General features: G+C 39.2%; 3 protein-coding genes, 4 non-coding genes and 2 pseudogenes across 7 annotated transcripts; 4 read left to right on the top strand and 5 right to left on the bottom strand.

The window, feature by feature from the left end:
- Positions 1–11161: 11161 nt before the first annotated feature.
- On the bottom strand, positions 11162–22716 carry LOC112579588 (chorionic somatomammotropin hormone 2). The gene is made up of 5 exons (XM_025266288.3): positions 22579–22716; positions 16267–16448; positions 14268–14375; positions 12116–12295; positions 11162–11488 (listed from the first exon to the last, which is right to left on the bottom strand). The coding sequence occupies exons 1-5, from the start codon at positions 22631–22633 to the stop codon at positions 11297–11299; spliced, it is 717 nt and encodes a 238-aa protein (XP_025122073.3). The 5' UTR covers positions 22634–22716; the 3' UTR covers positions 11162–11296.
- LOC112583030 lies at positions 18875–18983 on the top strand. Its single transcript, XR_003107396.1, has one exon. It is a non-coding gene; the product is annotated as a U6 spliceosomal RNA (small nuclear RNA).
- A 13914-nt stretch (positions 22717–36630) lies between the features above and the next one.
- On the bottom strand, positions 36631–49351 carry LOC102413756 (annotated as a pseudogene).
- On the top strand, positions 44292–44400 carry LOC112583019. Its single transcript, XR_003107385.3, has one exon. It is a non-coding gene; the product is annotated as a U6 spliceosomal RNA (small nuclear RNA).
- Positions 49352–65830: 16479 nt separating the features above from the next.
- LOC102412228 (chorionic somatomammotropin hormone 2-like) lies at positions 65831–78571 on the bottom strand. The gene is made up of 5 exons (XM_025266285.3): positions 78432–78571; positions 70946–71127; positions 68952–69059; positions 66800–66979; positions 65831–66171 (listed from the first exon to the last, which is right to left on the bottom strand). The coding sequence occupies exons 1-5, from the start codon at positions 78484–78486 to the stop codon at positions 65980–65982; spliced, it is 717 nt and encodes a 238-aa protein (XP_025122070.3). The 5' UTR covers positions 78487–78571; the 3' UTR covers positions 65831–65979.
- On the top strand, positions 73534–73642 carry LOC112583007. Its single transcript, XR_003107373.1, has one exon. It is a non-coding gene; the product is annotated as a U6 spliceosomal RNA (small nuclear RNA).
- A 13477-nt stretch (positions 78572–92048) lies between the features above and the next one.
- LOC102411913 (chorionic somatomammotropin hormone 2-like) lies at positions 92049–104316 on the bottom strand. The gene is made up of 5 exons (XM_006072859.4): positions 104163–104316; positions 96938–97119; positions 94961–95068; positions 93018–93197; positions 92049–92389 (listed from the first exon to the last, which is right to left on the bottom strand). Exons 1-5 carry the CDS (start codon positions 104215–104217, stop codon positions 92198–92200), a joined length of 717 nt encoding a protein of 238 aa, XP_006072921.4. The 5' UTR covers positions 104218–104316; the 3' UTR covers positions 92049–92197.
- LOC112583009 lies at positions 99395–99499 on the top strand. Its single transcript, XR_003107375.1, has one exon. It is a non-coding gene; the product is annotated as a U6 spliceosomal RNA (small nuclear RNA).
- A 13507-nt stretch (positions 104317–117823) lies between the features above and the next one.
- LOC123327996 overlaps positions 117824–124590 on the bottom strand; it is a 12811-nt pseudogene continuing 6044 nt past the window's right edge.

Raw genomic sequence — 124590 nt, 5'->3', positions numbered from 1 at the left:
CGTGATAACATACTCCATAGAATTGTAAATTTCTTTCAAATTGTAGTTCTTTAACATGGTCATCTGGGAAGATATTTTCTTAGATGTAATTAACATTTAAACTATTAGATTTTGGATTTTATGGGATCAGTTGAGCAAAGATAGAGCTTTCCCAAAGAAAAAGCAATTCAGCCTGAAGACTGCAGCATTGCTGGTACCCCAATCACCAGCCCGTCTGCCTAAGGATGAAGCAACTAGACCCTAGGCCTGTCACTGGACTGTCATAGAATCCTAACAACTGCTCTTTGACTTAGAAAACTTCACTTCTCTAGGCCTTGGTTTTCTCAACTAAACAAGGAGATTAGAGTAGAAATTTTCTTACATTTCAAAAGAGTATGCATATCTCTGTATAAAACATGATCCCAAACTGAGGTTTTATCCTTTTTCCTGAAAAGAAAATTATCGATTGGTCATGAAGCTTCCGTGTTTGGATCTCTTCTACTTTGCATTATCTGCTCTATCTCACGGTGTATTTCTCTAGCTAGCTTTAAGAAAAATTCCTTGATAGAAATAATTACTTGATAGAAATAATTACTTGATTGTTATGAAATATTACTTTTATCTTTGGTCTTTCATTGAAAAGCTGGACTTGTAGTTAAGCACACTAGTGAGAGAAATTGTTTCTAAATGACAGTATGTCACCTTGAGGAATTTTTCTATGCGTAGTTGCTCAGTCAAGTCCAACACTTTACGACTCCATGGTCTGATGACCCACCAGGCTCCTCAGTCCATAGGGATTCTCTAGGCAAGAATACTAGAGTGGTTTGACATGCCTTCTTCCAGGAATCTTCCTGACTAGGGATGAAATCCAGGTCTCCTGTACTGCAGGGGGACTCTACTGTCTGAGCCAACAGCTCCCAATAAAATGAGTCTGGACATATACAGAAGATGCATGATTTGTCTACTTTTGTTTACTGCAACAGGGTTTTTTTTCCAGTTAACATATCAGTCCCATTTCTATTCACCTGAAAGCAATCTAGAATCCAAGTTCTTTCTGAAAGAAAAAAAAAATAACACAAAAGGAACTTTTATCTGGAAGAGCAGTTAAGATTCTGTCCTTTTCAGCCTTTTTGTCTGTGGTCGATTATCACATTATCTTAGGACATGAAACAGTGAGGGCTAGTGTATGTGGAATAAAAAACCAAACAGGTTTTAGTTCACTGTATGCTGTGAGAGCAGCATCAAAAATTCATTGAAATTTTATTCTGCGTGAATAAAAGTGTTTCATTGAACAAACACCTAATAAAGGCCTGTTGGATGCAAAGAATGGACAGCAGTGAAGGGCACACATGTGGACTTTATGAATTAGGACTTAAATTTTAACAGAAAAACAGAAATGAGGTGAATTTCAAAGTTACATGTTGCACCACAATTGGGACACGTGTCGAGAGGGAAAAGCACAGAATGCCCTATGTCCACATAACAAGGAGTCAGGAAACGCTGTTTGGAGGAACTGGTTTTTACTGAGATCTGAAAGATGTGGGGGAGGTAATCATGTAAGAGAGAGAGGGTGTTCCAGGGAGAAAAAGGCATTTATAAAGAGCTTTAGGCATATGTGAGAATATAGAGTGAGAAGAACCGACATGCCAGGACTGAGCCTTCAAGGAATTTAATTTACTTGGTAAAACTTAATTCTAACTGGACAATGAATACAAGGTAGAATATGATCAGTTCTGTGTAAGACATAAGAATCAAGCTTTGCAGAGCATAGAGATATTTCCATTTGCTGGGATAATTCGGTAAAGATTCACCTAAACATAGGAAACCTGGTTTCTATTGCTACTTTTGCATTGAGTTTTATAAGTTTAGATAAGTGACATAATCATTCTTGGATTTACTTATATATTCTTAATATGGGAGGATTGCCTAGATAATTTCCAAGGTTTCTTACTTTTCTGAATATCCAATGAATCCCACTCGTTATTATCTGGAAAAAAAAAAAACCCTTTACATACCAAGTGTAATATCTGAAATAAATTATATAAAAAGCATTGAAATTCTTGCTATTTTTGTTATTTTCAGTCTTTTTTGTTTTTTTATTAAATTCAAATTTATTTATTTTAATTGGAGGCTAATTTTTTAAAATATATTTTCCAGATAAAATGGCAAGATATTTAAAGAATACATGACAATTTAAATAGGTATACATTATTCATGGATCCCCTCATCGATTTAATTAACATATCTATTAATATCACCTCACATGTTTACCTTTCAAGATCTTTTTGGTGAGGACTTTTAAGTTTTCCTCTCTTACATGTGTGCTAAGTGACTTCAGTCATGTCCAACTCTTTGTAACCCCATGGACTATATAGCCTGCCAGGCTCCTCTGTCCATGGGGATTCTCCAGGAAAGAATGTTAAGGTGGGTTGCCATGCCCTCCTCCAGGAGATCTTCAACTCTTTATTTTTTATGTAATGTCCTTATATTCCTTTGTCTTTGGAAATTTTCTTTGCTCTCAACTCTACTTTATCTAATATTAACATATGCTTTTATCCTTTTATTTTCCAAATATCCATGCGATTATTTAGTTTCTTGGGCTTTCCTGGTGGCTCAGACAGTAAGGAATCCACTTGCCTTGTGAAGACCTGGATTCAACCCCTAGGCTGGGAAGATCCCCTGGAGGAAGACATGTGAATCCGTAATCTTGCCTGGAGAATTAGGTGGACAGAGGAACCAGGTGGCCTCTATTCCATGGGTCAAACAGAGTTAGGCACAGCTTAGCAACTAAACCGCCACCTGGTGTTCCTTCACATGTATTCCTTGGGAAGAACAGCCCTTCTCAGGCTGCCTTCTCATGCTAGGTTGGAGGTCAGGAATGCTGGGCCTGGCTTGTCTTCTCTTAGGTGCTGCTGTGTTGCTCTTCCATTCTTCAGGCCCTAATCTAGTTCACCTTCTTCTTGCCAACTATACAAGGTCTCCTTTGGTGGTCTCTTCTTTTTTCCAGAACAGACAGAGGAGTGGGCACAAAGAGATCAATGTCATCTTGTCTGAACCAGAAGCCCAAAGTGTGTTTTATAACCTAGGGAAGAGATTTCACAGAGGGAAGTGGAGGAGGAAAATGGAAAGGAGTCCACATTGGCTGGAGATGAAAGTCGTGGGGTCCTTTTCTTTAGAAGTCATCAGAAGCTGAGAAAGTATTTTTTCTAGGTGATATGTATTTTCAGCTCTGAGTGAGTACACTTTCTGTTTCAGCAAGCTCTAAGTCTGTATTTTTTCATTAATTTTCTTTACAAATGCATATATATAATGATATCCATATGACATTTTATTCATTCTTCTAGGCCATTGCTCCACTTTTATTATGACTTGAGATTTAAACCCTGAAAATAAGATACCTATTGTAAAGTTTGGATTATTTACCAGTAGATGAATTGATGGAATAACAAAAGAACTAAAGATGATTACTTAATTGAGCTCACTAAATTTTATATATGCATATGAAGAGAGTTATTCACATACAATTGTATTCCTGGCCTCAGGTGGTATTCTGAGAACTTTGATTGAAACTATATGTAAAAGAAATTACTTTATCATGATAGTTAAATAACTGTTATAATTATGTGTGTACATTCAGAATCTATTAGTCCAGTGACCATAAAAATGAGTGTCCTCATCCCCTGGGGAAGAAAATGTTACTATTTCCATTTCTATTTCTATTTATCTCAGTGTCATTTAGTTTATATTTTGTGTATATTTTTTAAATGTCATAATATTTTAGAATACCAATCCATATAAAATACTTTTACATACTATAATTATGTCACTGACAGTCTGCTGAAAAATGGAAATACTTTGGAGATTAGTTCTTCCGGAATCAGAAAATGATCAAATGTGCTGCATAAGATGTTACTTAATTGGGGGGAGTTTACCAACAATTTTTTATGAAACCAGTTCAACTGAAGAGAGGCAGAATATTCAGAACATGCATATTTGCATAGGTTTGCCTAGAGCCTCAAAGACGGAAACATTTTTGAAGTTGGGTAGTCCATGGGGTTGCTAAGAGTTGGACACAACTGAGCGACTTCACTTTCACTTTTCACTTTCGTGCATTGGAGAAGGAAATGGCAACCCACTCCAGTGTTCTTACCTGGAGAATCCCAGGGACGGGGGAGCCTGGTGGGCTGCTGTCTATGGGGTCACACAGAGTCGTACACGACTGAAGCGACTTAGGAGCAGCAGCAGCAGCAGAAGACCAAGAGACCTGAGTGGACAGGGGAAAACGTGAATCTTGAATGCAAGAGAGCATGTTTGCTCACCTCAGTGTGGTCTAAGTTGTTTTTCTTTAAATTACCTCCCTTTCTTCACCTTTATTCCCTAAACCTCATCCTCTGCTTTACTAGTTCTTTTCCAATAGTACAGATCACCTGTTAACATTCCATAAAATGTACTTGGATTCATGTTTATTGCAGATTATCTGTCTTCCCCCAGCTAGAATATCAGTTCCATGAGGATAAGTGTCTACCAGCTTTGTGTATTGATGTAAACAAAGCACCTATAAGAGTTTCTGAGTCAAGGAGGAATTAAGTCAATAATAAATGGGTTAAATGACCAATAGCAGAGTACTGGGCAGGCGTATAGGTTTCAAAATTTTGTGACTTTAATTAGCTATTGTAAATAAACTGTTCTACAGTTAATGTTACAAGGTTAAGACATGTTTCTGTATCTATTATCAGCATAAACATAAACTATGTTTGAAGAGAAGGTTTTAAACCAAACATGAGAGCAAAAATGCACATTTGAAAAAAATTATACTAGTTTGTTTTCTTTATCCAAAATATAATTATATTCCTTTTCAAAAACTTTTCCTAACATAGGTGTGTGTACCTATACGTTTATATATATAAATACAATTCCATCTAGTCAAAGCTATGGTTTTCCCAGTAGTCACTATGGATGTGAGAGCTGGACCATAAAGAAACTGAGCACCAAGGAATAGATGCTTTTGAACTGCAGTGTTGGAGAAGACTCTCAAGAGTCCCTAGGACTGCAAGATCAAACCGGTCCATAATAAGGAAATCAGCCTTGAATATCCATTGAAAGGACTGATACTGAAGCTGAAGCTCCAATACTTTGGCCACCTGATGCAAAGAATTGACTCATTGGAAAAGACCCTGGTACTGGGAAAGATTGATGGCAGAAAGAGAAGGTGATGGCAGAGGATGAGATGGTTGGATGGCATCACTGAGTTGATGGGCATGAGTTTAAGCAAGCTCCGGAGGATGGTGGAGGACAGGGGAGCCTTATGTGCTACAGTCCATGAGGTCTCAAAGAGTTAGATATGACTGAGTGACTGAAGTAAATCGAAGGTATGCATATGTGCTATGTCCATAATATAATGATTATATGATCATGATATCATATAAGTCATTATATAAGTCACATTGACAAATATGCTATTTTAGTTTTAGGTATCATTATACATAGATAATAATGACATATAATGTTATTTGGCTTCAGGTGTACAATATAGTAATTTGATATATATTGCAAAATGATCTCCGCAATAAGTCTGGTGAACATCCCTCAAAATAAATAGTTACAATTTTCTCCTTGTGATGAAAACATTTACAATCTCTTGGCAGTATTCAAACAGGCAATAAGTATGTTCCCTTTTTGACTTAGTGCAGTGAAATGAGACAAGTGGCGCTGAGTATTAGAATCAAAGAATCATGTTGAAACAGTTGAGTTGAATCAAACTTCTCAGTGCCAACTCATATAGAGCTGTCTTGAAAAATCCATCCCTCATTAGGCCCACCTGGCTCCCATCACACATGGTATGGTGTGCAGGCATAGATCGGTGTTTAAGGCTTATGGTATCTTTTCCACTTGTCCATGCATTTCTTTCTCGACATCTTTCAGTGCTTCATCTGTCTCCTGTCTTCACTATCCAAATAGGTTATAATTATGGCAGAAGATGTCTACGTAGCTAGACTCGCAATTGCTGCCCAGTGGGCATTTTGGAAAGAGGCTGGGAAGGAGTCCTTCCAGTATTAGCATTTTACTTTCAGGGGATTAGAAAGCCTTTCATTTGAAGAGTCGATCAATACAAATATGTCTCAGGAGTGAACACTGTTTAATTATTTATTTGATTAATGATTAGCTGACTATCGGCTGAGAGTAAGGCAATGAAGGGTTAATAAACAAGGGAGGATTAAGACAAAAGGAATGAGAAACTCTTTGAGAAAGTGGGCACATGATTAAGGAGACCATTACCTCTATTAGGTTTAGGTTTTAGGTTTGTTTAGGCTGGCTCTTGGAGAAGGCAATGGCACACACTCCAGTACTCTTGCCTGGAAAATCCCATGGACGGAGGACCCTGGAAGGCAGCAGTCCATGGAGTCACTGAGGGTCAGACACAACTCCGCCACTTCACTTTCACTTTTCACTTTCATGCATTGGAGAAGGAAATGGCAACCCACTCCAGTGTTCTTGCCTGGAGAATCTCAGGGACAGGAGAGCCTGGTGGGCTGCCGTCTATGGGGTCGCACAGAGTCAGACACGACTGAAGTGACTTAGCAGGAGCAGCAGCAGGCTGGGTCTGTAAAGGTAGGGGTTGTTTCCATTTGATGTCCATTCATCCTCTATGCTTTACAATGTATGTCTTATTTAAGTGTTGAACGTGATTAGTGACTTACTGCTTGTTATCACTGGGTAGTCCTGCTTTGGTTCTAGTATTCCATAAGGTCTAGCAGAGGCACCTTACAGTACTTATTTCTATTATTTGCTGCAGCACTTTAACATTTTTTGGTGATTTCTGGTACTAAGTTGATGAAATACAGGAAAATAGAGCTCAGGTGCTTTTGGATAAAACCCTAATTTATCTCCTCCCTTCTCTCTGACTTTTCAGTCACTTATTGACTCAGCTAGTCCCATATTGCTGGATGCCTTTTTTGGCTCTTCTGTCTGCCTCATTCCTTGCATGTGGTCAAGGTCTATTTCATTTCCTGTATCTCTCACATGCTTTGCGACTTTTTACTTGGCAGAGCCCTCTTTGATTTTTAGTGTCATAATATTCCCATCTCTTTCTGGTCTCTTTCTTTTTCTCTACCAGCCCCAACAGCCACAACTCTTCAATCCACATTAAATTTTCTCTTATCTACTTCTGGACATAGTGCTCTCTTGGACTGAATGTTCTTGGTTTCCTGTTGCATTGTAGAATAAAGACAAACTCTCCATTTTGCAATATATGATTCTCACAAATGCATAAAAATCCATACAAGTATTTCCCTATTCTAACCCTACAATAATATATGCAATATATCATGGGAGCATAACCATGAGAGATACAACATGAATGGTATAAAATGAACATTTCTTGTGTTTTTGTCAGACTGGATTATTCACTGATACCTTATAATGCTATATTAATATCTCAGTTGCCTTGATCTAGGATGTCAGATATCCTTACTTCATAAGATGATCATACATGAATTGACAGATATACTGTTTTCCTATTTTTACACATCAACATCCCATCAACTTTTCAAACCTCCATCATAAAGCTACCCCATTTGAGTCACTCCTATGACACACTCAGGTAGCTTCTAGCTTTACTTCAATCCACTGTAGCCCGTGGTGGCTCCACATCTTATTCTTCTTCATGCTGCCATGCAATATAGCAGTTTGTGTGTTTATATCACCCTATCCTTCTCCACAACTTGCGGACCTGCTTTGGTTTAAGTCCTCATTGTATCCATGACATGTGCCTTACTAATCTATAAGGTCAGTGAACTTCAAAGATTCTTCATTTGTTTCCTTTTGGTAACCACTGCTACTATTCTTGATATAATAGGGCCATTTCTTCAAATGTAATCTTACTTGGAAATCTGTAAAAGTTGGGAAAATCAACGCTTTCTGCATGGCAAGGGAGTGATTGTTAAATCCTGTCCAAATATCCCTGCTTTGGCTATTCCTGACTGACTCTATAGTACATCTATGGCTCTGTTCAATATTGTCTGAAACCTACAGTATTCACTTTATATGTCACAGTCAAGCAAGGAGAGTGCTCTGAATGTCACCGCCTCTGTTGTTGATCTAAAGTCCTAAATTTATGCTTGAAATAAATTTTATAAGAGACAAATACATGAGGATGTGTGTGGTCTATTGGTGTGTGTATATTTCCTCCAACTGCATTGTCCCCCTTACTGCCAAATTTTCCCTCTAATAAATACCATCCTCTCTGCTGGAAATTTCAAGACTTTGAACAAAAGAAAATTAAGCAAGTAACAAAATAGAATTAGATGTTTAGGGCAGTAAATGATTTAGAAAGTGCTTACAAGGTTTTTTCATGGAAAGGGAATATGAGATATTTGCTCTTGGGATATTAAAAAAAGCATATACATTTGGGTCCTTAAAAATAAAGTTTTCTAACAGCATTTCATGCTTCACTACCCAAGTCCTAGACTCACTTTCCATTTGCTGCTTTTCTTTCCTTCTGTCTTTCTCTGAATCTCTCTTATTCATCCCCCTTTCCCTTCTACATTGTTTTTTCCCATTTTCTTTACCAGGAATTACTGCTAAAGCCCTAAAGATGCTGCAAAACCAGCCTCTTCTTAGGAAGAGCCACTATCTTCCTAGTGACTGACTTCTAGGTCACTGACTTCTTAGGAGAGACATTCAAGTGATTGGCCCTCATCCCAGGTTGTTTGGAGGCTGTTGAACAAGCTGAGCATCCCTAATCCAGTCACATTGCTCCAGTCTCAGTAGAGACTCAGTCTATTTGGAGAATTTTATAATTCAGGGACCTACTAGGGCATGTTTGTAAGGCCAAACAATTAATGGCAAGGATAGTTACTCTAAAAGGGAGACAGAATAGTATCTCACTTTTCAGATACATGTGTTTTTGAATCCAGCTTTCTGATCTACTCAGTGTCTACGTGACCAGTTGGACAATTGTCCAGAGGCCTCAGGTGGTGGACAGATGCACACCAGTATATCTGCCATTCAACTGATCAGAGTATTTATTATACATGGGGTTCTTGTGGGTCAGTTAGTAGGCAGCTGACTGTGGGCTGCTTAATTTTATCCAGATGGTGCTTGCAGAGTGAGGGAAACAGAGAGGCTGTGGAGAATACTGCAGGTGGGGAGCTGTGGTTCCAGAACATTTCCCCTGATTAAAAAGGAAACCATAAATTTGGGGATCCCCAAATTGTGAATGTCCTGGAAAATCACCAGGATACCCCTCAAGAGAAATACTTGCTAGTCAGGGGGAATTTCAGATCAGTCCATCTGGACCAAGAGAAGGCTACAAGGGCACCATGTAAGTCAGTGATGTCAGACTTTCCCATCTCATTACCATCTTCCCAGTTCCAACATGGCCCAAGGAATGAAGATCCAGAGAGGGAGAGAGAAGGAACATTGCAGAAATGGACACATCTGCACTTCCTGGTAGGTCCCCTGGGCCTCAGCAGGGGAGAGGGAGACATTGAATAGGCCGAATATGAGATGGAGCTGACACCTGACTTGACCTGGACTTGTGAAACCCAGAGTGATAGAATGTATGGAATGACTGCAAGGTGATGCAGGAAATGAGGATCAGTGGAGTGTGGGTGACGACAGCCACTGGAGGAGGAAGAACCAGTGCACGTTTGTGTCTGCTACGGTCTCAGCCTTTGTGTCCCCCAGAAATTTCATATGATGAAATCCTGATTCCCATGGTTATGTTACCCCTAGGTGAGGCCTTTGTGAGGTTATGGAGTTGTAAGGATGGACCCTCTTCAATGAGATGAGTGCTTTTATATATAAGAGACACTCAGAGCTCCCGAACCCTCCCCCATGTGAGGATACAGTAGGAATTGTGTGACCAGAATGGACCCTGCATGACCCCGCTGTGGAAATCCATTTCCATTGTTTTTAAGCCTGTGATATTTTGTTATAACAACCCAGAAGGACTAAGACAGCATACTAACAATCTTTAGACAGTTCAGGAAACCTCATGCTATTTACACAAAAGTGCAAAGCACTTATCTTGTCTGGTGTAACACTGTGGTAGTTGGCTGAAAGTCGTGGCTGGCTTTCATAAAGAATCCTGAGATTTCAGTCTTCTTGGTAGCATAACCAGAACCATGAACAATTGTCTAATTCTTTGATTCTAATAACTTGACCCAGAATCATTGGCTGTGATTCTTGTGGAATCTCTTAATGGTCTTCTTTCTAATGCCAGCTTCTGCTATTTGTGACTAATTTTAATAGGAGCTTCATTCTCTCAATTGTAGGGGTGGATTTTCTTTTGACTTATTCTTAAATGAAGATAAGAAATGTCTACAAGTAATAAATGCTGGAGAGGGTGTGGAGAAAAGGGAACCCTCTTACACTGTTGGTGGGAATGCAAACTAGTACAGCCACTGTGGAGAACAGTGTGGAGATTCCTTAAAAAACTGGAAATAGACATGCCTTATGATCCAGCAATCCCACTGCTGGGCATACACACTGAGAAAACCAGAAGGGAAAGAGACACGTGTACCCCAATGTTCATCGCAGCACTGTTTATAATAGCCAGGACATGGAAGCAACCTAGATGTCCATCAGCAGATGAATGGATAAGAAAGCTGTGGTACATATACACAATGGAGTATTATTCAGCCATTGAAAAGAATACATTTGAATCAGTTCTAATGAGGTGGATGAAACTGGAGCCTATTATACAGAGTGAAGTAAGCCAGAAAGAAAAACACCAATACAGTATACTAACGCATATATATGGAATTTAGAAAGATGGTAACAATAACCCTGTGTACGAGACAGCAAAAGAGACACTGATGTAGAGAACAGTCTTATGGACTCTGTGGGAGAGGGAGAGGGTGGGAAGATTTGGGAGAATGGCATTGAAACATGTAAAATATCATGTATGAAATGAGTTGCCAGTCCAGGTTCGATGCACGATACTGGATGCTTGGGGCTGGTGCACTGGGACGACCCAGAGGGATGGAATGGGGAGGGAGGAGGGAGGGGGGTTCAGGATGGGGAACACATGTATACCTGTGGCGGATTCATTTTGATATTTGGCAAATCTAATACAGTTATGTAAAGTTTAAAAAGAAAATAAAATTAAAAAAAAAAATAAAAAATAAAAAAAAAAAAAAAGAAATGTTAACAAATTGCCCTCTTAGATTTTGACATCTCTAAAGTGTCTGTGTTTATTTTTTTAAGAGGAGACCCATTACAGAGCATGCATTAGAAAGCTGTAAATTTCAAGTAGCTCGCTATGGGATAGATGATTATGACCATCTCAGAGCTGGATGGGATGGAGGTGGATTTAGCACGTTTTGCGGGTTCGGCACGTCAGGATCTTGATGTACATGTCAACTTTACGTGAATCCCTGCGCAAGCAGTGGAACAGGTTATAATATTCAGAAATACTCCTATCTTCATTGCTGAACGTCATGGATGAGAATCTTGACCAGGTATCGCTAACCTCGTGTATCATCTTCAAGACTGGAACAATAATCTGAATACCCAAATGATAATGACTTCTTATGCATTCTATTAGTATTTCTTTATCTTTTTTCTTCTAATTATCAAATAAAGATATGAGGAAAACATATGAATATAAAACTCTCTAGATATGGATTTTGGAGCCAGCCTATGAGAAAACAATTAGAAATCTAAAAAGTATAATTGGAACTCAAGTTTAGTTTTAACTTTCCGTTTTCTTCCTTCCCACTCTCATCCTTTGATTTGAGGAGAACAGAGAAAGAAGACAAGGGGAACTTCAATAGCAGATGTCCGGGGTTACTTTAGAAAAATGCTGATCTTGGAAAGTCTGTTCTCTAGTACTGTTACTCTTGAAAACATTACAACCACCAGTGCCCAGGAAGAGGCAAGCTTTTGGTGGAATGTGTGCAATGCAGGGAAGGCTGCACATGTCAAAAACTGCAGTGAAATTCTGATTTCTTTACAGTAGAATCTATCACTATGAATGTCTAGGCTCCTGCTTTATGTAGTAGCCATCTAGCATATAGAAGTCATGAATCTTTTTCTTACAAAATGAGATATTTCCAAACTCTTTATGCATTACAGTGGTCACCTCTTTCATTCATGAACAAAGCAAGAAAGCCCTCTGCAGGATGCTCACCTTCCTGAATTGACTCTCTATGAATGCTTGAAGTTTCTCTGACATGTTCTCAATCTCCGTGGCACTTGATATGACAGCCTTTGACAGATTTTTCATACTCCGAAGCTCCAGGACTAGATAATACAGAGGATTATTCCAGGAGTACAGTAACAGGAGTGTCCACTTACTAAGGTCTTCATTCTAAGCAACCAGAAGAAAGAGTCTCATTAAAAAAATCATAATTCAGTGGTTTTGGTAACATGTGATCTTTTCTCAGAGCAGCTGACCTAAAAATCTTGGTTATTCCTATGTGTATGCAGAGATTTTTGAAGGTAGTAAAAGTGGCAAAAGTATAAAATGTAAGCTATTAGTTCACACTTTGCTGAAATTTTAAACATCTAGGTTATTTTAGGAACTAATACTTCTGATGCATTCTAATTTATAACATGAAGAATTTTCTTTTTTCCTCTGAAATTCTACCACCACTCAGTGAGTTCTTTTGTGTTTGTATATTTCCGTGAGAGAATCTAAGCATTTACACAAGTCAGTATGTGCTGCAGGGCCTGACCCAGGAAAGAGGGATTCCACCTGTGCCCACATCATTGTCACCCAGTGATTCATTCGTATTAATGAATCAGATGAGTCCTTCGTATTGATTGTAGATCGGTAATTGCTTTATGATATTACAACAAAGAGACAAGGAAGAAGACATGACATTCCTAAACAGGCTTCTCTCCTCAGCTGATCCCACACCAGCCCCCTGCTGACATCAGAACAGTTGTTTTGTTGACATGTCTCCGGGCAGAAAATGGCACAGTGTTGTCTTTAGTAACAGCATCAGTGGGATTCACAGTGGAGGGTTCCCCCCTAGTTCACTACTACTAGCAGAATTGAGCCTGAAAATCCCGGGGGCTGAAGATCTCTAGTTAATATGCTTGATTTCTTAAAGCCACAAACTGTTTTACTGGTAAAGAACAGAGAACTGAATAGGATTAAATATAGTAATGCACATAAAGTGAAAGTGAAGTCGCTCAGTCATGCCCGACTCTTTGTAACCCCATGGACAGTAGCCTGCACCAAGCTCCTCTGTCCATGGGATTTTCTAGGCAAGAGTACTGGAGAGGGTTGCCATTTCCTTCTCCAGGAAGTCTTCCCGACCCAGGGATCAAACCCAGGTCTCCCGCATTGTAGACAGACGCTTTACCATCTGAGCCACCAGGAAAGTCTTGTCACTTAAAGTGCTGAGTAAAATGTAAGGCCATGTAGTAACTCTAAATAAGCTTTAAATTTAAGCTTATTGAAAAATCCCTCCTCTTCTTGCTCTTTGTCCTTTTTCCTTTACTTGTTCACCTTCATTATTAATGAGATTAACAGGGGAATAGAATGCTAGTATCATTAAAAAGGTTGTAGAGAGAGAAGATAGAATTTTAAGGGGGGATACATGTGAAAATACTTTAAATAAGGTTAGGAGGAAGGATAATGCAGGAAATCAGAAAGAAGAGATTATAACAGTGAAAATTTGGAGTTGCCATAAATGATTGAGGATTGTATGTAAACTGTGTTGTCCTCAGAACAGAGGCAATTGTTGTGGCCATGAGAAGGAAAGCAATGTTTTATAGGCCATTGTGGGGGAGACTTACATATTAAGAATAAAAGGTGACAGAGGAGTCGTTGAGAATGACGAATGAAGGAGGTGTCAGAGAAGTAGAAGCAGAATCAGGAGAGCCTTGAAAGGCAGACGTGGTGGCTCGGGTGGTGCAGTATAGGACTCCCAAGTAGGAGTTACTAGTAACAGGGTGTACTCAAAACTGGGTGTGTTTCTTACATATTCATGAATTTTGCAATCTTATGTTTTACATGTGGAAGTACCCATTCGTTTCCTGTTTTCATACAGAATAATAGCTGCAATTCTGTGTCTAATGCATTGGTTGAACTAAAGTTGTCTGCATGGACAATTTATAGATCTGTAATTTATCTTGCTACTACAGATCTTTAGTCATCCCTTGATTTCGCTCATGCTTCATCAGCTGCATAATATAGTTTCTCTTCTATCGCTTACAGTTCCTCCACCTTTTTCTGCATATACAGTTACCATAAGCTCTAATAATCTGAAGTCTGGTAGCCTACATACTGTCTCATTTGATCCGGTGAAAAACCCAGGTGAAAGACTCACGTTCATCTGCTGGGCTTTATCTCTTTCTTCGGGAGTATGGAAGGAATTGGTGTGGCAGCTCTTGGTGGCATTGATATAACTCTGTTTGCCCTGGGCATATTTTTCATCCTGAAAGTGATCAGGCAATTAGTTAGGGTTGTTTGGCATTCAGTAGATAAACCCATTACCAGAACACTAACATGTTTGATAGACGTATATTTTTTTTACCAGGGGAGAGGGGGGGCGCATCACAAAATTTGAAAGTCATTCTTTTCCTAATTTTCTATATATTGTCTCTATAAAAATGATTTTACATATAACTTTTCTAAATTACACCTTTTCCCTTCTCTGTTTTATTATTATCTTTTTTTTTTTTTTACTATTTGAACCAAATATAGCACATATGTACCAATATTTGGTGCTTCCCAGGGGACGGTAGTAGTAAAGAATATTCCTGTCAATGCAGGAGATATAACAAGACTGAGGTTTGAATCCTAGGTGAGGAGCATCCCTTGCAAGAGGGTAAAGCAGCCTACTCCAGTATTCTTGCCTGGCCAATCCTATGGACAGAGGAGCCTGTTGGGCTATAGTCAGAAGGGTTGTCAAAAATTGGACACAACTGAAGTGACTTAGAATGCATGCATGCACCTCATTTAATCATTTAATCTTTTGTTTACTTGGAAGAGTTGGAAAAAAAAAAAAGACAGTCAAAATGGAGGATGAAAGAAAATCTAATGAGTAAAAAGAACTACGTGAATTTAATAGAAAACTTTAGCTCCGCCTTTTATTATCTGTCTGCTCTACTGTGTGCTCCTTGATTGACCTGAAAGAATTAACATACAACTTTCAAATACCTCCCTCAGAAAGAGAATAATTGTTTCCAATTGTAAAAACCCCTTCTATTGCAGCTCGAAACCTATTCACTGCAAATCTTAAAACAATAATTTGTACCTTAAAAAAAACTACAAATTATTTGTTTCCGTGACCGGGATTCAGCTTTGTTTAACATGCTCCATCCACCCAGTTCACTGCAGAGCAGTTCTCATTTACTGGCTATTTACTCTGAGCCTGGAGAAGAAAGCCCAGAGAGAAAGGATCCGAAAATCAACACACTTCATTTTCCCCAGTCCCACCTGAAAGTGCTTTGTGTCAGGTAGTATTATGGACTGAATCTATGTTCTTCATGTGTTAGAGCCCTAACTGCCAAAGTGCTGTGTTTTGAAAAGGGTTCTGATTTTGGGGATCCCATGGTCTATAGCCCACCAGATTCCTCTGTCCAAGGGATTTTGTAGGCAAGAATACTGGAGTGCTTGCCGTTGCCTTCTCCAGGGAATCTTCCAAACCTAGGGATAGAACCCAAGTCTCTCACATTGCAGACAGATTCTTAACCATCTGAGCCAGCAGCGAAGCCCATTAAGGTCAAATGAGCTCTTAATGTGGAATACTGATCGAATAGGTTTAGTGTCTTCATGAAGCAAACACCAGAGAATTCATTCTGTGTCTCTTTGTCTTTTCCTCTATCTCTCTTCACCACCCCAACTTTTTGGGAGGAGTCACAGAGAAGCCAGCCTGGGAAGGAAGAGTTCTTACCAGAACCTCACTTTGCTGGCACCCTGATCTGGGACTTCTAGCCCCCAGAACTGTGAGGAAAGAAATTTCTGTTGTTTATTCCACTGAGTCTATTGTATTATTTTATGGCATCCCTAGCTGATAAATACAAAATCATTTATTTTGAAAATTTAAAAAAGAAACTGAATGAAAGGAAATTGAAAAAGTTATTGCACTCCTTAGGAATCTTTGAGATTCCACAAAACTGATCCTTTCTTCGATTTCAACATCTTATGAACTGACGGCTTCTTTGACCTAGAGAGGGTGTTATTGCAGCATTCATGTTTGAAGGATAGTATACCCCTGTCACTTAGGGGAAGTTTCCTTTTGGGAGCCTGGCGGGCTACAGTCCACAGGGTCGCAAGAGTCGGACACGATTTAGCAACTAAACCACCACCACCATAGTACTTACAAACTCACTGAACATTATTGTGGAAAGGTTATGGAAGTCGTGGGAGAGGCTGGCGGCATTGATAAACACGTCTGTAAGGGATTTCTGGAAGGAGACAAACACGTCAGGACCGCAGGACGGGCATGAGATGCCTTGGCATAGGAGCAGATTAGACACGACCAGCAGCAGCAGCAGGCAGGACCCTGTTTAAATAAAAACATGAGCCATTCTGAGATGATCTGGTCACCTGAGGTCATCAAATCCATCCTGTGGAGGGAAGCCTTTTCTTTCGCTGTTGCTCTGATCAGGAGTTGTTGCTGTAGAAGCTGGGGTGGGGAAGAAGGAGCACTTTCTGTGTAAATTTAGATGGATGATAATATTTGCAAAGATAGAGATTTGGAGAAGTAGGTTACTCCATGTATTTTTGAATTGTCCCCAGAAGTACTTCTGTTCTCTGTAAACATTTGGAACTTAATTCTGAGCCAGAATGTTTAGGCCGTTTTTTTAAGACAGTTCAATCTTGGGACTCTACAGACTCTGTGCAGTGAGGCCCTCTAGGAGTTTGCAATTTTTTTACTCTACATCAACTAATGCTTGAACTTTAGACACTGAAATGACAAGAAAAGTCCAGTTGATCTGTGTGGTTTACCATCACGCCTGGGTAAGAGTAAGCACGTGACTGACTGATCACTACTATTGAGTACAGAGAGAATACTAAGAGAAAAAGGATACTGTACCTTGGACCTGCTCACTCACCTAGTAACCCCATGCATGTCTCTAATACTTTCACAAAAGCTTTAAAACATCTCAAAATCTGTGTTTCACAGGAACCCTGTGAGATAGCCTTAATCTTCACTATGATCATCAAGTTCTGTTAATGAAGATGTGATGACTTGGAGAGGGCAAGTAATTTTCCCCAGGTCCCATTATTAGCAGATGCAGGTGACTGGGCACCAGCACACTCATGTGTTCACTTCCTGATGTCACATCACACATGCCTGTGGCCCTCGGTCTGCATGCGTGTAACCAGGACCACATCAGAAGCTGTGATGACTCTGCTTAAAGAGAAAAATACTTTGTCTTTGACTGCAAAACAGCAGTGCCTAGAACATTGGTTTTATATGCACTTGTTCTGCTGTGTCTATAACACTCACTGTTACAGTCTTTGACAATTATCAGTGTGGGGGCCTGGTTCTCTTGGCTAGCCTTTCTTCTTGGCACCTTGGCAGCTCTTCTACTCTTATCCATCTTTATTCTTCTGATTACATTTGTTTCTTTGAGAAAATAGCAAATAAATCTCCAAATGGTAACACAAGAATATTACCTGGTCAGCACCCAAGACGACATCATCGACTCTGCAAACAAGGCCTGCCCTTTCCTGACTTTGACTTTTTAAGGACAAAATTTACCCGTCTGGTCGGGAATACATCCTGACAACCCATGGGGCTTAGTTTTTGAACCATCTCCAAACATCTCCTCTTTGATACTAGAACTAGACCTTCATGCTTCCATGATGTATTGTAATATTTCAGAAATTATTCCTGGCCCTACCTTTGGCCAACAGAAGCATAAATCATAGACTCTTGCAAGCATGATTTTAATATTACTTTTCCTGTCTGACCTTTGTAAGTAAGCAGAATTTAAGACTAAAGTGAGCAAGAATTGAGTTTGGACAAGAGAACTGAAAAAATAGAGATTTTATTCTCCTGAATGAGATCTGAACATGATTCTTTTTCCAATTTACCAGAAGAGTGATAATTTAATTAAGGATAAGATATCAGCATTTACTAGGTTTTCTCTGCTCTTAGTTAGTTTAAATGGGCATGGTATCTAAGAATAAAATGAATATTTAAAATTAGGTGATGAAAATAAAAGAAAGTGAAAGTGAAGTCACTCAGTCATGTCCGACTCCTAGTGACCCCATGGACTACAGCCCACCAGGCCCTCCATCCATGGGATTTCCAGGCAAGAGTACTAGAGTGGGGTGCCATTGCCTTCTCTGGAAAATAAAAGAAGTGGTCCTCAAAAACAAGACATATAAGTTGGAGAAATTTGGGACTATCTCTCTCATCAAGTAAAGAGCTTATTGTGACAGGCCAGGAGGATAATAGCTTATATAACAGAAATGTATTTGTGTGCATATATTTCTGTGCATGTATACATGTGCTATGCATAAATATATGCTTAATTTCTTCATGAAACTTTGGACCTTATAAAATTCAATTTTATAAGAGGCGGTAAGTATAGCAGAATACCCTAATTCCTAATGTAATTGATCATCTATTGGTAGATGACTAACTATATGGTTTTTTTTTCTGTTAAATTGTTTTTTTAATATTTTATCTCAAATACTTATTTTTTTATTTTTTTAATTTAAATCTATTGATTTTAATTGGAGGCTAATTACTTTACAATATTCTATTGGTTCTGCCACACATCAACATGAATCCGCCACGGGCGTACACGTGTTCCCCATCCCTAACCTCCCTCCCACCTCCCTCCCTGTACCATCCCTCTGGGTCATCCAAGTGCACCAGCCCCAAAGATCCTGTATCGAACCTGGACTGGCGATTCATTTCCTATATGATATTCTACATGTTTCCATGACATTTCTCCAATTGTTATTTGTGTGTTTGCTTTCATAGCACATATATTAAAAATCTGGAATAATACTGAGAGGATTAGCATGACCTCTGCCCAAGGATGACACACAAATTTGTTAAGCCTTCCATATTTTTCCGTAACAGCTTCGAGGGGTGGGATGGGAAGGATGGTGGCAAGGAGGTTCTAGAGCGTGGGGACATAGGTATCCCTATGGCTGATTCATGCTGATGTTTGGCCAAAACCAGTACAGTATTGTAAAGCAATTACCCTTCAATTAAACATCAAGAAATTCAATTCTAAAAACTGTTATTGGGAATCATATATCCATTGTATGACTAAAGAGGATCTGACTCTAAACTGATGATGTCGATTAACATTGGTTAATGATTCATTAACTTTATAGTTGAATGAGAAAAGTAAACTCACAAACACTGTTGTCTTGATTCAGTGTCGTAGCAGGCTATAATCCTTGTCTGTGTTCACTTTTCAGTGGTATAGTGCCCAAACTTTGAAACTGAGGCTGTTTCCAGAAGTGCACAGTTGTGAGTCCTGCCCAGGGTTTTTGTTCCTGATGCTGGAGGCTTCTGTTTGCTGGTCACTAAGGCCGTAATTTTCTCTGCTGAGAATTCTCTGGGTCTATCATGTGCACAAGTCTTTATATTTTGGTTTTCTAATTTGATTCTCTTATTCTTTTGATTAGACTACCAATTCACTTTATGATTTATTTTTCAGACCTTTTGTGCTTTGATCTTTCTGATGCTCATTAGTGTATTTGCTTCTATGTCTACCTTTCTGAGTAGTTTTCAGCATCACATAAATCCTACCCTATACTTTTTCTGTCTGGATTTTGGCATTTAACATCAGCATATTTTTATGAACTTCACTTTCCTTCTGGTGTGGTTTCAGGTACATAGTTTAAGCTGGTTGGCTCACATCTGGCTTGTCCGTGTTGTCTCCGAACAATTAGAGAACTCTGCTTTCTTTCTAGGCAATACTGCACTTCGTTTTGATACCGTTGCTAATTCTTTGTGATTTCCCTTCCTGCCTCATAAGCTTTGTCTTTCTCAATCTACTGTACCCTGAGTACTATGTGCTGTATGTTGTTATTACTATTTTAAATGAATATCCACTAGTATAGCAAAGAATTAAAGGCAATAAAATTGCAATAGTATTGGTAATAATACATTCCCCAAAAATGTAATCCAGTAATGCTCCCAGTTATAAATGACTTTCTATGCATGTATTACTGAGGTCCCCTACACATTTTTCCATACTAGGTGTTTCAGTTTTGAAAAAGAATGTAAAAAACAATGGAGTGGAAAATTCTGAAAATCACTTTAGATTTTAAATGCCTCAAGATTAAGTATGCAATTATTAATTTGTTATAGTTAATAAGGCTATTCTGAGCACATATAGCTCAGTGTTCAGTGATTGCTATTGGGTAAAGGATGTACCCCGTGAACTGTATCACCAAACAGGTGATTGGAGATAAAGAAAGCATTGCCAGGAAGACACAGGCTTTTGTTCTGGAAGGAAAAACTTACAGGGTCTGTCATCTACAGTCTACTCTTCAGATTTTTCAAAACACTTACTCTTCCTTTGCTCATTTAATAATTTGGATTGTTTGATTACTTTTCATACTGAATTGCACAAGTCTTTTATATATACTTGGATACAAACCACTTACCAAATATGTGATTTGCAAATATTTTTTTTCATTCCATAGGTTGTCATTTCATTTTAATGATGGCTTCTTTTACTATGCAGAAGGTTTTGAGTTTGATGTGGTCTCACTAGTTTATTTTTGCAGTTCTTGCCTTTGCTTTTGATGACTGAGTAATTTGAGCTGCTTGTATTTTGGAAAGCAATCCTCTATCGGTTGTTTTATTTGCTATCATCTTCTTCCATTCTTACCAAAAGCCTCAGACTGGCTGAATGGATATGAAAACAAGACCCATATATATCCTGTCTACAAGAGACCCACTTCAGTCCTAGAGACACATACAGACGGAAAGTGAGTGGATGGAAAAAGATATTCCATGCAAATGGAAATCAAAAGAAAGCCAGATTGTCATTCTCGTATCAGAAAAAATAAACCTTAAAATCAAAACTATTATAAAAAATTAAGAAGGACAGTACCAAATGATCAAGGGATAAGTCCAAGAAAAAGACATAACAATTTTAACTGTTTATGTACCCAACATAAGAGCACCTCAATACATAAGGTCAACACTAACTGACACAAAAGGGGAATTGACCGTAACACAATAATAGTAGGGTTGTTGACACCACACCTATACCAGTGGACAGATCATCAGAACAGAAAATTAATAAGGAAACATAAACCTAGAAGGAAATATTAGAGCAAACAGAACTAACTGATATCTTCAGCACATTCCATCCAAACGCAGAAGAATACACTTTCTTCTCAAGTGCACATGGAACATTCTCCTCATCTTGGGTCCCAAATCAAACCTCAATAAATTTAAGGAAATTGAAATTATATCAAGAATTTTCTCTGACCACAACACTATGATACTGCTACTGCTACTGCTGCTAAGTCACTTCAGTCGTGTCCGAGTCTGTGCGAGCCCATAGGCGGCAGCCCACCAGGCTCCCCCGTCCCTGGGATTCTCCAGGCAAGAACACTGGAGTGGGTTGCCATTTCCTTCTCCAATGCATGAAAGTGAAAAGTGAAAGTGAAGTCACTCAGTCGTGTCCAACTCTTAGCGACCCCATGGACTGCAGCCTACCAGGCTTCTGTATCCATGGGATTTTCCAGGCAAGAGTACTGGAGTGGGGTGCCATTGCCTTCTCCATGTGACCTATATAGGGAAATACTATTTAGCCATTAGAATTAGAAAGAAATCCTTCCATTTGTAGCAACATGGATGAAACTGGAGGGCATTACACTAAGTAAGTCAGAGAAAGACAAATACCATATGATATCAACTATAAAGAGTTTCAAAAAAAAAAAGGGAACTCAGAGTAAAAAGATGATTGCCAAAGACAGGAGCGTAGGACAAATAGGGAGAGATTTTTAAAGGTTACATATTTTCACATATAAAAAATTAATGAGGTGAGGATCTAAGTTTGAGCTTCATGATCTAATCATGAGATTGAACAAGCTCTGGGAGTCGGGATGTACAGGGAAGCCTGGCGTGCTACAGTCCCTGGGGTCACACAGAGTGCGACATGACTGAATGACTGACTGAACTGGAGAGAGTGGAACTTACCTGTGTTCTCCTCAAAAAGCAAAAGTTAAATGTGTGTGGTGATGACAATGGTACTCTATAGAAGCAAAACTCGTTTCTAATGCATGCACAAATGGGGGTGGACAAGATGACAGAGGGATAGGCGGAAGTGGGGTACACCTCTCTCCACTGATGCGTCAAGAACGTCTAAAGATGCAGCAGTTCTCACAGAAGATCAGGTGAATACTGGCAGGACTCGCTGACTACTAAGAAGGAACATCCGGATCCATACAGAACTTGGTAGGACAAAGGAAAGAAGGGACAAAGAGGAAGGGGAAAGAAGGAGGACAGCAAGTGGGACCAGGCTTTACCTGGGGATAAGGGAGCTGAAGCGCAGGGGAGAGATCCCTGCATCCATGGCCATCCACTGGGACAGGGGAGGCATTTGAAGCAGTTGGGGAGTGAACTAACTACTCTGTGACCTTCTGAACATAGTGAGAACCATGTAGAGAAGCCATGCTGCAGCCTTTCATACCTCGGACAGGGTTGTAAGTCCACTGGTGTCCATGGAAGCTTGGAGCTGGAGCCATGGGGATTGCAGAATGATCCCAGGATGAGGACTCCTGTTGACCGTGGGGAGTCAGCCTGATGGGATGGGGTGGAGGAAATGTGCTGCATGGAATGCTTCTTAAGGAAAGCCATGAGGCCATAAAAGTAGGGTTCAACTGCCTGTGGAGCAGAGCTATCTCTTTCTCCATGCTGGTACCTGCAGGTTGAGCAATAGAGAAAGACTTCAATGAGGGTGGTCCTTGAGTGCCTGATGCACTAATCAATGGAGAACTTTGAATGTCTATATACCCGACCCTACACTATTCTCTGTCTAAATTTTGAGTTTTAGCATCATAATGTTTTTATGAACTTAAATTTCTTCTGGTAGAGTTTCTGGTTTACAAACTAAGCTAAATCCTGACAGCTGGCATGATCTTGGTGTTTCAAGAAACTTTGAGAACCTTCGTTCCTCTCAAGGCAATACTGCCCTTTACTTTACTACCATTGCTGACTTCCCATACTTTCACTTCTTGCCTAATATATTCTATGTCTTTCTCTATTCACTATAACTTTAGTAGTATGTATCCCTGTGTTGGTATTAATATTTATAATCAATTATTAATGGATGCAGTAGAGATCCAAAAGGACTACAGTTACAACAGTAGTAATAAATAACCCCCAAATTATAATCCATTAATGCTCCCATTTAAAACTGGTTTTCTATCTATATATTATTGAGGTCTCTTAACTCATTTTCCTTACTAGGTGGCTCAATTTTGAAATGAAATATACAAAACTATGTAGTGGTAAACTCTGGAAATTGCCTTCCTTTTGATATGCCTCATTAGTAAGGATTTAAATATTAGATATTTTTTCCCCTGGTGGGGCTGTTCTTAGTACACATTATAGTTCACTGTGAAGTGATTGCTATTGACCGAAGAACGTACACATTGAATTGTAATTGTCAAATAAGTGAGTGGAGATGAAGAAAGTAATGCCAGGAAGGCACAGGCTTTTATTGTTATAGAAGGAAAACCTTGCTGTGTCTTTCATCTATAGTCTAATCTTCAGATTTATTGAAAGTCTTACTATTCTTATGCTCCACTAAAAATTTGGATTAAATGGGGGTTTTTGTCCTTGAGTTGTATGTCTCATGTATTTTGGATATTAAGCCCTTATCAAATATATGATTTGGAATATCTTCTGTCAATCTGGAAATTGCCATTTGATTTTATTGATGTTCCTTTCTTTGGAGTCTAATGTGGTTCCACTTGTTTTCGCAGTTGTTGCCTTTGCTTTTGGTGTGAAACCCAAAACCTCATTGCAAACATGGATGGCAAGAAGATGACCTCAGTGTCTTCTTCTAAGAGTTTAATCACTTAAAGTCTTATGTTCTAATTTTTAATCCATTTTTATGCATGGTAAAAGATGGGGATACAGAACCATTTTTTCATTGGACTATCCAGTTTTCCCAGTGCCATTTTTGACAAGCTTGTCCTTTCCCCACTGGATAGTCTTAGCTCCTTTTTCATAAGCTAACCGACAATATAAGGGTGTGTGTTTCCTTCCGGCTTCACTATTCTACTCTGTTGATCTATGTGTCTATTTTCATGCCAGAAGCAAAGCATTCTGTTTTGATTACTATAGCTTTCTAATACAATTTGAAATCAACAACCCTAGTCTCGAACTTTGTTCTTCTTTCTCAAGATCACTTTTATCTTTGGTGCTTTGTGACTTAATACAGTAGAATAGACCAAGAGCAGATGGAAAAAGTACACAGAACTATACAAAAAAATATCTTAATGACCCAGATAATCACAATGGTGTAGTTTCTCACTCAGAGCCAGAAATCCTGGAATGTGAACTCCAGTGGGTCTTAAAAAGCACTGCTGCCAACAAAGCCAGTGGAGGTGATAGAATTCCAGCAAAGCTATTTAAAATCCTGGAAGATGGTGTTATTAAAGTGGTCCACTTAATACGTCAGAAAATTTGGAAGAGCCAGCAGTGACCAGAGGACTGGAAAAGGTCAATCCTCATCCCAGTTCCCAAGAAGGACAGTGTTAAAGAATGTTCAAACCACTGAACAGATGCACTCATCTCCAGGGCTGGTAAGGTTATGATCAAAATCTTCCAGGCTAGGCTTCAGCATTATGTGAACCTAGAACTTCCAGATGTTCAAGCTGGGTTTAGAAAAGGGAGACAAACCAGAGATCAAATTGCCAACATTTTCTGGAACATAGAGAAAGTAAGGGAATTCCAGAAAATCATCTGCTTCATTGATCTCACCAAACTGTGTGGATCACAACACAGTGGAAAATTCTTAATGAGATGGGAATACCAGACGAACCTTACCTGTCTTCTGAGAAACTTGTATGCAGTTCAAAAACCAACAGTTAGAAGCAGACAAGGAAAAATAAATTGGTTCAAAATTGGTGAAGGAGTCCATCAAGGCTGAATATTGTCACCCTGCTGATTTAACTTATATGCAGAGCATATGCATGCAAAATGTTGGACTGCATGAGTCCTAAAGGCTGGAATCAAGATTGCTGGGAGAAATATCAACAACCTCAGATATGTGAATGATAGCACTCTAATGGTAGAAAGCAAAGAGGAACTAAAGAGCCTCCAATGAGGGTGAAAGAGGAGAGTGAAAAAGCTGGCTTAAAACTCAATGTCAAAAAAGCTAAGATCATGGCATCTGGTCCCATCACTTACATGCAAATAGAAGGGGAAAAGGTGGAAGCAGTGACAGACTTCCGCTTCCTGGGCTCTAAAATCACTGTGGATGGTGAATGCAGCCATGAAATTAGAAGACGATTGCTTCTTGGCAGGAAAGCTCTGACAAACCTAGACAGTGTGTTAAAAGCAAAGACATCACTTTGCCGACAGAGGTCTGTATAGTCAAGGCTATGCTCTTTCCAGTAGTCATGTACACATGTAAGAGCTGGACAGACAATAAAGAAGACAGAGTGCTGAACATCTGATGTTTTTGAACTATGGTGCTGTAGAAGACTCTTGAGAGTCCCTGGGGCACAAAGGAGTTCAAAACCAGTCAACCTTAAAGGAAATCATCCCCGTATACTCTTTGGAAGGACTGATGCTGAAGCTCCAATACTTTGGCCACCTAATGTGAATAGCTGACTCATTGGAAAAGACCCTGATGCTGGGAAAGATTGAAGGCAGAAGAAAAAGAGGCTGACAGAGGATGAGAATTGGTTGAATGGCATCACCAATTCAAAGGGCATGGACTTGGGCAAATTCTAGGAGATGGTAAGGGACAGGGAAGTCTGGCGCAATGCAGTCTATGGAGTCAGAGTCAGACATGACCTGGCAACTGAACAACAACAACAGTTTTATACAAGTTGTAGAATTTTTTTTGTTTGTTTTGTGAAAAGTTTTGAAATTTTGAAAGAGACTGCAGTGAATATGTAGATAGCTGTGGGTAGAATGGATGTATTAACAATATTAAGTCTTCCAGTCAATAAATATGAAATATGCTCCTTTTATCTGTTTTAAACATTTCCTTCATGAGTGTCTTGAATGTTTCATCCATAGATCTTTCAACACCTTGCTTTAATTTATTTAAGAATTTTATTTTTTGATGCAATTGTAAAAGTGATTATTTGTATTTCTGTAGTGTGTTTGATGTATGGATAGGTAACTGAGTTTTATATATTCAAATACAGTATAAAAAATGCATGCTATTTTTTCCAGAATAGACAATTTTTCCCCTAAATATAGCAATTTTTTATCTGGGCAGTTTTTTATCTGCATCTTTCAAAACTCTGGAATCCCCTGGGTATATACCGGGAGAAATCTGTATTTCCTTAGTCCTTGGCTTCACAGAGCATTCAGTATGGATGAGGCTTTGGGTTACCTTAGACAAGTCAGTCTCCTCGTTGGATGCCATGGACTCATTCTTCTTTTCTCCAAAAATTCATATGTTGAAAACCTAATCCCCAAAGTGATGATTTTAGATGGTGGGACCATTTGAAAATAATTAGGTCATGAGTTCAGAACGCACATGAAGGCAGAGCCCACATGAATGGGATTAGGGCTCTTGTGAAAGCCCTAGTTCACTGTATGCTGTGAGAACAGCATCAAAAATTCATTGAAATTTTATTCTGCATGAATAAAAGTGTTTCATTGAGCAAACACATAACAAAGGCCTGATGGATGCAAAGAATGGACAGCAGGGAAGAGCACACATGTGGACTTTATGAATTAGGACTTAAATTTTAACAGAAAAACAGAAATGAGGTAAATTTCAAAGTTAAATGTTGCACCACAACTGGGACACATGTGGAGAGGGAAAAGCACAGAATGCCCTATGTCCACATAACAAGGAGACCTGAGCTGTGTCAGAGTCAGGAAACGCTGTTTGGAGGAACTGGTTTTTACTGAGATCTGAAAGATGTGGAGGAGGTAATCATGTAAGAGAGAGAGGGTGTTCCAGGGAGAAGAAGGCATTTATAAAGAGCTTTAGCCATATGTGAGAATATAGAGTGAGAAGAACAGACATGCCAGGATTGACCCTTCAAGGAATTTAATTTGCTTGGTAAAACTTATGCTAACTGGACAATGAATACAAGGTGGAATATGATCAGTTCTTTGAACGAGATAAGAATCAAGTTTTGCAGAGTATAGGAGATATTTCCTTTAGGGGTAATTCCGTGAAGATTCACTTAAACCTAGGAAACCTGGTTTCTATTGCTACTTTTGCATCAAGTTTTACAAGTTTAGATAGTGACATAATCATTCTTGGATTTACTTATATATTCTTAATACGGGAAGATTGCCTAGATAATTTCCAAGGTTTCTTACTTTTCTGAATATCCAATGAATCCCACTGGTTATTATCTGGAAAAAAAAATAAAAACCCTTTACCTACCAAGTGTAATATTTGAAATAAATTATATAAAAAGCATTGAAATTATTGCCTTTTTTTAAGGTTTTGTGTTCTTTGTTTATTAAATTTAAATTTATTTAATTGGAGGCTAATTACTTTAAAAATATTTTTCCAGATAAAATTGCAAGTATTTAAAGAATACATGACAATTTAAATAGGTATACATTATTACTGGATTCCCTCATTGATTTAATTAAAATTTAATTATTAATATCACCTCACATATTTATCTTTCAAGATCTTTTTGGTGAGGACTTTTAAGTTTTACTCTCTTACATGTGTGCTAACTGACTTCAGTCATGTCCAACTCTTTGTGACCCCATGGACTATAGAGCCTGCCAGGCTCCTCTGTCCATGGGGATTCTCCAGGGAAGAATGTTAAGGTAGGTTGCCATGCCCTCCTCAGGAGATCTTCCTGACCCAGGGGTTCAACTCTGTATTCTTTATGTAATGTCCTTATATTCCTTTGTCTTTGGAAATTTTCTTTGCTCTCAACTCTACTTTATCTAATATTAACATATGCTTTTATCCTTTTATTTTCCAAATATCCATGCCATTATCGAGTTTCTTGGGCTTTCCTGGTAGCTCAGACATAAGTAATCCACTTGCCTTGTGAAGACCTGGGTTCAACCCCTGGGTTGGGAAGATCCCCTGGAGGAGGACATGGGAATCAGTATTCTTGCCTGGAGAATTCCGTGGACAGTCCAACCTGATGGGCTACTGTCCATGGGGTCACACAGAGTCAGGCACAGCTTAGCAACTAAACCACCACCTGGTGTTCCTTCACATGTATTCCTTGGGAGGAACAGCCCTACTCAGGCTGCCTTCTGACGCTAGGTTGGAGGTTAGGAATGCTGGGCCTGGGTTGTCTTCTCTTAGGTGCTGCTGTGTTGCTGTTCCATTCTTCAGGCCCTAATCTAGTTCACCTTCTTCTTGCCAACTATACAAGGTCTCCTTTAGTGGTCTCTTCTTTTTTCCAGAACAGACAGAGGAGTGGTCATAAAGAGATCAATGTCATCTTGTTTGAACCAGAAGCCCAAAGTGTGTTTTATAACCTAGGGAAGAGATTTCATGGAGGGAAGTGGAGGAGGAAAATGGAAGGGAGTCCACAGTAGGCTGGAGATGAAAGTCATGGGGTCCCTTTCTTTAGAAGTCATCAGAAGCTATTTTTTCTAGGTGATATGTATATTCAGCTCTGAGTGAGTACACTTTCTGTTTCAGCAAACTCTAAGTCTGTATTTTTTCATTAATTTTCTTTACAAATGCATATATGATGATATCCATAAGACATTTTATTCATTCTAGGCCATTGCTCTGCTTTTATTATGACTTGAGATCTAAACCTGAAAATGAGATATCTATTGTAGAGTTTGGATTATTTACCAGTAGATGAATTGATGGAATAACAAAAGAACTAAAAATGATTACTTAATTGAACTCACTAAATTTTATATATGCATATGAAGAGAGTTATTCACATACAATTGTATTCCTGGCCCCTTGTGGTATTCTGAGAACTTTGATTGAAACTATATGTAAAAGAAATTACTTTATCATGATAGTTAAATAACTGGTATAATTATGTGTGTACATTCAGAATCCATTAGTCCAGTGGCCATAAAAATGAGTGTCCTCATCCCCTAGGGAAGAAAATGTTACTATTTCCATTTCTATTTCTATTTAGCTCAGTGTCATTTAGTTTATATTTTGTGTATATTTTTTAAATGTCATAATATATTAGAATACCAATGCATATATAATACTTTTACATAATATAATTACATCACTGACAGTGTGTTGAAAAATAGAAATACTTTGGAGATTAGTTCTTCAGGAATCAGAAAATTATCAAAATTTGCTGCATAAAATGTTAATTAATTTGGGGGAGTTTACCAACAATTTTTTATGAAACCAGTTCAACTGAAGAGAGGCAGAATGTTCAGAACATACATATTTGCATGAGTTTGCATAGAGCCTCAAAGACGGAAACAATTTTGAAGTTGGCTAGTCTATGGGGTCACTAAGAGTCGGGCACGACTGAACGACTTCACTTTCACTTTTCGCTTTTGCGCATTGGAGAAGGAAATGGCAACCCACTCCATTGTTCTTGCCTAGAGAATCCCAGGGATGGCGGAGCCTGGTGAGCTGCCGCCTATGGGGTCACACAGGGTCGGACACGACTGAAACGACTTAGCAGCAGCAGCAGCAGAGGAAGACCAAGAGACCTGCCTGGACAGGGGAAAACCTGAATCTTGAATGCAAGAGAGCATGTTTGCTCCCCTCAGTGTGGTCTAAATTGTTTTTCTTTAAATCACCTCCCTTTCTTCACCTTTATTCCCTAAACCCCATCCTCTGCTTTACTAGTTCTTTTCCAATAGTACAGATCACCTGTTAACATTCCATAAAATGTACTTGGATTCATGTTTATTGCAGATTATCTGTCTTCCCCCAGCTAGAATATCAGTTCCATGAGGAGAAGTGTCTACCAGCTTTGTGTATTGATGTAAACAAAGCACCTATAAGAGTTTCTGAGTCAAGGAGGAATTAAGTCAATAATAAATGGGTTAAATGACCAATAGCAGAGTACTGGGCAGGCGTATAGGTTTCAAAATTTTGTGACTTTAATTAGCTATTGTAAATAAACTGTTCTACAGTTAATGTTACAAGGTTAAGACATGTTTCTGTATCTATTATCAGCATAAACATAAACTACATTTAAAGAGAAGTTTTTAAAACAAACATGATAGCCAAAATGCACACTTGAAAAAAAATTATACTAGTTTATTTGTTTTCTTTATCCAAAATATAATTATATTCCTTTTCAAAAACTTTTCCTTACATAGGTGTGTGTACCTATACATTTATATATATAAATACAATTCCATCTATTCAAAGCTATGGTTTTCCCAGTAGTCAGTACGGATGTGAGAGCTGGACCATAAGGAAACTGAGCACCAAAGAATTGATGCTTTTGAACTGCAGTGTTGGAGAAGACTCTTGAGAGTCCCTGGGACTGCAGGGAGATCAAACCGGTCCATACTAAAGGAAATCAGCCTTGAATATTCATTGAAAGGACTGATACTGAAGCTGAAGCTCCAATACTTTGGCCACATGATGCAAAGAATTGACTCATTGGAAAAGACCCTGGTACTGAGAAAGATTGATGGCAGGAAGAGAAGATGATGGCAGAGGATGAAATGGTTGGATGGCATCACCGACTCAATGGGCATGAATTTGAGCAAGCTCCAGGAGATGGTGGAGGACAGGGGAGCCTGATGTGCTACAGTCCGTGGGGTCTCAAACAGTTGGATATGACTGAGTGACTGAAGTAAACTGAAGGTATGATATGTGCTATGTCCATAACATAATGATTATATGATCATTATATTATAGAAATCATTACATAAGTCACATTGACAAATATGCTATTTCAGTTTCAGGTATCATTATACATAGATAATATTGACATATAATGTTATTTTGGTTTCAGGTGTACAACCTAATAATTTGAGATATATTGCGAAATGATCACCGCAATAAGTCTGGTGAACATCCCTCATTAGAAATAGTTACAATTTTCTCCTTGTGATGAAAACTTTTATGATCTCTTGGCAGTGTTCAAATAGGCAATAAGCATATTCCTTTTTTGACTTAGTGCAGTTAAATGAGACAAGTGGTGCTGAGTCTTAGAATCAAAGAATCATGTTGAAACAGTTGAGTTGAATCAAACTTCTCAGTGCCAACTCATATAGAGCTGTCTTGAAAAATCCATCCCTGATTAGGCCCACCTGGCTCCCATCACACATGGTATGGTGTGCAGGCATAGATCAGTGTTTAAAGCTTATGGTGTCTTTTCCACTTGTCCATGCATTTCTTTCTCGACATCTTTCAGTGCTTCATCTGTCTCCTGTCTTCACTATCCAAAGAGGTTATAATTATGGCAGAAGACGTCTACGTAGCTAGACTCGCAGTTGCTGCCCACTGGGCATTTCAAATCAGATACATTACTTTGCCAACGAAGGTTCGTCTAGTCAAGGCTGTGGTCATGTATGGATGTGAGAGTTGGACTGTGAAGAAGGCTGAGCACCGAAGAATTGATGCTTTTGAACTGTGGTGTTGGAGAAGACTCTTGAGAGTCCCTTGGGCTGCAAGGAGATCCAACCAGTCGATTCTGAAGGAGATCAGCCCTGGGATTTCTTTGGAAGGAAAGATGCTAAAGCTGAAACTCCATTACTTTGGCCACTTCATGTGAAGTGTTGACTCATTGGAAAAGACTCTGATGCTGGGAGGGATTGGGGGCAAGAGGAGAAGGGGACGCCAGAGGATGAGATGGCTGAATGGCATCACTTACTCAATGGAAGTGAGTCTGAGTGAACTCCAGAAGTTGGTGATGGACAGGGAGGCCTGGCGTGCTGCGATTCATGGGTCACAGAGTCGGACACAACTAAACGACTGATCTGATCTGATTGTGCATTTTGGGAAGAGGCTGGGAAGGAGTCTTTCCAGTATTAGCATTTTACTTTCAGGGGATTAGAAAGCCTTCGTTTGAAGAGTCCATCACTACAAATATGTCTCAGGAGTGAACACTGTTTAATTATTTATTTGATTAGTGATTGGCTGACCATCTGTTGAGAGTAAGGCAATGAAGGGTTAGTAAGCAAGGGAGGATTCAGGCAAAAGGGATGAGAACCTCTTCGAGAAAGTGGGCACATGATTAAGGAGACCATTACCTCTATTAGGTTTAGGTTTTAGGTTTTGTTTAGGCTGGCTCTCGGAGAAGGCAATGGCACCCACTTCAGTACTCTTGCCTGGAAAATCCCATGGACGGAGGACCCTGGAAGGCTGGAGTCCATGGTGTCACTAAGGGTGGGACAAGACTGCACGATTTCACTTTCACCTTTCACTTTCATGCATTGGAGAAGGAAATGGCAACCCACTCCAGTGTTCTTGCCTGGAGAATCCCAGGGATGGGGGAGCCTGGTGGGCTGCCGACTATGGGGTCGCAAAGAGTCGGACGCGACTGAAGTGACTTAGCAGGAGCAGCAGCAGGCTGGGTCTGTAAAGGTATGTGTTGTTTCCATTTGATTTCCACTCATCCTCTATGCTTATAATGTATGTCTTATTTAAGTGTTGACCGTGATTAGTGACTTACTGCTTGTTATCACTGGGTAGTCCTGCTTTGGTTCTGGTATTCCATAGGGTCTAGCAGAGGCACCTTAGAGTACTTGTTTCTATCATTTGCTGCGATACCTTAACATTTTTTTGGTGATTTCTGGTACTAAGTTGATGAAATACAGGAAAATAGAGCTCAGGTGCTTTTGGATAAAACCTTAATTTATCTCCCCCCTTCTCTCTGACTTTTCAGTCATTTATTGACTCAACTAGTCCATATTGCTGGATGCCTTTTTTGACTCTTCTGTCTGCCTCATTCCTTGCATGTGGTCAAGGTCTATTTCATTTCCTATATCTCTCACATACTTTGCGACTTTTTACTAGGCAGAGCCCTCTTTGATTTTTAGTGTCACAATAGTCCCAGTTCTTTCTGGTCTCTTTCTTTTTCTTTACCAGCCCCAACGGCCACAACTCCTCAATCCACATTAAAGTTTCTCTTTTCTAATTCTGGACATAGTGCTCTCTTGGACTGAATGTTCTTGGTTTGCTGGTGCATTGTAGAATAAAAACAAACTCTCCATTTTGCAATATATGATTCTCCCAAATGCATAAAAATCCATACAAGTATTTCCCCATTCTAACCCTACAATAATATATGCAGTATATCATGGGAGCATAACCATGAAAGATATAACATGAATGGTATAAAATGAACATTTCTTGTGTTTTTGTCAGACTCGATTATTCACTGATACCTTATAATGCTATGTGTATTAATATCTCAGTTGCCTTGATCTAGGATGTCAGATATCCTTACTTCATAAGATGATCATACATGAATTGACAGATATACTGTTTTCATATTTTTTGCACATCAATATCCCATCAACTTTTCAAAACTCCATCATAAAGCTATCCCATTTGAGTCACTCCTATGACACACTCAGGTGGCTCCTAGCTTTACTTCAATCCACTGTAGCCCCGTGGTGGCTCCACATCTTATTCTTCTTCACGCTGCCAAGCAATATAGCAGTTTGTGTGTTTATATCACCCTCTCCTTCTCCAACACGTGGACCTGCTTTGGGAAAATAGAGATTTTTTTAAACCTCAGTTTAAGTCCTCTTTGTATCCATGACATGTGACTTACTAATCTATAAGGTCAGTGAACTTCAAAGGTTCTTCATTTGTTTCCTTTCGGTAACAACTGCTACTATTCTTGATATAATAGGGCCATTTCTTCAAATGTAATCTTACGTGGAAATCTGTAAAAGTTGGGAAAATCAACGCTTTTTGGATGGCAAGTGAGTGGTTGTTAAATCCTATCCAAATATCCCTGCTTTGGCTATTCCTGACTGACTCTATAGTACATCTATGGCTCTGTTCAATATTGTCTGAAACCTACAGTATTCACTTTATATGTCACAGTCAAGCAAGGAGAGTGCTCTGAATGTCACCACCTCTGTTGTTGATCTAAAGTCCTAAATTTATGCTTGAAATAAATTTTATAAGAGACAAATACATGAGGATGTGTGTGGTCTATTGGTGTGTATATATTTCCCCCAATTACATTTTCTCCCTTATTGCCAAATTTTCCCTCTAATAAATACCATCCTCTCTGCTGGAAATATCGAGACATTGAACGAAAGAAAGTTAACCAAGTAACAAAATAGAATTAGATGTTTAGGGCAGTAAATGACTTAGAAAGTGCTTACAAGGTTTTTTCATAGAAAGGGAATATGAGATATTTGCTCTTAGGATATTAAAAAAAAGCATATACATTTGGGTCCTTAAAAATAAAGTGTTCTAACAGCATTTCATCCTTCACTACCCAAGTCCTAGACTCACTTTCCCTTTGCTGCTTTTCATCCTTCTGTCTTTGTTTGCTTCTCTCTAATTCATCCCCCTTTCCCTTCTACCTTGTGATTTCCCATTTTCTTTACCAGGAATTACTGCTAAAGCCCTAAAGATGCTGCAAAACCAGCCTCTTCTTAGGAAGAGCCACTATCTTCCTAGTGACTGACTTATAGGTACTGACTTCTTAGGAGAGCCAGTCAAGTGATTGGCCCACATCCCAGGTTGTTTGGCAGCTGTTGAACAAGCTGAGTATCCCTAATCCAGTCACATTGCTCCAGTCTCCGTAGAGACTCAGTCTATTTGGAGAATTTTATAATTCAGGGACCTACTAGGGCATGTTTGTAAGGAAAACAATTAATGGCAAGGATAGTTACTCTAAAAGGAATACAGAATGGTATCTCACTTTTAGGTAAATGTGTTTTTCAATTCAGCTTTCTGATCTACTCAGTCTCTACGTGACCAGTTGGACAACTGTCCAGAGGCCTCAGGCGGTGGACAGATGCACACCAGTATTTCTCCCATTCAATTGGCCAGAGTGTTTATTATACATGGGGTTCCTGTGGGTCAGTTAGTAGGTAGCTGAATGTGGGCTGCTAATTTTCTCCAGATGGTGCTTGCAGAGTGAGGGAAACAGAGAGGCTGTGGAGAATACTGCAGGTGGGGAGCTGTGGTTCCAGAACATTTCCCCTGATTAAAAAGGAAACCATAAATTTGGGGATCCCCAAATTGTGAATGTCCTGGAAAATCACCAGGATACCCCTCAAGAGAAATACTTGCTAGTCAGGGGGAATTTCAGATCAGTCCATCTGGACCAAGAGAAGGCTACAAGGGCACCATGTAAGTCAGTGATGTCAGACTTTCCCATGTCATTACCATCTTCCCAGTTCCAACATGGCCCAAGGAATGAAGATCCAGAGAGGGAGAGAGAAGGAACATTGCAGAAATGGACACATGTGCACTTCCTGGTAGGTCCCCTGGGCCTCAGCAGGGGAGAGGGAGACATTGAATAGGCCGAATATGAGATGGAGCTGACACCTGACTTGACCTGGACTTGTGAAACCCAGAGTGATAGAATGTATGGAATGGCTGCAAGGTGATGCAGGAAATGAGGATGCAGTGGAGTGTGGGTGACGACAGCCACTGCAGGAGGATGAGCCAGTTCACCTTTGTATCTGCTATGGTCTCAGCCTTTGTGTCCCCCAGAAATTTCATATGATGAAATCCTGATTCCCATGGTTATGTTACCCCTAGGTGGGGCCTTTGTGAGGTGATGGAGTTATAAGGATGGACCCTCTTCAATGAGATGAGTGCTTTTATATATAAGAGACACTCAGAGCTCCCGAACCCTCCCCCATGTGAGGATACAGTAGGAATTGTGGGACTAGAAAGGACCCTGCATGACCCCACTGTGGAAATCCATTTCCATTGTTTTTAAGCCTGTGATATTTTGTTATAACATCCCAGAAGGACTAAGACAGCATCCTAACAATCTTTAGACAGTTCAGTAAACCTCATGCTATTTACACAAAAGTGCAAAGCACTTATCTTGTCTGGTGTAACACTGTGGTAGTTGGCTGAAAGTCGTGGCTGGCTTTCATAAAGAATCCTGAGATTTCAGCCTTCTTGGTAGCATGACCAGAACCATGAACAATTGTCTAATTCTTTGATTCTAGTAACTTGACCCAGAATCATTGGCTGTGATTCTTACGGAATCTCTTAATGGTCTTCTTTGTAATTCCAGCTTCTGCTATTTGTGACTAATTTTAATAGGAGCTTCATTCTCTCGATTGTAGGGGTGGATTTTCTTTTGATTTACTCTTAAATGAAGATAAGCAATGTTAACAAATTGCCCTCTTAGATTTTGACATCTCTAAAGCGTCTGTTTTTTTTTATATTTATTTTTTTTCAAGTTTTTAATGCTTTATTGTTTATTAAGTTCAAATATATTGCCATTTGTTTACATGATCTTAAATCCCATCTCATGGAAAAGAGTCAGGGGCAGTGATTGACTTGTGCAGAATCACACAACTAGTGAAGGACCTGGGACTTTTTTTAAGAGGAGACCCATTACAGAGCATGCATTAAAAAGCTCTAAATTTCAAGAAGCTCGCTATGGGATAGATCATTATGACCATCTCAGAGCTGGATAGAATGGATGTGGATTCAGCACGTTTTGCGGGTTCAGCACTCCAGGATGTTGATGTACATGTCAACTTTACGTGAATCCCTGCGCAGGCAGTGGAACAGGTTATAAAATTCTGAAAGACACCTAATTTCATTGCTGAACTTCATGGATGAGAGTCTTGAACAGGGAATGCCAGCCTCGTGTATCGTTTTCAAGACTGGAAAAATAATCTGAATACCCAAATGATAATAACTTCTTATGTGTTTTATTAGTATTTGCTTTTCTTTTTTTCTTGTAATTATCAAATAAACATTTGGGGAGGACATATGAATATAAAACTCTCTAGATATGGATTTTGGAGCCAGCCTCTGAGAAAACTATTAGAAATCTAAAAAGTAGAAATGGAACTCAAATTTAGTTTTAACTTTCCTTTTTCTTCCTTCCCACTCTCATCCTTTGATTTCAGGAGAACAGAGAAAGAAGACAAGGGGAACTTCAATAGCAGATGTCCGGTGTTACTTTAGAAAAATGCTGATCTTGGAAAGTCTGTTCTCTAGTACTATTACTCTTGAAAACATTGCAACCACCAGTGCCCAGGAAGAGGCAAGCTTTTGGTGGAATTGTGTGCAATGCAGGGAAGACTGCACATGTCAAAAATTGCAGTGAAATTCTGACTCCTTTACAGTAGAATCTATCACTCTGAATGTCTAGGCTCCTGCTTTATGTAGTAGCCATCTAGCATATAGAAGTCATGAATCTTTTTCTTACAAAACGAGATATTTCCAAACTTCTTACACATTACAGTGGTCACCTCTTTCATTCATGAACAAAGCAAGAAAGCCCTCTGCAGGATGCTCACCTTCCTGAATTGACTCGCTATGATTGTTTGAAGTTTCTCTGACATGTTCTCAATCTCCTCGGCACTTGATACGACAGCCTCTGACAGATTCTTCATACTCTGAATCTCCGTGACTAGATAATACAGAGGATTATTCCAGCAGTACAGTAACACAAGTGTCCACTTACTAAGGTCTTCATTCTAAACAACCAGAAGAAACGGTCTCATTAAAAAAATCATAATTCAGTGGTTTTGGTAACATGTGATCTTTGCTCAGAGCAGCTGACCTAAAAAGCTTTTGGTTATTCCTATGTGTATGCAGAGATTTTTGAAGGTAGTAAAAGTTGCAAAAGGATAAAATGTAAGCTATTAGTTCACACTTTGCTGAATTTTTAAACATCTAGGTTATTTTAGGAACTAATTCTTCTGATGCGTTCTTATTTATAACCTGAAGAATTTTGTTTTTTCCTCTGAAATTCTACCACCACTCAGTGAGTTCTTTTGTGTTTGTATATTTGCGTGAGAGAATCTAAGTATTTACGCAAGTCAGTATGTGCTGCAGGGCCTGACCCAGGAAAGAGGGATTCCACCTGTGCCCACATCATCGTCACCCAGTGATTCGTTCGTATTAATGAATCAGATGAGTCCTTCGTATTGATTGTAGATCGGTAATTGCTTTATGATATTACAACAAAGAGACAAGGAAGAAGACATGACATTCCTAAACAGGCTTCTCTCCTCAACTGATCCCACGCCAGCCCCCTGCTGATATCAGAACAGTTGTTTTGTTGACATGTCTCCGGGCAGAAAATGGCACAGTGTTGTCTTTAGTAACAGCATCAGTGGGATTCACAATGGAGGGTTCCCCTCTAGTTCACTACTACTAGCAGAATTGAGCATGAAAATACCAGGGACTGAAGATCTCTAGTTAATATGCTTGATTTCTTTACAGCCATGAACTGTTTTACTGGTAAAGAACAGAGAACTGAATAAGATTAAATATAGTAATGCACATAATGTGAAAGTGAAGTCGCTCAGTCATGCACGACTCTTTGTAACCCCATGGACAGTAGCCTGCACCAAGCTCCTCTGTCCATGGGATTTTCTAGGCAAGCCACCAGGGAATTCTTGTCACATAAAGTGCTGAGTAAAATGTAAGGCCATGTAGTAACTCTAAATAAACTTTACATTTAAGCTTATTGAAAATCCCTCCTCTTCTTCCTCTTTCTTTTTCCTTTACTTGTTCACCCTCATTATTAATGAGCTTAACAGGGGAATAGAATGCTAGTATCATTAAGAAGGTTGTAGAGAGAGAAGATAGAATTTTAAAGGGGGATATATGTGAAAATTTTTTAAATAATGTTAGGAGGAAGCATAATGCAGGAAATCAGAAAGAAGAGATTATAACAGTGAAAATTTGGAGTTGCCATAAATATTGAGGCTTGATATGTAAACTGTGTTGTCCTCAGAACAGGCAATTGTTCTGAGGCATGGAGGCAATTGTTGCCACCATGAGAAGCAAAGCAATGTTTTATAGGCAATTGTTGGGGGCACTTACAAATTAAGAATAAAAGGTGACAGAGGAATCGTTGAGAATGACAAATGAAGGTGGTGTCAGAGAAGTAGAAGCAGAATCAGGAGAGCCTTGAAAGGCAGATGGGAGGGCTCGGGTGATGCAGTATAGGATTCCCAAGTAGGAGTCACTAGTAACAGGGAGTACTCAAAACTGGGGTGTGTTTCTTACATATTCATGAATTTTGCAATCATATTTTACACATGGAAGTTCCCATTCATTTCCTGTTTTCATACAGAATAATAGCTGCAATTCTGTGTCTAATGCATTGGTTGAACTAAAGTTGTCTGCATGGACAATTTATAGATCTGTTATTTATCTTGCAACTACAGTACTTTAGTCATCCCTTGATTTCGCTCATGCTTCATCAGCTGCATAATATAGTTTCTCTTCAATTGCTTACGGTTCCTCCACCTTTTTCTGCATATACAGTTAACATAACCTCTAATAATCTGAACTCTGGTAACCTACATACTGTCTCATTTGATCCAGTGAAAAACCCAGGTGAAATACTCACGTTCATCTGCTGGGCTTTATCTCTTTCTTCGGGAGTATGGAAGGAATTGGTGTGACAGCTCTTGGTGGCACTGATATAGTACAGTTTGCCCTGGGCATATTTTTCATTCTGAAAGTGATCAGGCAATTGGTTAGGGTTGTTGGGCATTCAATTCATGAACCCATTACCAGAACACTAACATGTTTGATAAACGTGTATTTTTTTTAAAGGGGGGGCTCACAAAATTTGAAAGTCATTCTTTTCCTAATTTTCTATATATTGTATCTATAAAAATGATTTTACATATAACTTTTCTAAATTAAACCTTTTCCCTTCTCTGTTTTATTATTATTATTATTATTTTTACTATTTGAACCAAATATAGCACATATGTACCAATATTTGGTGCTTCCCAGGGGACGGTAGCGGTAAACAATATTCCTGCCAATGCAGGAGATATAACAGGACTGAGGTTTGAATCCTAGATGAGGAGCATCCCTTGCAAGAGGGTACAGCAGCCTACTCCAGTATTCTTGCCTGGCCAATCCTATGGACTGAGGAGCCTGTTGGGCTACAATCAGAAGGGTTGTCAAAAATTGTACACAACTGAAGTGACTTAGAATGCATGCATGCACCTCTATTTAACCATTTAATATTTGTTTACTTGGAAGAGTTGGAAAAAAAATAGACAGTCAAAATGGAGGATGAAAGAAAATCTAATGAGTAAAAAGAACTACGTGAATTTAATAGAAAACTTTAGCTCCGCCTTTTATTAGCTGTCTGCTCTACTGTGTGCTCCTTGATTGATGTAAAAGAATTAACATACAGATGCTTGGGGCTGGTACACTGGGACGACCCAGAGGGATGGTATGGGGAGGGAGGAGGGAGGAGGGTTCAGGATGGGAAACACATGTATACCTGTGGCGGATTCATTTTGATATTTGGCAAAACTAATACAATTATGTAAAGTTTAAAAATAAAATAAAAAAAAAGAATTAACATACAACTTTCAAATACGGTGCTCAGAAAGAGAATAATTGTTTCCAATTGTAAACACCCCTTCTATTGTAGCTGGAAACCTATTCACTGCAAATCTTAAAACAATAATATGTAGCTTAAAAAAACTACAAAGTATTCATTTCTGTGCCTGGGAATCAGCTTTGTTTAACATGTTCCAACCACCCAGTTCACTGCAGAGCAGTTCTCATTTATTGGCTATTTACTCTAAGCCTGGAGAGGAAAGCCCAGAGAGACACTGAAGGACCAGAAAATCAACACACTTCCTTTCCCCAGTCCCACCTGAAAGTGCTTTGTGTCAGGTAGTATTGTGGACTGAATCTGTGATCTTCAAATTCATGTGTTAGAGCCCTAACTGCCAAAGTGCTGTGTTTTGAAAAAGGTTCTGACTTTTGGGGATCCCATGGTCTATAGCCCACCAGATTCCTCTGTCCATGGGATTTCTCAGGCAAGAATACTGGAGTGCTTGCCGTTCCAGTCTCCAGGGAATCTTCCAGACCCAGGGATAGAACCCAAGTCTCTCACATTGCAGACAGATTCCTTACCATCTGAGCCACCAGTGAAGCCCATTAAGGTCAAATGAGCTCTTAAGGTGGAACACTGATCCAATAGGTTTAGTGTCTTCATGAAGCGAAACACCAGAGAATTCACTCTGTGTCTCTTTGTCTTTTCCTCTATCTCTCTTCCCCACACCCCACCTTTTGGGAGGAGTCACAGAGAAGCCAGCCTGGGAAGGAAGAGTTCTTACCAGAACCTCACCTTGCTGGCACCCTGATCTGGGACTTCTAGCCCCCAGAACTGTGAGGAAAGAAATTTCTGTTGTTTATTCCACTGAGTCTATTGTATTATTTTATAGCATTCCTAGCTGATAAATACAAAATCATTTATTTTGGAAATTTAAAAAAGAAAATGAATGAAAGGAAATTGAAAAAGTTATTGCACTCCTTAGGAATCTTTGAGATTCCACAAAACTGATCCTTTCTTCGATTTCAACATCTTATGAACTGATGGCTTCTTTAACCTAGAGAGGGTGTTACTGCAGCCTTCTTCTTTGAAGGATAGTATAGCCCCGTCACTTAGGGGAAGTTTCCTTCTGGGAGCCTGGCGGGCTACAGTCCACAGGGTCACAAGAGTCGGACACGATTTAGCAACTAAACCACCACCACCATAGTACTTACAAACTCACTGAACATTATTGTGGAAAGGTTATGGAAGTCGTGGGAGAGGCTGGCGGCATTGATAAACACGTCTGTAAGGGATTTCTGGAAGGAGACAAACACGTCAGAACCGCAGGATGGGCATGAGATGCCTTGGCGCGGGAGCAGATTAGACACGACCAGCAGCAGCAGCAGGCAGGACCCTGTTTAAATAAAAACATGAGCCATTCTGAGATGATCTGGTCACCTGAGGTCATCAAATCCATCCTATTGAGGGAAGCCTTTTCTTTCCCTGTTGCTCTGATCAGGAGTTCTTGCTGTAGAAGCTGGGGTGGGGAAGAAGGAGCACTTTCTGTGCAAATTTAGATGGATGATAATATTTGCATAGATAAAGAGTTGGAGAAGTAGGTTACTCCATGTACTTTTGAATTGCCCCCAGAAGTACTTCTGTGCTCTGCAAACATTCGGAACTTAATTCTGAGCCAGAGTGTTTAGGCCATTTTTTTAAGACAGTTTAATCTTGGGACCCTGCAGACTCTGTGCAGCAAGGCCCTCTAGGAGTTTGCAATTTTTTTACTCTACATCGACTAATGCTTGAATTTTGGACACTGAAATGACAAGAAAAGTCCAGTCGATCTGTGTGGTTTACCATCACGCTGGGGTAAGAGTAAGCACGTAACTGACTGATCACTACTCTTGAGTACAGAGAGAATAGTAAGAGAAAAAGATACTGTACCTTGGATCTGCTCACTCACCTTAGTAACCCCATGCATGTCTCTGATACTTTCACAAAAGCTTTAAAACATCTCAAAATCTGTGTTTCACAAGAACCCTGTGAGATAGCCTTAATTTCACTATGATCATCAAGTTATATTAATGAAGTTGTGATGACTTGGAGAGGGCAAGTAATTTTCCCCAGGTCCCATTATTAGCAGATGCAGGTCACTGGGCACCAGCACACTCATGTGTTCACTTCCTGATGTCACATCACACATGCCTGTGGCCCTCGGTCTGCATGTGTGTAACCAGGACCACATCAGGAGCTGTGATGACTCTGCTTAAAGAAAAAATACTTTGTCCTTGACTGCAAAACAGCAGTGACCCTAGAACATTGGTTTTATCCACTTGTTCTGCTCTGTCTATAAAACACTCACTGTTAAAGTCTTTGACAATTATCAGTGTGGGGGCCTGGTTCTTTGGCTAGCCTTTCTTCTTGGCACCTTGGCAGCTCTTCTACTCTTATCCATCTTTATTCTTCTCATTACGTTTGTTTCTTCAAGAAAATAGCAAATAAATCTCCAAATGGTAACACAAGAATATTACCTGTTCAGCACCCAAGACGACATCATCGACTCTGCAAACAAGGCCTGCCCTTTCCTGAATTTGACTTTTTAAGGACAAAATTTACCCATCTGGTCGGGAATACATCCTGACAACCCATGGGGCTTAGTTTTTGAACCATCTCCAAACATCTCCTCTTTGATACTAGAACTAGACCTTCATGCTTCCATGATGTATTGTAATATTTCAGAAATTATTCCTGGCCCTACCTTTGGCCAACAGAAGCATAAATCATAGACTCTTGCAAGCATGATTTTAGTATTACTTTTCCTGTCTGACCTTTGTAAGTAAGCAGAATTTAAGACTAAAGTGAGCAAGAATTGAGTTTGGACAAGAGAACTGAAAAAATAGAGATTTTATCCTCCTGAATGAGATCTGAACATGATTCTTTTTCCAATTTACCAGAAGAGTGATAATTTAATTAAGGATAAGATATCAGCATTTACTAGGTTTTCTCTGCTCTTAGTTAGTTTAAATGGGTTGATATCTAAGAATAAAATGAATATTTAAAATTAGGTGATGAAAATAAAAGAAAGTGAAAGTGAAGTCACTCAGTCGTGTCCGACTCCTAGTGACCCCATGGACTACAGCCCACCAGGCCCTCCATCCATGGGATTTCCAGGCAAGAGTACTAGAGTGGGGTGCCATTGCCTTCTCTGGAAAATAAAAGAAGTGGTCCTCAAAAACAAAACATATAAGTTGGAGAAATTTGGGACTATCTCTCTCATCAAGTAAAGAGCTTATTGTGACAGGCCAGGAGAATAATAGCTTATATAACAGAAATGTATTTGTGTACATATATTTCTGTGCATGTATACATGTGCTATGCATAAATATATGCTTAATTTCTTCATGAAACTTTGGACCTTATAAAATTCAATTTTATAAGAGGTGGTAAATATAGCAGAATACCCTAATTCCTAATGTAATTGATCATCTATTGGTAGATGACTCACTATATGATTTTTTCTGTTAAATTGTTTTTTTAATATTTTATCTCAAAAACTTATTTTTTTTTAATTTAAATCTATTGATTTTAATTGGAGGCTAATTACTTTACAATATTCTATTGGTTCTGCCACACATCAACATGAATCCACCACAGGCCTACACATGTTCCCCATCCCTAGCCCCTCTCCGACCTCCCTCCCTGTACCATCCCTCTGGGTGATCCCAGTGCACCAGCCCCAAGGATCCTGTATCGAACCTGGACTGGCGATTCGTTTCCTATATGACATTCTACATGTTTCCATGACATTCCCCCAATTGTTATACGTGTGTTTGCTTTCATAGCACATATATTAAAAATCTGGAATAATACTGAGAAGATTAGCATGACCTCTGCCCAAGGATGACACACAAATTTGTTAAGCCTTCCATATTTTTCTGTAACAGCTTCGAGGGGTGGGACGGGAAGGATGGTGGCAAGGAGGTTCTAGAGCGTGGGGACATAGGTATCCCTATGGCTGATTCATGCTGATATTTGGCCAAAACCAGTACAATATTGTAAAGCAATTCCCCTTCACATAAACATCAAGAAATTCAATTATAAAAACTGTTATTGGTGATCATATAACAGATTCAGATATCCATTGTATGACTAAAGAGGATCTGACTCTAAACTGATGATGTCAATTATCATTGGTTAATGATTCATTAACTTTATATTTTTTTTAGTTGAATGAGAAAAGTAAACTCACAAACACTATTGTCTTGATTCAGTGTCGTAGCAAGCTATAATCCTTGTCAGCGTTCACTTTTCGGTGGTATAGTGCCCAATCTTTGAAACTGAGGCTGTTCCCAGAAGCGCACAGTCGTGAGTCCTGCCCAGGGTTTTTGTTTCTGATGCTGGAGGCTTCTGTTCGCTGGTCACTAAGGCCGAAATTCTCTCTGCTGAGCATTCTCTGGTCTATCATGTGCACAAGTCTTTATATTTTGGTTTTCTAATTTGATTCTCTTATTCTTTTGATTAGACTACCAATTCACTTTAAGATTTATTTTTCAGACCTTTTGTGCTTTGATCTTTCTGATGCTCATTAGTGTATTTGCTTCCATGTCTACCTTTCTGAGTAGTTTTCAGCATCACATAAACCCTACCCTATACTCTTTCTGTCTGGATTTTGGCGTTTAACATCAGCATATTTTTATGAACTTCACTTTCCTTCTGGTGCAGTTTCTGGTACACAGTTTAAGCTGGTTGGCTCACATCTGGCTTGTCTGTGTTGTCTCAGAACAATTAGAGAGCTCTGCTTTCTTTCTCTGCAATACTGCGCCTTGTTTTGATACCATTGCTAATTTTCTGTGATTTCCCTTCCTGCCTCATAAGCTTTGTCTTTCTCAATCTACTGTACCCTGAGTACTATGGGCTGTATGTTGTTATTACTATTTTAAATCAATATCCACTAGTATAGCAGAGAATTAAAGGCAATAAAATTCCAATAGTATTAGTAATAATACATTCCCCAAAAATGTAATCCAGTAATGCTCCCAGTTTTAAATGACTTTCTATGCATGAATTATTGAGGTCCCCTACTCATATTTCCATACTAGGTGTTTCAATTTTGAAAAAAAATGTAGAAAACAATGGAGTGGAAAACTCTGACAATCACCTTAGATTTTAGATGCCTCAAGATTAAGTATGCAATTATTAGTTTGTTATAGTTAATAAGGCTATTCTGAGCACATATAGCTCAGTGACGGGTGATTGCTATTGGGTAAAGGATGTATCCTGTGAACTGCATCACCAAACAGGTGATTGGAGTAAAGAAAGCAATGCCAGGAAGACACAGGCTTTTGTTCTGGAAGGAAAAACTTACAGGGTCTGTCATCTACAGTCTACTCTTCAGATTTTTCAAAACACTTACTCTTCCTTTGCTCATTTAATAATTTGGGTTGTTTGATTTCTTTTCATACTGAATTGCATAAGTCTCATATATACTTGGATACGAAGCCCTTACAAAATATGTGATTTGCAAATATTTTTTTTATTCCATAGGTTGTCATTTCATTTTATGGATGGCTTCTTTTACTATGCAGAAGGTTTTGAGTTTGATGTGGTCTCACTAGTTTATTTTTGCAGTTCTTTCCTTTCTTTTGATGACTGAGTAATTTGAGCTGCTTGTATTTTGGAAAGCAATCCTTTATTGGTTGTTTAATTTGCTATTATCTTCTTCTATTCTTACCAAAAGACTCAGACTGGCTGAATGGATACAAAAAACAAGACCCATATATATGCTGTCTACAAGAGACCCACTACAGTCCCAGGGACACATACAGACTGAAAGTGAGTGGATGGAAAAAGATATTCCATGCAAATGGAAATCAAAAGAAAGCCAGACTGGCATTCTAGTATTAGAAAAAATAAACCTTAATATCAAAACTATTATAAAAGATTAAGAAGGACACTACCAAATGATCAAAGGATAAGTCCAAGAAAAAGACATAACAATTTTAAATGTTTATGTACCCAACATAAGAGCACCTCAATACATAAGGTCAACACTAACTGACACAAAAGGGGAAATTGACCGTAACACAATAATAGTAGCATGTTGACACCACACCTATACCAGTGGACAGATCATCAGAACAGAAAATTAATAAGGAAACATAAACCTAGAAGGAAATATTAGAGCAAACAGAACTAACTGATATCTTCAACACATTCCATCCAAACGCAGAAGAATACACTTTCTTCTCAAGTGCACATGGAACATTCTCCTCATCTTGGGTCCCAAATCAAACCTCAATAAATTTAAGGAAATTGAAATTATATCAAGAATTTTCTCTGACCACAACACTATGATACTGCTACTGCTACTGCTGCTAAGTCGCTTCAGTCGTGTCCAAGTCTATGCAAGTCCATAGGCGGCAGCCCACCAGGCTCCCCCGTCCCTGGGATTTTCCAGGCAAGAACTCTGGAGTGGGTTGCCATTTCCTTCTCCAATGCATGACAGTGAAAAGTGAAAGGGAAGTCACTCAGTCGTGTCCAACTCTTAGCAACTTCATGGACTGTAGCCTACCAGCTCCTACATCCATGGGATTTTCAAGGCAAGAGTACTATGGTACTAGATATCAATTATACGAAAAAAAATAAAACAACTTTAAAGAACACAAACACATGGTGATTAAACAACATATATCTAAATAGTGAACAGTTTACTGAAGAAATAAAGGAAATCAACACATTCCTAGAAACAAAGAACAATGAAAACATGATGATCAAAAACCTAGAGGATGCAACAAAAGCAGTTCTAAGAGCGAATTTATAGTAATAAAAATCCGACTTCAATAAACACATTCTATAGACAACCTAACTTTACGTATCTTTAACTCTTTTTAAATTTCTCTTATCAATGTCTTAAAGGTTTTGCATAAAATCTTTCAGCACCTTGCTTGTTTATTTCTAAGTGTTTTATCTTTTTTTGATGCAATAGCAAATGGGATTGTTTTCTTTATTCCACTTTCTCATAGCTTGTTGTTGATACATAGATAGGCAACTGAGTTTCGTATATTGGAATATAGTAAACATAATGTATGCTCCATCTTGAAAGAATAGACATTTTCCCACAAATAAGACATATAGATGATCAAGAGGTATATGACAAGATGCTCAGTATCACTAATAATCAAAGGAAATGCAGATCAAAAGCACAAGGGATATATCCTCATACTTGTTTGAAAGGTTAGTACCAAAAATGTAAGAAATGACAAATGTTATTGAGGATGTGGAGAGAAAGAGGGCTTATGCACTGTTGGTAGGGATGTATACTGGTGCAACTCACATGAACACATACTGTGGAGGTTATTCAAGAAATTTAAAAGAGAAGATTTATGTGATCCATTATCCCACTTCTGGATACATAGTCAAAGCAAATGAAATCATTGTCTCAAAGAGAGATCTGTATTCTCATGTTCATTGCAGCATTATTCACAGTAGCCTTGTTATAGAAACAACAATCTTTCAACAGGTGAATGGATTAAAACTATCTGATGTGACATATGTACTACTACTACTACTAAGTCACTTCAGTCATGTCCGACCCTGTGCGACCCATAGACTGCAGCCCACTAGGCTCCGCTGTCCCTGGGATCCTCCAGGCAAGAACACTGGAGTGGGTTGCCATTGCTTCTCCAACGCATGAAAGTGAAAAGTGAAATAAAAGTTGCTCAGTCGTGTCCAACTCTTAGCGACCCCATGGACTGCAGCCTACCAGGCTCCTGCGTCCATGGAATTTTCCAGGCAAGAGTACTGGAGTGGGGTGCCATTGCCTTCTCCGTGTGACCTATATAGGTAAATACTATTTAGCCATTAGAATTAGAAAGAAATCCTTCCATTTGTGGCAACATGGATGAAACTGGAGGGCATTACACTAAGTAAACTAAGTCAGAGAAAGACAAATACCATAGGGTCTCAACTATAAGGACTTCAAAAAAAAAGGGGGGAACTCAGAGTAGAAAAATGATTGCCAAAGACTGGAGGGTAGGACAAATAGGGAGAGATTTTTAAAGGTTACATATTTTCATGTATAAAAAATTAATAAGGTGAGGATCTAAGTTTGAGCTTCATGATCTAATCATGAGATTGAACAAGCTCTGGGAGTCGGGATGTACGGGGAAGCCTGGTGTGCTACAGTCCCCGGGGTCACACAGAGTGGGACACGACTGAATGACTGACTGAACTGAAGAGAGTGGAACTTACCTGTGTTCTCCTCAAAAAGCAAAAGTTAAATGTGTGTGGTGATGACAATGTTACTTAATAGAAGGGAAACTCGTTTCTAATGCATGCACAAATGGGGGTGGACAAGATGGAAGTGGGGTACACCTCTCTCCACTGATGCATCAAGAACGTCTAAAGTTGCAGCAGTTCTCATAGAAGACCAGGTGAATACTGGCAGGACTCGCTGACTACTGAGAAGGAATATCCGGATCCATACAGAACTTGGTAGGACAAAGGAAAGAAGGGACAAGGAGGACGGGGAAAGAGGGAGGACAGCAAGTGGGACCAGCCTGCACCTGGGGATAAGGGAGCTGAAGTGCAGGGGTGAGATACCCACGTACATGGCCATCCACTGGGACGGGGGAGGCATTTGAAGCAGTTGGGGAGTGAACTAACTAATGTGACAGTCTGAACGGAGTGAGAACCACATAGACAAGCCATGCTGCAGCCTTTCATACCTTGGATAGGGTTGTAAGTCTACTGGTGTCCACGGAAGCTGGGAGCTGGAGCCATGGGGATTGCAGAATGATCCCAGGATGAGGACTCCTGTTGACCGTGGGGAGTCAGCCTGATGGGATGGGGTGGAGGAATTGTGCTGCATGGAATGCTTTAAGGAAAGCCATGAGGCCATAAAAGTAGGGTTCAACTGCCTGTGGAGTAGAGCTATCTCTTTCTGCATGCTGGTACCTGTAGGTTGAGCAATAGAGAAAGACTTCAGTGAGGGTGGTCCTTGAGTGCCTGATGCACTAATCAATGGAGAACTTTGAATGTCTATATACCCGACCCTACACTATTCTCTGTCTAAATTTTGGGGTTTAGCATCATAATATTTTTATGAACTTAAATTTCTTCTGGTAGAGTTTCTGGTTTACAAACTAAGCTAAATCCTGACAGCTGGCACGATCTTGGTGTTTCAAGAAACTTTGAGAACCTTCATTCCTCTCAAGGCAATACTGCCCTTTACTTTACTACCATTGCTGACTTCCCATACTTTCACTTCTTGCCTAATATATTCTATGTCTTTCTCTATTCGCTATAACTTTAGTAGTATGTATCTCTGTGTTGGTATTAATATTTATAATCAATTATTAATGGATGCAGTAGAGATCCAAAAGGACTACAGTTACAACAGTAGTAATAAATAACCCCCAAATTATAATCCATGAATGCTCCCATTTAAAACTGGTTTTCTATCTATATATTATTGAGGTCTCTTAACTCATTTTCCTTACTAGGTGGCTCAATTTTGAAATGAAATATATAAAACAATGTAGTGGTAAACTCTGTAAATTGCCTTCCTTTTGATATGCCTCATTAGTAAGGATTCAAATATTAGATATTTTTTCCCCTTGTGGGGCTGTTCTTAGTACATATTATAGCTCACTGTGGGGTGATTGCTATTGACTCAAGAATGTACACATTGAACTGTAATTGTCAAATAAGTGAGTGGAGATGAAGAAAGTAATGCCAGGAAGGCACAGGCTTTTATTGTTCTAGAAGGAAAACCTTGCTGTGTCTCTCATCTCTAGTCTAATCTTCAGATTTATTGAAAGTCTTACTATTCTTATGCTCCACTAAAAATTCGGATTATTTGGGGGTTTTTGTCCTTGAGTTGTATGTCTCATGTATTTTTGGATTTTTTTTTCATTTTTTTTTTATTTTTAAACTTTACAATATTGTATTAGTTTTGCCAAACATCGAAATGAATCTGCCACAGGTATACCCGTGCTCCCCATCCTGAACCCTCCTCCATCCTCCCTCCCCATACCCTCCCTCTGGGTCATCCCAGTGCACCAGCCCCAAGCATCCAGTATCTTGCATGGAACCTGGACTGGCGACTCGTTTCATATATGATATTATACATGTTTCAATGCCATTCTCCCAAATCTCCTCACCCTCTCCCTCTCCCAAAGAGTCCATAAGACTGATCTATACATCAGTGTCTCTTTTGCTGTCTTGTACACAGGGTTATTGTTACCATCTTTCTAAATTCCATATATATGCGTTAGTATACTGTATTGGTGTTTTTCTTTTTGGCTTACTTTACTCGGTATAATAGGTTCCAGTTTCATCCATCTCATTAAACTGATTCAAATGTATTCTTTTTAATGGCTGAGTAATACTCCATTGTGTATATGTACCACTGCTTTCTTATCCATTCGTCTGCTGATGGGCATCTAGGTTGCTTCCATGTCCTGGCTATTATAAACAGTGCTGTGATGAACATTGGGGTACATGTGTCTCTTTCCCTTCTGGTTTCCTCAGTGTGTATGCCCAGCAGTGGGATTGCTGGATCATAAGGCAGGTCTATTTCCAGTTTTTTAAGGAATCTCCACACTGTTCTCCATAGTGGCTGTGCTAGTTTGCATTCCCACCAACAGTGTAAGAGGGGTCCCCTTTCTCCACACCCTCTCCAGCATTTATTGCTTGTAGACTTTTGGATCGCAGCCATTCTGACTGGCATGAAATGGTACCTCATAATGGTTTTGATTAGAGTAGAGTTTGGAGTTTCAAAAATACAATGTTAAAGAAAAGAAGGAAAAAAAAAACAAGGTCAAAAAAATTATAAAAAATATATATATGAAGTTTGCTTTTAAAAAAATGGGGTCTTCTTTTTTGTTTTTTTTTTTTTTCAAAGTAATCGGTTATAAAAGTGAAAATTAAAGGAATAATAGAGGACTTAAAAAAATTTTTTTAATTAAAAAAAAATAAAAAAAAGAAAGAAAGAATGATCGTAAAAATAGTAAAAATATATCTAGGACTTTCTCCAGTTTTGTTGTGAGTATTGCGGATTCAGTTCATTTTTGGCTAGTTCCTTGGTCCGACTTATATTTCTCAAGATCTATAGGCCCCTTCCTATATAGTTGGTACTAACCACAGGGTTTTAATCTATTGCCTATAGCTTCCAAGGCGGTTCCCTCTGTTATAGCTTCTTCTGTTTGCTGGTCTCTTCAGTGTCTGGTTTCTGCCCTGACACAAAGAGGATGGTGGAGGACACTTTTTTTTTTTTTTTTTTAGGCTCACTTGTTCAGTCGCGCTGAGGGGAGGTAGGGAGGGATGCTGCAAACAAATAACATTGGCGTGTGCTTGCAGTGCCTCAGCCACACTGGGTCTGCCCCCGCTCACGGCGCGTGTAGCCTCCCTGCCCACGCTGCTCAGGCTCTAGGTTGCTCCGCCAGGAACCATGTGTGGCCGGCCCTGGGCTGCCTGCACTTCCCAGGTCCAAGCTGCTCAGGTTCAGGCACTCGGGTGGTCCTCAGAGGTGCAGACTCTCGGATGGGCCTGCGTTTTGTGCCCTTCTCAGATCCGAGCAGCTCAGGTGATGAGGTGTTTGGCGCGCGTGATTGCTGCGACTTATCGCCTCCCCGCCGCTTGGTTATCTAGGTGTGCACCGGCACACCTTCTTAGGCAGATGTTGGCCATCCAGACCCCCAAGAAGTTTTAGTTAGCAAAGAAGCCTGCTTACAGTTTTATAGATAATGTCTCTCTGGGGCTGCGATTGTCCCCTTCCAGCTCTGGCTGCCTATCACTGGAGGGGGATGGTCTGCCGCCGGCTATCTCTGTTGAGTCCTTTGTTCTGTGTGCGGGCCTGGTGGTGTCTTAGGTTAGGGCTCGCTTTTCGCGTGGTAGATAGCCCACAGTCTGGTTTGCTAGCCAAAATTATTTCGCTCAGATAGCGCTCGGGGTATTCAGGCCAGATTCTTGTGATGCAGCCCGCACCGCGCCTCCCTGCCCAGCCCCCGCTTGCTAATGGCGGATGCAGGTGTCTGCACTGCTTCTCCACTGGGGGAGTTACCGTAGGGCTCTCAATGTGCGGGTTTTAATTGTTTATTTATTTTTCCTCCCTGTTATGTTGCCCTCTGTGCTTCCAAGACTCGGCACAGATTCGGCAGTGAGAAGGTTTCCTGGTGTTTGGAAACTTCTCTCTTTTTAAGACTCCCTTCCCGGGATGGAGCTCCATCCCTCCCTCTTTTGTCTCTTTTTTTGTCTTTTATATTTTTTCCTACCTCCTTTTGAAGACTTGGGTTGCTTTTCTGGGTGCCTGATGTCCTCTGCCAGCATTCAGAAGTTGTTTTGTGGAATTTACTCGGCGTTTAAATGTTCTTTTGATGAATTTGTGGGGGAGAAAGTGTACTCCCTGTCCTACTCTTCCGCCATCTTAGCTCCTCCCCCTATTTTTGGATATGAAGCCCTTATCAAATATATGATTTGGAATATCTGCTGTCAATCTGTAAATTGCCATTTGATTTTATTGATGTTCCTTTCTTTGGAGTCTAATGTGGTTCCACTTGTTTTTGCAGTTGTTGCCTTTGCTTTCGGTGTGAAACCCAAAACCTCGTTGCAAACACTGATGGCAAGAAGATGACCTCAGTGTCTTCTTCTAAGAGTTTAATCGCTTAAAGTCTTATGTTCTAATTTTTAATCCATTTTTATGCAGGGTAAAAGATGGGGGTACAGTTCCATTTTTTCATAGGACTATTCAGTTTCCCCAGTGCCATTTTTGACAAGTTTGTCCTTTCCCCACTGGATAGTCTTAGCTCATTTTTCATAAGCTAACCAACAATATATGTGTGTGTTTCTTTCTGGCTTCGCTATCCTACTCTGTTGATCTATGTGTCTATTTTCATGCCAGAAGCAAAACATTCTGTTTTGATTACTATAGCTTTCTAATACAATTTGAAATCAGCAACCCTAGTCTCGAACTTTGTTCTTCTTTCTCTAGACCACTTTTATCTTTGGTGCTTTGTGATTTAATACAGCAGAATAGACCAAGAAGAGATGGAAAAAGTACACAGAAGAACTATACAAAAAAATATCTTAATGACCCAGATAATCACAATGGTGTAGTTTCTCACTCAGAGCCAGAAATCCTGGAATGTGAACTCCAGTGGGTCTTAAAAAGCACTGCTGCCAACAAAGCTAGTGGAGGTGATAGAATTCCAGCAAAGCTATTTAAAATCCTGAAAGATGGTGCTATTAAAGTGCTCCACTTAATATGTCATGAAATTTGGAAGAGCCAGCAGTGACCAGAGGACTGGAAAAGGTCAATCCTCATCCCAGTTCCCAAGAAGGACATTGTTAAAGAATGTTCAAGCCACTGAACAGGTGCACTCATCTCCAGGGCTGGTAAGGTTATGATCAAAATCTTCCAGGCTAGGCTTCAGCACTATGTGAACCTAGAATTTCCAGATGTTCAAGCTGGGTTTAGAAAAGGGAGACGAACCAGAGATCAAATTGCCAACATTTGCTGGAACATAGAGAAAGTAAGGGAATTCCAGAAAATCGTCTGATTCATTGATCTCACCAAACTGTGTGGATCACAACATGGAAAATTCTTAATGAGATGGGAATAACAGACGAACCTTACCTGTCTTCTGAGAAACTTGTATGCAGTTTAAAAAGCAACAGTTAGAAGCAGACAAGGAAAAATAAACTGGTTCAAAATTGGTGAAGGAGTCCGTCAAGGCTGAATATTGTCACCCTGCTGATTTAACTTATATGCAGAGCATGTCATACGAAATGTTGGACTGGATGAGTCCTAAAGGCTGGAATTGATATTGCTGGGAGAAATATCAACAACCTCAGATATGTGAATGATACAATGTTAATGGCAGAAAGTAAGAGGAACTAAAGAGCCTCTGATGAGGGTGAAAGAGGAGAGTGAAAAAGCTGACTTAAAACTCAATGTCAAAAAAGCTAAGATCATGGCATTTGGTCCCATCACTTACATGCAAATAGAAGGGGAAAAGTTGGAAGCAGTGACAGACTTCCACTTCCTGGGCTCTAAAATCACTGTGGATGGTGACTGCAGCCTTGAAATTAGAAGACGATTGCTTCTTGGCAGGAAAGCTCTGACAAACCTAGACAGTATGTTAAAAGCAAAGACATCACTTAGCCGACAGAGGTCTGTAGAGTCAAGGCTAGGCTCTTTCCATTAGTCATGTACACATAAGACCTGGACAGACAATAAAGAAGGCAGAGTGCTAAAGAACTGATGTTTTTGAACTATGGTGCTGTAGAAGACTCTTGAGAGTCCCTGGGGCACGAAGGAGCTCAAAACCAGTCAACCTTAAAGAAAATCAACCCCATATATTCTTTGGAAGGACTGATGCTGAAGCTCCAATACATTGGCCACCTAATATGAATAGCTGACTCATTGGAAAAGACCCTGATGCTGGGAAAGATTGAAGGCAGAAGAAAATGAGGCTGACAGATGATGAGAATTGGTTGAATGGCATCACCAATTCAAAGGGCATGAACTTGGGCAAATTCTAGGAGATGGTAAGCGACAGGGAAGTCTGGCGCGCTGCAGTCTATGACATCAGTAAGAGTCAGACATGACTGGCAACTGAACAACAACAACAACAACAACAGTTTTATACAAGTTGTAGAATTTTTTTGTTTGTTTTGTGAAAAGTTTTGAAATTTTCAAAGAGACTGTAGTGAATATGTAGATAGCTGTGGGTAGAATGGATGTATTAACAATATTAATTCTTCCAGTCAATAAATATGAAATATGTTCCTTTTGTCTGTTTTAAACATTTCCTTCATGAGTGTTTTGAATGTTTTCATACATAGATCTTTCAACACCTTGCTTTAATTTATTTAAGTATTTTATTTTTTGATGCAATTGTAAATGTGATTATTTGTATTTCTGTAATGTGTTTTGGTGTATGGATAGGTAACTGAGTTTTATATATTCAAATACAGTATACAAAATGCATGCTATTTTTTCCAGAATAGACAATTTTTCCCCTAAATAAAACAAGTTTTTATCTGGGCATTTTTTTATCTGTATCTTTCAAAACTCTGCAATCCCCTGGGTATATACTGGGAGAAATCTATAATTCCTTAGTCCTTGGCTTCGTATCAGCACCACAGAGCATTCAGTATGGATGAAGCTTTGGGTTACCTTACAAAAGTCAGTCTCCTCATTGGGTGCCATGGTCTAATGCTTGTGTTCTCCCAAGATTCATATGTTGAAACCCTAATCCCCAAAGTGACAATTTTAGATGGTGGGACCATTGGAAAATAATTAGGTCATGAGTTCATAACCCACATGAAGGCAGAGCCCACATGAATGGGATTAGGGCTCTTGTGAAAACCCTAGTTCACTCTGTGCTATAAGACGAGCATCAAAAATTCATTGAAATTTTATTCTGCACAAATAAAATTATTTCATTGAGCAAACACATAACAAAGAACTGATGAATGCAAAGAATGGACAGCAGTGAAGAGCACACATGTGGACATTATGAATTAGGACTTAAATTTTAACAGAAAAACAGAAATGAGGTGAATTTCAAAGTTAAATGTTGCACCACAATTGGGACACGTGTGGAGAGGGAAAAGCACAGAATGCCCTATGTCCACATAACAAGGAGATCTGAGCTGTGTCAGAGTCAGGAAACGCTGTTTGGAGGAACTGGTTTTTACTGAGATCTGAAAGATGTGGAGGAGGTAATCATGTAAGAGAGAGAGGGTGTTCCAGGGAGAAGAAGGCATTTGTAAAGAGCTTTAGCCATATGTGAGAATATAGAGTGAGAAGAACAGACATGCCAGGATTGAACCTTCAAGGAATTTAATTTGCTTGGTAAAACTTATGCTAACTGGACAATGAATACAAGGTGGAATATGATCAGTTCTGTGAAAGAGATAAGAATCAAATTTTGCAGAGAATAGGAGATATTGCCATTTGCTGGGAAATTCTGTAAGATTCACTTAAACCTAGGAAACCTGGATTCTATTGCTACTTTTGCATCGAGTTATAAGTTTAGATAAGTGACATAATCATTCATGGATTTACTTATATATTCTTAATATGGGAGGATTGCCTAGATAATTTCCAAGGTTTCTTGCTTTTCTGAATACCCAATGAATCCCAATGGTTATTATCTGGAAAAAAAAGAAACAAAAACCCTTTACATACCAAGTGTAATATTTGAAAAAATTATATAAAAAGCATTGAAATTCTTGCTATTTTTGTTTTTTTCAGCTTTTTGTTTGTTTCTTTGTTTATTAAATTTAAATTTATTTAATTGGAGGCTAATTACTTTAAAAATATTTTTTAAAGAAAAAATTGCAAGTATTTAAATAATACATGACAATTTAAATAGGTATATATTATTACTGGATTCCCTCATTGATTTAATTAATATATCTATTAATATCACCTCATATATCTCCTTTCAAGATCTTTTTGGTGAGGACTTTTAAGTTTTACTCTCTTACATGTGTGCTAACTGACTTCAGTCATGTCCAACTCTTTGTGACCCCATGGACTATAGAGCCTGCCAGGCTCCTCTGTCCATGGGGATTCTCCAGGGAAGAATGTTAAGGTGGGCTGCCATGCCCTCCACCAGGAGATCTTCCTGACCTAGGGGTTCAACTCTATATTCTTTACGTAATGTCCTTATATTCCTTTGTCTTTGGAAATTTTCTTTGCTCTCAACTCTACTTTATCTAATATTAACATATGCTTTTATCCTTTTATTTTCCAAATATCCATGTCATTATTGAGTTTCTTGGACTTCCAGGTGGCTCAGACAGTAAGGAATCCACTTGTCTTGTGAAGACCCGGATTCAATCACTGGGTTGGGAAGATCCCCTGGAGGAAGAGATGGGAATCCGTATTCTTGCCTGGAGAATTCCATGGATAGTCCAACCTGATGGGCTACTGTCCATGGGGTCACACAGAGTCAGGCACAGCTTAGCAACTAAACCACCACCTGGTGTTCCTTCACATGTATTCCTTGGGAAGAACAGCCCTACTCAGGCAGCCTTCTGAGGCTAGGTTGGAGGTCAGGAATGCTGGTCCTGGCTTGTCTTCTCTTAGGTGCTGCTGTGTTGCTCTTCCATTCTTCAGGCCCTAATCTAGTTCACCTTCTCCTTGCCAACTATACAAGGTCTCCTTTAGTGGTCTCTTCTTTTTTCCAGAACAGACAGAGGAGTGGTCACAAAGAGATCAGTGTCATCTTGTCTGAACCAGAAGCCCAAGGTGTGTTTTATAACCTAGGGAAGAGATTTCATGGAGGGAAGTTGAGGAGGAAAGTGGAAAGGAGTCTACAGTAGGCTGGAGATGAAAGTCATGGGGTTCTTTTCTTTAGAAGTCATCAGAAACTGAGAAAGTATTTTTTCTAGGTGATATGTATATTCAGCTCTGAGTGAGTACACTTTCTGTTTCAGCAAACTCTAAGTCTGTATTTTTTCATTAATTTTCTTTACAAATGCATATATGATGATATCAGTAAGACATTTTATTCATTCTAGGCCATTGTTCCGCTTTTATTATGACTTGAGATTTAAACACTGAAAATGAGATATCTATTGTAGAGTTTGGATTATTTACCAGTAGATGAATTGATTGAATAACAAAAGAACTAAAGATGATTACTTAATTGAGCTCACAAAATTTTATATATGCATATGAAGAGAGTTATTCTCATATAATTGTATTCCTGGCCCCTTGTGGTATTCTGAGAACTTTGATTGAAACTATATGTAAAAGAAATTACTGTATCATGATAGTTAAATAACTGGTATAATTATGTGTGTACATTCAGAATCCATTAGTCCAGTGGCCATAAAAATGAGTGTCCTCATCCCTTGGGGAAGAAAATGTTACTATATCCATTTCTATTTCTATTTATCTCAGTGTCATTTAGTTTATATTTTGTGTATATTTTTTAAATGGCATAATATATTAGAATAGCAATGCATATATAATACTTTCGGAGAAGGCAATGGCACCCCACTCCAGTATTCTTGCTTGGAAAATCCCATGGACAGAGGACCTGTTAGGCTGCAATTCATGGGGTTGCTAAGAGTCTGACATGACTGTGCGACTTCACTTTCACTTTTCACTTTCATGCATTGGAGAAGGAAATGGCAGCCCACTCCAGTGTTCTTGCCTGGAGAATCCCAGGGACAGGGGAGCCTGGTGGGCTGCCGTCTATTGGGTAGCACAGAGTCGGACACGACTGAAGTGACTTAGCATAGCATAGCATATAATACTTTTACATAATATAATTACGTCACTGACAGTGTGTTGAAAAATGGAAATACTTTGGCGATTAGTTCTTCCAGAATCAGAAAATTATCAAAATTTGCTGCATAAAATGTTACTTAATTTGGGGGAGTTTACCAACAACTTTTTATGAAACCAGTTCAACTGAAGAGAGGCAGAATGTTCAGAACATGCATATTTGCATGAGTTTGCATAGAGCCTCAAAGACAGAAACAATTTTGAAGTTGGGTTGTCTATGGGGGCGCTAAGAGTCCGCCTGATTAAACGACTTCACTTTCACTTTTCAGTTTCGCACATTGGAGAGGGAAATGGCAACCCACTCCAGAGTTCTTGCCTGGAGAATCCCAGGGATGGGGGAGCCTGGTGGGCTGCCGTCTATGGGGTCACACAGAGTCGGACATGACTGAAGCGACTTAGCAGCAGCAGCAGCAGCAGAGGAAGACCAAAAGACCTGACTGGACAGGGGAAAACCTGAATCTTGAATGCAAGAGAGCATGTTTGCTCCCCTCAGTGTGGTCTAAGTTGTTTTTCTTTAAATCACCTCCCTTTCTTCACCTTTATTCCCTAAACCCCATCCTCTGCTTTACTAGTTCTTTTCCAATAGTACAGATCACCTGTTAACATACCATAAAATGTACTTGGATTCATGTTTATTGCAGATTATCTGTCTTCCCCCAGCTAGAATATCAGTTCCATGAGGAGAAGTGTCTGCCTGCTTTGTGTATTGATGTAAACAAAGCACCTATAAGAGTTTCTGAGTCAAGGAGGAATTAAGTCAATAATAAATTGGTTAAATGACCAATAGCAGAGTACTGGGCAGGCCTATAGGTTTCAAAATTGTGTGACTTTAATTAGCTATTGTAAATAAACTGTTCTATAGTTAATGTTACAAGGTTAAGACATGTTTCTGTATCAATTATCAGCATAAACATAAACTACATTTAAAGAGAAGGTTTTAAACCAAACATGATAGCCAAAATGCACACATGAAAAAAAAATATACTAGTTTATTTGTTTTCTTTATCCAAAATATAATTATATTCCTTTTCAAAACCTTTTCCTTACATAGGTGTGTGTACCTATACGTTTATATATATAAATACAATTCCTTCTATTCAAAGCTATGGTTTTCCCAGTAGTCAGTATGGATGTGAGAGGTGGACTATAAGGAAATTGAGCACCAAGGAATTGATGCTTTTGAAATGCAGTGTTGGAGAAGACTCTTGAGAGTCCCTAGGACTGCAGGGAGATCAAACCGGTCCATACTAAAGGAAATCAGCCTTGAATATTCATTGAAAGGACTGATACTGAAGCTGAAGCTCCAATACTTTGGCCACCTGATGCAAAGAATTGACTCATTGGAAAAGACCCTGGTACTGGGAAAGATTGATGGCAGGAAGAGAAGGTGATGGCAGAGGATGAGATGGTTGAATGGCATGACCGACTCGATGGGCATGAGTTTGAGCAAGCTCCAGGAGATGGTGGAGGACAGGGGAGCCTGATGTGCTACAGTCCGTGGGGTCTCATACAGTTGGATATGACTTAGTGACTGAAGTAAACTGAAGGTATGATATGTGCTATGTCCATAACATAGTGATTATATGATCATTATATTATAGAAATCATTACATAAGTCACATTGACAAATATGCTATTTCAGTTTCAGGTAGCATATTACATAGATAATATTGACATATAATGTTATTTTGGTTTCAGGCGTACAACCTAATAATTTGATATATATTGCAAAATGATCACCTCAATAAGTCTGGTGAACATCCCTCATTAGAAATAGTTACAATTTTCTCCTTGTGATGAAAACTTTTATGATCTCTTGGCAGTGTTCAAATATGCAATAAGTATATTCCTTTTTTGACTTAGTGCAGTTAAATGAGACAAGTGCTGCTGAGTCTTAGAATCAAAGAATCATATTGAAACAGTTGAGTTGGGAAAAAAAAGAAACAGTTGAGTTGAATCAAGCTTCTCAGTGCCAACTCATATAGAGCTTTCTTGAAAAATCCATCCCTGATTAGGCCCACCTGGCTCCCATCACACATGGTATGGTGTGCAGGCATACATCAGTGTTTAAGGCTTATGGTATCTTTTCCACTTGTCCAGGCATTTCTTTCTCGACATTTTCAGTGCTTCATCTGTCTGCTGTCTTCACTATCCAAAGAGGTTATAAATATGGCAGAAGACGTCTAAGTAGCTAGACTCGCAATTGCTGCCCACTGGGCATTTCAAAAGCAGAAACATTACTTTGCCAACGAAGATTCGTCTAGTCAAGGCTGTGGTTTTTCCTGTGGTCATGTATGGATGTGAGAGTTGGACTGTGAAGAAGGCTGAATGCTGAAGAATTGATGCTTTTGAACTGTGGTGTTGGAGAAGACTCCTGAGAGTCCCTTGGACTGCAAGGAGATCCAACCAGTCCATTCTGAAGGAGATCAGCCCTGGGATTTCTTTGGAAGGAATGATGCTAAAGCTGAAATTCCATTACTTTGGCCACCTCACGCAAAGAGTTGACTCATTGGAAAAGACTCTGACGCTGGGAGGGATTGGGGGCAAGAGGAGAAGGGGACACCAGAGGATGAGATGGCTGGATGGCATCACTGACTCGATGGACTTGAGTCTGAGTGAACTCTGGGAGTTGGTGATGGACAGGGAGGCCTGGCGTACTGCGATTGAAGGGTCACAAAGAGTCGGACACAACTGAGCGACTGATCTGATATGATCTGGGCATTTTGGGAAGAGGCTGGGAAGGAGTCCTTCCAGTATTAGCGTTTTACTTTCAGGGGATTAGAAAGCCTTCATTTGAAGAGTCCATCACTACAAATATGTCTCAGGAGTGAACACTGTTTAATTATTTTATTTGATTAATGATTAGCTGAGCATATACTGAGAGTAGGAAATGAAGGGTTAGAAAACAAGGAAGGATTCAGGCAAAAGGAATGAGAAACTCTTCAAGAAAGTGGGCACATGATTAAAGAGACCATTATCTCTATTAGGTTTAGGTTTTAGGTTTTGTTTAGGCTGGCTCTCGGAGAAGGCAATGGCACCCATTTCAGTATTCTGCCTGGAAAATCTCATGGATGGAGGACCCTGGAAGGCTGCAGTCCATGGGGTCGCTAAGGGTCGGACAAGACTGCACAATTTCACTTTCATGCATTGGAGAAGGAAATGGCAACCCACTCCAGTGTTCTTGCCTGGAGAATCCAAGGGACGGGGGAGCCTGGTGGGCTGCCGTCTATGGGGTCCAACAGAGTCGGACGCGACTGAAGTGACTTAGCAGGAGCAGCAGCAGGCTGGGTCTGTAAAGGTATGTGTTGTTTCCATTTGATTTCCATTCATCCTCTATGCTTTACAATGTATGTCTTATTTAAGCATTGACCGTGATTAGTGACTTACTGCTTGTTATCACTGGGTAGTCCTGCTTTGGTTCTGGTATTCCATAGGGTCTAGCAGAGGCACCTTAGAGTACTTATTTCTATTATTTGCTGCAGAACCTTAACATTTTTTGGTGATTTCTGGTACTAAGTTGATGAAATACAGGAAAATAGAGCTCAGGTGCTTTTGGATAAAACCTTAATTTATCTCCCCCCTTCTCTCTGACTTTTCAGTCATTTATTGACTCAACTACTCCCATATTGCTGGATACCTTTTTTGACTCTTCTGTCTGCCTCATTCCTTGCATGTGGTCAAGGTCTATTTCATTTCCTGTATCTCTCACATGCTTTCTGACTTTTTACTAGGCAGAGCCCTCTTTGATTTTTAGTGTCATAATATTCCCAGCTCTTTCTGGTCTCTTTCTTTTTCTCTACCAGCCCCAACAGCCACAACTCCTCAATCCACATTAAACTTTCTCTTATCTAATTCTGGACATAGTGCTCTCTTGGACTGAATGTTCTTGGTTTGCTGGTACATTGTAGAATAAAAACAAACTCTCCATTTTGCAATACATGATTCTCCCAAATGCATAAAAATCCATACAAGTATTTCCCCATTCTAACCCTACAATAATATATGCAGTATATCATGGGAGCATAACCATGAGAGATACAACATGAATGGTATAAAATGAACATTTCTTGTGTTTTTGTCTGACTGGATTATTCACTGATACCTTATAATGCTATGTGTATTAATATCTCAGTAGCCTTGATCTAGGATGTCAGAGATCCTTACTTCATAAGACGATCATACATGAATTGACCGATACACTGTTTTCCTATTTTTTCACATCAACATCCCATCTACTTTTCAAAACTCCATCATAAAGCTATCCTATTTGTGTCATGCTATGACACACTCAGGTGGCTCCTAGCTTTACTTCAATCCACTGTAGCCCGTGGTGGCTCCACATCTTATTCTTCTTCATGCTGCCATGCAATATAGCAGTTTGTGTGTTTATATCACCCTCTCCTTCTCCCCAACTTGCAGGCCTGCTTGGGAAAAGAGAGATTTTTTTTAAACCTCAGTTTAAGTCCTCATTGTATCCATGATATGTGGCTTACCAATCTATAAGGTCAGTGAACTTCAAAGGTTCTTCATTTGTTTCCTTTTGGTAACCACTGCTACTATTCTTGATATAATAGGGCCATTTCTTCAAATGTAATCTTACGTGGAAATCTGTTAAAGTTGGGAAAATCAATGCTTTTTGGATGGCAAGCAAGTGGTTGTTAAATCCTGTCCAAATATCCCTGCTTTGGCTATTCCTGACTGACTCTATAGTACATCTATGGCTCTGTTCAATATTGTCTGAAACCTACAGTATTCACTTTATATGTCACAGTCAAGCAAGGAGAGCGCTCTGAATGTCACCACCTCTGTTGTTGATCTAAAGTCCTAAATTTATGCTTGAAATAAATTTTATAAGAGACAAATACATGAGGATATATGTGGTCTATTGGTGTGTGTATATTTCCTTCAATTGCATTGTCCCCCTTACTGCCAAAATTTTCCTCTAATAAATACCGTCCTCTCTGCTGGAAATATCTAGACATAGAACAAAAGAAAGTTAAGCAAGTAACAAAATAGAATTAGATGTTTAGGGCAGTAAATGACTTAGAAAGTGCTTACAAGGTGTTTTAATGGAAAGGGAATATGAGATATTTGCTCTTAGGATATTAAAAAAAGCATATACATTTGGGTCCTTAAAAATAAAGTGTTCTAACAGCATTTCATCCTTCACTACCCAATCCTAGACTCACTTTCCCTTTGCTGCTTTTCCTCCCTTCTGTCTTTGTCTGCTTCTCTCTTGTTCATCCCCCTTTCCCTTCTACCTTTTTATTTACCATTTTCTTTACCAGGAATTACTGCTAAAGCCCTAAAGATGCTGCCAAACCAGCCTCTTCTTAGGAAGATCAACTATCTTCCTAGTGACCGACTTATAGGTCACTGAATTTTAGGAGAGCCAGTCAAGTGATTGGCCCTCATCCCAGGTTGTTTGGCGGCTGTTGAACAAGCTGAGCATCCCTAATCCAGTCACATTGCTCCAGTCTCCGTAGAGACTCAGTCTATTTGGAGAATTTTATAATTCAGGGACCTACTAGGGCATGTTTGTAAGGCAAACAATTAATGGCAAGGATAGTTACTCTAAAAGGAAGACAGAATGGTATCTCACTTTTCAGATAAATGTGTTTTTGAATCCAGCTTTCTGATCTACTCAGTGTCTACGTGACCAGTTGGACAATTATCCAGAGCCCTCAGGCAGTGGACAGATGCACACCAGTATTTCAGCCATTCAATTGATCAGAGTGTTTATTATACATGGGGTTCCTGTGGGTCAGTTAGTATACAGCTGACTGTGGGCTGCTAATTTTCCTCACATGGTGCTTGCAGAGTGAGGGAAACAGAGAGGCTGTGGAGAATACTGCAGGTGGGGAGCTGTGGTTCCAGAACATTTCCCCTGATTAAAAAGGAAACCATGAATTTGGGGATCCCCAACTTGTGAATATCCTGGAAAATCACCAGATACCCCTCAAGAGAAATACTTGTTAGTCAGGGGGAATTTCAGATCAGTCCGTCTGGACCAAGAGAAGGCTACAAGGGCACCATGTAAGTCAGTGATGTCAGAACTTTCCCATCTCATTACCATCTTCCCAGTTCCAACATGGCACAAGGAATGAAGATCCAGAGAGGGAGATAATAGGACGTTGCAGAAATGGACACATGTGCACTTCCTGGTAGGTCCCCTGGGCCTCAGCAGGGTAGAGGGAGACATTGAATAGGCTGAATATGAGATGGAGCTGACATTTGACTGACCTGGACTTGTGAAACCCAGAGTGATAGAATGTATGGAATGGCAGCAAGGTGATGCAAGAAATGAGGATCAGTGGAGTGTGGGTGACGACAGCCACTGCAGGAGGATGAGCCAGTTCACCTTTGTATCTGCTATGGTCTCAGTCTTTGTGTCCCCCAGAAATTTCATATGATGAAATACTGATTCCCATGGTTATGTTACCCCTAGGTGGGTCCTTTTTGAGGTGATAGAGTTGTAAGGATGGGACCCTCTTTAATGAGATGAGTGCTTTTATATATAGGAGACACTCAGAGCTCCCGAACCCTCCCCCGTGTGAGGATACAGTAGGAATTGTGTGACCAGAAAGGACCCTGCATGACCCCGCTGTGGAAATCCATTTCCATTGTTTTTAAACCTGTGATATTTTGTTATAACATCCCAGAAGGACTAAGACAGCATCCTAACAATCTTTAGACAGTTCAGGAAACCTCATGCTATTTACACAAAAGTGCAAAGCACTTATCTTGTCTGGTGTAACACTGTGGTAGTTGGCTGAAAGTCGTGGCCGGCTTTCATAAAGAATCCTGAGATTTCAGCCTTCATGGTAGCATGACCAGAACCATGAACAATTGTCTAATTCTTTGATTCCAATAACTTGACCCAGAATCATTGGCTGTGATTCTTATGGAATCTCTTAATGGTCTTCTTTGTAATTCCAGCTTCTGCTATTTGTGACTAATTTTAAGAGGAGCTTCATTCTCTCGATTGTAGGGGTGGATTTTCTTTTGATTTACTCTTAAATGAAGATAAGAAATGTTAACAAATTGCCCTCTTAGATTTTGACATCTCTAAAGCGTCTGTGTTTATTTTTTAAGAGGAGACCCATTACAGAGCATGCATTAGAAAGCTATAAATTTCAAGTAGCTCGCTATGGGATAGATGATTATGACCATCTCAGAGCTGGATGGGATGGATGTGGATTTAGCACGTTTTGCGGGTTCGGCACTCCAGGATGTTGATGTACATGTCAACTTTACGTGAATCCCTGCGCAGGCAGTGGAACAGGTTATAAAATTCAGAAAGACGCCTATCTTCATTGCTGAACTTCATGGATGAGAATCTTGACCAGGGAATGCCAGCCTCGTGTATGATCTTCAAGACTGGAAAAATAATCTGAATACCCAAATGATAATGACTTCTTATGTGTTTTATTAGTATTTCCTTATCTTTTTTTCTTGTAATTATCAAATAAACATTTGGGGAAGACATATGAATATAAAACTCTCTAGACATTGATTTTGGAGCCAGTCTATGAGAAAACTATTAGAAATCTAAAAAGTAGAAATGGAACTCAAGTTTAGTTTTAACTTTCTCTTTTCTTCCTTCCCACTCTCATCCTTTGATTTGAGGAGAACAGAGAAAGAAGACAAATGGAACTTCAATAGCAGATGTCCTGGGATACTTTAGAAAAATGCTGACCTTGGAAAGTCTTTTCTCTAGTACTATTACTCTTGAAAACATTACAACCACCAGTGCCCAGGAAGAGGCAAGCTTTTGGTGGAATGTGTGCAATGCAGGGAAGGCTGCATGTGTCAAAAATTGCAGTGAAATTCTGACTCCTTTACAGTAGAATCTATCACTGTGAATATCTAGGCTCCTGCTTTATGTAGTAGCCGTCTGGCATATAGAAGTCATGAATCTTTTTCTTACAAAATGATATATTTCCAAACTCCTTACACATTACAGTGGTCACCTCTTTCATTCATGAACAAAGCAAGAAAGCCCTCTGCAGGATGCTCACCTTCCCGAAATGAGTCTCTAATAATGATTCAAGTTTCTCTGACATGTTCTCAATCTCCTCGACACTTGATATGACAGCCTCTGACAGACTTTTCATGCTCTGAATCTCCGTGACTAGATAATACAGAGGATTATTCCAGCAGTACAGTAACAGGAGTGTCCACTTAATAAGGTCTTCATTCTAAGCAACCAGAAGAAAGAGTCTCATTAAAAAAATCATAATTCAGTGGTTTTGGTAACATGTGATCTTTGCTCAGAGCAGCTGACCTAAAAAGCTTTTGGTTATTCCTATGTGTATGCAGAGATTTTTGAAGGTAGTAAAAGTTGCAAAAGGATAAAATGTAAGCTATTAGTTCACACTTGGCTGAATTTTTAAACATCTAGGTTATTTTAGGAACTGATTCTTCTGATGCATTCTAATTTATAACATGAAGAATTTTCTTTTTACTTATGAAATTTTACCACCACTCAGTGCGTTCTTTTGTGTTTGTATATTTCCGTGAGAAAATCTAAGTATTTACACAAGTCAGTATGTGCTGCAGGGCCTGACCCAGGAAAGAGGGATTCCACCTGTGCCCACATCATCATCACCCAGTGATTCGTTCGTATTAATGAATCAGATGAGTCCTTCGTATTGATTGTATGTTGGTAATTGTTTTATGATATTACAACAAAGAGACAAGGAAGAAGACATGACATTCCTAAACAGGCTTCTCTCCTCAGCTGATCCCACACCAGCCCCCTGCTGACATCAGAACAGTTGTTTTGTTGACATGTCTCCGGGCAGAAAATGGTACAGTGTTGTCTTTAGTAACAGCATCAGTGGGATTCACAGTGGAGGGTCCCCCCTAGTTCACTACTACTAGCAGAATTGAGCCTGAAAATCCCGGGGGCTGAAGATCTCTAGTTAATATGCTTGATTTCTTTACAGCCATGAACTGTTTTACTGGTAAAGAACAGAGAACTGAATAGGATTAAATATAGTAATGCACATAAAGTGAAAGTGAAGTCGCTCAGTCATGCCTAACTCTTTTTAACCCCATGGACAGTAGCCTGCGCCAAGCTCCTCTGTCCATGGAATTCTCTAGGCAAGAGTACTGGAGAGGGTTGCTGTTTCCTTCTCCAGTAAGGCTTTCCAACCCAGGGATCGAACCCAGGTCTCCCGCATTGTAGATAGACACTTTACCATCTGAGCCACCAGGGAACTCTTGTCACATAAAGTGCTGAGTAAAATGTAAGGCCATGTAGTAACTCTAAATAAGCTTTAAATTTAAGCTTATTGAAAATCCCTCCTCTTCTTCCTCTTTGTCCTTTTTCCTTTACTTGTTCACCTTCATTATTAATGAGCTTAACAGGGGAATAGAATGCTAGTATCATTAAGAAGGTTGTAGAGAGAGAAGATAGAATTTTAAGGGGGGATGCATGTGAAAATATTTTAAATAATGTTAGGAGGAAGGATAATGCAGGAAAACAGAAAGAAGAGATTATAATAGTGAAAATTTGGAGTTGCCATAAATGATTGAGGACTGTTTGTAAACTGTGTTGTCCTCAGAACAGAGGCAATTGTTGCCGCCGTGAGAAGCAAAGCAATGTTTTATAGGCCATTGTGGGGGAGACTTACAAATTAAGAATAAAAGGTGACAGAGGAGGCGTTGAGAATGACGAATGAAGGCGGTGTCAGAGAAGTAGGAGGAGAATCAGGAGAGCCTTGAAAGGCGGATGCGAGGGCTCAGGTAGTGCAGTATAGGATTCCCAAGTAGGAGTCACTAGTAACAGGGAGTACTCAAAACTGGGGTGTGTTTCTTACATATTCATGAATTTTTCAATCTTATATTTTACACATGGAAGTTCCCATTCATTTCTTGTTTTCATACAATAATAGCTGCAATTCTGTGTCTAATGCATTGGTTGAACTAAGGTTGTCTGCATGGACAATTTATAGATCTGTTATTTATCTTGCAACTACAGTACTTTAGTCATCCCTTGATTTTGCTCAAGCTTCATCAGCTGCATAATGTAGTTCCTCTTCAATTGCTTACGGTTCCTCCACCTTTTTCTGCATATACAGTTAACATAACCTCTAATAATCTGAACTCTGGTAACCTACATACTGTGTCATTTGATCCAGTGAAAAACCCAGGTGAAAGACTCACATTCATCTGCTGGGCTTTATCTCTTTCTTCGGGAGTATGGAAGGAATTGGTGTGGCAGCTCTTGGTGGCATTGATATCGTACTGTTTGCCCTGGGCATATTTTTCATCCTGAAAGTGATCAGGCAATTAGTTAGGGTTGTTTGGCATTCAGTAGATAAACCCATTACCAGAACACTAACATGTTTGATAGACGTGTATTTTTTTTAACGGGGGGCATCACAAAATTTAAAAGTCATTCTTTTCCTACTTTTCTATATATTGTATCTATAAAAATGATTTTACATATAACTTTTCTAAATTAAACCTTTTCCCTTCTTTGTTTTATTATCTTTTTTTTTTTTTTTTTTACTATTTGAACCAAATATAGCACATATGTACCAATATTTGGTGCTTCCCAGAAGTCGGTAGTGGGAAAGAATATTCCTGCCAATGCAGAAGATATAACAAGACTGAGGTTTGAACCCAAGGTGAGGAGCATCCCTTGCAAGAGGGTACAGCAGCCTACTCCAGTATTCTTGCCTGGCCAATCCTATGGACTGAGGAGCCTGTTGGGCTACAGTCAGAAGGATTATAAAAAATTGGACACAACTGAAGTGACTTAGAATGCATGCATGCACCTCTATTTAACCATTTAATATTTGTTTACTTGGAAGAGTTGGAAAAAAAAATAGACAGTCAAAATGGAGGATGAAAGAAAATCTAATGAGTAAAAAGAACTACATGAATTTAATAGAAAACTTGAGCACCGCCTTTTATTAGCTGTCTGCTCCACTGTGTGCTCCTTGATTGACCTAAAAGAATTAACATACAACTTTCAAATACCTTGCTCAGAAAGAGAATAATTGTTTCCAATTGTAAAAACCCCTTCTATTGCATCTCAAAACCTATTCACTGCAAATCTTAAAACAATAATTTGTAGCATTAAAAAAACTACAAAGTATTCGTTTCTGTAACTGGGATTCAGCTTTGTTTAACATGTTCCATCCACCCAGTTCACTGCAGAGCAGTTCTCATGTATTGGCTATTTACTCTGAGCCTGGAGAAGAAAGCCCAGAAAGACACTTAAGGACCAGAAAATCAACACACTTCCTTTCCCAGTCCCACCTGAAAGTGCTTTGTGTCAGGTAGTATTGTGGACTGAATCTGTGTTCTTCATGTGTTAGAGCCCTAACTGCCAAAGTGCTGTGTTTTGAAAAAGGTTCTGACTTTTGGGGATCCCATGGTCTATAGCCCACCAGATTCCTCTGTCCATGGGATTTCTCAGGCAAGAATACTGGAGTGCTTGCTGTTCCAGTCTCCAGGGAATCTTCCAGACCCAGGCATAGAACCCAAGTCTCTCACACTGCAGACAGATTTTTTATGATCTGAGCCACCAGCAAAGCCCATTAAGGTCAAATGAGCTCTTAAGGTGGAACACTGATCCAGTAGATTTAGCGTGTTCATGAAGCGAAACACCAGAGAATTCACTCTGTGTCTCTTTGTCTTTTCCTCTATTTCTCTTCCCCACCCCCACCCTTTGGGAGGAGTCACAGAGAAGCCAGCCTGGGAAGAAACAGTTCTTACCAGAACCTCACCTTGCTGGCACCCTCAACTGGGACTTCTATCCCCCCAGAACTGTGAGGAAAGAAATTTCTGTTGTTTATTCCACTGAGTCTATTGTATTATTTTATAGCATTCCTAGCTGATAAATACAAAATCATTTATTTTGGAAATTTGAAAAAGAAAATGAATGAAAGGAAATTGAAAAAGTTATAGCACTTCTTAGGAATCTTTGAGATTTCACAAAACTGATCCTTTCTTCAATTTCAACATCTTATGAACTGACGGCTTCTTTGACCTAGAGAGGGTGTTATTGCAGCATTCTTGTTTGAAGGATAGTATAGCCCTGTCACTTAGGAGAAGTTTCCTTCTGGGAGCCTGGCGGGCTACAGTCCACAGGGTCGCAAGAATCAGACACGATTTAGCAACTAAACCACCACCACCGTAGTACTTACAAACTCATTGAACATTATTGTGGAAAGGTTATGGACATCGTGAGAGAGGCTGAGGGCATAGACAAACACGTCTGTAAGGGATGTCTGTAAGGAGACAAACACGTCAGGACCGCAGGACGGGCATGATTTGCCTTGGCACAGAAGCAGATTAGACACGACCAGCAGCAGCAGCAGGCAGGACCCTGTTTAAATAAAAACATGAGACATTCAGAGATGATCTAGTCACCTGAGGTCATCAAATCCATCCTGTGGAGGGAAGCCTTTCCTTTCCCTGTTGCTCTGATCAGGAGTTCTTGCTGTAGAAGCTGGGGTGGGGAAGAAGGAGTGCCTTTGGTGTAAATTTAGATGGATGATGATATTTGCACAGATAGAGAGTTGGAGAAGTAGGTTACTCCATGTTTTTTTGAAATGCTCCCAGAAGTACTTCTGTGCTCTGCAAACATTTGGAACTTAATTCTGAGCCAGAGTGCTTAGGCCATTCTTTTAACACAGTTTAATCTTGGGACTCTGCAGACTCTGAGCAGCAAGGCCTCCTAGGAGTTAGCAATGTTTTTACTCTACATCGAATAATGCTTGAATTTTAGACACTGAAATGACAAGAAAAGTCCAGTCGATCTGTGTGGTTTACCATCACACTGGGGTAAGAGTAAACACGTGACTGACTGATCACTGCTATTGAGTACAGAGAGAATAATAAAAAAAAAAGGATACTGTACCTTGGGTCTGCTCACTCACCTTAGTAACCCCATGCGTGTTCTGATACTTTCACAAAAGCTTTAAAACATCTTAAAATTTGTGTTTCACAGGAACCCTGTGAGAAAACCTTAATCTTCACTATGATCATCAAGTTCTGTTAATGAAGATGTGATGACTTGGAGAGGGCAAGTAATTTTCCCCAGGTCCCATTATTAGCAGATGCAGGTGACTGGGCACCAGCACACTCATGTGTTCACTTCCTGATGACACATCACACATGCCTGTGGCCCTCGGTCTGCATGTGTGTAACCAGGACCACATCAGGAGCTGTGATGACTCTGCCTAAAGAAAAAAATATTTTGTCTTTGGCTGCAAAACAGCAGTGACCCTAGAACATTGGTTTTATCCACTTGTTCTGCGCTGTCTATAACACTCACTGTTAAAGTCTTTGACAATTATCAGTGTGGGGGCCTGGTTCTCTTGGCTAGCCTTTCTTCTTGGCACCTTGGCAGGTCTTCTACTCTTATCCATCTTTATTCTTCTCATTACATTTGTTTCTTTGAGAAAATAGCAAATAAATCTCCAAATGGTAACACAAGAATATTACCTGGTCAGCACCCAAGACAACATCATCGGCTCTGCAAACAAGGCCTGCCTCTTCCTGACTTTGACTTTTTAGGGACAAAATTTACCCGTCTGGTCGGGAGTACATCCTGACAACCCATGGGGCTTAGTTTTTGAAGCCTCTCCAAACATCTCCTCTTTGACAGTAGAACTAGGCCTTCATGCTTCCATGATATTGTAATATTTCAGAAATTATTCCTGGCCCTACATTTGGCCAACTAAGCATGAATCATAGACTCTTGCAAGCATGATTTTAATATTACTTTTCCTGTCTGACCTTTGTAAGTAAGCAGAATTTAAGACTAAAGTGAGCAAGAATTGAGTTTGGACAAGAGAACTGAAAAAATAGAGATTTTATCCTCCTGAATGAGATCTGAACATGATTCTTTTTCCAATTTACCAGAAGAGTGATAATTTAATTAAGGATAAGATATCAGCATTTAGTAGGTTTTCTCAGCTCTTAGGTAGATTAAATGGGCATGGTATCTAAGAATAAAATGAATATTTAAAATTAGGTGATGAAAATAAAAGAAAGTGAAAGTGAAGTTACTCAGTCGTGTCCGACTCTTAGTGACCCCATGGACAACAGCCCACCAGGCCCTCCGTCCATGGGATTTTTCAGGCAGGAGTACTGGAGTGGGGTGCCATTGCCTTCTCTGGAAAATAAAAGACGTGGTCCTCAAAAACAAGACATATAAGTTGGAATAATTTGGGACCATCTTTCTCATCAAGTAAAGAGCTTATTGTGACAGGCCAGGAGTATAATAGCTTATATAACAGAAATGTATTTGTGTGCATATATTTCTGTGCATGTATACATGTGCTATGCATAAATATATGCTTAATTCCTTCATGAAACTTTGGACCTTGTAAAATTCAATTTTATAAGAGGTGGTAAATATAGCAGAATACCCTAATTCCTAATGTAATTGATCATCTATTGGTAGATGACTAATTATACGATTTTTTTTCTGTTAAATTGTTTTTTTAATATTTTATCTCAAATACTTATTTTTTTAATTTAAATCTATTGATTTTAATTGGAGGCCAATTACTTTACAATATTCTATTGGTTCTGCCACACATCAACATGAATCCGCCACAGGTGTACACGTGTTCCCCATCCCTAACCCCCCTCCCACTTCCCTCCCTGTACCATCCCTCCGGGTCATCCCAGTGCACCAGCCGCAAGGATCCTGTATCGAACCTGGACTGGCCATTCGTTTCCTATATGATATTCTACATGTTTCCATGACATTCCCCCAATTGTGTTTGCTTTCATAGCACATATATTAAAAATTTGGAATAATACTGAGAAGATTAGCATGACCCCTGCCCAAGGATGACACACAAATTTGTTAAGCCTTCCATATTTTTCTGTAACAGCTTCGAGGGGTGGGACGGGAAGGATGGTGGCAAGGAGGTTCTAGAGCGTGGGGACATAGGTATCCCTATGGCTGATTCATGCTGATGTTTGGCCAAAACCAGTACAGTATTGTAAAGCAATTACCCTTCACATAAACATCAAGAAATTCAATTCTAAAAACTGTTATTCGGGATGATACAACAGGTTCAGATATCCATTGTATGACTAAAGAGGATCTGACTCTAAACTGATGATGTCAATTATCATTGGTTAATGATTCATTTACTTTATAGTTGAATGAAAAAAGTAAACTCACAAACACTATTGTCTTGATTCAGTGTCATAGCAGGCTATAATCCTTCTCTGCGTTCACTTTTCAGTGGTATAGTGCCCAAACTTTGAAACTGAGGCTGTTCCCAGAAGCGCACAGTCGTGAGTCCTGCCCAGGGTTTTTGTTTCTCATGCTGGAGGCTTCTGTTTGCTGGTCACTAAGACTGAAATTTTCTCTGCTGAGCATTCTCTGGTCTATCATGTGCACAAGTCTTTATATTTTGGTTTTCTAATTTGATTCTCTTATTCTTTTGATCAGACTACCAAGTCCCTTGATGATTTATTTTTCAGACCCTTTTGTGCTTTGATCTTTCTGATGCTCATTAGTATATTTCCTTCCATGTCTACCTCTCTGAGTAGTTTTCAGCATCTACATAAACCCTACCCTATTCTCTTACTGTCTGGATTTTGGCATTTAGCATCAGCATATTTTTATGAACTTCATTTTCCTTCTGGTGCGCAGTTTAAGCTGGTTTGCTCACATCTGGCTTGTCCGTTTTGTCTCCAAACAATTAGAGAACTCTGCTTTCTTTCTAGGCAATACTGCACTTCATTTTGATATGGTTGCTAATTTTCTGTGATTTCCCTTCCTGCCTCATAAGCTTTATCTTTCTCAATCTACTGGACCCTGAGTACTATGTGCTGTATGTTGTTATTACTATTTTAAATCAATATCCACTAGTATAGCAGAGAATTAAAGGCAATAAAATTGCAATATTATTAGTAATAATACATTCCACATAAATGTATCCAGTAATGCTCCCAGTTTTAAATGACTTTCTATGCATGTATTACTGAGGTCCCCTACTCATTTTTCCATACTAGGTGTTTCAATTTTGGAAAAGAATGTAGAAAACAATGGAGTGGAAAATTCTGACAATCACCTTAGATATTAGATGCCTCAATATTAAGTATGTAATTATTAGTTTGTTATAGTTAATAAGGCTATTCTGAGTGCATATAGCTCAGTGTTCAGTGATTGCTATTGGGTAAAGGATGTATCCTGTGAACTGCATCACCAAACAGGTGATTGGAGATAAAGAAAGCAATGCCAGGAAAACACAGGCTTTTGTTCTGGAAGGAAAAACTTACAGGGTCTGTCATCTACAGTCTACTCATCAGATTTTTCAAAACACTTACTCTTCCTTTGCTCATTTAATAGTTTGGGTTGTTTGATTTCTTTTCATACGAATTGCATAAGTCTCTTATATATACTTGGATATGATGCCCTTAGCAAATATGTGATTTGCAAACATTTTTTTTCATTCCATAGGTTGTCATTTCATTTTATGGATGGCTTCTTTTACTATGCAGAAGGTTTTGAGTTTGATGTGGTCTCACTAGTTTATTTTTGCAGTTCTTGCCTTTGCTTTTGATGACTGAGTTGTTTGAGCTGCTTGTATTTTGGAAAGCAATCCTTTATCAGTTGCTTTATTTGCTATTATCTTTTTCTATTTTTACCAAAAGACACAGACTGGCTGAATGGATACAAAAACAAGACCCATATATATGCTGTCTACAAGAGACCCACTTCAGTCCTAGAGACACATACAGACTGAAAGTGAGTGGATGGAAAAAGATATTCCATGCAAATGAAAATCAAAAGAAAGCCAGATTGGCAATTCTTGTATCAGAAAAAACAAACCTTAAAATCAAAACTCTTATAAAAGATTAAGAAGGACAGTACCAAATGATCAAGGGATCAGTCCAAGAAAAAGACATAACAATTTTAACTATTTATGTACCCTACATAAGAGCACCTCAATACATAAGGTCAACACTAACTGACACAAAAGGGGAAATTGACCATAACACAATAATAGTAGGCATGTTAACACCACACCTATACCAGTGGACAGATCATCAGAACAGAAAGTTAATAAGGAATCATAAACCTAGAAGGAAATATTAGAGCAAACAGAACTAACTGATATCTTCAGCACATTCCATCCAAATGCAGAAGAATACACTTTCTTCTCAAGTGCACACGGAACATTCTCCTCATCTTGGGTCCCAAATCAAACCTCAATAAATTTAAGGAAATTGAAATTATATCAAGAATTTTCTCTGACCACAACACTATGATACTGCTACTGCTACTGCTGCTAAGTCGCTTCAGTCGTGTCCAAGTCTGTGCAAGTCCATAGGCAGCAGCCCACCAGGCTCCCCCATCCCTGGGATTTTCCAGGCAAGAACACTGGAGTGGGTTGCCATTTCCTTCTCCAATGCATGACAGTGAAAAGTGAAAGTGAAGTCTCTCAGTCCTGTCCGACTCTTAGCAACACCATGGACTGTAGCCTACCAGGTCCTATATCCATGGGATTTTCAAGGCAAGAGCACTATGATACGAGATATCAATTATAGGAAAAAAAAAAAAAAACAACTTTAAAGAACACAAACACATGGTGATTAAACAACACATGTCTAAATAGTGAACAGTTTACTGAAGAAATAAGGGAAATCAACACATTCCTAGAAACAAAGAACAATGAAAACATGATGATCAAAAACCTAGAGAATGCAACAAAAGCAGTTCTAAGAGGGAAGTTTATAGTAATACAAATCCGGCCTCAGAAACACATTCTATAGACAACCTAACTTTACGTATCTTTAACTCTTTTTAAATTTCTCTTATCAATGTCTTAAAGGTTTTGCGTAAAATCTTTCAGCACCTTGCTTATTTCTAAGTGTTTCATCTTTTTTTTGATGCAATAGCAAATGGGATTGTTTTCTTTATTCCACTTTCTCATAGCTCGTTGTTGATACATAGGTAGGCAACTGAGTTTCATATATTGGAATATAGTAAACATAATGTATGCTCCATCTTGAAAGAATAGACATTTTCCCACAAATAAGACATACAGATGATCAAGAGGTATATGACAAGATGCTCAGCATCACTAATAATGAAAGGAAATGCAGATCAAAAGCACAAGGGATATCTCCTCATACCTGTTTGAAAGGTTAGTACCAAAAATGTAAGAAATGACAAATGTTATTGAGGATGTGGAGACAAAGAGGGCTTATGCACTGTTGGTAGTGATGTATACCAGTGCAACTCACATGAACACATACTGTGGAGGTTATTCAAGTAATTTAAAAGAGAACATTTATGTGATCCATTATCCCACTTCTGGATATATAGTCAAAGCAAATGAAACCATTGTCTCAAAGAGAGATCTATATTCCCATGTTCAATGCAGCATTATTCACAGTAGCCTTGTTATAGAAACAACAATCTTTCAACAGGTGAATGGATTAAAACCAACTGATGTGACATATATACTACTACTACTACTAAGTCAGTTCAGTCATGTCCGACCCTGTTGACCCAGAGACAGCAGCCCACTAGGCTCCGCTGTCCCTGGGATCCTCCAGGGAAGAACACTGGAGTGGGTTGCCATTGCCTTCTCCAATGCATGCAAGTGAAAAGTGAAATAAAAGTCGCTCAGTTGTGTCCGACTCTTAGCGACCCCATGGACTGCAGCCTACCAGGCTCCTGCGTCCATGGGATTTTCCAGGCAAGAGCATTGGAGTGGGGTGCCATTGCCTTCTCCGTGTGACCTATATAGGTAAATACTATTTAGCCATTAGAATTAGAAAGAAATCCTTCCATTTGTGGCAACTGGATGAAACTGGAGGGCATTACACTGAGTAAACTAAGTCAGAGAAAGACAAATACCATAGGGTCTCAACTATAAGGACTTTCAAAAAAAAAAGGAACTCAGAGTAGAAAAATGATTGCCAAAGACTGGAGGGTAGGACAAATAGGGAGAGATTTTTAAAGGTTACATATTTTCATGTATAAAAAATTAATAAGGTGAGGATCTAAGTTTGAGCTTCATGATCTAATCATGAGATTGAACAAGCTCTGGGAGTCGGGATGTACGGGGAAGCCTGGTGTGCTACAGTCCCCGGGGTCAAACAGAGTGGGACACGACTGAATGACTGACTGAACTGAAGAGAGTGGAACTTACCTGTGTTCTCCTCAAAAAGCAAAAGTTAAATGTGTGTGGTGATGACAATGTTACTTAATAGAAGGGAAACTCGTTTCTAATGCATGCACAAATGGGGGTGGACAAGATGACGGAGGGGTAGGTGGAAGTGGGGTACACCTCTCTCCACTGATGCGTCAAGAACATCTAAAGATGCAGCAGTTCTCACAGAAGACCAGGTGAATACTGGCAGGACTCACTGACTACTGAGAAGGAATATCCAGATCCATACAGAACTTGGTAGGAGAAAGGAAAGAAGGGACAAGGAGGAAGTGGTAAGAAGGAGGAGAGCAAGTCGGACCAGCCTTTACCTGGGGATAAGGGAGCTGAAGCGCAAGGGAGAGATCCCTGTATCCATGGCCATCCACTGCGACAGGGGAGGCATATGAAGCAGTTGGGGAGTGAACTAACTACTCTGTGACAGTCAGAACAGAGTGAGAACCACATAGACAAGCCATGCTGCAGCCTTTCATACCTCGGACAGGATTGTAAGTCCACTGGTGTCCACGGAAGCTGGGAGCTGGAGCCATGGGGATTGCAGAATGATCCCAGGATGAGGACTCCTGTTGACCGTGGGGAGTCAGCCTGATGGGATGGGGTGGAGGAAATGTGCTGCATGGAATGCTTTAAGGAAAGCCAGGAGGCCATAAAAGTAGGGTTCAACTGCCTGTGGAGCAGAGCTATCTCTTTCTGCATGCTGGTACCTGCAGGTTGAGCAATAGAGAAAGACTTCAATGAGGGTGGTCCTTGAGTGCCTGATGCACTAATCAATGGAGAACTTTGAATGTCTATATACCCGACCCTACACTATTCTCTGTCTAAATTTTGGGTTTTAGCACATAATGTTTTTATGAATTTAAATTTCTTCTGGTAGAGTTTCTGGTTTACAAACTAAGCTAAATCCTGACAGCTGGCATGATCTTGGTGTTTCAAGAAACTTTGAGAACCTTCGTTCCTCTCAAGGCAATACTGCCCTTTACTTTACTACCATTGCTGCCTTCCCATACTTTCACTTCTTGCCTAATATATTCTATGTCTTTCTCTATTCACTATAACTTTAGTAGTATGTATCCCTGTGTTGGTATTAATATTTATAATCAATTATTAATGGATGCAGTAGAGATCCAAAAGGACTACAGTTACAACAGTAGTAATAAATAACCCCCAAATTATAATCCATGAATGCTCCCATTTAAAACTGGTTTTCTATCTATATATTATTGAGGTCTCTTAACTCATTTTCCTTACTAGGTGGCTCAATTTTGAAATGAAATATACAAAACTATGTAGTGGTAAACTCTGGAAATTGCCTTCCTTTTGATATGCCTCATTAGTAAGGATTCAAATATTCGATATTTTCCCCTGGTGGGGCTGTTCTTAGTACACATTATAGTTCACTGTGGGGTGATTGCTATTGACTCAAGAATGTACACATTGAACTGTAATTATCAAATAAGTGAGTGGAGATGAAGAAAGTAATGCCAGGAAGGCACAGGCTTTTATTGTTCTAGAAGGAAAACCTTGCTGTGTCTCTCATCTCTAGTCTAATCTTCAGATTTGTTGAAAGTCTTACTATTCTTATGCTCCACTAAAAATTTGGATTATTTGGGGGTTTTTGTCCTTGAGTTGTATGTCTCATGTATTTTTGGATATTAAGCCCTTATTAAATATATGATTTGGAATATTGGCAGAAGTGCCAATCTGTAAATTGTCATTTGATTTTATTGTTGTTCCTTTCTTTGGAGTCTGATGTGGTTCCACTTGTTTTGGCAGTTGTTGCCTTTGCTTTTGGTGTGAAACCCAAAACCTCGTTGCAAACACCAATGGCAAGATTACCTCAGTGTCTTCTTCTAAGAGTTTAATCGCTTAAAGTCTTATGTTCTAAGTTTTAATCCACTTTTATGCATGGTAAAAGACGGGGGTACAGTACCATTTTTTCACTGGACTATCCAGTTTCCCCAGTGCCATTTTTGACAAGTTTGTCCTTTCCCCACTGGATAGTCTTAGCTCATTTTTCATAAACTAACCAACAATATATGTGTGTGTTTCTTTCCAGCTTCGCTATTCTGTGCTGTTGACCTATGTGTCTATTTTCATGCCAGAAGCAAAACGTTGTGTTTTGATTACTATAGCTTTCTAATACAATTTGAAATCAGCAACCCTAGTCTCGAACTTTGTTCTTCTTTCTCTAGATCACTTTTATCTTTGGTGCTTTGTGACTTAATACAGCAGAATAGACCAAGAGGAGATGGAAAAAATACACAGAAGGACTATACAAAAAAATATCTTAATGACCCAGATAATCACAATGGTGTAGTTTCTCACTCAGAGCCAGAAATCCTGGAATGTGAACTCCAGTGGGTCTTAAAAAGCACTGCTGCCAACAAAGCCAGTGGAGGTGATAGAATTCCAACAAAGCTATTTAAAATCCTGGAAGAATGTGCTATTAAAGTAGTCCACTTAATCTCTCAGAAAATTTGGAAGAGCCAGCAGTGACCAGAGGATGGGAAAAGGTCAATCCTCATCCCAGTTCCCAAGAAGGGCAGTGTTAAAGAATGTTCAAGCCACTGAACAGGTGCACTCATCTCCAGGGCTGGTAAGGTTATGATCAAAATCTTCCAGGCTAGGCTTCAGCACTATGTGAACCCAGAACTTCCAGATGTTCAAGCTGGGTTTAGAATAGGCAGAGAAACAAGAGATCAAATTGCCATCATTTGCTGGAACATAGAGAAAGTAAGGGAATTCCAGAAAATCGTCTGCTTGATTGATCTCACCAAACTGTGTGGATCACAACACAGTGGAAAATTCTTAATGAGATGGGAATACCAGACTAACCTTACCTCTCTTCTGAGAAACTTGTATGCAGTTCAAAAAGCAACAGTTAGAAGCAGACAAGGAAAAATAAATTGGTTCAAAATTGGTGAAGGAGTCCGTCAAGACTGAATATTGTCATCCTGAGTGACTTCACTTTCACTTTTCACTTTCATGCATTGGAGAAGGAAATGACAACCCACTCCAGTGTCTTGCCTGGAGAATCCCAGGGACGGGGAGCCTGGTGGGCTGCCATATGGGGTCGCACAGAGTCTGACACGACTGAAGTGACTTAGCAGCTGATTTAACTTGTATGCAGAGCATGTCATGCAAAATGTTGGACTGCATGAGTCCTAAAGGCTGGAATCGATATTGATGGGAGAAATATCAACAACCTCAGATAGGTGAATGATACCACGTTAATGGCAGAAAGTAAGAGGAACTAAAGAGCCTGTGATGAGGGTGAAAGAGGAGAGTGAAAAAGTTGGCTTAAAACTCAATATCAAAAAAGCTAAGATCATGGCATCTGGTCCCATCACTTACATGCAAATAGAAGGGGAAAAGGTGGAAGCAGTGACAGACTTCCGCTTCCTGAGCTCTAAAGTCACTGTGGATGGTGACTGCAGCCTTGAAATTAGAAGACGATTGCTTCTTGACAGCAAAGCTATGACAAACCTAGACAGTGTGTTAAAAGCAAAGACATCACTTTGCCGACAGAGGTCTGTATAGTCAAGGCTATGCTCTTTCCATTAGTCATGTACACATGTAAGAGCTGGACAGACAATAAAGAAGGCAGAGTGCTGAAGAACTGATGTTTTTGAACTGTGGTTCTGTAGAAGACTCTTGAGAGCCCCTGTGGTACCAAGGAGTTCAAAACCAGTCAACCTTAAAGGAAATCAACCCCATATTCTCTTTGGAAGGACTGATTCTGAAGCTCCAATACATTGGCCACCTAATGTGAATAGCTGACTCATTGGAAAAGACCCTGATGCTGGGAAAGATTGAAGGCAGAAGAAAATGAGGCTGACAGATGATGAGAATTGGTTGAATGGCATCACCAATTCAAAGGGCATGAACTTGGGCAAATTCTAGGAGATGGTAAGGGATAGGGAAGTCTGACGGGCTGCAGTCTATGGAGTCAGTAAGAGTCAGACATGACCCGGCAACGGAACAACAACAACAGTTTTATACAAGTTGTAGAATTTTTTTGTTTTTTGAAAAATTTTGAAATTTTGAAAGAGACTGCAGTTAATATGTAGATAGCTGTGGGTAGAATGGATGTATTAACAATATTAAGTCTTCCAGTCAATAAATATGAAATATGCTCCTTTAATCTGTTTTAAACATTTCCTTCATGAGTGTCTTGAATGTTTCATACATAGATCTTTCAACACCTTGCTTTAATTTATTTAAGTATTTTATTTTTTGATGCAATTGTAAATGTGATTATTTGTATTTCTGTAATGTGTTTTGGTGTATGGATAGGTAACTGAGTTTTATATATTGAAATACAGTATACAAAATGCATGCTGTTTTTTCCAGATTAGACAATTTTTCCCCTAAATAAAACAATTTTTTATCTGGGCAGTTTTTTATCTGTATCTTTCAAAACTCTGGAATCCCCTGGTTATATACCGGGAGAAATCTATAATTCCTTAGTCTTTGGCTTCATATCAGCACCACAGAGCATTGAGTATGGATGAGGCTTTGGCTACCTTAGACAAGTCAGTCTCCTTGTTGGGTGCCATGGACTAATTCTTGTTTTCTCCCAAAATCCGTATGTTGAAAACCTAATCCCCAAAGTGACGATTTTAGATGGTGGGACCATTTGAAAATAATTAGGTCATGAGTTCATAACCCACATGAAGGCAGAGCCCACATGAATGGGATTAGGGCTCTTGTGAAAGCCCTAGTTCACTGTATGCTATAAGACGAGCATCAAAAATTCATTGAAATTTTATTCTGCACGAATAAAATTGTTTCATTGAGCAAACACATAACAAAGGCCTGATGGATGCAAAGAATGGACAGCAGGGAAGAGCACACATGTGGACATTATGAATTAGGACTTAAATTTTAACAGAAAAAACAGAAATGAGGTGAATTTCAAAGTTAAATGTTGCACCACAACTGGGACACGTGTCAAGAGGGAAAAGCACAGAATGCCCTATGTCCTCATAACAAGGAGACCTGAGCTGTGTCAGAGTCAGGAAACACTGTTTGGAGGAACTGGTTTTTACTGAGATCTGAAAGATGTGGAGGAGGTAATCATGTAAGAGAGAGAGGGTGTTCCAGGGAGAAGAAGGCATTTATAAAGAGCTTTAGCCATATGTGAGAATATAGAGTGAGAAGAACAGACATGCCAGGATTGACCCTTCAAGGAATTTAATTTGCTTGGTAAAACTTATGCTAACTGGACAATGAATACAAGGTGGAATATGATCAGTTCTGTGAAAGAGATAAGAATCAAGTTTTGCAGAGCATAGGAGATATTTCCATGTGGGGTAATTCCGTAAAGATTCACTTAAACCTAGGAAACCTCCTTTCTATTGCTACTTTTGCATCGAGTTTTCTAAGTTTAGATAAGTGACATAATCATTCATGGATTTACTTATATATTCTTAATATGGGAGGATTGCCTAGATAATTTCCAAGGTTTCTTACTTTTCGGAATATCCAATGTTTCCCGTTGGTTATTATGTGGAAAAAAGAAAAACCCTTTACATACCAAGTGTAATATTTGAAATAAATTATATAAAAAGCATTGAAATTCTTGCTATTTTTGTTTTTTCAGTTTTTTTTTTGTTTTTGTTTTTTTTTGTTTTTTTTTGTTTTTTTTTGTTTTTATTTTGTTTTTTCAGTTTTATTGTATGTTTTTTTGTTTATTAAATTTAAATTTATTTAATTGGAGGCTAATTACTTTAAACAATTTTTTCCATATAAAATTGCAAGATATTTAAAGAATACATGACAATTTAAATAGGTATACATTATAACTGGATTCCCTCATTGATTTAATTAACATATCTATTAGTATCACCTCACATATCTCCTTTCAAGATCTTTTTGGTGAGGACTTTTAAGTTTTCCTCTCTTACATGTGTGCTAACTGACTTCAGTCATGTCCAACTCTTTGTGACCCCATGGACTATATAGCCTGCCAGGCTCCTCTGTCCATGGGGATTCTCCAGGGAAGAATGTTAAGGTGGGTTGCCATGCCCTCCTCCAGGAGATCTTCCTAACCCAGGGGTTCAACTCTGTATTCTTTATGTAATGTCCTTATATTCCTGTCTTTGGAAATTTTCTTTGCTCTCAACTCTACTTTATTTAACATTAACATATGCGTTTATCCTTTTATTTTCCAAATATCCATGCCATTATTGAGTTTCTTGGGCTTTCCTGGTGGCTCAGACAGTAAGGAATCCACTTGCCTTGGGAAGACCTGGATTCAATCACTGGGTTGGGAAGATCCCCTGGAGGAGGACATGGGAATCTGTATTCTTGCCTGGAGAATTCCATGGACAGTCCAACCTGATGGGCTACTGTCCATGGGGTCACACAGAGTCAGGCACAGCTTAGCAACTAAAGCACCACCTGATGTTCCTTCACATGTATTCCTTGGGAGGAACAGCCCTACTCAGGCTGCCTTCTGATGCTAGGTTTGAGGTCAGGAATGCTGGGCCTGGCTTGTCTTCTCTTAGGTGCTGCTGTGTTGCTCTTCCATTCTTCAGGCCCTAATCTAGTTCACCTTCTTCTTGCCAACTATACAAGGTCTCCTTTAGTGGTCTCTTCCTTTTTCCAGAACAGGCAGAGGAGTGGGCACAAAGAGATCAATGTCATCTTGTTTGAACCAGAAGCCCAAGGTGTGTTTTATAACCTAGGGAAGAGATTTCCTGGAGGGAAGTTGAGGAGGAAAATGGAAAGGAGTCCACAGTAGGCTGGAGATGAAAGTCGTGGGGTCCCTTTCTTTAATGGTCATCAGAAGCTGAGAATGTATTTTTTCTAGGTGATATGTATATTCAGCTCTGAGTGAGTACACTTTCTGTTTCAGGAAACTGTAAGTCTGTATTTTTTCATTAATTTTCTTTACAAATGCATATATATGATGATATCCATAAGACATTTTATTCATTCTAGGCCATTGTTCCGCTTTTATTATGACTTGAGATTTAAACCCTGAAAATGAGATATCTATTGTAAACTTTGTATTTACCAGTAGATGAATTGATGGATTAACAAAAGAAATAAAGATGATTACTTAATTGAGCTCACAAAATTTTATATATGCATATGAAGAGAGTTATTCACATATAATTGTATTCCTGGCCCCTTGTGGTATTCTGAGAACTTTGATTGAAACTATATGTAAAAGAAATTACTTTATCATGATAGTTAAATAACTTGTATAATTATGTGTGTACATTCATATCCATTAGTCCAGTGGCCATAAAAATGAGTGTCCTCATCCCCTGGGGAAGAAAATATTACTATTTCCATTTCTATTTCTCTCAGTGTCATTTAGTTTATATTTTGTGTATATTTTTTAAATGTCATAATATATTAGAATAGCAATGCATATATAATAATCTCACATAATATAATTAGGTCACTGACTGTTGAAAAATGGAAATACTTTGGAGATTAGCTCTTCAGGAATCAGAAAATTATCAAAATTTGCTGCATAAAATGTTACTTAATTTGGGGGAGTTTACCAACAATTTTTTATGAAACCAGTTCAACTGAAGAGAGGCAGAATGTTCAGAACATGCATATTTGCATGAGTTTGCATAGAGCCTCAAAGACGGAAACAATTTTGAAGTTGGGTAGTCTATGGGGTCGCAAAGAGTCGGGCCTGACTGAACGACTTCACTTTCACTTTTCACTTTTGCGCATTGGAGAAGGAAATGGCAACCCACTCCAGTGTTCTTGCCTGGAGAATCCCAGGGATGGGGGAGCCTGGTGGGCTGCCGTCTATGGGGTCACACAGAGTCAGACACAACTGAAACGACTTAGCAGCAGCAGCAGCAGAGGAAGACCAAGAGACCTGACTGGACAGGGGAAAACCTGAATCTTGAATGCAAGAGAGCATGTTTGCTCCCCTCAGTGTGGTCTAAGTTGTTTTTCTTTAAATCACCTCCCTTTCTTCACCTTTATTCCCTAAACCCCATCCTCTGCTTTACTAGTTCTTTTCCAATAGTACAGATCACCTGTTAACATACCATAAAATGTACTTGGATTCATGTTTACTGCAGATTATCTGTCTTCCCCCAGCTGGAATATCAGTTCCATGAGGAGAAGTGTCTGCCTGCTTTGTGTGTTGATGTAAACAAAGCACCTATAAGAGTTTCCAAGTCAAGGAGGAATTAAGTCAATAATAAATTGGTTAAATGACCAATAGCAGAATACTGGGCAGGCCTATAGGTTTCAAAATTGTGTGACTTTAATTAGCTATTGTAAATAAACTGTTCTACAGTTAATGTTACAAGGTTAAGACATGTTTCTGTATCTATTATCAGCATAAACATAAACTACATTTAAAGAGAAGGTTTTAAACCAAACATGATAGCCAAAATGCACACTTGAAAAAAATTATACTAGTTTACTTGTTTTCTTTATCCAAAATATAATTATATTCCTTTTCAAAACCTTTTCCTTACATAGGTGTGTGTACCTATACATTTATATATATAAATACAATTCCATCTATTCAAAGCTATGGTTTTCCCAGTAGTCAGTATGGATGTGAGAGCTGGACCATAAGGAAAGTGAGCAGCAAGGAATTGATACTCTTGAACTGCAGTGTTGGAGAAGATTATTAAGATTCCCTAGGACTGCAGGGAGATCAAACCGGTCCATACTAAAGGAATTCAGCCTTGAATATTCATTGAAAGGACTGATGCTGAAGCTGAAGCTCCAATACTTTGGCCACCTGATGCAAAGAATTGACTCATTGGAAAAGACCCTGGTACTGGGAAAGACTGATGGCAGGAAGAGAAGGTGATGGCAGAGGATGAGTTGGTTGGATGGCATCACCAACTCGATGGGCATGAGTTTGAGCAAGCTCCAGGAGATGGTGGAGGACAAGGAAGCCTGATGTGCTACAGTCTGTGGGGTCTCAAACAGTTGAATATGACTGAGTGACTGAAGTAAACTGAAGGTATGGTATGTGCTATGTCTGTAACATAATGATTATATGATCATTATATTATAGAAATCATTATATAAGTCACATTGACAAATATTCTATTTCAGTTTCAGGTATCAATATACATAGATAATATTGACATATAATGTTATTTTGGTTTCAGGTGTAAAACATAAGTATTTGATATATATTGTGAAATGATCACCGCAGTAAGTCTGGTGAACATCCCTTATTAGAAATAGTTAAAATTTTCTCCTTGTGATGAAAACTTTTATGATCTCTTGGCAGTGTTCAAATAGGCAATAAGATATTCCCTTTTTGACTTAGTTCAGTTAAATGAGACAAGTGGTGCTGAGTCTTAGAATCAAAGAATCATGTTGAAACAGTTGAGTTGAATCAAACTTCTCAGTGCCAACTCATATAGAGCTCTCTTGAAAAATCCATCCCTGATAAGGCCCACCTGGCTCCCATCACACATGGTATGGTGTGCAGGCATAGATCAGTGTTTAAGGCTTATGGTATCTTTTCCACTTGTCCATGCATTTCTTTCTCGACATCTTTCAGTGCTTCATCCGTCTCCTGTCTTCATTATCCAAAGAGGTTATAATTATGGCAGAAGATGTCTAAGTAGCTAGACTCGCAATTGCTGCCCACTGGGCATTTTGGAAAGAGGCTGGGAAGGAGGCTTTCCAGTATTAGCGTTTTACTTTCAGGGGATTAGAAAGCCTTTCATTTGAAGAGTCCATCACTACAAATATGTCTCAGGAATGAACACTGTTTAATCATTTATTTGATTTGTGATTAGCTGACTGTTTGCTGAGAGTAAGGCAATGACGGGTTAGTAAACAAGGGAGGATCAGACAAAAGGAATGAGAAACTCTTCGAGAAAGTGGGCACATGATTAAGGAGACCATTATCTCTATTAGGTTTAGGTTTTAGGTTTTGTTTAGGCTGGCTCTCGGAGAAGGCAATGGCACCCACTCCAGTACTCTTGCCTGGAAAATCCCATGGACGGAGGACCCTGGAAGGCTGCAGTCCATGGGGTCGCTGAAGGTCGGACAAAACTGCGCGATTTCACTTTCATTTTTCACTTTCATGCATTGGAGAAGGAAATGGCAACCCACTCCAGTGTTCTTGCCTGGAGAATCCCAGGGACAGGAGAGCCTGGTGGGCTGTCGTCTATGGGGTTGCACAGAGTTGGACACGACTGAAGTGACTTAGCAGGAGCAGCAGCAGGCTGGGTCTGTAAGGTATGTGTTGTTTCCATTTGATTTCCATTCGTCCTCTATGCTTTACAATGTATGTCTTATTTAAGTGTTGAAAGTGACTAGTGACTTACGGCTTATTATCACTGGGTAGTCCTGCTTTGGTTCTGGTATTCCATAGGGTCTAGCAGAGGCACCTTAGAGTACTTATTTCTATCATTTGCTGCAGAACCTTAACATTTTTTGGTGATTTCTGGTACTAAGTTGATGAAATACAGGAAAATAGAGCTCAGGTGCTTTTGGATAAAACCTTAATTTATCTCCCCCCTTCTCTCTGACTTTTCAGTCATTTATTGACTCAACTACTCCCATATTGCTGGATGCCTTTTTTGGCTCTTCTGTCTGCCTCATTCCTTGCATGTGGTCAAGGTCTATTTCATTTCCTGTATCTCTCACATGCTTTGGACTTTTTACTAGGCAGAGCCCTCTTTGATTTTTAGTGTCATAATATTCCCAGCTCTTTCTGGTCTCTTTCTTTTTCTCTACCAGCCCCAACAGCCACAACTCTTCAATCCACATTAAAGTTTCTCTTATCTAATTCTGGACATAGTGCTCTCTTGGACTGAATGTTCTTGGTTTGCTGTTGCATTGTAGAATAAAAACAAACTCTCCATTTTGCAATACATGATTCTCCCAAATGCATAAAAATCCATTCAAGTATTTCCCCATTCTAACCCTACAATAATATATGCAGTATATCATGGGAGCATAACCATGAAAGACACAACATGAACGGTAAAAAATGAATATTTTTTGTGTTTTTGCCATACTTGATTATTCACTGATACCTTATAATGCTATGTGTATTAATATCTCAGTAGCCTTGATCTAGGATGTCAGAGATCCTTACTTCATAAGATGATCCTAAATGAATTGACAGATATACTGTTTTCCTATTTTTTGCACATCAATATCCCATCAACTTTTCAAAACTCCATCATAAAGCTATCCCATTTGAGTCACTCCTATGACACACTCAGATGGCTCCTAGCTTTGCTTGAATCCACTGTAGCCCGTGGTGGCTCCACATCTTATTCTTCTTCACACTGCCATGCAATATAGCAGTTTGTGTGTTTATATCACCCTATCCTTCTCCACAACTTGCGGACCTGCTTTGGGAAAAGAGAGATTTTTTTAAACCTCAGTTTAAGTCCTCATTGTATCCATGACATGTGACTTACTAATCTATAAAGTCAGTGAACTTCATAGGTTCTTCATTTGTTTCCTTTTGGTAACCACTGCTACTGTTCTTGATATAATAGGGCCATTTCTTCAAATGTAATCTTACGTGGAAATCTGTAAAAGTTGGGGAAATCAACGCTTTCTGGATGGCAAAGGAGTGGTTGTTAAATCCTGTCCAAATATCCCTGCCTTGACTATTCCTGACTGACTCTGTTCAATATCGTCTGAAACCTACAGTATTCACTTTATATGTCACAGTCAAGCAAGGAGAGCACTCTGAATGTCACCACCTCTGTTGTTGATCTAAAGTCCTAAATTTATGCTTGAAATAAATTTTATAAGAGACAAATACATGAGGATGTGTGTGGTCTATTGGTGTGTGTATATTTCCTCCAATTGCATTGTCCCCCTTACTGCCAAATTTTCCCTCTAATAAATACCATCCACTCTGCTGGAAATATTGAGACATAGAACGAAAGAAAGTTAACCAAGTAACAAAATATTTTTTTTAATTTTATTTTATTTTTAAACTTTACATAATTGTATTAGTTTTGCCAAATATCAAAATGAATCTGCCACAGGTATACATGTGTTCACCATCCTGAACCCTCCTCCCTCCTCCCTCCCCATACCATCCCTCTGGGTCGTCCCAGTGCACCTGTTTAGGGCAGTAAATGACTTAGAAAGTGCTTTAAGGTTTTTTCATGGAAAGGGAATATGAGATAGTTGCTCTTAGGATATTAAAAAAAAAAAGCATATGCATTTGGGTCCTTAAAAATAAAGTGTTCTAACAGCATTTCATGCTTCACTACCCAAGTCCTAGTCTCACTTTACCTTTGCTGCTTTTCCTTCCTTCTGTCTTTCTCTGCTTCCTTCTTACTCATCCCCCTTTCCCTTCTACCTTGTGATTTCCCATTTTCTTTACCTGAATTACTGCTAAAGCCCTAAAGATGCTGCCAAACCAGCCACTTCTTAGGAAAAGCCACTATCTTCCTAGTGACTGACTTATAGGTCACTGACTTGTTAGGAGAGCCAGTCAAGTGATTGGCCCTCATCCCAGGTTGTTTGCAGGGTGTTGAACAAGCTGAGCATCCCTAATCCAGTCACATTGCTCCAGTCTCAGTAGAGACTCAGTCTATTTGGAGAATTTTATAATTCAGGGACCTACTAGGGCATGTTTGTATGGCAAATAATTAATGGCAAGGATAGTTACTCTAAAAGGAAGACAGAATGGTATCTCACTTTTCAGATACATGTGTTTTTGAATCCAGCTTTCTGATCTACTCAGTGTCTATGTGACCAGTTGGACAATTGTCCAGAGGCCTCAGGTGGGGCACAGATGCACACCAGTATTTCTGCCATTCAATTGATCAGAGTGTTTATTATACATGGGGTTCCTGTGGGTCAGTTAGCAGGCAGCTGACTTGGGCTGCTTAATTTTCTCCACATGGTGGTTGCAGAGTGAGGGAAACAGACAGGCTGTGGAGAATACTGCAGGTGGGGAGCTGTGGTTCCAGAACATTTCCCCTGATTAAAAAGGAAACTATAAATTTGGGGACCCCAACTTGTGAATGTCCTGGAAAATCACCAGGATACCCCTCAAGAGAAACACTTGTTAGTCAGGGGGAATTTCAGATCAGTCCGTCTGGACCAAGAGAAGGCTACAAGGGCTGGATGGAAGTCAGTGATGTCAGAATTTTCCATCTCAGTACCATCTCCCCTGTTCCAACATGACCCGATGAATGAAGTTCCAGAGTGGGAGAGAGAAGGTACCTTGCAGAAATGGACACATCTGCACTTCCTGGTAGGTTCCCTGGGACTCAGCAGGGGAGAGGGAAACGTTGAATAGGCTGAATATGAGATGGAGCTGACACTTGACTGACCTGGACTTATGAAACCCAGAGTGATAGAATGTATGGAATGGCTGCAAGGTGATGCAGGAAATGAGGATGCAGTGGAGTGTGGGTGACGACAGCCACTGGAGGAGGAAGAGCCAGTTCACCTTTGTATCTGCTATGGTCTCAGCCTTTGTGTCCCCCAGAAATTTCATATGATGAAATCCTGATTCCCATGGTTATGGTAACCTTAGGTGCAGTCTTTTTGACGTGATGGAGTTGTAAGGATGGAGCCTCTTCAATGAGATGAGTGCTTTTATATACATGAGACACACAGAGCTCCCGAGCCCTCTCCCGTGTGAGGATACAGTAAGAAGTATGTGACCAGAAAGGACCCTGCATGACCCCGCTGTGGAAATCCATTTCCATTGTTTTTAAGCCTGTGATATTTTGTTATAACATCCCAGAAGTATTAAGACAGCATCCTAACAATCTTTACACAGTTCAGTAAACCTCATGCTATTTACACAAAGTGCAAAGCACTTATCTTGTCTGGTGTAACACTGGTAGTTGGGTGAAAGTCGTGGCTGGCTTTCATAAAGAATCCTGAGAATTCAGTCTTCTTGGTAACATGACCAGAACCATGAACAATTGTCTAATTCTTTGATTCTAATAACTTGACCCAGAATCATTGGCTGTGATTCTTACGGAATCTCTTAATAGTCTTCTTTCTAATGCCAGCTTCTGCTATTTGTGACTAATTTTAATAGGAGCTTCATTCTGTCGATTGTAGGGGTGGATTTTCTTTTGATTTACTCTTAAATGAAGATAAGAAATGTTAACAAACTGCTCTCTTAGATTTTGACATCTCTAAAGCATCTGTGTTTATTTTTTAAGAGGAGATCCATTACAGAGCATGCATTAAAAAGCTGTAAATTTTAAGTAGCTCGCTATGGGATAGATGATTATGACCATCTCAGAGCTGGATAGGATGGATGTGGATTTAGCACTTTTCGCGGATTCGGCACGTCAGGATCTTGATGTACGTGTCAACTTTACCTGAATCCCTGCGCAGGCAGTGGAACAGGTTATAAAATTCAGAAAGACGCCTATCTTCATCGCTGGACGTCAGTGATGGGAGTCCTGACCAGCTACTGCGAGCCTCGTGTATCGTCTTCAAGGCTGAAACAATAATCTGAATACCCAAATGATAATGACTTCTTACGTCTTTTATTAGTATTTGCTTATCTTTTTTTCTTGTAATTATCAACTAAAGATTTGGGGAAGACATATGAATATAAAACTCTCTAGACATGGATTTTGGAGCCAGCCTATGCGAAAACTATTAGAAATCTAAAAAGTAGAAATGGAGCTCAAGTTTAGTTTTAACTTTCTCTTTTCTTCCTTCCCACTCTCATCCTTTGATTTGAGGAGGACAGAGAAAGCAGACAAGTGGAACTTCAATAGCAGATGTCCTGGGATACTTTAGAAAAATGCTGATCTTAGAAATTCTGTTCTCTAGTACTATTACTCTTGAAAACATTACAACCACCAGTGCCCAGGAAGAGGCAAGCTTTTGGTGGAATGTGTGCAATGCAGGGAAGGCTGCATGTGTCAAAAATTGCAGTGAAATTCTGATTCCTTTACAGTAGAATCTATCACTGTGAATGTCTAGGCTCCTGGTTTATGTAGTAGCCATCTAGAATATAGAAGTCATGAATCTTTTTCTTACAAAATGATATATTTCCAAACTCCTTATGCATTACAGTGGTCACTTCTTTCATTCATGAACAAAGCAAGAAAGCCCTCTGCAGGATGCTCACCTTCCTGAATTGACTCTCTATGAATGCCTGAAGTTTGTCTGACATGTTCTCAATCTCCATGGCACTTGATACAACCGCCTCTGACAGATTTTTCATATTCCGAAGCTTCGGGACTAGATGATACAGAGGATTATTCCAGGAGTACAGTAACACAAGTGTCCACTTACTAAGGTCTTCATTCTAAGCAACCAGAAGAAATGGTCTCATAAAAATAATCATAATTCAGTGGTTTTGGTACCGTGATCTTTGCTCAGAGCAGCTGACCTAAAAACCTTTTGGTTATTCCTATGTGCATGCAGAGATTTTTGAAGGTAGTAAAAGTTGCAAAAGGATAAAATGTAAGCTATTAGTTCACACTTTGCTGAATTTTTAAACATCTAGGTTATTTAGGAACTGATTCCTCTGATGTGTTCTAATTTATAACATGAAGAATTTTCCTTTTTCCTCTGAAATTTTACCACCACTCAGTGAGTTCTTTTGTGTTTGTATATTTGCCTGAGAGAATCTAAGCATTTACTCAAGTCAGTATGTGCTGCAGGGCCTGCCCCAGGAAAGAGGGATTCCTCCTGTGCCCACATCAGTGTCACCCAGTGATTCGTTCGTATTAATGAATCAGATGAGTCCTTCGTATTGATTTTTGATCAGTAATTTGTTTTATGATATTACAACAAAGAGACAATGAAGAAGACAAGACATTCCTAAACAGGCTTCTCTCCTCAGCTGATCTCAATACCAGCCCCCTGCTGATATCAGAAGAGTCTGTTTTGTTGACATGTGTCCAGGCAGAAAATGGCACAACGTTGTTTTTAGTTATAGCATCAGGGAGATTCACAATGGAGGGTTCCCTGCTAGTTCACTACTTGTAGCAGAATTGAGCCTGAAAATCCGAGGAGCTGAAGATCTCTAGTTAATATGCTTGATTTCTTTACAGCCATGTACTGTTTTACTGGTAAAGAACAGAGAACTGAATAGGATTAAATATAATAATGCACATAAAGTGCTGAGTAAAATGTAACGCCATGTAGTAACTCTCAATAAACTTTAAATTTAAGCTTATTGAAAATCCCTCCTCTTCTTCCTCTTTGTCCTTTTTCCTTTACTTGTTCATCCTCATTATCAATGAGCTTAACAAGGGAAAAGAATGCTGGTATCATTAAGAAGGTTGTAGAGAGAGAAGATAGAATTTTAAGGGGAGATGCATGTGGAAATACTTTAAATAATGTTAAGAGAAGGATAATGCAGGAAATCAGAAAGGAGAGATTATAACGGTGAAAATTTGGAGTTGCCATAAATGATTGAGGCTTGATATGTAAACTGTGTTGTCCTTTGAACACAGGCAATTGTTGCCGCCATGAGAAGCAAAGCAATGTTTTTTAGGCCGTTGTGGGAGAGACTTACAAATTAAGAATAAATGGTGACAGAGGAGTCATTGAGAATGACGAATGAAAGAGGTGTCAGAGAAGTAGAAGTAGAATCAGGAGAGCCTTGAAAGGCAGATGCAAGGGCTCAGGTGGTGCACTATAGGATTCCCAAGTAGGAGTCACTAGTAACAGGGAGTACTCAAAACTGGGGTGTGTTTCTTACATATTCATGAATTTATATTTAAATATTGAATTTTATATTTTACACATGGAAGTTCCCATTCATTTCCTGTTTTCATACAGAATAATTGCTGCAATCCTGTGTCTAATGCATTGGTTGAACTAAAGTTGTCTGCATGGACAATTTATAGATCTGTTATTTATCTTGCTACTACAGATCTTTAGTCATCCCTTGATTTCACTCATGCTTCATCAGCTGCATTATATAGTTTCTCTTCTATTGCTTATGATTCCTCCACCTTTTCCTGCATGTACAGTTACCATAAGCTCTAATAATCTGAAGTCTGGTAACCTACATACTGTCTCATTTGATCCGGTGAAAAACCCAGGTGAAAGACTCACATTCATCTGGTGTGCTTTATCTCTTTCTTCGGGAGCATGCAAGGAATTGGTGTGGCAGCTCTTGGTGGCATTGATATGGTACAGTTTGCCCTGGGCATATTTTTCTTTCTGAAAGTGATCAGGCAATTAGTTAGGGTTGTTGGGCATTCAGTAGATGAACCCATTACCAGAACACTAACATTTTTGATAGACGTGTATTTTTTAACGGGGTGGGCGGGGGGGGATCACAAAATTTGAAAGTCATTCTTTTCTTACTTTTCTATACATTGTCTCTATAAAAATGATTTTACATATAATTCTTCTAAGTTTAACCTTTTCCCTTCTCTTTTTTATTATCTTTTTTTTTAACTATTTGAACCAAATATAGTACATATGTACCAATATTTGGTACTTCCCAGGGGTCGGTAGTAGTAAAGAATATTTCTGCCAATGCAGGAGATATAACAAGACTCAGGTTTGATCCCTTGCAAAACTGTACATCAGCATACTCCAGTATTCTTGCCTGGCCAATTCTATGAACAGAAGAGCCTGTTCGGCTATGGTCAGTAGGGTTGCCAAGAGTTGGCTACAACTGAAGTGACTTAGAATGCATGCATGCACCTATATTTAACCATTTAATCTTTTGTTTACTTGGAAGAGTCAGAAAAGAAATGGACAGTCAAAATGGAGGATGAAAGAAAATCTAATGAGTAAAAAGAACCACGTGAATTTAATAGAAAACCTTAGCACCGCCTTTTATTAGCTGTCTGCTCTACTGTGTGCTCCTTGATTGACCTAAAAGAATTAACATACAACTTTCAAATGCCTTGCTCAGAAAGAGAATAATTGTTTCCAATTGTAAACACCCCTTCGATTGTAGCTGGAAACCTATTCACTGCAAATCTTAAAACAATAATTTGTAGCATTAAAAAAACTACGAAGTATTTGTTTCTGTGACCAGGATTCAGCTTTGTTTAACATGTTCCATCCACCTAGTTCACTGCAGAGCAGTTCTCATTTATTGGCTATTTACTGTGAGCCTGGAGAAGAAAGCCCAGAGAGACACTGAAGGACCAGAAAATCAACACGCTTCCTTTCCCCCAGTCCCACCTGAAAGTGCTTTGTGTCAGGTAGTATTGTGGGCTGAATCTGTGTTCATCATGTGTTAGAGCCCTAATGCCAAAGTGCTGTGTTTTGAGAAGGGTTCTGACTTTTGGGGATCCCATGATCTATAGCCCACCAGACTCCTCTGTCCATGGGATTTCTCAGGCAAGAATACTGGAGTGCTTGCCGTTCCAGTCTCCAGGGAATCTTCCAGACCCAGGGATAGAACCCAAGTCTCTCATATTGCAGACAGATTCTTTACCATCTGAGCCACCAGCGAAGCCCATTAAGGTCAAATGAGCTCTTAAGGTGGAACACTGATCCAATAGGTTTAGTGTCTTCATGAAGCGAAACACCAGAGAATTCTCTCTGTATCTCTGTGTCTTTTCCTCTATCCTCTTCCCCAGCCCCCACCCTTTGTGAGGAGTCACAGAGAAGCCAGCCTGGGAAGAAACAGTTCTTACCAGAACCTCACCTTGCTGGTACACTGATCTGGGACTTCTAGCCCCCAGAACTGTGAGGAAATAAATTTCTGTTGTTTATTCCACTGAGTTTATTGTATTATCTTATGACATTCCTAGCTGATAAATACAAAATCATTTATTTTGGAAATTTAAAAAAGAAAATGAATGAAAGGAAGTTGAAAAAGTTATTGCACTTCTTAGGAATCTTTGAGATTTCACAAAACTGATCCTTTCTTCTATTTCAACATCTTATGAACTGACGGCTTCTTTGACCTAGAGAGTGTGTTATGGCAGCCTTCTTGTTTAAAGGATAGTATAGCCCTGTCACTTAGGAGAAGTTTCCTTCTGGGAGCCTGGCGGGCTACAGTCCACAGGGTCACAAGAGTCCGACACGATTTAGCAACTAAACCACCACCACCATAGTACTTACAAACTCACTGAACATTATTGCGGAAAGGTTATGGAATTCATGGGAGAGCCAGGCGGCATCGATAAACAAGTCTGTAAGGGATTTTCGTAAGGAAACAAATGCGTCAGGACCGCAGGACGGGCATGAGTTGCCTTGGCACAGGTGCAGATTAGACACGACCAGCAGCAGCAGAAGGCAGGACCCTGTTTAAATAAAAACATGAGCCATTCTGAGATGATCTAGTCACCTGAGGTTATCAAATCCATCCTGTGGAGGGAAGCCTTTTCTTTTGCTGTTGCTCTGATCAGGAGTTCTTACTGTAGAAGCTGGGGTGGGGAAGAAGGAGCACCTTCTGTGTAAATTTAGATGGATGATGATATTTGCACAGATAGAGAGTTGGAAAAGTAAGTTACTCCATGTATTTTTGAATTGCTCCCAGAAGTACTTCTGTGCTCTGCAAACATTTAGAACTTAATTCTGAGCCAGTGTTTAGGCCATTCTTTTAAGATAGTTTAATGTTGGGACTCTGCAGACTCTAAGCAGCGAGGCCCTCTAGGAGTTTGCGATTTTTTTACTCTACATCGACTAATGCTTGAAATTTAGACACTGAAATGACAAGAAAAGTCCAGTCAATCTGTGTGGTTTACCATCACACTGGGGTAAGCGTAAACACGTGACTGACTGATCACTACTCTTGAGTACAGAGAGAATACAAAGAGAATTAGGATACTGTATCTTGGATCTGCTCACTCACCTTAGTAACCCCATGCATGTCTCTGATACTTTCACAAAAGCTTTAAAACATCTTAAAATTTGTGTTTCACGGGAACCCTGTGAGATAACCTTAATCTTCACTATGATCATCAAGTTATGGTAATGAAGATGCAATGACTTAAAGAGGGCAAGTAATTTTCCCCAGGTCCCATTATTAGCAGATGCAGGTGACTGGGCACAAGCACACTCATCTGTCCACCTCCTGATGTCACATCACACATGCCTGTGGCCCTCGGTCTGCATGCGTGTAACCAGGACCACATCAGGAGCTGTGATGACTCCACTTAAAGAGAAATATATTTTGTCTTTGGCTGCAAAACAGCAGTGACCCTAGAACATTGGTTTTATCCACTTGTTCTGCTCTGTCTATAACACTCACTGTTAAAGTCTTTGACAATTATCAGTGTGGGGGCCTGGTTCTCTTGGCTAGCCTTTCTTCTTGGCACCTTGCAGCTCTTCTACTCTTATCCATGTTTATTCTTCTCATTACGTTTGTTTCTTTGAGAAAATAGCAAATAAATCTCCAAATGGTAACACAAGATTACCTGGTCACCACCCAAGACAACGTCATCGGCTCTGCAAACAAGGCCTGCCTCTTCCTGACTTTGACTTTTTAGGGACAAATTTACGTGTCTGGTCAGGAGTACATCCTGACAACCCATGGGGCTTAGTTTTTGAACCATCTCCAAACATCCCCTCTTTGACAGTAGAACTAGACCTTCCTGCTTCCATGATGTATTGTAATATTTCAGAAATTATTCCTGGCCCTACCTTTGGCCAACAGAAGCATAAGTCATAGACTCTTGCAAGCATGATTTTAATATTACTTTTCCTGTCTGACCTTTATAATTAAGCAGAATTTAAGACTGAAGTGAGCAAGAATTGAGTTTGGACAAGAGAACTGATAAAATAGAGATTTTATCCTCCTGAATGAGATCTGAACATGATTCTTTTTCCAATTAACCAGAAGAGTGATAATTTAATTAAGGATAAGATATCAGCATTTACTAGGTTTTCTCTGCTCTTAGTTTAAATGGGCATGGTATCTAAGAATAAAATGTTGTTTAAAATTAGGTGATGAAAATAAAAGAAGTGGTCCTCAAAAAGGAGACATATAAGTTGGAGAAATTTGGGACTCTCTCATCAACTAAAGAGCTTATTGTGACAGGCAACGAAAATAATAGCTTATATAACAGAAATGTATTTGTGTGCATATATTTCTGTGCATGTATACATGTACTATGCATAAATATATGCTAAATTCCTTCATGAAACTTTGGACCTTATAAAATTCGATTTTATAAGAGGTGGTAAATATAGCAGAATACCCTAATTCCTAATGTAATTGATCATCTATTGGTAGATGACTAACTATATAATTTTTTTTCTGTTAAATTGTTTTTTTAAATATTTTATCTCAAATACTTATTCTTTTATTTTAAATTTAAATTTATTTATTTTAATTGGAGGCTAATTACTTTACAATATTGTATTGGTTCTACCACACATCAACATGAATCCGCCACGGGTGTACACGTGTTCCCCATCCTGAACCCCCCTCCCACCTCCCTCCCTGTACCATCCCTCCAGGTCATCCCAGTGCACCAGCCCCACGGATCCTGTAACGAACCAGGACTGGTGATTCTTTTCCTATATGATATTCTACATGTTTCCATGACATTCCCCCAATTGCTATTTGTGTGTTTGCTTTCATAGCGCATATATTAAAAAATTGGAATAATAATGAGAAGATTAGCATGACCCCTGCCCAAGGATGACACACAAATTTGTGAAGCCTTCCATATTTTTCTGTAACAACTTTGAGGGGTGGGACGGGAAGGATGGTGGCAAGGAGGTTCAAGAGCGGGGGACATAGGTATACCTATGGCTGATTCATGCTGATGTTTGGCCGAAACCAGTACAGTATTGTAAAGCAATTCCCCTTCAATTAAACATCAAGAAATTCAATTATAAAAACTATTATTGGGGATCATATAACAGGTTCAGATATCCATTGTATGACTAAAGAGGATCTGACTCTAAACTGATGATGTCAATTATCATTGGTTAGTGATTCATTAACTTTATAGTTGAATGAGAAAAGTAAACTAAAAAATACTATTGTCTGTGATTCAGTGCATAGCAAGCTATAATCTTTGTCTGTGTTTGCTTTTAGGTGGTATAGTGCCCAAACTTTGAAACTGAGGCTGTTCCCAGAAGCGCACAGTCGTGAGTCCTGCCCAGGGTTTTGGTTCCAGATGCTGGAGGCTTCTGTTCACTGGTCACTAAGGCCGAAATTTTCTCTGCTGAGCATTCTCGGGGTCTATCATGTGCACAAGGCTTTATATTTTGGTTTTCTAATTTGATTCTCTTATTCTTTTGATCAGACTACCAAGTCCCTTTACGATTTATTTTCAGACCCTTTTGTGCTTTGATCTCTGATGGTCACAGTGTATTTGCTTCCATGTCTACCTTTCTGAGTAGTTTTCAGCATCTACATAAACCCTACCCTATTCTCTTACTGTCTGGATTTTGGCGTTTAGCATCAGCATATTTTTATGAACTTCACTTTCCTTCTGGTGCAGTTTCTGGTACACAGTTTAAGCTGGTTGGCTCACATCTGGCTTGTCTGTTTTGTCTCCGAACAATTAGAGAACTCTGCTTTCTTTCTCGGCAATAGTGCACTTCATTTTGATACCATTGCTAATTCTCTGTGATTTCCCTTCCTGCCTCATAAGCTTTGTCTTTCTCAATCTACTGTACCCTGAGTACTATGTGCTGTATGTTGTTATTACTATTTTAAATCAATATCCACTAGTATAGCAGAGAATTAAAGGCAATAAAATTCCAATAGTATTAGTAATAATACATTCCCCAAAAATATAATCCAGTAATGCTCCCAGTTATAAATGACTTTCTATGCATGTATTATTGAGGTCCCCTACTCATTTTTCCATTCTAGGTGTTTCAATTTTGAAATAGAATGTAGAAAACAATGGAGTGGAAAATTCTGACAATCACCTTAGATTTTAGATGCCTCAAGATTAAGTATGCAATTATTAGTTTGTTATAGTTAATAAGGCTATTCTGAGCACATATAGCTCAGTGACGGGTGATTGCTATTGGATAAAGGATGTATCCTGTGAACTGCATCACCAAACAGATGACTGGAGATAAAGAAAACAATGCCAGGAAAACACAGGCTTTTGTTCTGGAAGGAAAAACTTACAGGGTCTGTCATCTACAGTCTACTCTTCAGATTTTTCAAAACACTTACTCTTCCTTTGCTCATTTAATAATTTGGGTTGTTTGATTTCTTTTCATACTGAATTGCATAAGTCTCTTATATATATTTGGATATGATGCCCTTAGCAAATATATGATTTGCAATTTTTTTTTCATTCCATAGGTTGTCATTTCATTTTATGGATGGCTTCTTTTACTATGCAGAAGGTTTTGAGTTTGATGTGGTCTCACTAGTTTATTTTTGCAATTCTTGCCTTTGCTTTTGATGACTGAGTTGTCTGAGCTGCTTGTATTTTGGAAAGCAATCCTTTATCAGTTGCTTTATTTGCTATTATCTTCTTCCATTCTTACCAAAAGACTCAGACTGGCTGAATGGATACAAAAACAAGACCCATATATATGCTGTCTACAAGAGACCCACTTCAGTCCTAGAGACACATACAGACTGAAAGTGAGTGGATGGAAAAAGATATTCCATGCAAATGGAAATCAAAAGAAAGCCAGATTTGCAATTCTCATATCAGAAAAAATAAACCTTAAAATCAAAACTATTATAAGTGATTAAGAAGGACACTACCAAATGATCAAGGGATCAGTCCAAGAAAAAGACATAACAATTTTAACTATTTTTGTACCCTACATAAGTGCACCTCAATACATAAGGTAAACATTAACTGACAAAAAAGGAGAAATTGACTGTAACACAATAATAGTTGGCATGATAACACCACACCTATACACGTGGACAGATCATCAGAACAGAAAGTTAATAAGGAAACATGGCGGATTCATTTTGATATTTGGCAAAACTAATACAATTATGTAAAGTTTAAAAATAAAATAAAATTTAAAAAAGGCTTATTCATTGAAAGATGATATTTTTTTCCTGATTAATAATTAATAAACAAAGGAATCAACAATTTAAAAAAAAAAAGGAAATATAAGCCTAAAAGAAAATATTAGAGCAAACAGACCTAAGTGATATCTTCAGCACATTCCACCCAAACGCAGAAGAGTACACTTTCTTCTCAAGTGCACATGGAACATTCTCCTCATTTGGGTCCTAAATCAAACCTCAATAAATTTAAGGAAATTGAATTGTATCAAGAATTTTCTCTGACCACAACACTATGATACTGCTACTGCTACTGCTGCTAAGTGGCTTCAGTTGTGTCTGACTCTGTGCGAGCCCATAGACACAGCCCACCAGGCTCCCCCGTCCCTGGGATTCTCCAGGCAAGAACACTGGAGTGGGTTGCCATTTCCTTCTCCAATACATGAAAGTGCAAAATGAAAGTGAAATCATTCAGTTGTGTCTGACTCTTTGCGACACCATGGACTGTAGCCTACCAGGTCCCACATCCATGGGATTTTCAAGGCAAGAGCACTATGATATGAGATATCAATTATAGGAAAAAAAAAAACTTTAAAGAACACAAACACATGGTGATTAAACACCACATTTCTAAATAATGAACAGTTTACTGAGGAAATAAGGGAAATCACAACATTCCTAGAAACAAAGAACAATGAAAACATGATGATCAGAAACCTAGAGGATGCAACAAAAGCAGTTCTAAGAGGGAAGTTTATAGAAATACAAATCCTACCTCAAGAAACACATTGAATAGATGACCTAACTTTACGTATCTTTAACTCTTTTTAAATTTCTCTTATCAGTGTCTTAAAGGTTTTGCTTAAAATCTTTCAACACCTTGATTGTTTATTTCTAAGTCTTTTATCTTTTTTTGATGCAACAGCAAATGGGATTGTTTGCTTATTCCACTTTCTGATAGCTTGTTGATATATAGGTAGACAACTGAGTTTCGTATATTGGAATATAGTAAACATAATGTATGCTCCATCTTTAAAGAATAGACATTTTTCCACAAATAAGACATATAGATGATCAAGAGGTATATGACAAGATGCTCAGTATCACTAGTAATCAAAAGAAATGCAGATCAAAAGCACAAAGGATATCTCCTCATACCTGTTTGAAAGGCTAGTACCAAAAATGTAAGAAATGACAAATATTCTTGAGGATGAGGAGAAAAAAGGAGTGCTTATGCACTGTTGGTAGGGATGTATACTGGTGCAACTCCCACGGAAACATATTGTGGAGGTTATTCAAGAAATTTAAAAGAGAACATTTATGTGATCCATTATCCCACTTCTGGATATATACTCAAAGGAAATGAAGTCATTGTCTCAAAGAGAGATCTGTATTCTCATGTTCATTGCAGCATTATTCACAGTAGCCTTGTTATAGAAACAACAATCTTTCAACAGGTGAATGGATTAAAACAATGTGATGTGACATATATAGGTAAATATTATTTAGCCATTAGAATTAGAAAGAAATCATTCCCTTTGTGGCAACATGGATGAAACTGGAGGGCATTACACTAAGTAAAATAAGTCACAGAAAGACAAATACCATAGGATCTCAACTATAAGGACTTTCAAAAAACAAAGGGAACTCAGAGTAGAAAAATGATTGCCAAAGACTGGAGAATAGGAAAACTGGGAGAGTTTTTTAAAAGTTGCATATTTTCATGTATAAAAAATTAATAAGGTGAGGATCTAAGTTTGAGCTTCATGATCTAATCATGAGACTGAACAAGCTCTGGGAGTCGGGATATACAGGGAAGCCTGGCATGCTACAGTCCCTGGGGTCGCACAGAGTTGGACACGACTGAATGACTGACTGAACTGAAGAGTGGAACTTACCTGTGTTCTCCTCAAAAATCAAAAGTTAAATATGTGTGGTGATGGCAATGTTACTTAATAGAAAGGGAAACTCTTTCTAATCCATGCACAAATGGGGGTGGACAAGATGATGGAGGTGTAGGTGGAAGTGGGGTACACCTCTCTCCACCGATGCATCAAGAACGTCTAAAGATGCAGCAGTTCTCACAGAAGACCAGGTGAATACTGGCAGGACTCCCTGACTACTGAGAAGGGATATCCGGATCCATACAGAACTTGGTAAGACAAAGGAAAGAAGGGACAAGGAGGAAGGGGAAAGAAGGAGGAGAGCAAGTGGGACCAGCCTGCACCTGTGGGAGAGGGAGCTGAAGCACAGGGGAGAGAGCCCCACATCCATGGCCATCCACTGGGACGGGGGAGGCATTTGAAGCTGTTGGGGAGTGAACTAACTACTCTGTGACAGTCTGAACAGAATGAGAACCACATAGACAAGCCATTCTGGAGCCTTTCATACCTTGGACAGAGTTGTAAGTCCAATGGTGTCCATGGAAGTTGGGAGCTGGAGCCATGGGGTTTGAGGAATGATCCCAGGGTGAGGACTCCTGTTGACTGTGGGGAGTCAGCCTGATGGGATGGGGTGGAGGAAATGTGCTGCATGGAATGCTTTAAGGAAAGCCATGAGGCCATAAAACTAGGGTTATACCGCCTGTGGAGTAGTGCTGTCTTACTCCATGCTGGTACCTGTAGGTTGAGCAATAGAAAAAGACTTCAGTGAGGGTGGTCCTTGAGTGCCTGATGCACTAATCAATGGAGAATTTTGTCTATATACCCCACCCTACACTATTCTCTGTCTAAATTTTAGGCTTTAGCATTGTAATGTTTTTATGAACTTAAATTTCTTCTGGTAGACTTTCTGGTTTACAAATTAAGCTAATTCCTGACAGCTGTCATGATCTTGGTGTTTCAGGAAACTCTGAGAACCTTCGTTCCTCTCAAGGCAATACTGCCCTTTACTTTACTACCATTGCTGACTTCCCATACTTTCACTTCTTGCCTAATATATTCTATCTCTTTCTCTATTTGCTATAACTTTAGTAGTATGTGTCCCTGTGTTTCAATTAATATTTATAATAAATTATTAATGGATGCAGTAGAGAACCAAAAGGACTATAGTTACAACAGTAGTAATAAATTACCCCCAAATTATAATCCATTAATGCTCCCATTTAAAACTGATTTTCTATCTATTTATTATTGAAGTCTCTTAACTCATTTTCCTTACTAGGTGGCTCAATTTTGAAATGAAATATAGAAAACAATGTAGTGGTAAACTGGAAAAACCTTCCTTTTGATATGCTTCATTAGTAAGGATTCAAATATTATGATATTTTTTCCCAGTGGTGCTGTTCTTAGTACATATTATAGCTCACTGTGGGGTGATTGCTATTGACTGAAGAATGTACACATTGAATTGAAATTGTCAAATAGGTGAGTGGAGATGAAGAAAGTAATGCCAGGAAGGCACAGGTTTTTATTGTTCTAGAAGGAAAACCTTACTGTGTCTCTCATCTACAGTCTAATCTTCAAATTTATTGAAAGTCTTATTATTCTTATGCTCCACTAAAAATTTGGATTATTTGTGTTTTTCTGCCCTTGAGTTGTATGTCTCATATATTTTTGGATATTAAGCCCTTATCAAATATATGATTTGGAATATCTTCTGTCAATCTGTAAATTGCCATTTGATTTTCTTGATGTTCCTTTCATTACAGTCTGATGTGGTTCCACTTGTTTATTTTGGCAGTTGTTGCCTTTGCTTTTGGTGTGAAACCCAAATACTCATTGCAAACACGGATCGAAAGAAGATTACCTAAATGTCTTCTTCTAAGAGTTTAATTGCTTAAAGTCTTATGTTCTAATTTTTAATCCATTTTTATGCACGGTAAAGACAGGGGTACAGTACCATTTTTTCACTGGACTATCCAGTTTCCCCAGTGCCATTTTTGACAATTTTGTCCTTTCCCCACTGGATAGTCTTAGCTCCATTTTCATAAGCTAATCAACAATATATGTATGTGTTTCTTTCTGGCTTCGCTATTCTGCTCTGTTGATCTATGTGTCTATTTTCATGCCAGAAGCAAAGCATTCTGTTTTGATTACTATATCTTTCTAATACAATTTGAAATCAGCAACCCTAGGCTTGAACTTTGTTCTTCTTTCTCAAGAAAACTTTTATCTTTCAGATCAGATCAGATCAGTCATTCAGTCGTGTCCGACTCTTTGCGACCCCATGAATCGCAGCACGCCAGGCCTCCCTGTCCATTACCAACTCCCGGAGTTCACTCAGACTCACGTCCATCTAGTCAGTGATGCCATCCAGCCAGCTCATCCTCTGTCGTCCCCTTCTCCTCCTGCCCCCAATCCCTCCCAGCCTCAGAGTCTTTTCCAATGAGTCAACTCTTCGCATGAGGTGGCCAAAGTACTGGAGTTTCAGCTTTAGCATCATTCCTTCCAAACAAATGCCAGGGCTGATCTCCTTCAGAATGGACTGGTTGGATCTCCTTGCAGTCCAAGGGACTCTCAAGAGTCTTCTCCAACACCACAGTTCAAAAGCATCAATTCTTCAGTGCTCAGCCTTCTTCACAGTCCAACTTTCACATCCATACATGACCATAGGAAAAACCATAGCCTTGACTAGACGAACCTTTGTTGGTAAAGTAATGTCTCTGCTTTTGAATATGCTATCTAGGTTGGTCATAACTTTCCTTCCAAGGACTAAGCGTCTTTTAATTTCATGGCTGCAGTCACCATCTGTAGTGATTTAATACAACAGAATAGACCAAGAAGAGATGGAAAAAGTACACAGAAGAACTATACAAAAAAATCTTAATGATCCAGATAATCACAATGGTGTAGTTTCTCACTCAGAGCCAGAAATCCTGGAATGTGAACTCCAGTGGGTCATAAAAAGCACTGCTGCCAACAAAGCTAGTGGAGGTGATAGAATTCCAGCAAAGCTATTTAAAATCCTGAAAGATGGTGCTATTAAAGTGTTTCACTTAATATGTCAGAAAATTTGGAAGAGCCAGCAGTGACCAGAGGACTGGAAAAAGTCAATCCTCATTCTAGTTCCCAAGAAGGACATTGTTAAAGAATTTTCAAGCCACTGAACAGGTGCACTCATCTCCAATGCTAGTAAGGTTATGCTCAAAATCTTCCAGGCTAGGCTTCAGCATTATGTGAACCTAGAACTTCCAGATGTTCAAGCTGGGTTTAGAAAAGGGAGATGAACCAGAGATCAAATTGGCAACATTTGCTGGAACATAGAGAAAGCAAGGGAATTCCAGAAAATCGTCTGCTTCATTGATCTCACTGAACAGTGTGGATCACAACAAAGTGGAAAATTATTAATGAGATGGGAATACCAGACGAACCTTACCTGTCTTCTGAGAAACTTGTATGCAGTTCAAAAAGCAAGAGTTAGAAGCAGAAAAGGAAAAATAAACTGGTTCAAAATTGGTGAAGGAGTCCGTCAAGGCTGAATATTGTCACCCTGCTGATTTATCTTATATGCAGAGCATGTCATGCAAAATGCTGGACTGGATGAGTCCTAAAGGCTGGACTCGAGATTGCTGGGAGAAATATCACAACCTCAGATTTGTGAATGATACAACATTAAAAGCAGAAAGTAAGAGGAACTAAAGAGCCTCTGATGAGGGTGAAAGAGGAGAGTGAAAAAGCTGGCTTAAAACTCAATATCAAAAGAGCTAAGATCATGGCATCTGGTCCCATCACTTACATGCAAATAGAAGGGGAAAAGGTGGAAGCAGTGACAGACTTCCGCTTCCTGGGCTCTGAAATCACTGTGGATGGTGACTGCAGCCTTGAAATTAGAAGACGATTGCTTCTTGGCAGGAAAGCTCTGACAAACCTAGTCAGTATGTTAAAAGTAAAAACATAACTTTGCCGACAGAGGTCTGTATAGTCAAGGCTAGGCTCTTTCCATTAGTCATGTACACATGTAAGAGCTGGACAGACAATAAAGAAGGCAGAGTGCTGAAGAACTGATGTTTTCGAACTGTGCTTGTGTAGAACACTCTTGAGAGTCCCTAGGGCACGAAGGAGTTCAAAACCAGTCAACCTAAAAGGAAATCAACCCCATATACTCTTCAGAAGGACTGATGCTGAAGCTGAAGCTCCAATACATTGGCCACCTAATGTGAATAGCTGACTCATTGGATAAGACCCTAATGCTGGGAAAGATTGAAGGCAGAAGAAAAAGAGGCTGACAGAATATGAGAATTGGTTGAATGGCATCACCAATTCAAAGGGCATGGACTTGGGCAAATTCTAGGAGATGGTAAGGGACAGGGAAATCTGGCGTGCTGCAGTATGGCGTCAGTAAGAATCAGACATGACCTGGGAACCGAACAACTACAACAGTTTTATACAAGTTGCAGAATTTTTTTTTCTGTTTTGTGAAAAATGCCTTGGTAAGTTGAAAGAGACTGCAGAGAACCTGTAGATAGCTGTGGGTAGAATGGATGTATTAACAATATTAATTCTTCCAGTCAATAAATATGAAATATGCTCCTTTTATCTGTTTTAAACATTTCCTTCATGAGTGTTGAATGTTTCATACATAGATCTTTCAACACCTTGCTTTAATTTATTTAAGTATTTTATTTTTTAATGCAATTGTAAATGTGATTATTTGTATTTCTGTAATGTGTTTTGGTGTGTGGATAGGTAACTGAGTTTTATATATTCAAATACAGTATACAAAATGCATGCTATTTTTTCCAGAATAGACAATTTTTCCCCTAAATAAAACAATTTTTTATCTGGGCAGTTTTTTATCTGTATCTTTCAAAACTCTGCAATCCCCTGGGTATATACTGGGAGAAATCTATAATTTCTTAGTCCTTGGATTCGTATCAGCACCACAGAGCATTCAGTATGGATGAGGCTTTGGCTTACCTTAGACAAGTCAGTCTCCTCGTTGGGTGCCATGATCTAATGCTTGTGTTCTCCCAAGATTCATATGTTGAAACCCTAATCCCCAAAGTGACGATTTTAGATGGTGGGACCATTGGAAAATAATTAGGTCATGAGTTCATAACCCACATGAAGGCAGAGCCCACATGAATGGGATTAGGGCTCTTGTGAAAGCCCTAGTTCACTGTATGCTGTGAGAGCAGCATCAAAAATTCATTGAAATTTTATTCTGCACAAATAAAAGTGTTTCATTGAGCAATAACAAAGGCCTGATGGATGCAAAGAATGGACAGCAGTGAAGAGCACACATGTGGACTTTATGAATTAGGACTTAAATTTTAACAGAAAAACAGAATGAGGTGAATTTCAAAGTTAAATGTTGCGCCACAACTGGGACACGTGTCAAGAGGGAAAAGCACAGAATGCCCTATGTCCTCATAACAAGGAGACCTGAGTTGTGTCAGAGTCAGGAAACGCTGTTTGGAGGAACTGGTTTTTACTGAGATCTGAAAGATGTGGAGGAGGTAATCATGTAAGAGAGAGAGGGTGTTCCAGGGAGAAGAAGGCATTTATAAAGAGCTTTAGCCATATGTGAGAATATAGAGTGAGAAGAACAGACATGCCAGGATTGACCCTTCAAGGAATTTAATTTGCTTGGTAAAACTTATGCTAACTGGACAATGAATACAAGGTGGAATATGATCAGTTCATGAAAGAGACAAGAGTCAAGTTTTGCAGAGCACAGGAGATATTTCCATTTGCGGGGTAATTCAGTAAAGATTCACTTAAACCTAGGAAACCTGGATTCTATTGCTACTTTTGCATCGAGTTTTACAAGTTTAGATAGTGACATAATCATTCTTGGATTTACTTATATATTCTTAATAATGGAGGATTGCCTAGATAATTTCCAAAGTCTCTTACTTTTCTGAATATCCAATGAATCCCACTGGTTATTATCTGGAATTAAAAAAAAAACAAACCCTTTACATACCAAGTGTAAAATCTGAAATTAATTATATAAAAATCATTGAAAATATTGCTATTTTTCTTTTTTCAGTTTTTTGTTTCTTTATTAAATTTAAATTTATTTATTTTAATTGGAGGCTAATACTTTAAAAATATATTTTCCAGATAAAATTGCAAGTATTTAAAGAATACATGACAATTTAAATAGGTATATATTATTAATGGTTCCCTCATTTATTTAATTAACATATCTATTAATATCACCTCACATATCTCCTTTCAAGATCTTTTTGGTGAGGACTTTTAAGTTTTACTCTCTTACATGTGTGCTAACTGAGTTCAGTCATGTCCAACTCTTTGTGACCCCATGGACTATATAGCCTGTCAGGCTCCTCTATCCATGGAGATTCTCCAGGAAAGAATGTTAAGGTGGGTTGCCATGCCCTCCTCCAGGAGATCTTCCTGACCCAGGGGTTCAACCCTTTATTCTTTATGTAATGTCCTCATATTCCTTTGTCTTTGGAAATTTTCTTTGCTCTCAACTCTACTTTATCTAACATTAACATATGCTTTTATCCTTTTATTTTCCAAATATCCATTGCATTATTGAGTTTCTTGGGCTTTCCTGGTAGCTCAGACAGTAAGGAATCCACTTGCCTTGTGAAGCCCTGGATTCAATCCCTGGGTTGGGAAGATCCCCTGGAGGAGGACATGGGAATCCATATTCTTGCCTGGACAATTTCGTAGACAGAGGAATCTGGTGGCCTCTATTCCATGGGTCACACAGAGTCAGGCACAGCTTAGCAACTAAAGCACCACCTGGTGTTACTTCACATTTGTTCCTTGGAAAGAACAGCCCTACTCAGGCTGCCTTCTGACGCTAGGTTGGAGGTAGGAATGCTGGTCCTGGCTTGTCTTCTCTTAGGTGCTGCTGTCTTGCTCTTCCATTCTTCAGGCCCTAATCTAGTTCACCTTCTTCTTGCCAACTATACAAGGTCTCCTTTGGTGGTCTCTTCTTTTTTCCAGAGCAGACAGAGGAGTGGGCACAAAGAGATCAATGTCATCTTGTCTGAACCAGAAGCCCAAGGTGTGTTTTATAACCTAGGGAAGAGATTTCATGGAGGGAAGTTGAGGAGGAAAGTGGAAAGGAGTCCTCAGTAGGCTGGAGATGAAAGTCGTGGGGTCCCTTTCTTTAGAAGTCATCAGAAGCTGAGAATGTATTTTTTCTAGGTGATATGTATATTCAGCTCTGAGTGAGTACACTTTCTGTTTCAGCAAACTGTAAGTCTGTATTTTTTCATTAATTTTCTTTACAAATGCATATATATAATGATATCCATATGACATTTTATTCATTCTTCTAGGCCATTGCTCTGCTTTTATTATGACTTGAGATTAAACCCTGAAAAAAAAAAAGATATCTATTGTAGAGTTTGGATTATTTACCAGTAGATGAATTGATGGATTAACAAAAGAACTAAAGATGATTACTTAATTGAGCTCACAAAATTTTATATATGCATATGAAGAGAGTTATTCATATATAATTGTATTCCTGGCCCCTTGTGGTATTCTGAGAACTTTGATTGAAACTATATGTAAAAGAAATTACTTTATCATGATAGTTAAATAACTGGTATAATTTGTGTGTACATTCATATCCATTAGTCCAGTGGCCATAAAAATGAGTGTCCTCATCCCCTGGGGAAGAAAATGTTACTATTTCCATTTCTATTTCTATTTATCTCAGTGTCATTTAGTTTATATTTTGTGTATATTTTTTAAATGTCATAATATATTAGAATACCAATGCATATATAATACTTTTACATAATATAATTACGTCACTGACAGTGTGTTGAAAAATGGAAATACTTTGGAGATTAGTTCTTCAGGAATCAGAAAATTATCAAAATTTGCTGCATAAAATGTTACTTAATTTGGGGGAGTTTACCAACAATTTTTTATGAAGCCAGTTCAACTGAAGAGAGGCAGAATGTTCAGAACATACATATTTGCATGAGTTTGCCTAGAGCCTCAAAATGGAAACATTTTTGAAGTTGGGTAGAAGACCATGAGACCTGCCTGGACAGGGGAAAACCTGAATCTTGAATGCAAGAGAGCATGTTTGCTCCCCTCAGTGTGGTCTAAGTTGTTTTTCTTTAAATCACCTCCCTTTCTTCACCTTTATTCCCTAAACCCCATACTCTGCTTTACTATTTCTTTTCCCATAGTACAGATCACTTGTTAACATACCATATAATGTACTTGGATTCATATTTATTGCAGATTATCTGTCTTCCCGCAGCTAGAATATCAGTTCCATGAGGATAAGTGTCTACCAGCTTTGTGTATTGATGTAAACAAAGCACCTATAAGAGTTTCTGAGTCAAGGAGGAATTAAGTCAATAATAAATGGGTTAAATGACCAATAGCAGTGTACTGGGCAGGCCTATAGGTTTCAAAATTTGTGATTTTAATTAGCTATTGTAAATAAGCTGTTCTGCAGTTAATGTTACAAGGTTAAGACATGTTTCTGTATCTATTATCAGCATAAACATAAACTACATTTAAAGAGGTTTTAAACCAAACATGATAGCCAAAATGCACATTTGAAAATAAAAAATTATACTAGTTTATGTGTTTTCTTTATGCAAAGTATAATTATATTCCTTTTCAAAAACTTTTCCTTACATAGGTGTGTGTACCTATACGTTTATATATATAAATACAATTCCATCTATTCAAAGCTATGGTTTTCCCAGTAGTCAGTATGGATGTGAGAGCTGGACCATAAGGAAACTGAGGACCAAGGAATTGATGCTTTTAAACTGCAGTGCTGGAGAAGACTCTTGAGAGTCCCTAGGACTGCAAGGAGATCAAACCGGTCCATACTAAAGGAAATCAGCCTTGAATATTCATTGAAAGGACTGATACTGAAGCTGAAGCTCCAATACTTTGGCCACCTGATGCAAGGAATTGACTCATTGGAAAAGACCCTGGTACTGAGAAAGATTGATGGCAGGAAGAGAAGATGATGGCAGAGGATGAAATGGTTGGATGGCATCACCGACTCGATGGGCATGAATTTGAGCAAGCTCCAGGAGATGGTGGAGGACAGGGGAGCCTGATGTGTTACAGTCCGTGGGGTCTCAAACAGTTGGATATGATTGAGTGACTGAAGTAAATTGAAGGTATGCATATGTGTTATGTCCATAACATAATGATTATATGATCATTATATTATATAAGTCATTATATAAGTCACAAAGACAAATATGCTATTTCAGTTTCAGGTATCAATATACATAGATAATATTGACATATAATGTTATTTTGGTTTCAGGTGTAAAACATAATTATTTGATATATATTGCGAAATGATCACCACAATAAGCTGGTGAACATCCCTCATTAAAAATAGTTACAATTTTCTCCTTGTGATGAAAACTTTTACTATCTCTTGGCAGTATTCATATAGGCAATAAGTATATTCACTTTTTGACTTAGTGCAGTTAAATGAGACAAGTGGCTCTGAGTCTTAGAATCAAAGAATCATATTGAATCAGTTGAGTTGAATCAAACTTCTCAGTGCCAACTCATATAGAGCTGTCTTGAAAACTCCATCCCTCATTAGGCCCACCTGGCTCCCATCACACATGGTATGGTGTGCAGGCATAGATCGGTGTTTAAGGCTTATGGCATCTTTTCCACTTGTCCATGCATTTCTTTCTCGACATCATTCAGTGCTTCATCCATCTCCTGTCTTCACTATCCAAAGAGGTTATAATTATGGCAGAAGATGTCTAAGTAGCTAGACTTGCAATTGCTGCCCACTGGGCATTTTGGAAACAGGCTGGGAAGGAGTCCTTCCAGTATTAGTGTTTTACTTTCAGGAGATTAGAAGAGTCCCTCAATACAAATATGTCTCAGGAGTGAACACTGTTTAATTATTTATTTGATTAGTGATTAGCTGACCATCGGCTGAGAGTAAGGCAATGAAGGGTTAGTAAACAAGGGAGGATTCAGGCAAAAGGAATGAGAAACTCTTCCAGAAAGTGGGCATATGATTAAGGAGACAATTACCTCTATTTGGTTTAGGTTTCAGGTTTTGTTTAGGCTGGCTCTTGGAAAAGGCAATGGCACCAACTCCAGTACTCTTGCCTGGAAAATCCCATGGACGGAGGACCCTGGAAGGCTGCAATACATGGGGTCACTGAGGATCGTACACGACTGCGCAATTTCACTTTTACTTTTCACTTTCATGCATTGGAGAAAGAAATGGCAACCCACTCCAGTGTTCTTGCCTGGAGAATCCCAGGGACGGAGAGCCTGGTGAGCTGCCGTCTATGGGATCACACAGACTTGGACACAACTGAAGTGACTTAGCAGGAGCAGCAACAGGCTGGGTCTGTAAAGGGATGGGTTGTTTCCATTTGATTTCCATTCATCCTCTATGATTTACAATATATGTCTTATTAATTGCTGAGAGTGACTAGTGACTTACTGCTTGTTATCACTGGGTAGTCCTGCTTTGGTTCTGGTATTCCATAGGGTCTAGCAGAGGCACCTTAGAGTACTTATTTCTTTCATTTGCTGCAGAACCTTAACATTTTTTGGTGATTTCTGGTACTAAGATGATGAAATACAGGAAAATAGAGCTCAGGTGCTTTTGGATAAAACCTTAATTTATCTCCCCCCTTCTCTCTGACTTTTCAGTCATTCATTGACTCAACTAGTCCCATATTGCTAGATGCCTTTTTTGACTCTTCTGTCTGCCTCATTCCTTGCATGTGGTCAAGGTCTATTTCATTTGCTGTATCTCTCACATGCTTTGTGTCTTTTCACATGGCAGAGCCCTCTTTGATTTTTAGTGTCATAATATTCCCAGCTCTTTCTGGTCTCTTTCTTTTTCTCTACCAGCCCCAACGGCCACAACTCCTCAATCCACATTAAAGTTTCTCTTATCTAATTCTGGACCTAGTGCTCTCTTGGACTGAATGTTCTTAGTTTCCTGTTGCATTGTAGAATAAAAACAAACTCTCCATTTTGCAATACATGATTCTCCCAAATGCATAAAAATCCATACAAGCATTTCCCCATTCTAACCCTACAATAATATATGCAGTATATCATGGGAGCATAACCATGAGAGATACAACATGAATGGTATAAAATGAACGTTTCTTGTGTTTTTGTCAGACTGGATTATTCACTGATACCTTATAATGCTATGTGTATTAATATCTCAGTTGCCTTGATCTAGGATGTCAGAGATCCTTACTTCATAAGATGATCATACATGAATTGACAGATATACTGTTGTCCTATTTTTGCACATCAATATCCCATCAACTTTTCAAACCTCCATCACAAAGCTATCCCATTTGAGTCATTCATATGACACACTCAGGTGGCTCCCAGCTGTACTTCAATCCACTGTAGCCCGTGGTGGCTCCACATCTTATTCTTCTTCACGCTGCCATGCAATATAGCAGTTTGTGTGTTTATATCACCCTCTCCTTCTCCACAACTTGCGGACCTGCTTTGGGAAAAGAGAGGTTTTTTAAAACCTCAGTTTAAGTCCTCATTGTATCCATGACATGTGATTTAATAATCTATAAGGTCAGTGAGCTTCATAGGTTCTTCATTTGTTTGTTTCCTTTCGGGAACCACTGCTACTATTCTTGATATAATAGGGCCATTTCTTCAAATGTAATCTTACGTGGAAATCTGTAAAAGTTGGGAAAATCAACGCTTTCTGCATGGCAAGCGAGTGATTGTTAAATCCTGTCCAAATATCCCTGCTTTGGCTATTCCTGACTGACTCTATAGTACATCTATGGCTCTGTTCAATATCGTCTGAAACCTACAGTATTCACTTTATATGTCACAGTCAAGCAAGGAGAGCGCTCTGAATGTCACCACCTCTGTTGTTGATCTAAAGTCCTAAATTTATGCTTGAAATAAATTTTATAAGAGACAAATACATGAGGAGGTGTGTGGTCTATTGGTGTGTATATATTTCCCCCAATTACATTTTCTCCCTTATTGCCCAATTTTCCCTCTAATAAATATCATCCTCTCTGCTGGAAATATTGAGACATTGAACGAAAGAACGTTAAGCAAGTAACAAAATAGAATTAGATGTTTAGGGCAGTAAATGACTTAGAAAGTGCTTACAAGGTTTTTTCATGGAAAGGGAATATGAGATAGTTGCTCTTAGGATATTAAAAAAAAAGCATATACATTTGGGTCCTTAAAAATAAAGTGTTCTAACAGCATTTCATGCTTCACTACCCAAGTCCTAGACTCACTTTCCCTTTGCTGCTTTTCCTTCCTTCTGTCTTTCTCTGCTTCCTTCTTACTCATCCCCCTTTCCCTTCTACCTTGTGATTTACCATTTTCTTTACCAGGAATTACTGCTAAAGCCGTAAAGATGCTGCCAAACCAGCCTCTTCTTAGGAAGAGCCACTATCTTCCTAAGTGACTGACTTCTAGGTCACTGACTTCTTAGGAGAGACAGTCAAGTGATTGGCCTCATCCCAGGTTGTTTGGAGGTTGAACAAGCTGAGCTACCTTAATCCAGTCACATTGCTCCAGTCTCAGTAGAGACTCAGTCTATTTGGAGAATTTTATAATTCAGGGACCTACTAGGGCATGTTTGTAAGGCCAAATAATTAATGACAAGGATAGTTACTCTAAAAGGAAGACAGAATTGTATCTCACTTTTCAGATAAATGTGTTTTTGAATCCAGCGTTCTGATCTACTCAGTGTCTATGTGACCAGTTGGACAATTGTCCAGAGGCCTCGGGCGGGGCACAGATGCACACCAGTATATCTGCCATTCAATTGTTCAGAGTGTTTATAATACATGGGGTTCCTGTGGCTCACTTAGTAGGCAGTTCACTGTGGGCTGCTTAATTTTCTCCAGATGGTGCTTGCAGAGAGGCTGTGGAGAATACTGCAGGTGGGGAGCTGTGGTTCCAGAACATTTCCCCTGATTAAAAAGGAAACCATGAATTTGGGGATCCCCAACTTGTGAATGTCCTGGAAAATCACCAGGATACCCCTCAAGAGAAACACTTGTTAGTCAGGGGGAATTTCAGATCAGTCCGTTTGGACCAAGGGAAGGCTACAAGGGCACCATGTAAGTCAGTGATGTCAGAACTTTCCCATCTCGTTACCATCTTCCCTGTTTCAACATGGCCCAAGGAATGAAGATCCAGAGAGGGAGAGAGAAGGAACCTTGCAGAAATGGACACATTTGCACTTCCTGGTAGGTCCCCAGGGCCTCAGCAGTGGAGAGGGAGACATTGAATAGGCTGAATATGAGATGGAGCTGACACCTGACTGACCTGGACTTGTGAAACCCTGAGTGATAGAATGTATGGAATGGCTGCAAGGTGATGCAGGAAATGAGGATGCAGTGGAGTGTGGGTGACAACAGCCACTGGAGGAGGAAGAGCCAGTTCACCTTTGTATCTGCTATGGTCTCAACCTTTGTGTCCCCCAGAAATTTCATATGATGAAATCCTGATTCCCGTGGTTATGACATCTATAGGTGGGGCCTTTGTGGGGTGATGGAGTTGTAAGGATGAAGCCTCTTCAATGAGATGAGTGCATTTATGTATAAGAGACACACAGATCTCCCGAGCCCTCCCCCCATGTGAGGATACAGTAAAAAGTTTGTGACCAGAAAGGACCCTGCATGACCATGCTGTGGAAATCCATTTCCATTGTTTTTAAGCCTGTGATATTTTGTTATAACAATCCAGAAGGACTAACACAGTATCCTAACAATCTTTAGACAGTTCAGTAAACCTCATTCTATTTACACAAAAGTGCAAAGCACTTATCTTGTCTGGTGTAACACTGTGGTAGTTGGCTGAAAGTCGTGGCCGGCTTTCATAAAGAATCCTGAGAATTCAGTCTTCTTGGTAGCATGACCAGAACCATGAACAATTGTCTAATTCTTTGATTCTAATAACTTGACCCAGAATCATTGGCTGTGATTCTTATGTAATCTCTTAATGGTCCTCATTGTAATGCCAGGTTCTGCTATTTGTGACTAATTTTAATAGGAGCTTCGTTCTCTCATTTGTAGAGGTGGATTTTCTTTTGATTTACTCTTAACTGAAGATAGGCAATGTTAACAATTTGCCTTCTTAGATTTGACATCTCTAAAACGTCTGTGTTTGTTTTTTTAAGAGGAGACCCATTACAGAGCATGCATTAAAAAGCTGTAAATTTCAAGTAGCCCGCTATGGGATAGATCATTATGACTATCTCAGAGCTGGATGGGATGGATGTGGATTAAGTATGTTTTGCGGGTTCGGCACGTCAGGATATTGATGTACATGTCAACACTATGTGAATCCCTGCGCAGGCAGTGGAACAGGTTATAAAATTCAGAAAGATGCCTATCTTCATCGCTGGACATCAGGGATGGGAATCCTGACCAGGTAGTGCGAGCCTCGTGTATCATCTGCAAGACTGGAACAATAATCTGAATACCCAAATGATAATGACTTCTTATGTGTTTTATTAGTATTTGCTTATCTTTTTTTCTTCTAATTATCAAATAAAGATTTGGGGAAGACATATGAATATAAAACTCTCTAGACATGGATTTTGAAACCAGCCTATGAGAAAACTATTAGAAATCTAAAAAGTAGAAATGGAACTCAAGTTTAGTTTTAACTTTCTCTTTTCTTCCTTTCCACTCCCATCTGTTGATTTGAGGAGAACAGAGAAAGCAAACAAGTGGAACTTCAATAGCAGATGTCCTGGGATACTTTGAAGAAAAATGCTGATCTTGGAAAGTCTGTTCTCTAGTACTATTACTCTTGAAAACATTACAACCACCAGTGCCCAGGAAGAGGCAAGCTTTTGGTGGAATGTGTGCAATGCAGGGAAGGCTGCATGTGTCAAAAGTTGCAGTGAAATTCTGACTCCTTTACAGTAGAATCTATCACTGTGAATGTCTAGGCTCCTGGTTTATGTAGTAGCCGTCTAGCGTATAGAAGTCATGAATCTTTTTTTTTACAAAACGAGATACTTACAAACTCCTAACGCATTACGGTGGTCACCTCTTTCATTCATGAGCAAAGCATGAAAGCCCTCTGCAGGGTGCTCACCTTCCTGAATTGACTCTCTATGAATGCTTGAAGTTTCTCTGACATTTTCTTATTCTCCATGGCACTTGATAAGAAAGCCTCTGAAACATTTTTATACTCCGAAGCTTCGTGACTAGATGATACAGAGGTTTATTCCAGGAGTACAGTAACACGAGTGTCCACTTAATAAGTTCTTCATTCTAAGCAACCAGAAGAAACGGTCTCATTAAAATAATCATAATTCAGTGGTTTTGGTAACATGTAATCTTTGCTCAGAGCAGCTGACCTAAAAACCTTTTGGTTATTCCTATGTGCATGCAGAGATTTTTGAAGGTAGTAAAAGTTGCAAAAGGATAAAATGTAAGCTATTAGTTCACACTTGGCTGATTTTTTTAAAAATCTAGGTTATTTTAGGAACTGATTCTTCTGATGTGTTCTCATTTATAACATGAAGAATTTTCTTTTTTCCTCAGAAATTCTACCACCACTCAGTGAGTTCTTTTGTGTTTGTATATTTGCCTGAGAGAATCTAAGCATTAATGCAAGTCAGTATGTGCTGCAGTGCCTGACCCAGGAAAGAGGGATTCCACCTGTGCCCACATCAGTGTCACCCAGTGATTCGTTCAAAATAATGAATCAGATGAGTCACTTGTATTGATTTTTGATTGGTAATTGTTTTATGATATTACAACAAAGACACATGGAGGAAGACACGACATTCCTAAACAGGCTTCTCTCCTCAGCTGATCCCAACATCAGCCCCCTGCTGACATCAGAAGAGTCTGTTTCGTTGACATGTCTCTGGGCAGAATTGGCACAGCATTGTTTTTAGTAACAGCATCAGTGGGATTCACAATGGAGAGTTTTGCCCCCTAGTTCACTACTACTAGCAGAATTGAGCATGAAAATCCCGGGAGCTGAGGATCTCTAGTTAATATGCTTGATTTCTTTACAGCCATGAACTGTTTTACTAGTAAAGAACAGAGAACTGAATAGGATTAAATATAGTAATGCACATAATGTGCTGAGTAAAATGTAAGGCCATGTAGTAACTCTCAATAAACTTTAAATTTAAGCTTATTGAAAATCCCTCCTCTTCTTCCTCTTTGTCCTTTTTCCTTTACTTGTTCACCCTCATTATTAATGAGCTTAACAGAGGCAAAGAATGCTGGTATCATTAAGAAGGTTGTAGAGAGAGAAGATAGTATTTTAAGGGGAGATGCATGTGAAAATACTTTTAAAAATGTTAGGAGGAAGGATAATGCAGGAAATCAGAAAGGAGAGACTATAACAGTGAAAATTTGGAGTTGCCATAAATGATTGAGGCTTGATATGTAAACTGTGTTGTCCTCTGAACAGAGGCAATTGTTGCCGCCATGAGAAGCAAAGCAATGTTTTATAGGCCATTGTGGGGGAGACTTACAACTTAAGAATAAAAGATGACACAGGAGTCGTTGAGAATGACGAATGAAGGAGGTATCAGAGAAGTAGAAGGAGACTCAGGAGAGCCTTGAAAGGCAGATGTGAGGCCTCAGGTGGTGCAGTACAGGATTCCCAAGTAGGAGTCACTAGTAACAGGGAGTACTCAAAACTGGGGTGTGTTTCTTACATATTCATGAATTTTGCAATCTTATATTTTATACATGGACGTTCCCATTCATTTCTTGTTTTCATACAGAATAATAGCTGCAATTCTGTGTCTAATGCATTGGTTGAACTAAAGTTGTCTGCATGGACAATTTATAGATCTGCTATTTATGTTGCTACTACAGATATTTAGTCATCCCTTGATTTCGCTCATGCTTCATCAGCTGCATAATATAGTTACTCTTCAATTGCTTATGGTTCCTCCACCTTTTTCTGCATGTACAGTTACCATTCCCTCTAATAATCTGAAGTCTGGTAACCTACATACTGTCTCATTTGATCTGGTGAAAAACCCAGGTGAAAGACTCACGTTCATCTGCTGGGCTTTATCTCTTTCTTCAGGAGTATGGAAGGAATTGGTGTGGCAGCTCTTGGTGGCATTGATATAGTACAGTTTGCCCTGGGCATATTTTTCATCCTGAAAGTGATCAGGCAATTAGGGTTGTTGGGCATTCAGTAGATGAAGCCATTAACAGAACACTAACATGTTTGTTAGACATGTATTTTTTTTAATGGGGGGCGGGGGGCCATCACAAAATTTGACAGTCATTCTTTTCCTACTTTTCAATACATTGTCTCTATAAAAATGATTTTACATCTAACGTTACTAAATTCAACCTTTTCCCTTCTCTGTTTTATTATTATCTTTATTTTTTTTTTTTTTTTTACTACTTGAACCAAATATAGTACCTACGTACCAATATTTGGTGCTTCCCAGGGGACGGTAGTGGGAAAGAATATTCCTGCCAGTGCAGAAGATATAACAAGACTCAGGTTTGATCCCTAGATGAGGACCATCCCTTGCAAGAGGGGACAGCAGCCTACTCCGGTATTCTTGCCTGGCCAATCCTATGGACAGAGGAGCCTGTTGGGCTACAGTCAGTAGGGTTGCCAATGTTGGACACAACTGAAGTGACTTAGAATGCATGCATGCACCTATATTTAACCATTTAATCTTTTGTTTACTTGGAAGAGTTGGGAAAAAAATGGACAGTCAAAATAGAGGATGTAAGAAGATCTAGTAAGTAAAAAGAACTACATGAATTTAATAGAAAACTTTAGCACCGCCTTTTATTATCTGTCTGTTCTACTGTGTTCTCCTTGATTGACCTGAAAGAATTAACATACAACTTTCAAATACCTTCCTCAGAAAGAGAATAATTGTTTCCAATTGTAAACACCCCTTCTACTGTAGCTCGAAACCTATTCACTGCAAATCTTAAAACAATAATTTGTAGCTTTAAAAAACTCCCAGTATTCGCTTTTGTGACTGGGATTCAGCTTTGTTTAACATGTTCCATCCACCCAGTTCACTGCGGAGCAGTTCTCATTTATTGGCTATTTACTCTGAGCCTGGAGAAGATAGCCCAGAGAGACACTGAAGGACCAGAAAAATCAACATGCTTCCTTTTCCCCAGTCCCATCTAAAAGTGCTTTGTGTCAGGTAGTATTATGGACTGAATGTGTATTCTTCAAGTTCATGTGTTAGAGCCCTAACTGCCAAAGTGCTGTGTTTTGAAAAGGGTTCCAACTTTTTGGGATCCCATGGTCTATAGCCCACCAGATTCCTCTGTCCATGGGATTTCTCAGGCAAGAATACTGGAGTACTTGCTGTTCCAGTCTCCAGGGAATCTTCTAGACCCAGGGATAGAACCCAAGTCTCTCACACTGCAGACAAATTTTTTACGATCTGAGCCACCAGCAAAGCCCATTAAGGTTAAATGAGCTCTTAGGTGGAACACTGGTTTAGTGTCTTCATGGAGCAAAACACCAGAGAATTCTCTTTGTGTCTCTGTGTCTTTTATTTTATCTCTCTTCCCCACCCCCACCCTTTGGGAGGAGTCACAGAGAAGCCAGCCTGGGAAGAAAGAGTTCTTACCAGAACCTTACCTTGCTGGCACCCTACAGACTCTGAGCAGACTCTGAGCAGCGAGGCCCTCTAGGAGTTTGTAATTTTTTTACTCTACATCGACTAATGCTTGCATTTTAGACACTGAAATGACAAGAAAAGTCCAGTTGATCTGTGTGGTTTACCATCACACTGGGATAAGAGTAAACACTTGACTGACTGATCACAACTATTGAGTACAGAGAGAATACTAAGAGAAAAAGGATACTGTACCTTGAATCTACTCACTCACCTTAGTAACCCCATGCATATCTTTGATACTTTCCAAAAGCTTTAAAACGTCTTAAAATTTGTGTTTCACAGGAACCCTGTGAAATAGCCTTAATCTTCACTATGATCATCAAGTTGTGTTAATGAAGATGAAATGACTTGGAGAGGGCAAGTAATTTTCCCCAGGTCCCATTATTAGCAGATGCAGGTGACTGGGCACCAGTACATCTGTTCATGCTGATGTTTGGCTGAAAGCAGGACAGTATTGTAAATCAATTACCCTTCAATTAACATCTATAAATTTAATTATTAAAACTGTTACTGGGGATCATATAACAGGTTCAGATATCCACTGTATGACTAAAAAGGATCTGACTGGAAACTGATGGTGTCAATTATCATTGGTTAGTGATTCATTAACTTTATAGTTGAATGAGAAAAGTAAACTCACAAACACTATTGTCTTGTTTCAGTGTCATAGCAAGCTATAATCCTTGTCTGCCTTCGCTTTTACGTGGTATAGTGCCCAAACTTTGAAACTGAGGCTGTTCCCAGAAGCACACAGTCATGAGTCCTGCCCAGAGTTTTTGTTCCTGATGCCGGAGGCTTCTGTTCGCTGGTCACTAAGGCCGAAATTTTCTCTCCTTTCTCTGGGTCTATCACGTGCACAAGTCTTTATATTTTGGTTTTCTAATTTGATTCTCTTATTCTTTTCATCAGACTACCAAGTCCCTTGATGATTTATTTTTCAGACCCTTTTGTGCTTTGATCTTTCTGATGCTCATTAGTGTATTTGCTTCAATGTCTACCGTCTGAGTAGTTTTCAGCATCTACATAAACCCTACCCTATTCTCTTACTGTCTGGATTTTGGTGTTTAGCATCAGCATATTTTTATGAATTTCATTTTCCTTCTGGTGTGGTTTCAGGTACACAGTTTAAGCTGGTTGGCTCACATCTGGCTTGTTCGTATTGTCTCCAAACAATTAGAGAACTCTGCTTTCTTTCTAGGCAATACTGCCCCTTGTTTTGATACCATTACTAATTTTCTGTGATTTCCCTTCCTGCCTCATAAGCTTTGTCTTTCTCAATCTACTTTAACTTGAGTACTATGTGTCTCTATGTTGGTATTACTATTTTATTTTATTTTGTTAATTTTAATTGGAGGCTAATTCCTTTACAATATTGTATTTGTTTTGCCATACATTGACAGAAACCCGCCATGAGTATACATGTGTTCCCCATCCTGAACACCCCTCTCACCTCCCTCCCCATCTCATCCCTGTGGGTCATCCCAGTGCACCAGCCCCAAGCATCCTGTATCATGCATCGAACTTGAACTGGAAATTCATTTCACATGTGATAATATACATGTTTCTATGCCATTCCCCCAAGTCATCCCACCCTCGCCCTCTCCCACAGAGTCCAAAAGACTGTTCTATATATCTGTGTCTCTTTTGCTGTCTCACATACAGGGTTATTGTTACCATCTTTCTATATTCCATATATATGCGTTAGTACACTGTATTGGTATTTCTGGCTTACTTTTAACTCTGTATAAAAGGCTCCAGTTTCATCCACCTCATTAGAACTGATTCAAAGTATTCTTTTTAATGGCTGAGTTAATTAATATTCCCTTGTGTATATGTACCACTGTTTTCTTAACCATTCTTCTGCTGATGGGCATCTAGGTTGCTTCCATGTCCTGGCTATTATAAACAGTGCTGCAATGAACATTGGGGTACACACATCTCTTTCAATTCTGGTTCCCTCGGTGTGTATGCCCAGCAGTGGGATTTCTGGGACATATGGCAGTTCTATTTATAGTTTTTAAGGAATCTCCACCCTGAACTCCCTAGTGACTGTATTACTATTTTAAATAAATATCAACCTAGTATAGCAGAGAATTAAAGGGAATAAAATTACAATAGTATTAGGAATAATACATTCCCCCAAATTATAATCCAGTAATGCTACCAGTTTTAAATGACTTTCTATCCCCTACTTTTCCTTACTAGGTGTTTCAATTTTGAAATAGAATGTAGAAACAATGGAGTGGAAATTCTGAAAATCACCTTGGATTTTAGATGT

The sequence above is a fragment of the Bubalus bubalis genome, chromosome 2, assembly GCF_019923935.1.
Source record: "Bubalus bubalis isolate 160015118507 breed Murrah chromosome 2, NDDB_SH_1, whole genome shotgun sequence".
In the NCBI taxonomy this organism is placed as follows: domain Eukaryota; kingdom Metazoa; phylum Chordata; class Mammalia; order Artiodactyla; family Bovidae; genus Bubalus; species Bubalus bubalis.
This window is presented reverse-complemented; position numbering and strand designations above follow the sequence as displayed.

Excerpts from the sequence above, each read along its gene's own strand:
- LOC102411913 (XM_006072859.4), bottom strand. The coding sequence starts at position 104,217 with ATGGCTCCAGCTCCCAACTTCCATGGACACCATTGGACTTACAACTCT. Across the intron at positions 97,120-104,162 it reads GACTTACAACTCTGTCCAAG|GGTCCTGCCTTCTGCTGCTG; the intron begins GTATGAAAGGCT and ends TTATTTAAACAG. Across the intron at positions 92,390-93,017 it reads TAGAGAGTCAATTCAGGAAG|ATTATTGTTTCAGCCTTGAA; the intron begins GTGAGCATCCTG and ends TTGGGTATTCAG.
- LOC102412228 (XM_025266285.3), bottom strand. The coding sequence starts at position 78,486 with ATGGCTCCAGCTCCCAGCTTCCGTGGACACCAGTGGACTTACAATCCT. Across the intron at positions 66,980-68,951 it reads ATAAAGCCCAGCAGATGAAT|AATGAAGACCTTATTAAGTG; the intron begins GTGAGTCTTTCA and ends CTGGTTGCTTAG. Across the intron at positions 66,172-66,799 it reads TAGAGACTCATTTCGGGAAG|ATTATTTTTCCAGTCTTGAA; the intron begins GTGAGCATCCTG and ends TTGGGTATTCAG.
- LOC112579588 (XM_025266288.3), bottom strand. The coding sequence starts at position 22,633 with ATGGCTCCAGCTCCAAGCTTCCATGGACACCAGTGGACTTACAACCCT. Across the intron at positions 14,376-16,266 it reads CAATAATGTTCAGTGAGTTT|GATGAAAAATATGCCCAGGG; the intron begins GTAAGTACTATG and ends GATCACTTTCAG. Across the intron at positions 11,489-12,115 it reads TAGAGAGTCAATTCAGGAAG|ATTATTGTTCCAGTCTTGAA; the intron begins GTGAGCATCCTG and ends TTGGGTATTCAG.